The 144,179-nt window shown below is 40.7% G+C and overlaps 3 protein-coding genes across 5 annotated transcripts; all 3 read left to right on the top strand.

Moving 5' to 3' along the window:
* Positions 1 to 1,464: 1,464 nt before the first annotated feature.
* LOC137035026 (uncharacterized) lies at positions 1,465 to 6,138 on the top strand. The gene is made up of 6 exons (XM_067408272.1): positions 1,465 to 1,598; positions 1,966 to 2,286; positions 2,388 to 2,699; positions 4,722 to 4,808; positions 5,892 to 5,972; positions 6,083 to 6,138. The coding sequence occupies exons 1-6, from the start codon at positions 1,538 to 1,540 to the stop codon at positions 6,136 to 6,138; spliced, it is 918 nt and encodes a 305-aa protein (XP_067264373.1). The 5' UTR covers positions 1,465 to 1,537.
* A 36,384-nt stretch (positions 6,139 to 42,522) lies between these two features.
* Positions 42,523 to 94,479, top strand: LOC137034085 (cytosolic phospholipase A2 gamma-like). The gene is made up of 17 exons (XM_067406690.1): positions 42,523 to 42,618; positions 44,550 to 44,629; positions 46,755 to 46,872; positions 54,689 to 54,831; positions 64,768 to 64,972; positions 66,643 to 66,745; positions 66,826 to 66,966; positions 71,048 to 71,113; positions 71,292 to 71,360; positions 72,480 to 72,583; positions 79,733 to 80,046; positions 83,231 to 83,469; positions 85,725 to 85,793; positions 85,885 to 86,039; positions 88,461 to 88,626; positions 88,708 to 88,871; positions 94,459 to 94,479. Exons 1-17 carry the CDS (start codon positions 42,523 to 42,525, stop codon positions 94,477 to 94,479), a joined length of 2,253 nt encoding a protein of 750 aa, XP_067262791.1.
* Positions 94,480 to 110,720: 16,241 nt separating this feature from the next.
* On the top strand, positions 110,721 to 143,121 carry LOC137034925 (uncharacterized). Of its 3 annotated transcripts, none has more exons than XM_067408171.1 (9): positions 110,721 to 110,856; positions 112,665 to 112,985; positions 113,087 to 113,410; positions 113,494 to 113,568; positions 134,941 to 135,027; positions 141,166 to 141,261; positions 141,945 to 141,973; positions 142,339 to 142,410; positions 142,573 to 143,121. In XM_067408171.1, exons 1-9 carry the CDS (start codon positions 110,796 to 110,798, stop codon positions 142,690 to 142,692), a joined length of 1,185 nt encoding a protein of 394 aa, XP_067264272.1. In that variant the 5' UTR covers positions 110,721 to 110,795; the 3' UTR covers positions 142,693 to 143,121. The 3 variants fall into 3 exon arrangements, with proteins under 3 accessions (XP_067264272.1, XP_067264271.1, XP_067264274.1); XM_067408170.1 differs by lacking the exon at positions 110,721 to 110,856 and adding an exon at positions 112,154 to 112,298; XM_067408173.1 differs by lacking the exons at positions 110,721 to 110,856; positions 134,941 to 135,027 and adding an exon at positions 112,154 to 112,298.
* Positions 143,122 to 144,179: the final 1,058 nt, after the last annotated feature.

Genomic DNA, 144,179 nt, shown 5'->3' with positions numbered 1-144,179 from the left:
AAACTGCTTTAATTATAATAAATACAGTAATGGACAGACTCAGGCTGTTTGTATAATCCTCTCTGTTGGAGCTGATTTGGTGATTCTCTTATCTTGTCTGTTCATTGCTGTTTTTAGCATTTTATTTTAAAAATTTTAATGATCGCTACTCGTTTTGTTAATAAAACCTCTGCAATTGTGTCTAATGTCTCCTTTCCTGAGATATTTATAAAATTTGTTTATTTGTATATTCAAACATATCCCAAAGTATTTTATCTTGAATTTCTCATAAATAAACCCATTTCTTATTAAAAAAAAAAAATAAAATAATAATAATAATAATAATAATTATATATATATATATATATATATGGAGGATGAATCCAAAATCCCAGTTTTGTGTGTTTGGACAAATAGTACATAAATGATGGTGATTTGTGTAAAGCCAAATTTTCCTGATATATTAAAGTTTTGGTTGGATGTATGGACTATTATGAAAACATCTGAGAGTTTTTGTATGTAGTGTTTTGAGAAAATGGTTCAAATGATTTGCAATTTGTGTGAAATAACTGAAAACTTACAATCTGTTTAAGACAATTACAAAGTGTTCAGATGACGGAGTTAACTGTTTTGAGAACAGTGATCTGAGTTTGGAGAAATGTGTCAAATCGATTGAGAAAAACTGCAACTGAAAAGATGGAGGTGAATGTCATGCAGCACTTAAAGAAAGAAAAGGAAGTGACATCATGATCACGGCTCGATGTGGTTAAACTGAGTTCAGAGGAACATGTTTCCAAACCTCAACAGTGAGCTCACAGCTCTGAAACACTACAACTGCTATAATTAATTCACTATTTTAGTTACGGAAGTGTAGAACAGCGATCAGCCATCTCAGTATCGTGAGAAATCTTGACTCTGGGATAAATTATCATCATACAAACACTACAGCACAAATAGACCAAACAAAAATGAATAAAGTATGAAAGGAATATCAGAGAGTTTTAGAAAGCAACAGCAGTAATGGAAATATAGTTCATAATGCAAAAGGTCTTTCATATGTGCATTGGGATTTCATATAATTCACTTAACTCCCCAAACAAAAGGTGATGTTCAGCCTTCTTTGACCCCACCAAACACACTCCATAAACATTCCCCCCTTTGTTCTCTTTTAAAGGAAACCTTCTTTTCCTCTTTCTATCGCCCTCTTATGGCCAGGATGATAAATGTCACCCCTGTAGCAGGGTAACTGATACAAAAACTGCCTGAGCTCTTATTATTGAACACGTCACCATAAGATGCTCTTGAGGGACAGTTCCTATTACAGTAAAAGTGTACTGTAAATCAACACAAAAGAATTAGAGTGGATATTAATAAGAGAGCTGTGAAGCAACACTTCTCCATCACGCACTGGCACAGCGTCACTATATATCAACTGTAGCCGGATTGAAACACTCATTCGCTCAGATCAGAGGAAGTTAACAAACACAGGAGGAGCTGATGATGTTTAGAGAAAGAGTTGTGAGCGTATAATGAAGAGGAAGACTGACAGAAACAGAAAATGTCTGATAAGTGTGATCTGTGTCTGCTGGGACTGATCATTCTCTGCTCACTTCTCACAGGTAAAGAAATCTGGACTTTCTCTAAAGACATTTAGTGGAGTTAGTCTGTGAAAGAGTTCATTTGAACATGATCAGTTTATTCAAGTTGTGATCTCAGAGTTGTGTATTGATACATACAGTGTATTATTCCTGATACTGGACATAGAGTCACACTCAAACATCTGATGATCAACATTATCTTCATATTAAGAGTGTGTGAGTGATCTGAACAGCTCTCTGATGAAGAAAAACAGTTTATTCTGGAGAGTGTGTTTGCATTAAGTGAGGAAAAGACTGTATGAATCTTCTGCTTTTTATGCTGATATGTTTTATATTTTAATTTATTAATATATAACATAATGATCACTCAAATGTACTTGTGTTTCAGGTACCAGTGGAGTGAATGAGACTCATGTGTTCATCAGTTCTGGTGAAGATGTCCGTCTGCCCTGTAATAATGCTCTTTCTGACTGTCCATCAACTACATGGATCTATAACAGATTCAGACATTCAGGATCAGTTGAACTGATTAATGGAGGGAAAAAGAAGAAAGACTCTGAGAGACATGAGAGACTGAGTCTGGGGTCTGACTGCTCTCTGAACATCAAGAACGTCACAAAAGAAGATCCTGGATTTTACATCTGCCGACAATTTGTGAATGAACAAAAACAAGGAACTGATGCACATGTTTATCTGCATGTTCTTCATGGTAATTTTATGATTATGTGGTTAATTTAAAAAGGTCCCAAGCCTCTCTTTAAACTCTTTAAAAGACTAAAATCTGTAATGTGATTTGTGTCTTGTGTTCAGTTTCATCATCATCATCATCACAGACTGAGATCAGTCCAGGTCGCTCTGTGACTCTCTCCTGTCAGTTGTATTCATATTATGGAGAATCTTGTGATCGTTCAGTCCGTTCTGAGGAAATTCATCTGTTGTGGGTGAATCAGGCTGGTGTTAATCTGACGACAGACTCCAGATATCAGATATCATCTTCAGGACTCTGTATCATCAATCTGATTACAACACTCCTGAAGGAAGATGACAACAGAGAGTGGAGATGTCGGCTTACTCTCAGAAATCAAAACAAGACCTCAGTCACATACACTGTCAAGTATTCAGGTTAGAGTCTCTGTTAGATGATTAAAATATGATTGTATTATTCTACAGTATGAATCATGTGAACTAACATTCATCCTAGCGCCGCCCCTGCTGCCACCTGAGAGGTCAACCAGGTACTGGTGCTGGAGTATTTACCATAGACTGTAAAAAATATGGACGTAGTGTCCGTGACGTCACCCATAGAGTTCTGGGGCCGGTTGCACCAGCTTTGCGTAAGTTACAACGTAGCCTAGTTTTGACGTAAATGGGCACAAAGTTACAACTTACGCACCACTAAATATTTTTGAGTTGCACCATTAAACTTGTTGAAGCGTAACTCTACGTATGCACTAAATATTTACGGAAGCCTCCTATCAGGAGTAACGGTTAGAATAAAATAGCAAACTGCATCACTGAACTGCATCAATAAGCTCTTGTTTTACCTGACAAACCTCATTCTTTACACATATATGATGCTGGTGACATTTACACTCTCTTACATTTTAAGAAAGAGAACATTATGTGAAAAGATTACTTTGTTAGACACTTCAACACAAACCCGCTAAACGCTGTGTGCATCAGTCCCATCACTCCGTGTTGTGCATGTCAAATAAAATCAGTCATAATCAATAAATGTAATTTCTTATGTTTTTTTTTTGTATCAGTATTTATTTATTGATCCTTATTAATTTTGTTTCAAATACAGTTTCTGAATGTTATTTACATATAAAAACATTTATGATTAGTAGGCTATTATATCTAGCTATCTAGGAGCTATCTATCTTAGATACTATCTAAAATATTAATAAAGATAACAAGTTATATCAGTAGAAAGTTCTAAAGCTTTACTGTCAATCTACAGTGTTTTTTTTTTTTTTAAGATATAGATGCTCCAACACCTGTAATTAATTTGTGTGGGGTGTGCAAATAACACGAAAAATCAAATGGGACTTCATACCTTTATAATGAAATAGAGATCGCAAGATGAATCCAATCCATGGCACTTGGGTAAAATGTCCATTACAAAACAAAAAACAGCACTTTTTGTCCATGAAAGCATTAAATCCATGAAATATTGATATCTTATCCATTGTTTGCATCACATTTCTTCGGAATGATCTGCTCTCCATCATCGTTCTTCAAGAAATGATGCAATCTGAGCATCGTTTGATGTAAAACTGTATATGTACGTATATCTCTCAAATGTTCTCTCAAACAAATGAGCATGTCCAAATGCAGTGCAACAGTTTTAGTTATAATATCCAAGCAGTGTTGTCGGAGTTTTATATCATCCTGCTATTGTCATTGTAATAAATCAGGAACAAAACTTATAGCTAATGCCACGATCCAACAACGTGTGTTCTGTTTATCTTCCGTATGCGTGCACATGTTCTCAGACGCACATCTGTCTCGAGTATAATGCAGCAAGCCATATTTTATCATATTGTATAAAATAATCCAGAAAAAAGCACAAATACGGCTGAGATGGCAAATTCAGCGGCTGAAATTAGCTTTTGAGGTAACATGACAGATCACAGACAGCAGCTAATTAAGTGACAACGCCCTTAATTATGCAGAACTTTAAGGCTTAATATAATTTAAACGGATGAGTTATAAAAAAAAAAATCACCCCCCTCAGAGCTGTCATGAAGGGTAAAATTAGCAGTATAGACCAAAACCACAATTTGAACCATACTGTAAACATGTTTTTTTCTGCTTGGCTATTTTAACATGGAGCTCAATGAGATTCTGCTCCCTTTTGCAGCCTGTCCCTAGTGGCCAGTCGATGAATCGCAGTTTAAGTCACTTCCGTATTGGCTTCACAAGAAACTGGAGGTTGCCGCTTGGTATTTACATGTCATGATATCATAAGAGTCCTATTCATTTTAAATATTGTGGTTATCGCCAATACCGGTATATTGTCACACCCTAAATTAACACAATATCGATATTTCATGCTTTGAATATCACGGTTATCGTCAATACTGGTATATTGCTACACCCCTAATATGAAGCATCTGAACTAACATTCATCCTTTACAGATCAAGATGATTCGACAACAGCAGTGATTCCAGTCCACACCACAAACTCTCAGGATCCCTCAACTATAAAGACTCCAGAAACTAAAGGTACATCATCACTGTCTTTCATCAAATCAAGTACACACTGTCAAGTATTCAGGTGAGAAACTAACTTTCCTAACTCAGTTTCTCAGACTCTCTGTTTATATTGCATGACTCAATGGACAGATATGATATTTTGACCATATACAATATTTTGTCTGGTCTGTTTTCACTGTTTTCATATGATTCTCAATACCGGCAGGAATGACTGTGGTGCCCTTGAGCAAGGCACCTTACCCCCAATCACTCCCCGGGTGCTCTGTGTGTGTGTTTTCACTACTCCTAATGTGTACAAACTTGGATGGGTTACATTCAGTGTATGAGTTACCATACTTGGCCTTCACATGTCACTTTCACTTACAGGAGGTTCTTATCATCTCCAGTAACTGATCTGAAGGCTGTCTGAGGGTGACACTGATATGTCTGTGTTTACAGTGCCAATTACTGAGAAAGAGCTTATCAACCCTTTTTTAATTCGTAGAGCTCATTCATTCACTTTCTCCACACAAACATGAAGTCAACATAAAAGCTAATGTAAATATACTCTTTCATCATATATATTGTGCTTTTGAGCTTAAATGATTAAAATCATAGTGAGCATTTATTAAACATAGTCATCCCATGTTGGTGTGAGCAGCTTTCAGCACCATAACTGAGTCACACTGATATAGAGCTGCTCTGGACTACAGCAGATTGTAAAAGAAATGTCTTTGATAGACTTGTGGAACAGTGAAGTTCACACAGGGTCACATATTCATCATTTCTGTGAAGCTCAAGTATTATGTGATGATGATGTTTATATATTACATTATGTGTTTGAACTGAACTAACAGATGTGATCCACAGATCCAGCTGTCACAGCATCAACTGAAGTCAGTAGGACTGCTGGATTATTATTCAGAGGTACGACACGTCTTTGTTTGCAGTTCATTTATGACGACAGCTTTATAACACTGAAACTATCAGTCAGTCTGTAAATGCTTGTCAATAATCATTCATTGTTTGATACCCTTGACTTCAGTCATGTACAGTTTCAGAGATTCAGTCTCTTCTTCCTCTCTCTCATCTGTCCACACGTGTTTCCTGCAGTGATTGTGATGATTGTTGAGATCGCAGTGTTTGCTGCTCCTACTGTGATTCTTCTTCAGATCATCTGTGCAAGAAGAGCTGGTGAGTTTGAGCTTCACACAATCTGATGATTCACACTCATCTGATCTGGAACAATCTGCAGTCTTGATAAAAACACATATGAGAGATCAATGAATGCATTTATATTGCAGGGAGGAAGAACTCGCAGCACCTAGAGGAAATAGAGATGCCTACAAGATTACAATAAAATACTGCTGAGTTTTGAGCGAATCTGCAATAATATTTAAAATAGCAAAAACTTACAGTGGATTTTTCAAAGTTATTCTTCTCAGGAAATAGTGATGCCATCAAGTTTACATTTTTTTTTTTTTTTCTCATTTATATGGATTTTATGGATATTTGCCTACAGTGTTCAATGTAATTTTCTATTTTTTTCCATATATGAACTGCTTTAATTATAATAAATACAGTAATGGACAGACTCAGGCTGTTTGTATAATCCTCTCTGTTGGAGCTGATTTGGTGATTCTCTTATCTTGTCTGTTCATTGCTGTTTTTAGCATTTCATTTTAAAATTTTGAATGATCGCTACTCATTTTCTTAATAAAACCTCTGCAATTGTGTCTAATGTCTCCTTTCCTGAGATATTTGTTACATATATATGTCCATCAACAAACTGATGTGTATATTTGTAAAGTATTGCAGTGCACATGTGGGAACTGTAATATTAACAGTATCAATAACAGCACATACATTAGCCGAGCTCTGACGTCAATGACTGATGTAACATTAAAGAATTAATTGTGTTTAAATAAGTTCCAGTTGTTACTGTAACGAATCATCACTCAGGCTGGGATCCATTTGCATGCTTTTAATGATAATAAAGGATGGTCGTACAGGCAAGATCAAACAGGAGCAAACAAGAATGGCAGGGACAGGCAGAATCGTGGTCAAGGTAACAGGCAGATATCACTCACAGATAGTAATTCCAGGCAAGGGTCAAAGGCAGGCAGAAAAGGATCGGTAACGGGTAGCAGCAGGGTCAACAACAGATAATCAGACAGGGATATAAACGCTCAGAAATGTTCACCAAAGCAAAACAAGACTTCGCAATATGAGGGTGCATGAGAGAGTCTTTTATAGTCCGGGTGATGGGTAACAGCTGGAGCAGTAATCAGTCCAAGGCACGGGCATATGGGTAATGTAGTGTGTGTGTGTGTGTGTGTGTGTGTGTGTGTGTGTGTGTGTGTGTCAGTATTCGGGGGAAGGCTCCCTCCGATGGCCAGAGGAGGGAACCACGGAGTTCGTCTCTGTGACAGTTACATAACATTTCAATGTGTTTAATTTATTTTTTTTTTTTACTTTTTTGTCAAGTGGTACAAGCAAATATTTGTAAATATATATTTACCCATGCTTGAAATTAGCTGTTTTTATCAGTATTTGAGAGATATCTACAACTATCTCTTTTCACTCTGACACAATGATCTATCCTCTAGATGTTTCATTACAGTATCAGGCTTAATGTTATTACCTTGTGTCATGAATACGACCTCTGTGGCTCCTTCCGATCGCCACCTGAGGGCGCCATCACCTGAATATTAAGCCATTCCCGGACTACATTACCCACACTCCATTTCTAGTCTGATTAACTCACCACCTGTTCCATATCATCCTGGACCATAAAAGACCCACGCACCCACAGTCAGTCGCGAAGTCTTGTTTTGCCCCGGCTAATGTTTCTGAGCATTTATCCCTGTGTTTAGTTTTCCTGTGTATGACCCTGGACTGTCTTGACTACTCTGATTCTGTTCGCCGCCTGCCTTGTGATCTGTTTGCCTGTTCTCTGATTTATCCTGCCTTGTCTGCCGCCAGCCCTGATTGTTTGCCTGTCCCCGATACTGAGTTTGTCTTGTCTCTGATATTGCTTCTGCTGTTATCTGACCCCAGCCTGTACGACTACGATCTTCTAATAAAGCTGCACATGGATTTCACTGAGTCTGCTTCGTTACACCTCGAGTTGATAATAAAATATTTGCAGTGCCACCCTGACATTTGAGAATATACAAATTGCTAGGCAAAAGTTTTTCAATTATCTTAACACCTTTAAAACTACAGATATTTATAACATTTGTTTATATGTATATTTATAATTTCTTATAAATAAAACCATTTCTTATTAAAAAACAACAACAACAACAACATTTTATGAGGGTTGAATAATTCTGATTAGGGCCCGAGCACCGATGGTGTTGAGGACCCTATTGGAATTGCTCAGCCAATTATTCTTCTTCTCCAAAATGAATCGCATTTTTGAGGGCCTAAATGTTCTCAAAAACTCATGAAACTTTGCACACGCGTCAGAAGTGGTGAAAATTTACATCTGATATGGGTTTCAGAATGAGGTGTGGCAAAATGGCTCGATAGCGCCACCTACAAAATTTCAATTAAGCGCCCTTCGTGCTACGTTTCACGTACAGTTATGAAATTCGGTAGACAGATGTAACAGCCCAATACCTACAAAAAAGCCCCTGGGTGCAAAGTTTGTAAACCCAACAGGAAGTGAGATATTTTGAATTTTCTCTACAAAATTTTGGCAGTTTTTGCCATTTCCACATGTTGTACTTTAACGAACTCCTCCTAGAGCTTTAATCAGATCAACATCATATTTGGTCAGTCTAATCTAAAGGCCTTTGAGACGTTAAATTGCGAAGATCTAGAGTTTTCACTGAAGGGTGTGTCCGTGGCGGCATGACAAAGTTTGATGTTTTGCCATGAAACAGGAAGTTGTTGTAACTCAGACAAACAATGTCTGATCTGCCCCAAACTTCACATGTTTTATTAGAGACCTGACCTGAAGACATCTATATGACAATATTCAGTTACAGTCATAGCGCCACCTGGGGGCAACAGGAAATGACATGTTTTACACTGTGATTAACTCCTCATAGAGATTTAACCAGATCAACATCATATGTTGTCAGTCTAATCTTAAGATCTTAGCGATGATAAATATCAAAGATCTTGAGTTTTCGTTGAAGGGCGTGTCCGTGGCGGACTGACAAAGTCTGATGTTTCGCCATGAAAGAGGAAGCTGCTGTAACTCAGGCATACAATGTCCGATCTGCCCCAAACTTCACATGTGTGATAAGAGTCCTAGCCTAAAGACATCTATATGACAATATTCAGTTAGCTATAGCGCCACCTGCTGGCAGCAGGAAGTGTGGCACTTTTTCATGATTTTGCTATAATTCTCCTTTATTTACTCGTTTACATGCATGTCGCCTATTTTTCACTGTTTTCCTGAGGCCAACGGATGGCGGTTAGCCCGGGTGTGAGGGCCCTTTCATCGCTGCTTGCAGCTTTAATTTCATTTGAAATCCTCCTCTCCTCCACCTCTCCCACCCTGCTGTCAACTTTCACGATGTCCATGTCTTCTTACAGTTTCTCCTCTTGCTCTTTCCTCTACATCAATCTCCTCCACTATACTCAGCTCTTCTCATATCCTCCTTTTTAACTTCCTCCTCTCTCCTCATATATGATCTCTTTCTATATGTTCCACTTTTCATTTCCTTCTCATTACATCTCTTCCTCTACCCACACCACCACATTTACACTTACACCTCTTTATTTCCCCTTCTCTTGCTCTATGTATTCTTTCTCTTTTATATTACATAATGTAATTGTGACAAATGCATAAACATTTCAGAAAGCTGCATTTCCTGTGTTGTGTGTATCATTAATCAAGCAGATATCAGTTTGGGGCTAATAGAAAACACAACAGCCAATAAAAATAGCTGTGATTGTTTTTCCTGATATATTAAAGTTCTGTTTGGATGTATGGACTATTATGAAAACATCTGAGAGTTTTTGTATGTAGTGTTTTGAGAAAATAGTTCAAATGATTTGCAATTTGAGTGAAATAACTGAAAACTTACAATCTGTTTAAGACAATTACAAAGTGTTCAGATGACGGAGTTAACTGTTTTGAGAACAGTGATCTGAGTTTGGAGAAATGTGTCAAATCGATTGAGAAAAACTGCAACTGAAAAGATGGAGTTGAATGTCATGGAGCAATTAAAGAAAGAAAAGGAAGTGACATCAGAATGATTCAGAATCAACAGTCTAAACTGGGTTCAGAGATGATCACAGCTCGATAGGGTTAAACTGAGTTCAGAGGAACATGTTTCCAAACCTCAACAGTGAGCTCACAGCTCTGAAACACTACAACTGCTATAATTAATTCACTATTTTAGTTACGGAAGTGTAGAACAGCGATCAGCCATCTCAGTATCGTGAGAAATCTTGACTCTGGGATAAATTATCATCATACAGACACTACAGCACAAATAGACCAAACAAAAATGAATAAAGTATGAAAGGAATATCAAAAAGTTTTAGAATGCAACAGCAGTAATGGAAATATAGTTCATAATGCAAAAGGTCTTCTCTGAATGCTGTAGATGTGCAAACAGAAAATGTCTCAGCAGTCGATGAAACTATAAAGTCACTATAGACACTAAATCCCACTGGTGTAATCCAAACCAGGTAATATTGCAGTAAATATTTGCACAAACAGTCCTTTTTCTCTTTTAGAGCCTCATAACAGGGTCTTCTGTGAGCTTCTAAACAATATAAAATAAACATTTGTCAAGAATACATCAAATGTGCATTGGGATTTCAGTTGAGCATTTGAAATATAATTCACTTAAATCCCCAAACAAAAGGTGATGTTCGGCCTTCTTTCACCCCACCAAACACACTCCATTAACATGCCCTCCTTTCTTCTCTTTCCTTCTTTTCCTCTTTCTATCGCCCTATTATGGCCAGGATGATAAATGTCACCCCTGTAGCAGGGTAACTGATACAAAAACTGCCTGAGCTCTTATTATTGAACACGTCACCATAAGATGCTCTTGAGGGACAGTTCCTATTACAGTAAAAGTGTACTGTAAATCAACACAAAAGAATTAGAGTGGATATTAATAAGAGAGCTGTGAAGCAACACTTCTCCATCATGCACTGGCACAGCGTCACTATATATCAACTGTAGCCGGATTGAAACACTCATTCGCTCAGATCAGAGGAAGTTAACAAACACAGGAGGAGCTGATGATGTTTAGAGAAAGAGTTGTGAGCGTATAATGAAGAGGAAGACTGACAGAAACAGAAAATGTCTGATAAGTGTGATCTGTGTCTGCTGGGACTGATCATTCTCTGCTCACTTCTCACAGGTAAAGAAATCTGTACTTTCTCTAAAGACATTTAGTGGAGTTAGTCTGGAAAGAGTTCATTTGAACATGATCAGTTTATTCAAGTTGTGATCTCAGAGTTGTGTATTGATACATACAGTGTATTATTCCTGATACTGGACATAGAGTCACACTCAAACATCTGATGATCAACATTATCTTCATATTAAGAGTGTGTGAGTGATCTGAACAGCTCTCTGATGAAGAAAAACAGTTTATTCTGGAGAGTGTGTTTGCATTAAGTGAGGAAAAGACTGTATGAATCTTCTGCTTTTTATGCTGATATGTTTTATATTTTAATTTATTAATATATAACATAATGAACACTCAAATGTACTTGTGTTTCAGGTACCAGTGGAGTGAATGAGACTCATGTGTTCATCAGTTCTGGTGAAGATGTCCGTCTGCCCTGTAATAATGCTCTTTCTGACTGTCCATCAACTACATGGAACTATAACAGTCTCAGACATTCAGGATCAGTTGAACTGATTAATGGAGGGAAAAAGAAGAAAGACACAGAGAGACATGAGAGACTGAGTCTGGGGTCTGACTGCTCTCTGAACATCAAGAACGTCACAAAAGAAGATCCTGGATTTTACAACTGCAGACAATATGTGAATAACAAACAACAAGGAACTGATGCACATGTTTATCTGCATGTTCTTCATGGTAATTTTATGATTATGTGGTTAATTTAAAAAGGTCCCAATCCTCTCTTTAAACTCTTTAGACTAAAGTCTGTAATGTGATTTGTGTCTTGTGTTCAGTTTCATCATCATCATCATCATCATCATCATCATCATCATCATCCTCACAGACTGAGATCAGTCCAGGTCGCTCTGTGACTCTCTCCTGTCAGTTGTATTCATATTATGGAGAATCTTGTGATCGTTCAGTCCGTTCTGAGGGAATTCAGCTGTTGTGGGTGAATCAGGCTGGTGTTGATCTGATGACAGACTCCAGATATCAGATATCATCTTCAGGACTCTGTATCATCAATCTGACTACAACACTCCTGAAGGAAGATGACAACAGAGAGTGGAGATGTCGGCTTACTCTCAGAAATCAAAACAAGACCTCAGTCACATACACTGTCAAGTATTCAGGTTAGAGTCTCTGTTAGATGATTAAAATATGATTTTATTATTATTATACAGTATGAATCATCTGAACTAACATTCATCCTTTACAGATCAAGATGTTACAACAAAAGCAGTGATTCCAGTCCACACCACAAACTCTCAGGATCCCTCAACTATAAAGACACCAGAAACTAAAGGTACATCATCACTGTCTTTCTCACATCAGTGCTTTACTGTGCATAATGCTAGAGATATCTGTAACGCTTCAGATTACAGCCCAGAAAGTACTGCATAATTACAATGAATTTACAGCGTAAATTTTGATAGGGGAACAATATGTAAAGTATTGGGAATAAAGGGGTAACAACCAGGAAAATAACAAATTATTTGTACTGCAAGTATTTTAGAACTAAGGGGTTCTTTATACTATTATGATAGACAACAATCTTACGTTTGGGAGCAATTTAGTGAGAAAGTGCACCGATTAAGTTGTTTCAAGGCAAGTAGAAAGAACTATTGCAATCTTTTTAATATTTAGGGAAATATGCTTCTGTTTCATGTAGTTACAGGGTATGTATGACGTTGCGGGCCGTAAATTAAAGTGGTGCTTGTTACACTCTTATTTCATGTAGTTACAGGGTAAGTAATTAAAAAAACGCAAACAATCTGATATCACTGACTCCGAAACCTTTATTTGAAAAACAACTTTATGAAAAACGCATCTACAGCACTTATTATTCATTTATTCATTTTTTAAATCAACTTTTCATTTAACATTCTAAAGTCCTGACAGAAAGTTTTGTCCGTTTTTTGGTTGTTGTTGTTTCTCGCTTGGCTTCCTCCTCCTCGTGTTTCTCAACTGATGAATCTTAAGAAGGAATCCCATTGCTATTCTGTATTATAAGAAAATACAATACACCCAGAAATGTTCTCATGGTTTAGGCTATTCATCTTTTCGCTTCTGACCAACTGTCAACAGCGCCTGCATGAGAGTTGACTTTGCGTTCGATGAAGCAACTTGAAGCTTTCATGATGTTCTCGCTGGAGATTCATGTGAAACTCGCACAAAAACTGCCTTCTCTGTTATTCTGTCTTGGTTGTTTCTCATTATCATTATCTGTTATTCTGTGTATTTTGTTGTGAACATTAATAAAAAAAAAAATTAAAAAAACTGTCGACATCTGCATGACTTTTTGACACGCTTACATCACGCTTCAAGTTACGTCAAGCATGAACTCTCAACCCTCGCATGCACACGCAGGAGACAGTTGGTTGAAAATGTAAAATTTTAAAATATTTGGTATTTTTCTTACAAATACATATCTTTTCACTTCAGAAGACATTGATTCATCCATTGGGGTTGTGTGGATTGCTGTAGTTATTGCTGTATGTGCTGTTTGATGCTTTGACTTTTAGGAACACGTGAGCTTGCATTATAAACAGTCTATGATTATAAAGCATTCCCAGATGATTTATTTTTTCCTAAAAACCTTTTTGTGTTCATCAAAGAAGGAAAGTCGTATACATCTCAGATGGCATGAGGCTAAAAAAATGAGTAAACGGTGAGCACATGTGTGTAGGCAACTGTATTTTCTTTCAATACAGAATAGCAAATGGGATTCCCTCTTAAGATTCATCAGTGGAAAGAAAGAAAAAGAGGAGGAGGAAGTCAAGCAAGAGAAACAAATAAGAAGTGTTATAACTTTAAATCTGTTTTGAAATTGTTTTTCAAATAAAGGTTTTCAAGTGATATCAAATTGTATGCGTTTTTTTTTTTTTAATTTATTTTTTTTATTACCCTGTAACTACATGAAATAAGAGTGTAACAAGCACCACTTTAATTTATGGCCTGCAATGTCATACTTACCCTGTAACTACATGAAACAAAAGCATATTTCCCCAAATATTAAAAAAGATTGCAATAGTTCTTTCTACTTGCCTTGAAACAACTTAATCGGTGCACTTTCTCACTAAATTGCTCCCAAACGTAAGATTGTTGTCTATCATAATAGTATAAAGAACCCCTTAGTTCTAAAATACTTACAGTACAAATAATGTGTTATTTTCCTGGCTGTTACCCCTTTATTCCCAATACTTTACATATTGTTCCCCTATATGTACACGTACTTACTGTATAGGTACACTATAATTATCGAAAGTTATGCTGTAAAATCGTTGTAATTGCGCAGTACTTTCCGGGCTGTAATCTAAAGCATTACCGAGTTATCTTGTGTGCTGACTAATTATTACAGTTTTTTTTTCAACGGCTTACACACAAAATCCTTACTTGTGACACAGTTTCTGAAACCTGACACTCAAACACCAGAACCACACACCAAAATTTGCAAAACGATATGCTATTTCTCAGCCTTTGACTTTCATAAAACACTTTTTGCAAAGCACAACACACAATTCTCTATGTAATACACAAATATCTAACTGTCAGATAAATGACTCGAGATTCAGTTGCAAGTATACAAATATTTATTAAGGAAGAAAACGTGAACAATAGCAGAATATCGAAGGAGGTCGTGGGTGCTGATGGTGTCCTCGGTAGCGCAGGGACTACAATGGGCAGATGAATGAATTCCAAGACAGAAGTTCAGTGATAATGTGATCCACAAACAACAGGCAGTCCAAACTCGGCAGGAACACTGGAGCACAGCACACGGGAGAACAGGTGACACTGGACAAAGAACAAGAGTGACAACAATGATTAGACAGTGAATGAACAAACACACACTCAGTATAAAGCATAGCTGATCAGCACCAGCTGAGGACAATCGCTAATCAGCAATAATGAGTTGCCCAGCAATGCAGGTGATCACACCCACACACAAAAACCCTATTCGGATGGGATTAGTTTTACATGGGGAGGTGGGGTAAAGTAATTATTACCAGAGCTTCTCAGTGATTTTAGTCCCGTCCGAATGTGCCATCTCAGTAATGATTACGGACAATGTCAGTAAAGATTACGGCGACTTTTAACTTCTGTAAAAAGGTCTGGAAAAAATACCTCAGGTAATAGCCTACTATTCCCGTTTGAATAGACCCGCTGTAAATATGTACGGTAAAATTCTGTCGTTTCCTGTTTAAAAGTAGTTTTCTGCACATTTTTCAAGCATGGAAGCCCTTGAAGAAACATTCATTTGTGTTGTAGGTGGTGGGACAAGACTGTGGCAAACCTCAAGTATTTTCTACATACCATTCAGAGCAAAAAGAAGATCGTAGCAATTGTCAGAGGCACAAAACGTCTCGGGTTACGGATGTAACCCTGGTTCCCTGAGTAAGGGAACGAGACGCTGCGTGAAACGCATTGGGAACCTTCTGCGTGATATCGTCATTGAAGCACTCCTGTATCCAACCAATCGTGTAACGAGACGTCAGAGGCGGGTGACGTCACGGACCAGGAAACTATAAAGCATGCCCGGATGCAGAGAACGCTAGCTTCTGTGGAAAATCTGAAGCAAGCTCTCGCAAGCATGCAGGGGTACGGCGAGAGACGCAGCGTCTCGTTCCCTTACTCAGGGAACCAGGGTTACATCCGTAACCCGAGACGTTCCCTTTCGTGGGAACTATCGACGCTGCGTGAAACGCATTGGGAACGCAATCCCAACTGTGCCGTACTTCAAATGCTTGTTATGTTAGCTCGACAGTACGGAGGACCCCGGAGTGGAGCCCACATCAAGGTTATAATATTTGATAAATGTGTGCTGGCTTGACCATCCAGCTGCATCACAAACGTCACTCATAGAGACGCCAGACATCAAAGCTCTTGATGCCGCCATACCCCTTGTGGAATGAGCGCGGACGTTAAAGGGAGAGGACTGTCCGACCACTTTATATGCAAGTGAGATGGCCTCAACCACCCACTTGCTCATCCTCTGCTTGGACGCCGGTCCACCTTTATTAGGAGAACCGTAACAGACGAACAATTGCTCTGTTTTACGCCACAGGGCAGCTCTGTGGACATAAACGTCCAAAGCCCTCACTGGGCAAAGCAGATTTAGTTTTTCCTGATCCGAGGATATAAAAGGAGGAGGATGAAAAGCTTGAAGCACAATGGGACCCGGGACATTGGTGGGGACCTTAGGCACATAGCCAGGTCTAGCATGAAGAAATGCCCTCACCATTCCAGGAGCGAACTCCAGATACGAGGGGGCCACTGAAAGGGCCTGAAGATCTCCAATTCTTTTTAGAGAAGTAATAGCAAGTAAAAATATCGTCTTTAAAGTCAGAAACTTTGCAGACACCTCCTCCAGCGGTTCAAAGGGAGCCTCAGCTAACCCACGTAGAACCACTGATAAGTCCCAGACCGGGGTCCTTGTGCGCACTGGAGGCCTCAGCCTCAGTGTACCACGGAGGAAGCGTGACATGAGGGGGTCTCGACCGACCGAGGAATCCCCCCCAACATGATAGGCTGATATAGCCGCAACGTAAACCTTCAAGGTTGAATAGGATAAGCCCTCCGAGAATTTTTCTTGGAGAAAAGATAGCACAAAGCTGATAGGAGCACGGACAGGGTCCGTTTCATGTTGTCTACACCAGGTAGAGAATAGATTCCACTTATAAGAGTAAAGCTTCCTCGTGGAGGGAGCCCTGGAGCTAAGTATGGTCTCAACAACCTCAGATGAGAGACCAGCTTCTATGAACCTGTCCCCCTCAGAGGCCAGGCCCATAGTTTCCATAGTTCTGGGCGGGGATGTATTATCGCGCCGCCCGCCTGAGATAGAAGATCCTGTCTCAAGGGGAGCTCCATCGGAGCGCCGTCTATCATGGACACCAAGTCCGAGAACCATATGCGTGTCGGCCAGTATGGGGCCACCAGTATCAGGCTGACCCCTTCCTGGCGTACTTTCTCCAGGACTCGTGGGAGCAGAGCGAACGGGGGAAATGCGTACAGACGTAGCCTCGGCCAAGTCTGTACCATGGCATCCAGACCCAGGGGTGCTGGATGCGTGAGGGAGTACCAGAGCGGACACTGGGTTGACTCTCCCGAAGCAAACAGGTCTACTTGTGCTTGACCAAAGTTTTTCCAAATGAGATCCACCACTTCTGGATGGAGTCTCCACTCTCCGGGCCTCGGCCCCTGCCTCGACAGGGCGTCTGCCCCCACATTCTGACTCCCGGGGATATAGGCTGCCTTCAACGAAAGCAGCTTCCCCTGAGACCACAGGAGGATCCGACGGGCCAAGTAATTTAGTTGGCGAGACCGTAGACCCCCCTGATGGTTTATATAAGAGACCACTGACATATTGTCTGTGCGGACCAGCACATGATGGTCTCTCAGGTCTGGGAGAAAGTGTTTTAGTGCTAGAAACACCGCCATCATCTCCAGCCGATTTATATGCCAGGAGAGATGATGGTCCTCCCAAAGACCCTGAGCTGAGCGACCGCTCATGATCGCTCCCCAGCCCGTGAGGGAAGCGTCTGTCGTAAGCACTGCGCGACGACCAGAGGCTCCCAACACGGGACCCTGGGACAGGAACCAGGGGTCTTTCCACACGGCTAGAGCACGAAGGCATCGCCGTGTGACTTTGATCATTCGAAAAGGGTTCCCCCTCGGGGAAAACCCCTGGTCCTGAGCCACCACTGTAGGGGTCTCATATGCAGGAGGCCAAAAGGAATTATGTTGGACGCAGCTGCCATTAGACCCAACAGTTTTTGAAACTGTTTCACAGTGAGAGACTGGCCTAACTTCACCCCTTTTACGGCTGACAGAACAGAGCTCACACGGGCAGGAGTCAGACGTGCCCGCATTATTGTGGAATCCCACATAACACCTAGATAATTGGTGGTCTGAGCCGGTATCAGCACACTCTTCTTGGCATTGAGCCTCAGCCCAAGCCTTTTCATGTGAGACAGAACAACATCTCGATGTTGAACTGCTTGTTGCTCTGAGCGAGCTAGAATCAACCAATCGTCGATGTAATTCAGTATGCGAATGCCCTGGAGTCTCAAAGGAGCCAGGGCTGCATCCACGCACTTCGTGAATGTGCGGGGTGATAATGATAGGCCAAACGGAAGAACCTTGTACTGGTAAGCTTCGCCCCCGAAAGCAAACCTGAGGAACTTCCAATGAGAAGGATGGATGGACACATGAAAGTATGCATCTTTCAAGTCTATCGTCACAAACCAGTCCTCGGACCTGATTTGGGGAATGATCTGTTTGAGTGTAAGCATCTTGAATTTCAGTTTTTGTACAGACTGATTTAACACCCGTAAATCTATGATAGGACGAAGTCCCCCATCCTTCTTTGGAACTATGAAGTAGCGGCTGTAAAAGCCTGACAGCTTGCTGGGAGGAGGAACCCTTTCTATAGCTCCTTTTTGCAAAAGTGTCATAACTTCCTGTTCCATAACCAGAGACTGCTCGGGGGTCACCACTGTGGGAAGGACCCCATTGAATCTGGGCGGGCGAGACCCGAACTGAATTCTGTACCCCTTTTCTATCATGAGCAGCACCCAATTTGATATATTCGGTAGAGTTTTCCATTCTTCTAGAAAATCTACTAAGGGAACCAGTCTCTCGAGACTGGCCTCTGGTGTTTTTTGAGCACTTGGCTCGGCGCTCTGAAACGGCGTGCCGGCAGAAGTCAGCCGAATCAAGTGCAGTCCAACCCTCCTCGGAGGATTGGCGGGGACCCGACGCACACTGGATGGTGAAGATAGCGTGGTCCCCGGAGGGCGCTGGATGGAAGCGGGTGCCAGGTGTTTCAACACCACGCTTCCTCCAGACGGGGGCCGCCCTCCTGGGTCCTGACCCACAGATATCAGGACCGCTTTTTAGAGGCCTTCCGCGCCACAATGACAGCCCGCAGGTCGGTCTTGGGCTGAGAAGGCTTCTGTGCAGCCCGCCCCTGTCCCCAGAATCTACGTGGGGGAGCACGGGCGGCCACACTGATCTTTTGCTGCGCTCTGTGGTGCGCTGAGGAGCTCGTTGCGGGCCGAGACTGCTCCCGCCCAACAGTCTCGGCGGGGATTTTAGACCGGCGGGGGAGGAACCTCTGAAACGCCGCAGATTGTTTCTTGGTCTCCTGGAACCTCTCGACGACAGTTGTAACTGCGTCACCGAAGAGGCCCGCAGGAGACAGCGGCGCGTCCATAAGGGCAGACTTATCTCTGTCCCTTATGTCGGAGAGGTTCAGCCACAAGTGCCTCTCCGTGGCCACCAGGGCTGCCATAGAACGGCCCACTTCCTTAGCCGTCTCCTTGGTGGCACGGAGAGCCAGGTCTGTTGCCATGCGCAGTTCCTGGATGCACTCAAATGTGGCCTCCCCGCTGGCATCTATTTCCCCCAGCACTTCAGCTTGATAAGCTTGCAGCAGCGCCATGGTGTGAAGACACGCTGCTGCCTGCCCTGCTGCCGCATAAGCTTTGCCCACCAAGTTAGATGTAGTCTTAAGGGGCTTGGTGGGCAACGTCGGTGCTTTTAGGGACGACGCCGACTCGGGTGAGAGATAGCCCGCGAGCGTCTCTTCAACCCGGGGCATCGCCGCATAGCCACACTGTTTCAGCCCCACGATATTACTATAGACCGAGGTCTGGGGGCTGAGCACTCTATGCTGAACCGGTCTGTTCCAAGATCTAGACACCTCAGTGTGTAGATCCGGAAAGAACGGCAAGCACCGACGTGGAGGTAGTGACCGCGCGGGGAGAAAGCGCTCATCGAGTTTGCTTTTGGGCTTTACATCTCCCCGCTCTGCTTCTGGCCAGCTAATATTTAATTTGGCAACAGCTCTGGCCACTACCTCCATGAGCTCCTCATGTGCAGCAGAAGAGGATGGCGGTTCCTCATCCGCTGCTTCGACACTCATCACGTCAACATCCTCAGATGAAGACAGATGAAGTGCCGATGTCTCTCCCCGAGGGGAAGAAACCGCTGGGCGTGCTTCCACCACGGCAGGAGAGACAGTGGGTCTGGCAGCTAAAGGGAGAGATAGGGCGGGGCCCGTCTCAACCCCCGCTGCCAGATCCATTTGTGAACCCCACGAATGGAGCCTTCGCTCTGCCTCGGCAGCAGCGGGACCCGATCCGCGGGGGACACCAACCGAGGCACCCTCCGCTTTATCAAAGAGTGCCCGGCGAGATCGCAGCACTCTGAGGGTGAGCCTCTCACAATGCACGCAGACAGCTCCCTCGAGAGCTGCCTGCGCGTGCTCAACCCCCAGGCAAATAACACACATATCGCGTGTATCCCCGTCGGGGATAAAGCGAGTACAGGGATGCACACACTTCCTGAATCGCTTGCTGCTTTCATCCGCCATTTCTTACTTTTATATTTGTGTCTTATGGGTGTGTATGTATGTATGTTTGTACTGCACCTCTTGTCCTCAGACAAAGAGAGAGAGAGAGAATGACAAACAATAAGACGCACAACAGCGATCTTTAAACACACACACACTTGTTGCTGCAACTCTTGTCCTCAGACGAAGAGTGAGACCAGAGAAATATATATATATATGGACAGACAACAATAAATAAGACACACGGGATAACATAGAGCGCTTGCTGAAGATAACAGAAGCTAGCGTTCTCTGCATCCGGGCATGCTTTATAGTTTCCTGGTCCGTGACGTCACCCGCCTCTGACGTCTCGTTACACGATTGGTTGGATACAGGAGTGCTTCAATGACGATATCACGCAGAAGGTTCCCAATGCGTTTCACGCAGCGTCGATAGTTCCCACGAAAGGGAACTAATTTTATCTTTAGCTAAGAGCCTATTACCATCATAATCCAATCAGAATTTAATTAATAAATCGTTTGACCGGGCCTAACTGTTATATATAGTTTATATATTTAGATTATGTGTTTGCGCACATGGTATCAGGAAGCAACGTATACCCACATGACGACAGGGAGGTGACGGCGGTGAGTAAATCGAGTTACCCCTCCCACTTCTGCTAGTTTTACTGAGATGTCTTGTCCTGTTCGAATTGGCCAATTAATATTACAGACGTCCTGAGGTAAAATTACTTTACTCCACCTCCCCATGTAAAACTAATCCCTTCCGAATAGGGATAAAGACAAGGAAGAATCCACAGACCTACGAACCGCGTCACTAACAGGAAGAATCTTGATTTCCTTTTTCAAACACAACCATTGTTTCTGTCCAACTACACATGGTTGATATATTTATATTCTTTCACTGTGTGTAATACTGTATTCACAACCACAAATGCTTTCAGTAAAAAAAATAGTTTGGGTTCAATCTTGCTTTTGTGTTTACTATGAATTTTTCAACATCTCTCTGCCAATTACTTTCAGTCTTGTTCAGAAATGTATATAGGAGCTCATGAAAGAAGAGCTTTAAATTTTGAATAATTGTGTGTATATGATATATCCAAAAATAGAATATTACAGCAACATAAGACAAATGTTTGCTTTAGAGATGTGTTTGTGATATTTTGAATGCAGTGCTTCATTTTGCAAGAGATGTGAGGCATTTTGCATTTTGTGAGTGCAATTCTTGGATATGCATGTAAAGTTTTGAAAAAAAAAGGCAAAGTTTTGAAAATGTGTGTAAGCAGTTGAAAAAAACTTTAAAATACAATTGTCATTTTGTACCACATGTAGCATCTGAACTAACATTCATCCTTTATAGCTCAAGATGTTACAACAAAAGATGTGATTCCAGTCCACACCACAAACTCTCAGGATCCCTCAACTATAAAGACAACAGAAAATAAAGGTACATCATCACTGTCTTTCATCAAATCAGTGTTTTACTGTGCATAATGCTAGAGTTATCTTGTGTGTCATCTTAACTAACATTCATCCTGTAAAGGCCCTGATTCAAGACACACAGATCCAAGATTGGCCGTAACCCCCCACTCTTTTTGGGTACTATGAAGTATGGGCTGTAAAACCCTGACTTCATCTCGGCCGGAGGGACAGGCTCTATTGCGTCCTTCGTCAGGAGGAGTGCAATCTCTGTATGCAGGACAGGGATGCAGTTGAACGCCGCTGTACCTTGGCCTGCGCTAGCCAGGCTCTCAGCAAAGACCCAGTATGGCAAAGAGGTTTTGGAATCTGCACTTTATTGAGAATGTAGGTATCGCTGGCGCTGGGGCCAGTGGTGGAACAGAAAGAAAACTAAACAAAAGATTCTCCACCTGGCCCTCCTCCATTTTCTTGGGTGGAGTTATGAGGTTGATAACACAAGCAGACACTGGAACGGGCTCATGGGCTGGAGCCAATGCTGGAGCGGACTCAGGGCCTGGTGTGGATCTGTGTGTGGCCCAGACACACATAAATATTAAAGCTTTTATGGTGAGTTCAATGCTCTCTGGGCTAAGGTCTGGGGTTGAAGCAGACACTGGAGAACATACTGGAGCAAACGAGACAATTAACAAGGTGATTGACAAGGCACAGGTGAATTGAATTAATGAATAAAACTCATAGGGAAAACTGGGTCAAAGGAGAAACTAACACAGAAGACAAAAATCCAAAAACACCAAGGCAAAACAAACATAACCCTGACATTACTCCCCCCTCTCTGAATGTGCAACTCTGCGGCAAAAATAGTCCAACCGGAAAGTGGATGCAGGCGCCCAGGAGTCCTGGAGTTCACAGGCATGTGAGCAGGGCAGTGCTGGCAGGCTAGGAAGCCTCCAGGGCGGTACCATGCAGGGAGCCAAGAAAGCGCCAGCAACTTAGGGGATCAGGGTGGCACCAGCAGTTTAGGAGGCCATGATGGTGAAGGTAGTTCAGTGGGCCAGGGTGGCACTAGCAGTTCAGGGGCCCAGAGAGGATCGGCCTCCATGGCATTGAGCTTGGCACGGCCACTATGGCCACAATTTTTTAGGAGGAGTTATGGGATTGAGAACAGAAGCAGACACTGGAGCTGGCTCATAGGCTGGAGCTGGGGCTAGAACGAGCTCATGAGCTGGAGTGGACTCAGGGGCTGGTGAGGATCTGTGTGTGGCCCAGAAACACATAAATGTTAGAGCTATTATGGTGAGTTCATTGCTCTCTGGGCTGAGCTCTGGGGTTGAAGCAGACACTGGAGAGTATCCTGGAGAACATACTGGAGCGGACTCTGTACCGTGCTCAGTGGCTGGAGCCATCACTTGACTCTGGTCAAGGGTTGGAGCCATCACTAGATTCTGGTCAGAGGCTGGACCCTTCACTGAACTCTGGTCAGGGGCTGGAGCCTTTACTGGATGCTAATCAGGGGATGGAGCCTTTACTGGACTCTGGTCAGGGGCTGGAGCCTTCACTGGACTCTGTTCAGGTGTTGGAGCTATCACTGGAATCTGGTCAGGGGCTGGAGCCATCACTGGACTCTGGTCAGGGGCTGGAGCCTTCATTAAACTCTGGTCAGGGGTGGGAGCAATCACTGGACTCCGTTCAGGTGTTGGAGCTATCACTGGACTCTGGTCAGGGGCTGGAGCCTTCACTGGACTCTGGTCAGGGGTTGGAGCCATCACTGAACTCTGGTCAGGGGCTGGAGCCTTCACTGAACTCTGGTCAGGGGCTGGAGCCTTCACTGAACTCTGGTCAGGGGCTGGGGCCTTCACTGAACTCTGGTCAGGGGCTGGATCCATCACTGGACTCTGGTCAGGTGTTGGAGCTATCACTGGACTCTGGTCGGGCTGGAGCCATCACTGGACTCTGTTCAGGTGTTGGAGCTATCACTGGACTCTGGTCGGGCTGGAGCCATCACTGGACTCTGGTCAGGGGCTGGAGCCTTCACTGGACTCTGGTCAGGGGCTGGATCCATCACTGGATTCTGGTCAAGGGCTGGAGCCATCACTGGACTCTGGTCAGGGGCTGGAGCCTTCACTGAACTCTGGTCAGGGGCTGGATCCATCACTGGACTCTGGTCAGGGGCTGGAGCCATCACTGGACTCTGTTCAGGTGTTGGAGCTATCACTGGACTCTGGTCGGGCTGGAGCCATCACTGGACTCTGGTCAGGGGCTGGAGCCTTCACTGGACTCTGGTCAGGGGCTGGAGCCTTCACTGGACTCTGCTCAGGTGTTGGAGCTATCACTGGACTCTGATCAGGGGCTGGAGATGTCACTGGACTCTGGTCAGGGGCTGGAGCCATCACTGGACTCTGGTCAGGGGCTGGAGCCTTCACTGGACTCTGTTCAGGTGTTGGAGCTATCACTGGACTCTGGTCAGGGGCTGGAGCCATCACCGGACTCTGTTCAGGTGTTGGAGCTATCACTGGACTCTGGTCAGGGGCTGGAGCCTTCACTGGACGCTGGTCAGGGGCTGGAGATGTCACTGGACTCTGGTCAGGGGCTGGAGCTTTCACTGAACTCTGGTCAGGGGCTGGAGCCTTCACTGAACTCTGGTCAGGGGCTGGAGCCATCACTGGACTCTGGTCAGGGGCTGGAGCCTTCACTGAACTCTGGTCAGGGGCTGGAGCCTTCACTGAACTCTGGTCAGGGGCTGGAGCCTTCACTGAACTCTGGTCAGGGGCTGGAGCCTTCACTGAACTCTGGTCAGGGGCTGGAGCCTTCACTGGACTCTGGTCAGGGGCTGGAGATGTCACTGGACTCTGGTCAGGGGCTGGAGCCATCACTGGACTCTGGTCAGGGGCTGGAGCCATCACTGAACTCTGGTCAGGGGCTGGAGCCATCACTGGACTCTGGTCAGGGGCTGGAGCCATCACTGGACTCTGGTCAGGGGCTGGATCCTTTACTGGACTCTGGTCAGGGGCTGGAGCCATCACTGGACTCTGGTCAGGGGCTGGATCCTTTACTGGACTCTGGTCAGGGGCTGGAGCCATCACTGGACTCTGGTCAGGGGCTGGATCCTTTACTGGACTCTGGTCAGGGGCTGGAGCCATCTGCTCTGATGGTGAAGCTGTAGCCTCTCTCTGTCAGGATCTTCATGAGGCAGTCTGTCAGGTCATGGCCAGCCAAGTCCAGATGGTGAATGGCATGAAGTAGAGCGTAACCAGGCACAGTGTGGGTGACACCATTACCAGAGTCCAGTGTTGAGTCCATGGGTGCTTCTCAATATCCCTCCTCGTTTCCTCGCTCCTCCATCCTATGACCCGGAAAACGATCAAGCTCAGCCATCTTGAAGGACATCTCAATTCTCTAATTGCACCGTGAGGAGGCGAGGATCGAGGAGTGAGGAGGCTTCCTGAGGAGTCATGAGCGAGGATACACAGGTGCATCCTTTGAGGAAGTCTTTCTCGTCGAGAAACCTGACGTAGGCATAAATTCTCCTCCCCCTTCATATCTGCCACAATAATTTAAATGTATGCTTTACTTTTACAGTTTAAATAAACTTTATACCTCATATATTTCAACGAGGCATCTTGCTTTATTAATATTTATTATAATTTTTTAAATAACCAAACTTTAACAACATATGGGTAGATCCCTCGAGCGCAACTGATGACGCTTTGAAGTGATGCTAAAGGGAGCGAGGATATATCATTTCACTTGATTCAATTCCTACGTCCTCGCATCTTTTCCTTGCATCCTTCCCTCGCATCCTGAAGGGGTGAAGCTAAGATGCGAAGAAAGGAAGCGGGGAAAGGAAACGAGGATGCACAAATAAGAATTGAGAAGCACCCCTTGTTTCTTTTTGGTCCTGTATTCTGTCAAGGCTGAGTGGCTGAAGAGAAGCGCATGATAAAGAAGAATACAATTTCAATAATCTTTAATTCAAAAGCATGACAGGAACATTCAGGGAAACAAAATAGCAACACTCTAACATTGATATTACACAATACAAGACAAAGACTTGCCAATGGGGTAAGCAAAATAATCTTATTTCAACCGGTTTGAAATAAGATTATTTTGCTTACCCCATTGACAGATTATTTTGTTTGTTTTAAGGAAAAACTCACTTAATTTTGAGTTATTTTTCTGAAAATAAGACAATAATTTTTAATTGTCTAGAAAATGCTTCTTGATTTAAGAATTTTTAGATATTTGGATTGGAAACAAGACAAAAAAAAATCTAAGTAAGAAAAGCATTTTTTTGCAGTGTGACTCCAGAACTTCACCATTCTGATTTGTGAAACCTTTCACAGATTGGCTCTACTCTTTCTGATGTCTTCATATATACTGACATTGTGAAATGGTAGTGATCAAAGCCATAAAATGCTTCATAAAATAAAATAATTCCTAAAACTGACCTTGTATGCTGTCCTGTCCATATAATGTTCCTTTACTGTATCTTCTAACTATTGTTTGTCATCATTGTCTACTCTACTTGTATTATTTCTTCCTTGTTAAATGTACATTGTAAAGCATCCTTGAGCCCTGGAAATGCGCTATATAAACATATAGCACATAATCTTGACATTGTGTTCACGCATTAAAATATCATTTTTGCATTTTCATTTTGTTTTTAATAGTTGTACCGTCAACTACAGCAACATCACTGATTCCAGAAACTACACCAAAATTTCTAAAACCAGGTGTGTATGTTTATCATTCTCATTTCAGTGGTTGTTTTCATACTCTGGAATTTTCTAGAATCAGTATCTGATCATCTCTGAAGTTGTTCAAGGAGTTGATCAATAAATTTTGATTCAAGCCATGTTTAATTTGTAATCCACATCACTCACTGCCCAGCACGATTAGCTGAGGTGTCGGGGTGGGGTTTACGATAGGGAGTGAGGGGGATTGTAGTTAAACTGACCTCAGAGGACATATTAATATTACCCTGATATTGTTGTAGAGTTGTTACTCGACCAATGGAAGCTTTGAGATAATAAACACTTTAAAGTTGCTGAACTGTGAAGTGACACCAGTATCTCAGAGGACCATCACTGCTGTAATAAACTTACTGAACTTTCTATAAAATCCTCATCACAAGTACCTCACAAGCATCAATTTACTTCATGATAAATATGGATAATTATGCTATTAAATGTGTCATTTATCATTTTATTTGTAGTAATTGTTTTTTATATATTTGCAGTAATGCTGAATGTGTCTCTCTATATTCTTTCTCTCAGTGATTGGGATTGGGATTGTTGGCGCTTCATTCGCTGTTCTCCTTCTTGCTCTAATTCTCTGGGTGATTATTAAAAAAAGAGCAGGTGAGTTTTCAGAGTTTCTCATATTTTGTAACAACAGACAAAAAATCCAAAGCATCTGATAAAATAAATGTGTAATTTAGACAGATTTCTTCTAAGTGAAGAGAAATCAGTGAGTTAACCCAGATGAAAAAAAGTACATTTCTTTAATGTACTTAAAGTGCTCTATTTTCACGCACTAATTTTGTACTTAATATACTAAAAATTCTACTTCTTAAGATAATCTTAAGAACATCTAAGTGTACTCAACTGTGCTATTTTGAGACACCATGAAATATGAACTAAAATGTGCTTTTAATATACTATCTCTGTATTTAAAAAAATGTACTATGTAAAATGTACTATAAGTGATATCTAAATACATTTTTTAAATACAGAGATAGTATATTAAAAGCACATTTTAGTTCATATTTCATGGCGTCTCAAAATAGCACAGTTGAGTACACTTACATGTTCTTAAGATTATCTTAAGAAGTACTAAAGAAGAATTTTTAGTATATTAAGTACAAAATTAGTGCGTGAAAATAGAGCACTTTAAGTACATTAAAGAAATGTACTTTTTTCACCTGGGAATAAAAACAGAACTCTTCTAGACTCTTTTAAAAGCTGATTGTCATCTGCATTATAGACTATTAGTCTGTTTGATCATAAATATTCCCATTACATCATGTTTCAGATAACAGAAGAAGGACTGATGACTCTGTGGTGAGTATTGCAGGTTGATCCATGAGTTATTAGTGTTTAAGCTCTTCTCCACAGAGGACTGACCTTGAAATATGACACTCTTATTAGTCAGATTAGATTATGACAAGTTAGTGTATTTGTACTGTTTCTGATCTAAAGTCACAGATCATAATAAATATGATGGAACCACTGACACAATCAACATTTCCATTCATCCTACTCCCAGTGAACACTATGATTCATCTTCAATAATCTGTATATATTTGACAGTTACTGTGGTACATTTTACACATACTTTACCTGAAACATCTGCAGCACCTGTGTAAAATAGCTGGTTTTTCATATTTTCATTGATATTTAGGAGCAGAGAGATGATCATGTGACTTACACTGAGGTCACTGTGTGCAGTAAAAACCAAGGCAAAAAGAAGAAGGTGAGCAAACACTTCCTTGATGTTGTCCAGCTTCTCTCAGCATGACCTACAGTATGTCGCTTTTATTCTTCTCTGCAGTTCTTCAAAAGTTCTGTGTTGAATTGAGCTCAAACATCATGCTGTAATAACTGTGTTGAAACAATAACTGTGATGTTCATTCAGGTTCACTGTGATGATAAAGTGACGTATTCCTCCATCAGAGGAGCAAAAGTTGGAGCTCCAGAAAACTGCAGTGAACTTTATGCCTCTGTGAACAAGAACCATCACAAATCAGTTGAATAATTATACAAAAAACACATGAGCAGAGGAATATGAATCTAATATAATTGACTCCTAATGGATTCTGTCAGTGCCATTATAAATACTTTCAAAGTCTTTAAATGTTAACAAACAAACCCAAGTGATGCTCTGATTTATTTTGCTCAGTTCAGCATGTTATTGTACAGTTTCTGTCTGCTTGTTGATCAGTTAATGCTAGTGTCTTTATTATTAATTCAGGGTCTGCAGACGTACACAAAGTCTAGAAAATGAGGACAGTTTTACTCTCTTAGATCATTCTCATTAAATCATGTAAATCAGCTTATTAACTGTCAGCTTGCACTAATTATGAGAACAGGCAAAGCTTGATGATGTAAGCGTTTATCACAATATAACAGGAATGATAATTTGAACCGTTTGAGCAGCTGCTTTCAGCAATGATTGTAATATTATATTTTATTTGTCAATAACAAAATAGTCTATGTCAAACATGTCTTTATATACGTGGCAATATAATATCATCACACAATAGCAACTCTCTCTCACATATTTTGCAATTATAACTGTGCTTATTTACATCATTGGTATAAGTACAATAGCAGTGGGTGGTAAAGTTTCTTTATCAGCAAAATGGTATAAAACTGTACATTTCTTGTTTTTTACCACCCACTGCTATTAAATTTTTTTTTTTTTTTTTTTTTGCTGATAAAGTTTCTTTATCAGCAAAAAAATAAATAAATAAATTAAATAAAAAATTTTCACGGTGCTTTTTTTCTTCTTTAGTGGCAGACAAAAAGCATCGTGGAGAAACTCAACAGCAGTGCAAAATATGAAAAGACAATGCAGAAAAGCTGAGCGCATGTGGCGAAAGACAAAACTCGAAATCCATTATCACATCTATAAAGATATTCTTCATGCTTTCAATGTGGAACTAGGCAAAGCTAGACAGACCTTCTTCTCAAATATTATAAACAGAAACTTAAACAACACCCGCAATCTTTTTGCTACTGTAGAGAGACTAACAAACCCCCCAAGTCAGATTCCCAGTGAAATGCTCTCAGACAGCAAATGCTGTGAGTTTGCTTCCTTCTTCTCTGAGAAAATTAATAATATCAGAAAGTCGATCAGCACATCCTTGAGCTGCACTGGGGTAAAACAGATCAGATCACAACCTCAGAAAGTAGCTATTATGTCTGTTTTCGAAGCAATTGATGGTAAAATTTTGGAAGAAACAGTACAGCACCTTAAAACATCAACCTGTGCCCTTGACACACTTCCCACATCTTTTTTCAAAAGCGTGTTTAACTGTTTAGAAGCAGATCTCATTCTTGAGAAGTGGTAAACGCCTCACTTCTCTCTGGGACTTTTCCAAAATCCCTGAAAACTGCAGTTGTTAAGCCCCTCCTGAAAAAGAGCAATCTGGATAACACCATATTGAGCAACTACAGACCAATCTCAAATCTTCCTTTCATAGGCAAGATCATTGAAAAAGTTGTTTTCAATCAGCTGAACAATTTCTTAAGCTTGAATGGATACTTTGATAACTTTCAATCTGGTTTCCGACCGCATCACAGCACAGAGACAGCACTCATAAAGATAATAAATGATATTCGCCTAAACACAGATTCAGGTAAATTATCAGTGCTGGTTCTTCTCGATCTCAGTGCTGCGTTTGACACTGTCGATCACAACATTCTTCTTGACAGGCTGGAAAACTGGGTTGGGCTTTCTGGGATGGTCCTTAAATGGTTCAGGTCATACTTAGAAGGGAGATGTTATTATGTGAGTATCGGTGACCATAAGTCTGAGTGGACATCCATGACATGCGGAGTCCCTCAAGGTTCAATACTCACACCCCTCCTGTTCAACCTATATATGCTGCCACTGAGCCAAATAATGAGAAAGAACCAAATTGCATATCACAGCTATGCAGATGACACCCAGATTTACCTAGCCCTATCACCTAACGACTACAGCCCCATTGACTCCCTGTGCCATTGCATTGATGAAATTAAAAATTGGATGTGCCTAAACTTCCTTCAGTTAAACAAAGACAAAACTGAAGTCATTGCGTTTGGAAACAAAGATGAAGTTCTCAAAGTGAACACGTACCTTCACTCTAGGGGTCAAACATCTAAAAATCAAGTCAGGAATCTTGGTGTGATCTTGGAGTCAGACCTGAGTTTCAGTAGCCATGTAAAGACAATAACTAAATCAGCATATTATCATCTCAAAAATATTGCAAGAATTAGATGCTTTGTCTCCAGTCAAGACTTAGAGAAACTTGTTCATGCTTTCATCACCAGCAGGGTGGATTATTGTAATGGGCTCCTCACTGGTCTTCCCAAAAAGACCATAAGACAGCTGCAGCTCGTACAGAACGCTGCTGCTAGGATTCTGAGCAGAACCCGAAAACATGAACACATCACACCAGTCCTCAGGTCCTTGCACTGGCTTCCAGTTGCATTTAGAATTGATTTTAAAGTACTATTACTTGTTTATAAATCACTCAATGGCCTAGGACCTCAATACATTGCAGATATGCTCATAGAATATAAACCTAACAGATCACTCAGATCATCAGGATCAAGTCATTTAGAAATACCCAGGGTTCACTCAAAGCAAGGAGAGTCTGCTTTTAGCTGTTACGCCAGCCGCAGCTGGAACCAGCTTCCAGAAGAGATCAGGTGTGCTCCAACAGTAGCCACATTCAAATCCAGACTCAAAACACATCTTTTTATCTATGCATTTGCTGATTGAGCACTGTGCTATGTCCGAACTGTTTGCATTTTATTTTATACGTATTATCTTTTTATTCTTTTAATTCCTTTTCCTGTTTTTATTTCATTTTTAATGTATTTTATATATTTTATGTATCATCTTGTTTTCTGACTTTTAATGCATTTTAAATATTGCTGTCTGGTTGAAAGAGCTGGGAGAATTAGGAAGAAAGCCTCTGTGATTAGGTTAAAACTTGGTACAAACCATGGGGAAATTTGAGCTGTGGTGCATGGTTAAGATATCTCTGGATTACAGTCAGGACACTTTCCAAAGGGGGAAATTTCCAAAGGGGAAATTTGAACTGCGTTGCATAAATAAGATATCTCCGGGAGGGGGATTACGGCTGTGTGGCGCAGTTTGAGGTGTCTTGGCAAAAAGGGAGATTGAAACTTTGTGTATCAGTTTGAAGTGCCTTAACAGGTAGCAGTCCTGTCGTGTGAGGAAGATCCATTCAGATCTGCTCTGATGGATAGATCCATTTAGATCCACTCTGACAGACAACAACAACAACAACAAAAAACTCCCTGAGACTTCCTAGCTCATCCATCCAGATAGCAAAATTCTCTGTTTTTACTGTTATTTCTATTCCTTATGTTCTATTTTTATTATTCTTCTTTATGTAAAGCACTTTGAATTACCATTGTGTATGAAATGTGCTATATAAATAAAATTGCCTTGCCTTGCCTTGCCTTGCCTAGTAATTCGGCAACCCTGCATCCTGAACCCCTGTAGGCGAACCACCCTTACACATTATTTCAATATTCTGTGAACCTCAGATGATTCATGAACATTTGTATAAGTTTTCATACATAACATTTTGTACAGTTTGGATGCACAGACAGTTTTCAATGTCTTTCTTAGCGGTACTTTAGGCTTCCAAATTGCAGAAGCACAAACGTTGACACATAAAACATCTACTGACAGCATCAAAATAGTACAAAATGTTACATATGAAGACAAAACTACCATTAAAATAAGCTAAAACAATAATAATAATAATAAAAACGATATTTCTTATTTTAGGCTTTATTCAACCCCTCGCTCTATAACTTTTGTTTCCATTGAAGCACCAGGGTTCCCACGGTCTTAGAAAACCTTGATATATGAGGTACTTCAAGAACTTTAAAACAACATGTTTTCTGTGGTATTTTCAGAGCGGTGAGCTCACTGTTGAGGTTTGGAAACATGTTACTGCTGAGTGTGAGACCCCGGTTAGTTTGACCACACAGTTTATTATTAGAAACACACTTAAAGAAATAAGAGGAACTGAGATCTTAACCCACACAGAACTGGTCATCTCTGAACCCAGTTTGGACTGATGGGTGTGAATTTTCTCATATTCAGAGGGTGTTTGCACGACACCTTTTTCAACCAAAAAAAAAAAAAAAAAAAAAAAAAATAGGCGTTTGTTTGTTTGTCTGACAATGCAATCTTTTGAAAACATGTTTCAAAGTGCAAGTTGTTGAAAACAATACCATAATTGTCTCAGTCTAAACTACAAAAACACAAAACTTGTGAAAATGGTGACATCATGTGCATGTGTATTACATGTTCAGACATCAGCAGCATAATACAGCGTGTTTAGTTGTTTTCGTGGATCTGTGTGGACAGAGACTGTTTTTACAGTGTTGTTTTCTGTACTAGAAACTTTTCAAGAATGCAAAGGAAAAACGTACCCTCAGATGCCAGTTCCTCTTAGGGCTGGACGATTATTACCTAAAATCAAAATCTTGATTAATTGAACTTTTACCACGATTACGATTAATGAACAATTATTTTTATTTATTTTTTTGCCCTCAGTTCACTTACAAGGTTTGTACTGTAAATATATTTTCCTAATGAAAGAGTGCTCACTTTAAGCAGTTATTTTATCTCTGGTTCATAAGATTTCTTAAAGATTTCTGCTCATTGTAAATAGGGATGTGCGCAATGGCTAATTTCATAACCGTTTAAATGTAAATTTTGCAACTGACCAGTCGACTAGTCTAACCCCACCCCCCCCGGATACAGTGTGTATATGCGATATACAGTTTGAAAGAACACTCTATGAACAGTCAAATCCCATACTGAATGCCACTAAAAATACATATAGCCTATGCGATGTGCTTGCCTTGCATTATGATGGAACCCCCGCGAAAAAAAAAAAAAAAAATCAAATTACTAAGCAACCACTGACAGGAATAACACAAGGTATCATTTTAAAGCTTAGAAACTCAGCCTTTTAATGTATCTAACCATTTTGTTTAACTCTTAACAAGTTCTGAGTCATCACTCTAATACAGAGTGTACCACCCACGGGCACTAGGTACAAAAAATTAATAATCATATTTTTCAAAACTCCTGCCTTAATCATCATGTCATTTGAAAGCTTAGAGTCTGATCTTTACAATGAATGTAGCCACTTTGAATAACTCCTAAGTGCTCCTGAGTTATTTGCTGAAAAAATAATTTAAAAAAATTCATAATTTATGATTTTTTTATTTTTTGTACTATGTACTTCAATGTGTCAAAAGCATCATCCAGCTCAGATAATAATGTGTTATATGTAATTTGAAAGGTCTCACAGAGTAGAATACAACAAGCATTTGACTAAAATTGAGCGAGTTTTTATACGTTGAACCCCGCAGGTCCCATAAGTAAATAATAAACCGATGCAGCATTTATGTCACGTTTTGTAACTTCATGAAACATGCTCCAATTGTGGAAATTTGGACATAATTATTTACAGCATACAATGTGTCGCTCACAAGTTACTCCACGTGAAAGAACGATTTCAAAAATGCCTATAAGAGAGTGACTGAAACTTTTGATTTCTTTATGCGATCACCACAAAATTTGCTCCAGATACAGCTCACATATAGAACATCACCAAAAAAATTCCAAAAAGAAATCACCAAAAGTTATTGGATGTCAAATATGAAATATATATCAAATTTTCCTTAAGCAAACTTTTATTTTTTTTTTGGCTTTATCAGCAGTTTCTTTTCTTTTTTTCTTCTTTTTTTTAAATTTAAAAGGTTTCTGTGACGAGCAGGGCGGGCGAGAGCCGTGAGGGAACAGCGCGAGGCCGGTGACGCGAGTGATAATGAGCGTCACCTGCGAGGCGTGCCGGCCTCGAGTCTCTCACGGAGGAGCTCCGGAGGCATAAAAGGAGGAGCGACTACAATGAAAGACGAGAGAGGACCAGGCCTGGACTTTATTTTATGTTTTGTTATGTTTGTGTGGCCGGCAGACGTCCGCGAGGGTCTGCCGGCATTACTTTCGTTTTGTTTGTTTATTTTATATTAAAGTTTGGTTGAATGTTCGCCGGTTCCCGCCTCCTTCTTCCCATATCTACTAACCTCGTTACATTGGTGCCGAAACCCGGGAGGAAGGAGGGACATGCTGTCGGAGAGCCCTCGCTGCTGAAGGGGATCGCGGTGCTGCGGAGTTCGGGCAGCGCGGGAGTGAAGACCGCGAGAGGCTGCCCGAAGCGGTGGTACTGCAGCCTAGTGAAAGGTGGGACGGAGAGCTCGAGGCCGTGCCCCTGGGACGAGGTGGGGTGGCTGCCGTCCAAGAGGGAGCGGAGGAGTCGCCGCCGTTCGCCGTGGGCCGGAGCCTGCTGCCGTCCGCCATAAAGGGGAGGAGCAGGGAACGGGGGACTCGCTGCCGGCTGCCCTCAGTCGGAGGAGCCATCGCCGGCCGCCAGGAGGCGGTCGAGGATCGGGCCGTCCACCGAGCGTCCAGTGCCACCGCATGGCACCGCGAAGAAGAGCCTCTCGGCAGGCTGAGGACCAAGCGGCAGTGTGTCGGGGAACCGGACCAAGAATTTTTTTTTTCTTTTTCCTCTCTCCCCTCTCTCGTCCTGTCGCTCCCCTTGCTTCCGTCTCCTTTCTCTCGTCTCGTCTGTCCTTACCCCCAGGTGCTGCGGCCGCCGAGACAGGCCCCGGGGGGGAATAGAGCGCAGTCTCGGAGGTACCCCCCGGCCTGCGAGGGGCGTTGGGGGTATGTGACGAGCAGGGCGGGCGAGAGCCGTGAGGGAACGGCGCGAGGCCGGTGACGCGAGTGATAATGAGCGTCACCTGCGAGGCGTGCCGGCCTCGAGTCTCTCACGGAGGAGCTCCGGAGGCATAAAAGGAGGAGCGACTACAATGAAAGACGAGAGAGGACCAGGCCTGGACTTTATTTTATGTTTTGTTATGTTTGTGTGGCCGGCAGACGTCCGCGAGGGTCTGCCGGCATTACTTTCGTTTTGTTTGTTTATTTTATATTAAAGTTTGGTTGAATGTTCGCCGGTTCCCGCCTCCTTCTTCCCATATCTACTAACCTCGTTACAGTTTCCTTTCAAACGATACCAACCTTTTGACTTTTGGAGTTATGAGTCTTTACTTTTTTTTTTGTGTCAAAACTCTGAAAATACCCTCAGGGCTTAATGTCACAGTCACCATCTATCTCACCTTCCCCGAACTCCATTTCCCATCATCCCTCCTGTTGCTCACCTGCTCACGCTCAGCAATCACCTGCACCTGATCTCCATCACCTCATCAGCACAGCAGCATTTAAGCACACACTTCATCCTAGCACTTTGTCTGGTCTTGTTTGTATATGGACTAACTTACCTGTCAACACTTACCTTGTTCAGTGTATGCTACTGTCTCCAGCATCTCCCTGATCCTCTGTGTTTCCAGTGTCTTCCTGATCCTCTGTGTCTCCAGTGTCTTCATTCCCTGGACTCCTTCCACACTCCTCCATCTCCACGTAAGTGTGTGCTCGGCTGCTCACATCTACTCAGTGGTGGACAGCAACAAAGTATTTTTAATTCGTTACTGTACTTAAAGGTTCTCTAAGCGATCCTGAGCGGAGTAACTTCCTGTTGACGTTCGAAGTGTTGTCAAACAAAACAGAGGCTAGCTAGACCCTCCCTCCTCCTCCCCTCCGTGCTTCCTGAAACAGTCATGAACGCGCATTTAAAATCATTCTTGTCGGTTATTGGCTGGAGCATGTTTATTATGATTCGTGGTCCAGGCTGCACCAGTTTGTTTTTGTTACCATTTTTGGAGCTTGTGGCGACTACAGAGACCGCGTTTTTTTTACAGTGTGTTCAGGGGACAGGCAGCTAGTAGATAGTGAGGAGATGTTTGCTGTATGTGACAAAAAATGTTTTGGCCTAAAAACGCGTGACTTCACTTAGAGGACTTTTAAGTAAATTTGTCAAGTATCTGTACTTTACTCAAGTATTTTTATTTTGAGCAACTTTTACCTTTACTCCACTACATTTCATAAAACATATTAACGTTAATGATAACGTTAATAATAACGTTACTCATTTTAAAATGCAGAAATCGTCACATGCTCAGAGATGCAAAAGCGCCGTCCGATTCATGCACGAACTGATTCTTTTCGATCATGCTGTTAAATCGGTTCACAAATCATCTCAACAATTCATTCGTGAATTGGACTGATCATATTGCAACTGTTCTCAAGTCAACAACTCACTGATTCAATGATCCATTCAGAGTGACTCTCCAGTGAATGAATTTACAAGTCTGACTGAAAATTAGCCAAGAACTGGATCCTCTGAGCGCGCATGTGACTGATGGCGAAAAGTAAGTCAGCCTACAACATTGAATTTTAGGATTAATTATTGTAACTGAAAATCATATTTAGGTCACAACTGTCAGTTGTTTTTGAACTAAATCTGCTGTAAAGAGCGATCTGTTTAAGCCCACTGAAATGCTTTAATGCGACACCTCCACATCAGTGAGTCTACAGTCTCCATCTCGATTCAATCAGATCAAATCACATTTTAAAACTAACTTGCCGCTTCAAATAATGGTTGTATCGATTACATCGTTACGCCACTAGGAGGCGACAAGTGACTGTTAAAATGTATTTGACATTGAATGATTCATTCAAAAGATTCGTTCAAAAACACTTATTCATCCAGTAATGAAACAAGTGAAGTAGTTTAAAGTCAAAGTGAGTCATTAAATCATTCATTCAAACCCTTTTTTTTTTTTTAAATATTTCAGTTGTTCAATATTTTTTAATGGACTGCAGCAATTAATATTTTTCCCTCAAGTAAATAATTATATTCTATTTTGTTTGGTTGTCTGATCAGAATCGTGGGAGAATCATGATCTCTATTTGAAACAAACAAACAAAAAAAATCTTGATTCTCAATTTATCCAGAATTGTGCAACTCTAACACAAATTAAAATAACACACGCACATTCATCTTCCCTGCTGCTGAAGCAATTTCTTAAAATGTTATGTATTTAGCCCTATATGTTTTGTATTGTTTGTCAACACACATTACATATTATGTATCTGCATCCACTAATCTTCAATCCATACTGACTAGTGCTGGCTATTTGACATATTCGACATAATTATTTTGAGCAAAAGGATTATATAAAATGCATAATATAAAATTAGATTAAATAAGTGGCCTATATAAAATTACAAAATAAACATTCATCAATTAGTACTTTTTTACTTCAGTACATTAAAAATCAAGTACTTTTGTACTTTCACTCAAGTATGACTGAGAAGGAGCACTAAATAATTTCACTTAAGTAATATTTTATAATACTTTTACTCAAGTACTTGATTTGTGTACTTCATCCACCACTGCATCTACGATCTCCTCCAACTAGTGATGGGAAACCAAGGCTTTCTGAAGCAAAACTGTTCATTACTCGAAGCTTTTAACACAGTGCCCATTAGCGACATCTGGTGGTCAGACTTGATTTCTCCACCATATCTAAATCATCGCAGAGCAGATCTATGGTTTGAAAAAGCACATGACCAAAGCTTCGGAAGTCCGTGACATATGTAATCACTCTTGTCTTGAATCAGTTTTATCTAATCTGATGTAATCTCACCTAAATTAATTTGTGACAATGAGACCACCACTCGTGGCATGTGTAAACTGATCAACGGATTAACATTTTGATCAATAATATATAATGATGTGATCATAACTGACATGAGTAGTTAAAAAGATATTTTGGGTGAGCTGTTTAACCCTTATGTTCTGTTCAGGGTCTCTGAGACCCCAGCAATAAAACATGATTAAATGCATTTTCCTTTATGCAGCTGAAGTGCCTTTTTTTTCAAACCAGCTGTCTCAACTTTCCGATACTGCAGGACTTCAGATGTCATCAATCACGTGGTATTGCCATTTCGATACAAGCATCGGTACAGTTTGTGATACAATAATGCTTTGAAAACTGCGTAGGAGCATCGAAGCCCCGTTATCAACCGTACCATCACTACCTCCAACCACCTGCTAAGTTAAAGAGCTGTCAGTATTCTCTCTCATTATTGCATTCCTGCTTTGACTGTCATTCTCACATACCTGTTTACCATACCTGCCATGATCAATAAACTATGGAGTCAAATTAATGCCTTAAAGTTTTGCACAAAAATAAAGTTTTGCAAAACACAAATAAGAATTGAGCAATAAATTGTTTTGCAAACAAAAATAAAGAATTGTAAAATAAAATAACCTAGTGCAAAAATAAAAATATAATCAATTACAAAAATCAATGACGGCTGTAATCCTATTTTATCTTTGCCACATATGTTTCATGCTCAAACCTACTAAATCATTTGCAACGCTCATTTTATTCTGCGTTTCAGTCAAGCGTGCGCTCACGATACCGGTTTTCCTTTGCGCTGCACTTTTCTGTGCGGATCTCTTTATGGCGCTGGTTTGACGTGGGGGTGGAGTCAAGAAACGGGGGCACGCCCCCGCGAAATGCATTGGAGGGGAACGTAATTGGCGACAGGTGAAATAATTCTTTGACATGATTAAAAATAATGAATGGTTTGTTTTTGTTGGTTTGTTTAGCATATGTTGTCGCCGATTACGACCCCCTCCAGTGTATTCTTAAAGTAATTATGACCATTTGTGCTCTGTCTAACTGCCTGTATCCACTTTTGTGTCCTTAAACATTCATTTTTTGGGGTCGACAGCTTATAAAAACTTATTTCTGGGTTTTTTAGCTTGTTAGCTGTACACCTTGTCACACAGCAGCTTTTAGGCATTGTTCTGTTTTTTGTAATGAGTCAGAAAAGACAAGGAGGCAGCCTCACGCAATACAAAGTCAATGGAGACGGTTGGATTGTTTTTCCCCCGGTGGGCGTGGTTTTCAGATTATAATAAATGCGCTCTGTCTCTATGCTTGATCTGTTCTGTTCCGATCTGCGTCTCCTGCCGATGACGTGTGTCGCGGGGACTTGCCCCCATTTCTTGACCCCACCCCCACATCAAACCAGCACCATAAAGAGAACCGCACAGAAAAGTGCAGCGCAAAGGAAAACCGGTATCGTGAGCGCACGCTTGACTGAAACGCAGAATAAAATGAGCGTTGCAAATTATTTAGTAGTTTGAGCATGAAAAATATGTGGCAAAGATAAAATAGGATTACAGCCGTCATTGATTTTTGTAATTGATTATATTTTTATTTTTGCACTAGGTTATTTTATTTTGCAATTTATTATTTTTGTTTGCAAAACTTTTTTTTCTGCTCAATACTTTATTTTTCCTTTGCAATTCTTTATTTTTGTTTGCAAAACATTTTTTTTTATTGCTCAATTCTTTTTTGTTTTTGTTTTGCAAAACTTTATTTTTGTGCAAAACTTTAAGGCATTAATTTGACTCCATAATAAACTCTCATATTCATCATTGTGTGTTGGTAGATCTGCAATAGTACTGTATTACAATAATGACTAATGACCTAATAATGGAATTGACAAAAACGACAATAAATGCCCAGATGCTGTATGATATTGATCATTTTAAGGAAAAATTTGTTTAAACGGCTTTGTAATTTTGGGGTGTGGTGGAGAGAGCTTTGACGCATTTCAAAACATAGACATATCGTCCCCTTGGAATTATAAGGTTTTACCTGACATTTGTCAAACTTGAGTCATTCACATATTCATATTCGGTGACAACTTGTTTACATCATGTAATGTTTCGTTTTTTTAAGTTGTGTACTTTTTTTTTTTTTTTTTTTTTTTTAAAACGTTGTTTTTTTTTTGTTTTTTTTTTTGGCGCACCAAAAATATTCTCGTGGCTTTATAATATTAATATTGAACCACTGTACTCACATGAACTGATTTAAATATGTTTGTAGTACTTTAATGGATCTTGAGAGAGGAAATGTCATTGCTGGCTATGCAGCCCTCACTGAGCCATCGGATTTCAACTAAAATATCTTAATTTGTGTTCTGAAGATTAACGAATGTTTTGCGGGTGTGGAACGGCATGAGAGTAAGTAATTTATGGCAGAATTTTAATTTTTGGGTGAACTAACCCTTTAAGAGGATATGTTTGGTTTTTGTAGTCTATTTGCTTTACTCCAGTCAAGTCATTGTCATACGAGAGAAAGTTATATATATATATTACATTACATTTTAACCTTATCCATCCTGTGTGCTTGAATTGAGCTGTATAGCTATAAAGCTCTGCCCTATGGCATACTGGATTAAAGTGTATACTAGATTAAGATGAAATGTCAAATTTTACATTGATGGTAAAAGCTGAGTTGTTGCATAGTTGAGGTAATTTAAATATTTTAAATGTTGTGTTTTTTTTTTTATTATTATTTATATAGTCAGTGAAACATTTCTCAATGTTTATTAAACTTTGTTAAACACCTTTGCTGAATTATTGTCTGTTTTCTTGCAGTTTTTTAGTCTTAAAATGTCTTAAATTTTACAATATTAGGCCTTAAAGGTCAAATAGTCAACCATTTAATTGATGGGGTCTCTATTGTTTACAACAATAAACATTAGCATGTTATTTCAGCATTATTGATGTCTAGAGAAAGCCAGTGTACATGTCCCACTTTCTGTGGAATAAAGTCTTTCTGTCTAAACAAAAGGGAACTTAAACTTAAATGGTTCCTGCAATAATGTGTTAATTTATCCATCATAATCCTACCTAAATTTAACATCTGCACTGGACAAAAGATTTAGCAGCCTTTTATGCTTAACTTGAACAAGAAAAAAAAAAAAATTCATTTAGAATATGAAATGTCATAACCATTAAATTTAACTTTCTTGTGCATGTCGACACATTGTTACAACACTAATTTTGTGTTTTAAAACAAATTATAAGTAAACTGTTTGTGTTTCTTGAAAATTATTGCTTCAAATATTTTTTGCCAGATAGAAACTTATAATTCCAAATGAAGTGTTTTTTTTTTTTTTTTTTTTTTAGAATTAAAAGGTTCTATCTGCATTCCACCCATTCCAAAATTCGCATTTACAAATTTAAGAGGATTTTGATATCGTACATTTTAGAATATATTTAGGGTCCCTGTCATGTTCATGTTTGAAAGAAACCCATATAGTTTTTGCTATATGGAATGCAAAAACTTTGAAGCTCAATATCTCAAAACTGCTCACAACGCAGAACCTTATCATTCCAAGGGGAAAATATGTTCTAAAACACTATCATTTTGACTTCACTGAACCCAAAGTGCGCTGTGTACTTTGTCACTGCTGTGCTGCAATAAACTTCTTCATCGAGATCTTCAAAGTACTCATTTTTTCTTACATCACATGTCTCCGGTTTCACCTCCAGATTTTCAAACTTTACATTACAGTACATTACAGTTTTAACTTAATATTTATGCATTAAAACAATATCAATCACTTTCAAACTATAAATATTTGTTTACTTTACTCTTTGGTCAGATTATTGTCTAAATTGTTTTACACTTACATGGAAGAACATCTTCCTCCTCTCTGTATGTGGTTTTAAGGTATTGTCAAGTCATCTTCATTTATATAGCGCTTTTCATAATACACATTGTTTCAAAGCAGCTTCATACCCCGAATACTTTTAATGCATTCTTGCTTTTCATTTACATGTTTAGTCTATAGGTTTGTGTGTTTGAGTGTGTATGTGTGCAGAAGCTTGGTCTTTTTTTTTTAAAAAAAGAAAAGTGATATATGCCAAATTACTTGTCTGGTCCGCATAATACAGAAAAATTTGTTATGTCCGTGGATCTATGCGAACTGGAATAATTTTGATAACGTTTTATCTATACATAGGGAAAGGAAAGAGAAGAGGGCCTTCGCAGGGGATAGTTTAGTTGACACTTTAGGGCTGCGTTGTTGTCATGTCTAGATGCAGGTCCTTCATCTCACCTGGATACGACCTGGATCTGGCAGGCTGCGGCAAACCTCAGGATAAACGAAGAGAGACTAATATTAGCGTAGATGCCACTCTTCTTATGATATAGCGAGTACATCAGGTGTTATGGGAAGTGTTCCTGGTTCCAGCTGACCTAATCTATGCAGCCTAACAATTTACATGATTTGAATTATAGAAGTAGATAATGTGTTATGTGTATGCAAGTTTAAACAAATGTGTTTTTTAGTCTAGATTTAAACTGACAGAGTGTGTCTGCTTCCCGAACAGTGATAGGAAGACTGTTCCAAAGTTTAGGTGTTAATAGAGGTAGATCCTTCTCCTATTTATCAGCTGGCCTGATTTCTGAGATCGCAATAAACGTGAAGGACTATAATGCTTTAAGAGCTCGCTCAGGTACTGTTGAGCTAAACCATTTAGTGCTTTGTAAGTAATTAGCAAGATTTTAAAATCTATACGATGTTTAACAGGAAGCCAATGCAGTGATGACAGAACTGGGCTAATATGGTCATACTTCCTACACTCTAAAAAAATGCTGGTTGGGTTGGGTTAAATATGGACAAACCCAGTGATTGGGTTGTTTTAACCCAGTGGTTGGGTTAAATGTTTGACCCAACCTGCTGGGTAGTTTTATTTAACTCAAATTGTTTAAAAATGACTATATGTCTGGCTTAAAATGAGCCCAAAATATGTTGGAAATTAAAAATCAGACACATAATTACTAGAGGCAACAATAATATCAAAAGGTGAACATTCATTAAAAAGCAATTTAATACATTTAATTATTATTAATTAAACATATTAATAAATGTTAATTTCCAACCTATTTTGGGTTCATTTTAAGTGATCAATAAAGTAATTTTTAAACATTAGTTGAGTTAAATAAATCTACCCAGCAGGTTGGGTTTAAGATTCAACCCAACAGCTGGGTCAAAACAACCCAATCGCTGGGTTTGTCCATTTTTAACCCAACTTGGGTTGTTTTTAACCCAGCATTTTTTAGAGTGTAGTTCTAGTAAGAACTCTAGCTGCTGTATTTTGTACAAGCTGTAGTTTATTTATCAAGTGAGCGGAACAACCACCCAGTAAAGCGTTACAGTAATCTATGCTGAAATCCTCACAGATACTGATAGTTTTGACAGAAAAGTAAGATTTGAGATCGGCCTGTAATTGACTACTTTTCTAGGATCAAGTTGTGTTTTTTTTAATAAGAGGTTTAATAATAGCCAATTTAAAACTTTTTGGTACGTATCCTAGTGATAAAGATGAATTAACAATATTAAGAAGAGGCTCTATGACCTCAAGAAGCATCTCTTTCAATAGCTTACTCAGTCTAACATACATGTTGTTGATTTTGATGATTTAACAAGTTTAGACAATTCTTCCCCTCCTAAAGCAGTAAATGAATTGAATTTTTCCTCAGGGACACTACAATGCACTGTCTGACACGATACTGTAGTAGACGGTTGCATGTTTATAATTTTTTCTCTAATATTATCAATCTTGCAAGTAAAGAAGTTCATAAAGTCATTACTGCTGTGCTCTTTGGAGACATCAGAAGTTGAAGCTTTGTTTCTTGTTAATTTAGCCACTGTATCAAATAAATACCTAGGGTTGTGTTTATTTTCTTCTAAAAGATTTGAGAAATAAGCAGATCTAGTAGTTTTTAAGGCCTTTCTGTACTCAGTCATTCTCTCTCTCCACGAAATGCGAAAAACTTCTCATTTTTCTGTCTTTTCATGTCCCCCATCTCCACCCCTAATGCTGATGTCTTGGGAGTTGTTTCAGAGCCCTTCTGAGGTGGACAGTAACAAAGTACATTTACTTGAGTATTATACTTAAGTACACTTTGAGTATCTGTACTTTACTTGAGTATTATTTTTTTCTGGAAACTTGTGACTTTATCTTCACTACATTTGAAAAACAAATATCGTACTTATCCAGTGCGGTAGTCTAGTTTTTTGTAATGAATATACTGTGATTTTTCCCTTCCAGCCTCATACTCACCCATCCTACAGACACCCCATAAGCACCATCACATTCACTAATGCATATAGTATGCAACTGATCCACAGGTGATTGAGAGCATTCTGAAAGACTGCTTATGTGTGTGTTTTCAACATGTTAATTTAAGCAACACAAGACTTTAACAGCCAATGACATTTACAGCTGAAGAGACTGGACTGATTATCTAACTCAGCTAGTTAAGATCTACATTTAGCCTTAGATGTTATATGAATATGTCATCATAGTTAGGCATTTTGATTCACAAGCTTGCGATTTGATTTAATATCAGTTATTTTGGATATAATTGGTTATTTTGGATAATCTCTCAACTAATGCTGTGGAATCAGTTGGTACTACATTAATATTGAAGGTTAAAATGAACTGATTTGTATACAAACTTAAATTACGCTTAAGGAAATTTTTATAATAATAACGTTATAATAGGCCTACTAACTTTAAAATTATTTCTACTCCAATTCATTTTTTGAAATATTACCATTGAAATGGTGGCTGTCAACTTGACGAATTTATTCAAACATGCATTATATAGTGTCACGTCTAGTTTTGGTTTCGTTCATGTTTCATGTGTTCGACATCGGCTCCGGCTGGATGCAACCGATTGGCGAGAGAAACTGAAAACGGAGATGTGAAGTCGGACACTTTCTGCTTCCTGTAGTGATGCTTGCACTGCGTTTACATTATCACAGCTGAAGTGAAATAAATGCAATATTTGACTAATGTTTCAGAGATATTTTCATTCAGTACTTTATGTACTGCTTACAGTGTATGTTTTTACAAGAATAAACTTCAACATACACATATATTATTTAAATACCAATGTAGTGGGGTCTATGTTTTTTTTTTTTTATCAGCTCCTCCCCGCCTGCACACGGCTACTCTCGCCGATCGGCTTCATGTTTACCATGCTATGCCAAGTCTTTGTTTTGTTTCTTTGTTTGATTGTGGTTTAACCTTGTAAATAAACTGCACTTGGGTTCTTGCCTACAGTGGATCTTTATTACATTACATTAGGCTATTGAAGGTAAATGTGACGTTAGGTGACATTTACAAGCTGTTTTATTAACATCGTTCTGCGGTTGAAACACTGAGCAATAACAAGAGACATGATATGGATATCTTGTACTTTATCTTTTAACATACTTTCAGATGTTTATTCATGTTTGTTTCGCAATGTGTTAAAGTGGAGGAGAGGATCAGTACACATGCTCTTCACGCTGCTGCGTCTCTTGAAGTTTCGCAACAGCGATCTGTCACGCCACATTAAAGAGCCCCATAATGGTATTTGTTTTTTATTCTGTAGTAAAATAGGTAGAATTTGAAATATGAGACTTTTTTCATGTCAAAAGCAATAAAGCACAAAGCTCATTGTGATTTATTGGATGGTTATGTATTATCATGCTTTTTTTTAAGTGGAAATCCTTGATCATTTGTATTGGGTATATTGTGTATACCTGCGTATCACACAGACTACACCACTGTACTTTTCACTCCACTACATTTTATCAAAGTCCTCAAACAGAAAGTCGTTACTATGTAGCAGCTTTGAAAATCAGTGGATAACTTTTTTTTTTTTTTTTCTTCTCAAAAATGTGGATTTTTTATTTTTTTTTTGCAGGTGACCGCCTATCAATAATCACTCTTACAGGGTCATGTGTAGTGAAGTTCAGTGATTGCCCAGCATTTTTTATGCATGTTTTAGCATCTGTACTTTTACTCTCAAGTAATAAAGGTGTGTACTTTGTCCACATCTGCCTTCTGAGAGTCGACAGCTGCTGTGTTGCCATCAGTGAAGTCTCAGGATTCTGCAAGATATTACAAGAACAGTGAGTATATGTTTTAAAGCTTTTTACAACTTCCTTAAAAGAAGCTTTTATGAAAAAGTTAAACTTTCATGAGTTTGAATCAAATTATTTATACATTTTAACTATTGTCAATTGTTTTATAGATGGGTGGATACATTTCAAGGTAATTCTGCTCAGATTCATGGAAGCAGTGAAATAAGTAGGCTACTGTACTGCAATACTTACACAATATTAAGTTTATAGCAAGACTGGGAAAAAAATCATATAATAACTGATCAAAATGAACTGCAAGCTAAACTGTATTTAAATCTAAAACAAACACATGAAATAATAGAATGTGATGTTAAATTCAGTCTGTCTGTCTGTGTAGAGAATGCAAAAGTGAGGTGAGAATCGCACACTCTCTGAATCAGAAGGAGGAATTTGTAGCCAGAAGGAGAAAGACTGTTCAACAAAGCCTGTGGAAGCTTCACATATATGTTCCTTTGGTAAAAAATCTTATTTTATAAATATCTGCCAGCACCTTCTCGAAATACAAATACAAATATTTTTGTGGCCAATGAACATCACATGTTTGCAATACAATCTGTGCGCATTTCAGAATAAGGTGTCAAACATTGCATTTCTGGGTTCTGGAGGACAAAGAATAGAGGGTTTTCTGGGATCCCTACTGTAAAAATGAAAGGAGCCTCAAATATCCTGTCGGGTACTCAAGAAACTTCAAAATGTATTTTAAGTGCATCAAAGCTCCTATAATAGGGTTACTGGTTAAACCATTGACAGCCTTTGCAGTTTTTGCAGGAACCTTTAAAGGACTGGACGGCTGGGTAAAAAGTGACAGTGAAGAGCGCTGCATTTTACCCAAAGATGAACAGTTTTCAACTCTCAGCTACCAAAAAATAAATATATAAATAAAAATAAGACAAGGGCAAGGCAAACGACTTTGTGAAATATTATTATTCTACATAATGCATTAAAATGCAGTATCATCAGTTTGCCTAAAAGAGCACAGAACGTTTTGATGTTTTTACCATTTACACATGCTAGGGAGCAGGTGTACATTTATTTTGTACAATCTAAAATTTTGATAATATGAACATTTTTATGAATCTGAAAATTTACATCAGAACGGCTTTACGAGCGATTAACACAAAAATTTGTTCTGCTCGTGTTTCATGATTAAAGGTGATAGAGAGGATTTTTTGTCGACTGAGAATCCAAAGACTGTTACTGAGTTTTTGAAATGAGCGCATGCGTAAGAACAGCCCCCCTCCTTCACAGCATTTCAAAGGAACGCCTCCCAAAACTTGTGCACGAGTATTGGAACACGAGTGTTTACCACCGGCATTCGCTCGCTGTGTTGTGTTAGTGGATTCATTATGTCGGACTCACCGCAGGTAACTCATAATCTGCAGTTGTTACTCCCGTCTCCTGACAAAAACATTGCATGCAGCACCTGTGAAGTGTGGAAAGTTACTGGAGAGCGCAGCCGCTCGTCTCTCACAAGGAACGTCATGGCAGTGATTGACAAGCCAGAGGGCCAATCGTTTACGCGATGATCGCGTAAACAATTGGCTGATGTTTTTAAGGCCCTACCTCATGCACAGATGATGTATATTAATATTATTCCTTTCAGTGCACCTAATAAATAGTCTTTTATCAGTTAGTAAAGACAGTTTCAAGTAATATTGCAAAAATGTATAAAACAAAACATCCTCTTTAGCACCTTTAAGAGCCTGTGAGTGTAAATTAGCATGGTTTGTTTGCTTCTGGTATCTGATCGAGCTTTTGGACCCGAGGGCTGTTTCATAAAACAAGATTTGAATGCAAGCCTGGCTTATTTTGGTAAGTCAGACTTATTGATTCTGTTTCTGTTACATGTGCCCTGGGTCCGTGCTCTATTTTCATTATATGGACTCTATTTCCCACAATTCCTCACCTAGGAACCAATAATGCACTCACACCTGTTTCCCATCAGTGACCCTTTATAAGCTGCACTCACACACAGGGCTGAGTCATAGACTGTAAAAAAATATGGACGTAGTGTCCGTGACATCACCCGTAGAGTTCTGAACAGCAGTTTTGAGGCAAAAATGAGGCCGCTGCCATCTTAGCTGCGTGTCACCGCACGTCACTCCCGATAACTGAAAATGGGCAAAGAGGCGGGACATGGTTGAACTGAGGTGCCATGGTTACTGAAACCACGCCCGCCTAGCTCGACGTGACCATGTTAGCAGGCAAAGGAGATACTATCTAAAATATTAATATTTTACTGTTTACTGTAAAAGGTTTATTTTAAAGGTTTACTGTCAATCTACGGCATCTTTTTTACGATATGCTCCAGCACCAGTAACTTAATTGAAATTTGTGTCAGGTTTGCACATGACAACACAAAAATCAAACGGGACTTCATACCTTTATAATGAAATAGTGATCGCGAAATAAATCCAATCCGTTGCACTTGGGTAAAATGTCCATGAGTGTCCATTGGAAAAAAAAACAAAAACAGTACTTTTTGTCCACAAAAGCGTTAAATCCATGAAATATTAATATATTATCCATTGTTTGCATCACATTTCTTCTGAATGATCTGCTCTCCATCATCGTTCTTCAATAAATTATGCAACCTGGGCAGCGTTTATGTTGTAAAACTGTATATGATCATATATCTCACAAAAAAAAAAAAAAAAAAAAAATGAGCCTGCGTCCAAAATGCAGCAGTTTTAGTTATAATATCCAAGCAGTGCTATCAGAGTTTGTGGTGTCTTGAGAGACATATTCTCCAGCCATAGTAGTAAATCTCACAAACAATACTTTTAGCCAATGCCATGACGATCCTTTCCTTCCGCATGCGAGCACATCTACACATCTGTCTCGACCATTAACGCAGCAAACCATATTATTTTATAATTGTATAAAATAATCCCGAAAAAAGCACAAACACGGCAGAGATGCCAAATTCAGCGGCTGGAATTAGCTGAGTTAAAATGACAGCTCACAGACAGCAGCGCGATCCACCTGTCACTCAAGTGACCACAACTTGAACTTTAAGGCTTAATATAATTCAAACAGATGAGTTATAAAAAAATTCACCCCCCTCAGAGTTGTCATGAACGGCAAAATTAGCTATATAGACCAAAACCACAATTTGTACCAACCTGTAAACATGTTTTGTTTCTGCTGTAAAATTGGCCAGTTTAACATGGGACTCAATGAGATTCTGCTCTCTTTTGGAGCCTGTCCCTAGCGGCCAGTCGATGAATTGCAGTTTAATTCACTTCCGTATTGGCCTCAAGAGAAACTGGGGGAGGTTGCCGCTTGGGCTGAGTATTGATTTTGCCTTGTATTCTACTAGGGATGGGCATTTCAAGCAAAAATAATATTCGAAGAGCGCTGGGAATTATTCGATTATTATTCAAATTATTATTATCACACAAACAGAGAGAGAGGGAGAGAGACCATTCACGCTTTCAAGCTGTATGCTATTGATAAACTGTTTAATTCATTGGGGAATATGCCATCTTAACTCAAGCCATATAATGATTGTAATGTGCAGAAACATATTAATATGTTCATTAATACAAGTGAAAGTAAAATCCACACGGCCATTCATAACGGTGCGAAGCAGAGTGAGCGTTTTAAATTAATTCCTACGTTGAGCTTCCATAGGAATTAACTGAAAACACTCGCTCTCCACCAGTTGACACGCACCATGAATGACTGATGGGATTTTACTTAAACTTTCAAATTAGCGCCAATTCGGGAGTGGTGACAAGTGATGATACCGGTGTGTTGTTCCTGAACACCGGCAACACCGACTATCGCAGCAAGCCTACCTCAAGCCATATTGATTTTGCCTAAACGTGTTATAACATTGTGAACAGCCTGAATGACGGCACTTGTGTCATGTGAACATTGATTTTAACGTCTCTGTTATATGCCACGCTAGTCTGTGTTCTACTGTTGTCTAAGAGTTGATTGACAGCTTTTTAGGTGCGTTATTGGCAGCGCGCGCCACCCTCTGGTTACATGAACGTGCCACCATTGAAAACAGAGGATTTTTTTTAAGACGACAATCGCACAACCTATTCGATATTCTATAATTAAATCAACTAATCGAATATTCGAAAATCGTGACACATCCCTATATTCTACCTTGTCTCTGTGTTCCTTGTTCCTTGTTCTTGCCTGCTGTGAGAACAGGCTATAAATGATTCGCTACAAGCAGCATCCTCACGTGATAAAACCGACTAGCCTGGACTGGACGGGACTCCTTCCTTTCTGTTTACAGACATGACGTAATGACGCAAAGACGAACAGCTGCATGCTCAAATTTCCCACAGAAATCCACCAAGTCGCTCTTATTATAAAATATTACTACAAGCTTACCGTTGTGAATCGAGACAAGATAATTAGATAGTTTTGAACACACTGGCTGGTTATGTACTTGCTCAAAAATTGATTTTGGATAATGTTTAACCAAAATAAGTTACGAACTGCAGCTTTAACATAAAAATTTTATATTATACAATATAACTGAACAGGTTGTTTGTAGGTCTATCTTGTATCATTTATCATTGTAGCCTATATATAAAATGAAGCGAAGGCGTTTTCTCTGGGCCAAGGCTCATTTAAAATGGACTGTGGCAAAGTGGAAAACTGTTCTGTGGTCAGACAAATCAAAATTTGAAGTTCTTTTTGGAAAACTGGGACACCATGTCATCCGGACTAAAGAGGACAAGGACAACCCAAATTGTTATCAGCGCTCAGTTCAGAAGCCTGCATCTCTGATGGTATGGGGTTGCATGAGTGCGTGTGGCATGGGCAGCTTACACATCTGGAAAGGCACCATCAATGCTGAAAGGTATATCCAAGTTCTAGAACAACATATGCTCCCATCCAGACGTCGTCTCTTTCAGGGAAGACCTTGCATTTTCCAACATGACAATGCCTGACCACATACTGCATCAATTACAACATCATGGCTGCGTAGAAGAAGGATCCGGGTACTGAAATGACCAGCCTGCAGTCCAGATCTTTCACCCATAGAAAACATTTGGTGCATCATAAAGAGGAAGATGCGACAAAGAAGACCTAAGACAGTTGAGCAACTAGAAGCCTGTATTAGACAAGAATGGGACAACATTCCTATTCCTAAACTTGAGCAACTTGTCTCCTCAGTCCCCAGACGTTTGCAGACGGTTATAAAAAGAAGGGATGCCACACAGTGGTAAACATGGCCTTGTCCCAACTTTTTTGAGATGTGTTGATGCCATGAAATTTAAAATCAACTTATTTTTCCCTTAAAATGATACATTTTCTCAGTTTAAACATTTGATATGTCATCTATGTTGTATTCTGAATAAAATATTGAAATTTGAAACTTCCACATCATTGCATTCTGTTTTTATTCACAATTTGTACAGTGTCCTAACTTTTTTGGAATCGGGTTTGTATATATATATATATATAATGTATATATGTATGTATGTGTGTGTGACCTTTTGGTTTTTCTCTGGCTCGGTTTGTCTCACCCTTCAATAACACGCAACTCAGAATGCGGATGATCTCATTATTTATTGTCCTGCACAGAGCAGTGGAAGAGAGAGAGTAGTAAGTAACGTTGCTTCAGCTCTATCCACAGCAGTTCTCTCTAGCTCTGCTGCTATCAACATAACAAACAATTCGGCTTCTTAAATTTAATGCTTTGTTATCGTATAGTAATTTTTCATTATCAATTAGGAATATGCATAGACAGAAATATTATAATATATTAAATATAAGATAATCATCCACTTTATATTAAACAGAATAAAATTAATAGAAATGGCATTTTTTTCGTAAAACAACATGCTCTACAAAATAGTAAATTACAAAAAAATACAAAAACAAATATAGCTGCAAGCAGCAATTACGGGGCCAAGCACAAAAACAGCACAAGAAGCCAACCAACATGGCCGTGAGCAATTAAAGACCTATTAAGATAATTTTAGCAAAATAGCTGAAAAATGATATATACTGTCAAAAGTAAGGATTTACTTGTTCATCACTTTCGACTAATAGGTGGCACTGTGACCAAATTAATGTGGTATGGTCAGAGTAAAGTGACAATGACACTTGCAAAGTTTGGTGTCACTATGTCAAAGCATTGCAGAGATACAGCCTCAACAGTCATTTTGGCAGTATAGGAAAATGAAATCCATAAGTTTTTGCCGGCATGGTCTGAAGATGATACGATTAGATTTTGGTGTAAATTGGACCAATGGTCTAGGAGGAGTTTAAAAAAGTGTGATTTTGAAGAAAATCAAAGTAGTAGAGACAACCGCGACAATCTCCTTCTAGTGCCGCTCATGCAGGCTCAGCTCAGGTGCCGGTCGCGTGCAGTGCTGCAGCCACGTAAACAGTTTGCCCTTCCCCTACTGACTTTCACTTTCGGACGGGTGCCCGAATATGGAAGTGAATGAGGCTTTGCAAATTTATTTATTTATTTATTTATTTTTTATCTAGGCCTACGTGAAATTCTGCATCCACTGTACGATTTTTTTATTTATTTTTTTCCACCTCGGAAGGGCAACGTGAGTCGAGAAGGGCATATGGGCAGTTGCCCGGGCAACCTGAGCAACCCCCTTGTGCACGTCCCTGCCTTGAACTATGATATTTATCCCGTTATTATGATATTTAGTCTTGTTTCCTGGGATCTAATTTAAGTGCATTTTATTTAAAGCTGCTGTCCGTACGTTTTTTTGTGTTCAAAATTTACAAAAATTATATAATGAGAATGTACAACATGAATCCATTTTCCAAACCATGTTTTTGTGTTACCCTGAATCATTATGGTACACTTATAATAATTGTTTATATTCAGACTATTTCAGACCGGACTGGTAGGACCTGCCGCATAGTATCACAGTAACTGCGTGACTCGCCATAGACATAGACGGAGAAAAGTACTTCCGGCTACAATGTTCTTCCGCAAGATGTGTACAGTTCTGTTTATAAACCGCTAGAGGGCCAAAAATCGCAGACTGCAGCTTTAAGTAAAATTATCAATATCCACCAGTGTGGTAATAAAAATAATCTTAATTCAAACAGAAAACAAGATTATTCGGAGTGTCTATTACTAAGTACAAATTTACAGTAGCTCCGCCCACCAATGTCAGACCAGGTTAAAATTGACGCACATTCTTGTGGCTGCAGTGGTGTAGACAGTAATATGTCAGAAGCGGAGAATTAACTTGTGATGCGATTGACTGGGTTCGAATCTGGCTTCTGCTGAGCTCACTATTCTCCCTTTTCCCATCCCATATCACATCAGAAAGGCATTTATTTTCAGTAAAAATGAAGAAAATGTTCTAAATGTGGAAGCAAATTGCCTAACGAGTGTTTAATAATGATAAAATCATTTACACTCTTATTATTGCATGCTGTTAAATTTTTATTTTTATCTTTTTTTTTGCATGTGGGATACCATGAAAATGAATATCAGTTCAGTAACTTACCATTCTACCAGTTTTCACCTTTGATATTATAACAGTGATAAGAATTAAACTTGCATTGACTCAGATGTATGCGGACGTCCTTTTGTCATGTGCTGTTGCCATGGTGAATCGTAATATCAGAGCTCCATTGATGATGGCTTTTCATAGTCGTGGTGCACGCGCTTAACTCGGAGTCAACCTACTCAGAGTCGATTGAACTAACTCAATTCAGCTGTTCTGAAACTGAAAACTCAGAGTTTCCCATTTCAGGGTAAGTCAACTCAGAGTTCAAGTTTTAACTCAGAGTTGGTTGAACCTCCTTATTGAAACAGGCTCCTGGACAGGTTTGAGAACCACTGACATAAACATAAACAAAGTTAATTTTCTATTTGGTTCAGTTTTTCAGTTTATTTATTATAATTGAAGTTAATGGTAACCATAGTACCAACATGAAATAACATAAAAATAATTAAAATAAAAAACTTGAAATTTGGTTCCTGGAGGCATCCAAAGCAGTTCCACTCAATGCTTCAAATAAGAGATCCTCAGGAAACCTGAGTGGTTCCTCAGAGAACCACTCGTTTTGAAAGGGAGCCTAGAGGTTCTACAGAGGGTTCTTTCAATGTGGCAAAGTGAATAAACCCAAAAGGTTCCTCCAGGATCCTTTCATTTTTACAGTGCTTCAACTCCCTAAAGTAGGTCTTCTGGACTGTGTCCTTTATCTGAGCATCCTAGATATCTGTCTGGATATACTGTTCCTTCTTGAAATGACTGACAAATGGTTCCATAGCTGATGAACATCAGATACAATCTGTGTGCATTTCAGAATAAAGTGCCAAACATTGCATTACTGGGTTCTGGAGGAGGACAAAGAGCCATGGTGGGATTGCTGGGATCCCTGGATCAACTCCAGAAAGCAGGTCTTCTGGACTGCATTCTTTATCTGAGCGGAGTCTCTGGATCCACCTGGTACAAACAGACAACACACATGTTGCACCCCTGGAAAGACAAGACTCCGTCTTCTCCATTTTACAACTTTATTCTTCTCAGTTCAATGTTGGAGTTCGTATTTACACGCAAGGATTTCTCTATACATAGCCTACACACACAATTAACAGTGCACGTTCGCTCTCTAACTTTTTTTCTGCTCGAGGACTCAGGCTGATGACGTCACTCTTCTGCTCACCTCTGACGTATCGGTAGCAAAACCAGTCAGCATAATTTAACACAATAGAATTAGAATGTAATTTTGACGTAGTCCCCTTGCAAAACTAAAATTCACATCCGAAAAAAATAAATAAAAATAAATTATAACACATTCCTAGCGTGCAACACCCTCCCCCACTAAAAAAAAAAGTTAGATTTAACAATATCAACAATCTAACTTTCGATGAAGGGTGAGTTAACAAATAAGTTTTACTTTTCCACACTATACATTGTAGAGTAATTGGGCTCTATTATTTTTCCACACTTTTTTTCCTTAGCATCAACATCACATAGCATCAACACATGACTAAGAGTCCATAGTCCATTAGTATTAAAGGGTGCATAATCCATAGAAGTGTTGGTGGGCCCCCCAAATCTTCACACAGGGACAAGGAAAATACCATTTACACCCGTTTCTTGTATTCCTACATATTTTCAGCTATGAGTTTAACCCCTTTTATACGGTAAGTGCATACGTAACCATTATTACACTACTGTTTTATTTCAATATACTCAAATAATAGCCCATTTCTGTACTTATTATTTATAATAATTGCACAGATAACTTATTTTGTAACTTCTGCCATGAACTATAATTTGTTAAATGTTAAACTAAATTAGTTATGAATTATGAACTAAAACTTATGAATTTGTATCTCTGTGTTCCTTTTCTTTTAACCATTAGCAATGATAGAAAGGATACATGAACGATGAGCCAGCAGAGAGGTCACGGCTGGTTCCTGTAGACCACTTCACTCCGACAGGACAGATCTTCAATTGGTGAAACGTTGGCTCACCTAAATGGTCATAGGTGTAGACACGTCGGGGCTTTCTAACTCTTTTGGGCCTGTTATTTATTGTTCCAGCCTCACTCTGCTCATCTTCAGATTCAATGATCGGCGCTTCCATTTCTCTTTCAATGTTCTGTCCCTTCTCAATGTTCTCCTCTTCAAGGGGTTCTTCTGGTACCACCGTCTCCTTGGTCACATGTTCAGGTGTTTCCATTCTTGGGCGGAACTCCTCTGCTCCGACATTGAGGGGTAGATTGGCCCGTTTAGCCCTTGTCCACAGGGGGTACTCTTCTTCGCTGGAACTATCTGGATCTGACAGGTAAGTACCACGACTGTGTTTATTATTTGTTCTCGCTGTCCGTTCTACTTTACTTTCATTGCTTTTTTTCTTCAGATTGGGTTCATGAACGTTGGGTTCTTCAACCAGGTAAGGACATGGCAGTAATAAATTACGATGTAACACACGCCTTCTTCCTGCTCCTTGGAAGGGTTCTACCACATACACAGGACTCCCATCGCCTTTTCGTTCTTTGACCACATGAATTACGTCCTCCCAGTAGCTACGCAGTTTACCCGGACCGCCTCTGGGTGTGAGGTTTCTCACCAGGACGTGGTCACCTGGCTCAAGAGTGGAACTCCATGCCCGTCGATTGTAATTTTTCTGCCCTCTCTTTGCACTTTTCTTTAGATTTTGCATGGCGATAGCATAAGCCTCTTGCATGACATCCCTCCACTTTTCTGCATAGTCTGTGGGTGACTGGCTCTGTTTATTTCCTTTCTTAGGGAACATCAGATCCACAGGTAGAGTTGGCTCACGACCAAAGAGAAGGAAGAATGGGGAAAATCCCGTAGCTTCATGCACAGTTGAGTTATATGCATGTACTACTTTATTCAAGTGTTCTTTCCATCTTGACTTCTGAGATTCCCCCAAGGTACGCAACATACCCAACAGCGTTCTGTTAAAGCGCTCTGCAGGATTGGCTTGTTGGTGATATGGGGAGGTGTGTGAATGGTGGATACCACAGTAGTCTTTGAGCTTGTGGAAGAGGGTATTTTCAAACTCCTTCCCTTGATCGTGGTGGATCTTGGATGGGAAGCCAAAGCGCATAATAAAGTCATCAAAGAGCTTCCTGGCCGCCGTTTTCCCGGACTTATTTTTTGTCGCATATGCTTGTGAATATTTTGTAAAATGATCCACGACCACTAGTATGTACTCCTCCCCTCCCTGACACTTAAGTGTAAGTAGTCAATAGAGACCATTTCAAGTGGTGCAGAGGTCTCAATACTTTGGATTGGAGTGCGGGTTATCCTATTAGGTTTTTTTCTTTTCATGCAGTGGCACACCTGAGTAACATAGTGTTCCATCTCTTGTCTCATCTTAGGCCAGAAGAAGCGTTCCCTAGCAAGAGCCACCATCCTTTCTTCACCTAAATGCCCCATTTCCTCATGTAAGTGCTTATAGACAAGAGGCTTTAAGAATACAGGAACAACCAACTGATTTCTTGTTGCTGTCTCCCTTCTGAGGATGCCATCTTCATCGATCTGCAGACGAGGCCACTCCCTGAGAAGCCGTCTAACCGCTCCATCCTCTGCCACTTTATCTTTATGTTTCAAGTACACACACGTTTTCTTCAGGGTCAGGACTCTACTAATGACTAAATCTGCATTTTGAGCGACTCTGATGTCTTCTGGTACAAGAGGCTGAATCGGTTCTGAGATGTTATACTCCTCTGGTAATGCGTCTACATTACAGGTGAGGGCAGAGATCCAATTAACTTCTCCCTTGTGATTTTTCTCCACAGCCTTCCCAATACATTCAATAGCTTCCTGTTGGCATTCCTCTGTGCATTCTTGCATGATCTCATCAATGGGCTTTGACCATCGTGATAAGAAATCTGCATCTTGGTTTGCTGTTCCCGGTCTGTATTTTAGGGTAAATCGATAATCCGCCAACTCTGACACCCAGCGGTGTCCGGTAGCATTGAGCTTCGCTGACTTAGTGACATATGTCAGAGGATTATTGTCACTATATACCGTAAAGTGAGGTGCGTGAAACAGATAATCTCGGAAGCGTTCCGTTACGGCCCACTTTAGCGCCAGGAATTCTAATTTTCCCGAGTGTAGCTTATAGTTGTGCTCTGCTGCTGTCAATGTCCGCGATCCATAAGCTATCACTCTTAGGACACCTTTCTGACGCTGGTACAGGACTACGCCAAGGCCCTCTTCCGATGCATCTACATGCAAGATGAATGGTTCCTCCAGGTCGGGGTATGCCATCACCAGAGTTTTTGTCAATTGATCTACGATTTGGTTCACTATCTCCTGATGGGTCACTGTCCACTGGATTGGGTGGGAAGGTGGCAGCTGAACAGACTTTCGGCCAGCTCCTTTTTTCTTTCGGCTCTGTTTCAGTTCAGACTTGGGCTTGGCCAAGAGTTCATAAAGGGGTCCAGCCACCCTAGAGAAGTCTGGTATATAAGCTCTGTAATAACTGAGGAAACCCATCAGCTTTCTCACTCCTCGTACAGTGGTTGGAGCCTCTTGTTTCAATTTTTGGACCACTTCCACCTCTTTGGGATTCATTTTGTATCCCTCCGCAGAGACTACCCGGCCGACATAACAGACTTCACCCTTGAAGAAATCACATTTCTTTGGCCTTAGTTTTATTCCACACTGTCGTTGCCGTTGGAGAACTTGACGCACATCCTGAACATGCGGTTCAAAGCTGGGGCTAAACAACAGGACATCATCCAAATACGGGACACAGATTTCATCTCAGAGATCTCCCAGGCATCCCTCCATGTAGCGTTGAAAAGACGCTGGGGCATTAGTCAGCCCAAACGGGATCCTCACCCATTCGTATAACCCCCAGGGTGTAATGAATGCGGTGCAGGGTCTGCTCTTCTCGCTCATGAAGCCCTGGTGGTAAGCTTTCCCCTGGTCCAGCACTGTGAACCAAGAGTTACCTCCCAAGTTTTCCAGGATCTCCTGTATCCTTGGATGACGGTCAGACAGCGTCTTCCCATTTAACAGTCTATAGTCTATACATAGACGAAGACCCCCATCTCTCTTCCTGACACATACAACAGGTGAGGAATACGAGGAACAGGACTTCTGGATCCACCCACGGTTGAGCAGATCCTGATTGTGTCTTAACTTCTTGGTAGAGATGCCTAGGGATTGCATTGTATGTTTTCTGTACAGGTACATTGTCTTTTAATGGTATGTCCATCTCCAACTCTTTAATGCATCCTGTATCCCACTCATCCTTTGCAAAGACATCACATTCCTCTCTGAGCATCTGCCGTACCTTTTCTTGTTGGTCATCTTGCAAATGGCTCAGATCCACAGGTGGATCAGGACCGGGCTGCTGCACTGGTAAGGTGACATTGTCATCCAATACCCCTGAGCTCTGCTCCTCAGTAGGCTTTGTCTGCAGCGGGTAGACAACATCCACATTGTGCAACCAGCCAAGTATAGTGCGACTGCCTAGTGTGATATCATTTTCCACATCTCAATTTTACCCTCATCATCTGCAGGTAGATAGACCAACTGTTCTCTGATCACTAGCCCTGTTGGCCAGGGTGCTTCATAGCTTGGCTCTAACACTGCAGATGATGCACTTAACACTCTCTTATTCGGCCAACTGCAATGCACCGCCGTGACTTTATTTTTGGGTATGGTCACTGGCCGCCTACCTACTCTGACTGTATGGGGTTGAACTTCAGGCTTCTGTTTCTTTAAAACAGATAAAACAGCCCTTGCAGTTTTACGACCCACCTCCATTGCTGAGCACAGCCTCTTCACCATGTCACCCGATCGTGTGCCGTCTCCAGATGGATCATTCATCAGCGCTAATTCTTCAACCACACTGAATCCGATTATAGATCAATGTTACTGCTAGCAACCAGAATCGGAAGCAGTACAGGTTTGTCACTCATTCCAGCTACTGTATCCTTACACAATGTGAATTCAATCTCCATCCACCCCTCATATGGAATGTCTGTTCCATTTGCAGCTGAGAGTTCCAACACTCCTTCAAGCAACTCCTTCACTGGTCGCACCTCAATGTCTGGCAGGTACTTTTTCTTCCAGTTCGTTCCCACTATTGATACCTGTGAACCTGTGTCCCACAGTATTGTAGTGTCGACTCCTCCAAGAGAGGCTCTAACTAGACACCTTTTCCCTACCAGCTTGGCCGTCTGTCGCTGCTTGCCAGTGAGTGGAGTATTTGCACTAAACAGATCCGCTTTTTCCATGTCTTCTGTGTGATGATGAAGTCGAATATCAATCTTGTTTGTGCTGACGGAGGCATTTTTCTTTCGACAACCCGAAGCCCAATGTTCGGTGCTACCACACTTATAACAGTGATCACACCTTCCCTCCGCCTTAGACAGCTGACACATCTGACAACGTTTACCGTTTGGGGTCTTTGGCTGTGGTCGATACTTTCTGTCTGGCTGTTCACTCATTCTCACTGGTTGAAGCCTAGGTGTTTGCTGAAGACTTGCTATTTGAGTGGTGAGATTCTGAATGGCCTTGCATATGGGTTTATTGCCCTGATCAACCTTCTCCATCAGTGTGTCACGTTTGTTCTTACTGTCTGCTTTGTGCGCTTGGAGCTCTTTATCCACCTTCTCATTTTCCTCAGCAATCACAGCAACTCTGATCATTCTTGCCTTTGATGTAGATGATAACTTATTCTTTCTTTCTGTCTCCAGGTTGTACGCCATCGTCACTTTCTCCAGAAGAACCTCATCCTTGACTCCTGGATCTTGTAAGTATGGCTTCACATCAGCTCGGATGGTGTCGTCATGGAGACCAGTTAGTACTGTTTGAAGAAACTGATTTTGAATTAGTTCTGCACTGTACTTCAAACCAGATTTAACTCGTTCTGAAGCGAGAACAATTTGTTGTCTCAGGTCCATAGCGCGCACCACAAACTGTATGGGGGTTTCTTTTGGCTCCTGGACAGCACGCATGAGGGAGTGGTACAACTCGGTAGCATCCTTTTCAATGTAATGAGTTCATAGTATCTGTCTGAGCCCTTGTAATGTTAAATCAACCCTGCTTTCAAGATAACTCTTCAGTTTTGTTCCTGGGGCTATGGATTGAATAACAGCTTCAACTACTTCTCCTTCATCATATCCTTTTTTCAACGCCCTCTGAATTTGTCTTTCCAAACTAGTGTACGCTAATTTATCCTTTTGATTTGGTTCTCCAATTTGTCCTATTATTTTGAGGTCTCTTCTGTACATTGGATGAACAAAGGCTACGCTCTGGTTCGCAACAGATGCGGCTTCTATTGCGTTTGCAGCAGCAACATTCTCCCTTTTTCCATTTAAGTTACTGGGCGTCATACTATTTTCATCCACGAGGGGGCACTGTTGCTCTACTTGTTGAAGTGGGGCTTCATTCTCATCATTTTTCTCTTTTAGTTCGTCAATTTTATCATTTAGTTGCAATAACACTGACAAACCCTCATCCTCTCGTGACGTGACCTCTTCTCCTTCCACATAATGAAGAATTCGCCTTCTCAGCTTACGTGGTAAGTCTTTTTCACTCCTCTCCACTTTTAAGCTTAGTGCTGCGCAAATATCATTCAGCTCCGATGCGGACAGTGTTAGTAACTTTTCTTCTATCTCCGTCACGACATTTTCCCACTCAGATGACATCGGTGATGTTATAGACATGGCAGAAAGTTTTTTGTACCTTCACAGCTTGTGTGTAGCGCTGCAGTGTTGACCCAGTCGGTCTCCCTCGCTAGCCGCCAGCTCTCGCTGCGTCACCGCCCGTAACCGACGCCACACCCAGCTTCCTTGCGGTCCAAACTCCAAACCAAGCAGAAACACCAAGTTTATGTTGCACCCCTGGAAAGACAAGACTCCGTCTTCTCCTTTTTACAACTTTATTCTTCTCAGTTCAATGTTGGAGTTCATATTTACACGCAAGGATTTTTCTATACATAGCCTACACACACAATTAACAGTGCACGTTCGCTCTCTCTCTTTTTTTCTGCTCGAGGACTCAGGCTGATGATGTCACTCTTCTGCTCACCTCCGACGTATCGGTAGCAAAACCAGTCAGCATAATTTAACACAATAGAATCAGAATGTAATTTTGACATAGTCCCCTTTCAAAACTAAAATTCACATCCAAAAAAAAAAAAAAAAAAAAAATTATAACATATTCCTAGCATGCAACACACACACACACACACACACACACACACACACACACACACACACACACACACACACACACACACACACACACACACACACACACACACACACGTAACTGTCATAGTAAGAGCTGTGCTTGTAAACCTTACTCCCCTGGGGCCTTATTTTGTAAAATGTTGTGTAGAAACCATCCTACATTTCATCTAAGATCATTTCTGTGGCATATGCATATGCCTGTCTGACAGTTTTGAAATATATAAATCGCGAATGATCTTGAACGCAGCCACCATGCTCACCGACAGGCGCATTCTCTGAGTTGTCCTAACTATAAATATATGCTTCTAATAACGTACTGTTACTGACAGACGTGCATAATCTGCAGAAACATTGACATTTCTCTGTTCTTGCTCAACTTCATCTGCCTGTAAATGCCTTGCTTTTTATAGCTCTTCCAACACCTGGCCCCACCTTGACACAATTGACAGGGCGGGGCGGGGACTTGATCAGCTCGGAATGTATCTTTAAATCCACATTGTATCTTTAAATCCACATTAATCCACAATTAAGAAATATAACATTTAATTAATCATTTTGCTACAGTTTTTGCTTGAACATGTTAAATGTATGTAATCATTTCTGGGTTACACTTTACAATACGGGGCACTGATATGTATTAATTCATGCTTAACTAATGCACAGATAATCATGTGTTAATGTATGACTTATGAAGAACTAAACCATTAATTAATGATTAATGCATCAGCAACTAATAAAGAGTCTATATGATTAATAGATTAAGTAATATATGAATTGTTATTAAATAAATGTGTCATAATGTATTAATTCCTTAATAACATATTTTATTAATAGTGTAAGTTAATTTGTTAATTACCACAATGGTTTGAAGCCATGTACTTCGACTTCCAGCTGTCTGCTTTAATTAATCATTAACTAATGATTTGTAAATGTATCATCATGTTATGACTTTACTTTTTGAGGCACATGACTATTAACTAATTGTCAAATAATATGTCATTATGGTTTTGACATCTACACTAAGCCATGGATTTCAATTTCCAGCTAACTACAACCGTGATTCCACTGTACCAGATAAACTGTCACATCCAGAACCTTGTTGTTCATGGCACAGGAATGTGTCAGGTTACGCTTGAGGTCAAGGATTCAAAGGCAGAACACTGAGAACATACGGCCGGCCACTGCTATTTCGTAACACTGTGTCAAGACCGGACAAAGGGAATAGAACCCATTATACTCAGTGATAGTGATGCTACACTGGATGTGGCACGACGCAACACAACACAACAAAACGTCACTTCTGTTATGAAAGACAAATGGACTTGTAAGGGTCTGTCATGTCCAGTGTAGACATCTGTTGTGGCATGACTCAATAATGGTCGCATCCAGTTTAAACACAGTGCAGCATCTATCTGTAGTTCAGATTCTGGTGTGCTGATGATATTCGTGTGCAGCCCAACTTACCCATTCTTCAAACACATTCTCTGTCATTACACTCACTGCATGTGCAACTGTCAAAACCTATTAATGACATATTACTTAATAATTAGTTATGTGCCTCAACAAGTAAAGTCATAACATGATACATTTTCAAATCATTAGATAATGATTAATTAAAGCAGACAACTGGAAGGTGAAGTACATGGCTTCAAACCATTGTGTAATTAACACATTAACTTACAGTATTAGTTAATAAAATATGTTAAGGAATTAATACATTATGGCACATTTAATTAATAAAAATTCATATATTTCTTAATCTATTAATCATATAGACTCTTTATTAGTTGCTGATGCAGTAATCATTAATTAATGGTTTAGTTCTTCATGAGTCATACATTAACACATGATTATCTGTGCATTAGTTAAGCATGAATTAATACATATTAGTGCACCTGTATTGTAAAGTGTAACCCATTTCTGTAATATATTTTCATTTTAATTTTGCAATTTATAAAGCGTTAAAATATGTTTAAATTATATGTTAAAACTAGAGTATGAAATAGCAAATGTATATTATATTATTGAATATGAATTATCATTTTGCTCCAGTTGTTGCACATATGGTATGAAAAATTTAAATTTAAATACAGAAATGCATTTCCATTTTGAATATTACATTTTAAATTGAATATTTCTACAAATAAGCTTCCATACTTTTCCACATCAAAGACTGTTTTTTTTTTTTTTTGTTGTTGTTGATGTGGGTTTTAACGTATGCACACTCTAAGATCAAATCTGTGTGTACAGATTTTATAAATGAGGCGCCTGATTTCAAGAGGCGCTCTAGTGACTGATGCTAAAGGCTGCGGTCTTTAGCCTCCCATGCCAGAGATCACAGTTCGAATCCCGCTCGGAGCATTTCGAGTAGAACTGGTTACACACACTCTCTCTCACACACATTTGTTTTTTGTGAACTGTGGGGGCATTCCATAGGCGTAATGGTTTTTATACTGTACAAACCGAATTTTCTATTATCCTACACTACCCCTACCCCTAAATTTACCCATCACAGGAAACTGTGCACACTTTTACTTTCTCAAAAAAAATTGAAAAAATTGAAAAAATTGAAAAAAGTGGTCAAGGGGTAATGTCCTCATCACCCTCTCCTTGTAATACCTATGTCATACTCATGTCATTACACAAAGTGAATTTCAAAAATGAGAGCATATGTTGTTCCTCTGAAGGTGTATGGCCTCCTTATATCAGGAATCAGACTGGTCCACCAAACTACAGACTGTGAAAGACAAGATCATCCAGAGACTCAGCAGTTCTAAAGTCAGCTGGAAAGAAGCATTTGACAAAATGATGAAATATTACAATAGGAAAGAAGACTTTCCTAGTTGGACTTACCTCTGGGCAGCGATGGTCATCACAGCATATGTAAAAGAGGTCTGTAACAATTTATTACACAGCCTTATGAACACCCTTAATTTAGGGTGGTCATATTGAGTAAATGGGTTAATGTTAATTATTTTTAATAAATTGTTGATAATGGGCCTTGCTTCAAAAATGACACACCAATTTTTACTCTCAGGAGAAAACCATCTAAAATGTTCATCTTGTCAAAATCCATTGTCCATTAAACATATTCTTTTAGACTGTATTACATTTTCCCCTGTGAGAAACCGTTTTTACTCTGTTGATAGTTTTGAAAAGGTTTTTAATCAAGTGAGCCCAAGCATGGTTTTAAGATTTTTAGAGGAAATAAATTTGAAACATCTTTTTTAATCTTCCTTTGATTTAATTATACTTTATTCTCGCCATGAATATAGCCTTTGAAGCTGGTATGGCGTTAAAAAAGAAAGAAAGAAAGAAAGAAAGAAAGATAATGGGCCTTGCCCTTGAAGCTCAAAGGAAACAACACTGTAACACTGCTGTAACATTGATCTGATAACAAACTATTGAAAATCAACCTCTGCTATAAGGGTCCAAAGTCTGAGACCAAAATCTGAGATTTATAATAATTTTCATCCTGTAAATAAACTGTTTCAAATCACAGCCACAACGATAACATTGATAGTGTGAACAATGTCATGCATGTTCACTTTTAACCAACAACCTATTGAGAGGAAGCAGCCTGAATCGGCGCATATTTAATGATGCCCCAAAATAGGCAGTTACAAAAATTAATAAAAGAAAAATCTATGGGGTATTTTGAGCTGAAATTTTACAGACACATTCAGTGGACACCTTAGACTTATGCCGCGTTCAAGCCACCTCGTATTTACCGAAATCTTGAGATGACAACACGTGACGTTGTATTCAGAGCTGTTCACGTCCTTTGACTGGGAATTATGCGTTTCTATGGCACCGCTATCAACGCCTAATGAATCTACAGCGGTCAGGTGGTACAGCAGCCGTGTGGTACATGTGGGAGCTTTCAGAAAACTCCCAGCTTACAAGCTGTAATTACGAGCTCTACAAGGACGTGAACGCTTTTTACAAGCTAGAATCTCGTAACTACAGGAATTACGAGGATGCGTGAACACATCTTTATATTACATCTTGTGAAAAAGCATTCTAGGGCACCTTTAAAGCAAGTCATTTTAAAAAAAAGTTGTGTAAACAAATGATACTGCGGTGGCTGTTACTGACTATTAAATTTAGCAGGTTTGGTCTCTCATGTTTCAAATCCAATGACACTGGTAGTGACAATTCTCTCTGACCAATCAGTGATCTGCAGTGTTTACACATCACATTTAGTATCAGTACAGCACTCTTGGAACCTCAACCAAGGTGATACTATTTAAGCGAGCCTTACGTGCTGTACCAAGCTGTTACATGCAGTGGAAAGCATCAAAAAGTATGCCTTACCGAGCCGTACCATGGAGTGGAAAAGTGGAAAAATATAAAATCTCTCACTGTAAAATGAAATTATACTTGAGGCTCCATTTTGGGTTCCTCAGATTGCCATACTGGCTCTCTATAAAGAAAACTGCGCAGAGAATGTTAGGGTTTATGTGTAGGTTTTATCACTTGAAGTTGCCAATAATTGAAGAAACTGAATGTCTTACAGTTGTCTTACAATAACATGATCCTGCAAAAAATGTTTTCTTCAGATAAACGAGCACAAACTCACAGAGCAGTGGAACCACCACAGTAAAGACCCGTTTCCCATCTACACAGCGATCGACAAGGAATGCAAACAGAGCAGAGGAGGAGGTCTGTGTTTGTCTGAGAGATTTAAATTGCTTATGCCAATGCTTGTGTCGGCTGTTATATGAACGTGTTTCTGTCTGCAGACCCCTGGTTTGAGTTCACTCCATATGAAGCAGGTTATTCTCTAATTGGAGCTTTTGTGGAAACCTCCAGCTTTGGCAGTCATTTTGAAAATGGCTGTAAGAAGAATGATCATCCTGAAATTGACATGCTGTACCTGCAAGGTAACAAACTCTGTGTGTACAGGAGAGTTTATTAATATTTGATTCTTATTCTTAAAGGGGTTGTTAATTATGATTTAATTTTTTAAACTTTAGTTAGTGTGTAATGTTGCTGTTTGAGCATAAACAACGTCTGCAAAGTTACGACACTCAAAGTTCAATGCAAAGAGAGATATTTTATTTTAAAGAATTCTCTGTTTAAGGACTACAACAAATGGCTGGTAGGGACTACAACAAGTTTCTTCCTGGGTTAGTGACATCACTAACCCTAAAATTTACATAAACCCCTGCCCCAAGCACAAAAGATGAACATGACGGCACATGCTAGTGGATGAGTTGAATCAACTCCACAGCAACTACATAAATGTATCCACTAACCATTCAGAAACGTCCAGTTTCATTCTAAAAGTTGTAACTTCTTCCTGAGTCTCTCCATCAGTCGACTCCGGTTTGAACAATGTAAGGCTGAACACCGTTACTGACAATCCTCATTTTGGCTGCGTGAGATTCTCCAGCTTTGTTGTTGTTGAGCTGTTAAAGCTCCGCCCACTTCTGGAGCAACAGCTCATTTGCATTTAAAGGGACACACACAAAAACTGTGTTTTTCCTCACACCCATATTACATCTTGCAAAAAAAAGCAATTAGTCTTGCTGAACATTTTAAGGGTTCAAATTACATAGCCTTATCTGAAACACATCTAGATGACAGTTTTGAGAACTCACAGCTAACTGTTGATGAGTACAAATTATATAGAAGAGATAGAAATCGAAATGGTGGGGGAGTTGCATTTTATATAAAGGAGAATATTGTTGCTACAATTAAATCAGATTTAATGTGCAGAGATATTGAAATAATATGGTTACAGATTAATCTTCCATTCAATAAGCCATTTCTGGTTGGTTGCTGTTATAGACCTCCCAACTCAAATGTAGAGTATGTACAAAAAATATGTGAAAATATGGACATGGTTTCAGATCAAAATAAGGAGATCTTTCTGCTTGGGGATTTTAATATTGATTGGTTTTCAAAAAAGTGCTCAATGCATAAAAAGTTGATTACAATGGCTAATGCATGCAATCTCAAACAGATGGTGACACAACCCACAAGAATTGCTATGGACAATACGTCTAAATCAACATGTATAGATCATATTTTTACTAATGTTTCTGATTTATGTTCACAAGCAGTTTCTGTGGGGGTAGGATGCAGTGATCATAACCTGATAGCAATTTCAAGAAGGATGAAAATTCCTAAATCTGGTGGAAGGATCATGTATCGTAGATTGTATAAAAACTTTAATCCCAGTTTGTTTGTTGATGAGGTCAATAACTCAAATTGGTCTGCAGCTCTTCAGGAGGAGGATGTAAATGCTTCTCTTAACATTTTTATGGACACTTTTAGTAAAATAGTTGACAAACATGCACCTCTCCGGAAAAGATCTATAAAAATCAACAGCGCTCCATGGTTAGATGAAGAGCTAATGTCCCTCATGAGGCAAAGGGACAATGTCAAAGATCTGGCCTTCAAATCAAAATGTGATGTAGATAGAGCACATTATCGCAAGTTGAGAAACAAAGTTACAAAATTAAATAACATAAAAAAGAAAGCATATTATGGACAAAAAATCTCCAATTCTATGAATGATAGCAAACAATTGTGGAAAGTATTACAGGAATTGATGTGTAAAAAGCCAAATAATTTGAATATGTACATGGAGACTAATGATGGTGACATTATTAGTAAACCATATGATATTGCCAATCATTTGAATAATTTTTTTATATGCAAAGTAGAACAATTAAGATCTTGTATGACAATGCTAGATATTGAATCTCCTTGTGACAATGTTAGATCTATTATGAGAGGGAAAACTTGCTCCTTGTCATTTTATACTTTTAGTGAGGACAATGTTAAGAAGTTGCTTCTCTCTTTATCTGATGAGAAAACGTCTGGTACTGATCATCTTGATGGCAAAATTTTTAAAATTGTTGCAAATATTTTGTGCAAACCAATATGTCATATCTTTAATAGATCAGTACTCAGCGGAGTGTTTCCTAAGCTATGGAAACAGTCTAAAATTGTACCTTTACTTAAAGAGGATAAGGCAGGGTTTTCTCCTTCTAATTGTAGACCAATTCATATTCTTCCTGTATTAAGCAAAATATTTGAAAGGTTACTTTTTAATCAAATGCTAGAGTACTTTAAATTAAATGATTTGCTTACTAGTTCACAGCATGCCTATAGACCAGGCCATTCAACTAACACCGCATTAGTGCATATGGTCGATCAGTGGCTTACATATATGGAGGACAAAAGACTTGTTGGTGCAGTACTTTTAGATTTTACAGCTGCATTTGATGTAATTGACCATGATATTCTGTTGTCAAAGCTCAAGTATTATGGGTTCTCACAATTGTCTGTTTCACTGATAAGGAGTTATCTTAATGGCAGAACTCAGCAAGTATTTTTTAATGGTAGTTTTTCTGACAGTAAATGTATATCATGCGGTATTCCACAGGGCAGTTGTTTGGGTCCACTTTTATTTTCAATTTTTGTGAATGATTTGCCCCATGTTGTTAGAAATGCAGAAGTTGTACTGTATGCAGATGATGCAACTTTATTTTGTGCATCTCCTTCAATCACCAATCTAAGTCTGAACCTTCAAAACCAATTAAATTTGATTATCAACTGGGTTAATTTGAACAAATTAGTTCTAAATATTTTCAAAACCAAATGTATCGTTTTTGGTACTAAACATTTGTTAAATAAACCTTGTAACCTAAATTTGACTATTGATACAACTTCGGTTGAGCAGGTTACTAAAACTAAACTCTTGGGTGTCAAGCTGGATAATCAGCTCTCATGGACTGATCAAATAAATCATATTGTTTCCAGGATGGGCAGAGGCATTGCTTTGTCTAGGAAGTGTGTGCCGTTTTGTCCACCCTCAGTCATGAGAACAGTTGTCCAGTCTCTGGTCTTGTCACACCTGGAGTACTGCTCAGTTATTTGGTCCAGTGCTACACAGGAGCACTTGAAAAAACTTCAACTTGCACAGAATAGAGCTGCCAGGGTAGCTCTTGGCTGTTCGTACAGGACCAGTGTGAATGAGATGCACACTATATTAGTATGGCTGAAGGTACAGGATAAATTAAAGATAAGTCTTCTGTGCTACATGCATAATGCCATCTATAAAAACAATCCCAGATTTTTTGTGGATAAATTGGTGTACAGTGGGTATTGCCACCAACATATTACTCGGCAGGTCAGCTCTGGTGATTTAGTTGTTCCTTTTGCACAGTCAAATTGTATGAGGAGAACTGTACTATTTAGATCCTCGGTAGCTTGGAATCAACTGTCAATGTGTATAAGACAAATAAGCAACAGATATTATTTTAAAAAGATGGTGAAAAAATGTATGATCTGTAATGGAAATTAAGTGTAATGACTCAAATTGAATTGTATTTATTCTTTTGCTAACATATTGTAAAAAGTGTGATGTGATTGTATATAATATGTTTTGATTTTGTAAAATGGACCCCAGGAAGATTAGCGACCATTCGTGGAAGCTAATGGGGTTCCAAATAAATAAATAAAATAAATAAATAACTACAGCATTCCCTGCACCTGTTCATCATCGTTAGCACACCCTTTATATTGGACTCACTTCCCTGCACTCCTTGTCCATTCTATTGTCTGCTTTATTTGCTTTATGTGTTTGGTTGCTGTTTCGCTATCCTTTGTTTAATAACACCGTCTTTTTTTGGAAGTCCGATTCTGCCTCATCCCTGCTGCAACCACACTGTGACAACTGCTTCTCATTATAAGACATGCATAAAATGAATGTCCTGTTCAAAAAAAATATAATTCCTTTTCAGACCCATCCCTTTCTTGACCTGTATCATAAAAATAGTGGGGTCAAAAAAAGGTGTGGCAAAATGTTATGAGACGTCCCACCCATCTCCACTTTACTCACATTATATTACAATTTATATATAATTATTATTTATATAATTTAAAAAAAATTATTGGCTGTTTTTTTTTTTTCCAATTATTTTAAACACTTAAATGTGTTTTCTGCAGCTCTGTGTGGCAGCGCTATAGCTGATGAAGAGGAGAATGACAAATTCATCTGGGAACGTTTTAAAGGTGCAACTGATATCATTAGCTTAAACAAAAGACAGATAAAAGCAATAAGACATGCTAATAAGGTAACATTATTTCAGTTTTGGACAACAACAGCAACAAAAATATTAAAACAAAAACACAAACTAGAATTGGATTTTGTCTGATAAGAAGCACTTAATAATGTTCCCTTCTTTTACAGAACGCTTTGGAGCCAATTATATTCTGGACTATCTGGATGCAGTAGCTACAAATCTGAATTCATTCAAAGGTTTTGACCCTAGTTAAATCTTCAAGCAATTTGATAGGTTGAACTGACTCTAATATGATGCAAACTATACTCTACTTCACTTTTGATTTTGTAAACGACTTTAACCAACAAATCATGTTCATATTATAAGCAACTGAGATGTACTTTACTCTAAGCTTTCATAAAACTTCTCATTGTGATCAGAACCAAAACGAGTTTTACAGCCCGAAGCCAAAGATGAACCTTTTCACCAGAGGCGGTCTTTGCAATTTGGAGGCCAGCTCTCACTTTCACATTTTTATTCATTTTGGTGGCATTTTTGCCCCAAGCCTCAAATGATTTCCAACCCTGGTGTGTGTGTGTGGCGTAATGGCGAGGGTCTTTTTCGAATGCAATCTATAAAGCCGTGCACACACTTAACGATTGTAAGGCCGATTATGAATGTAAATTGATACTTATGACTGATCGCGCTCAAATACGTCCAGTCAGAGCCAGTTGCGTTCAGTCTGCGATTACAGTCGGTGTTCAAATTCCATGTGTAAGTATTTAAATCTGCTTCAGTCGCAGGAAACATTCGCTGTATGTTGAGCACAGTCTTAGAATGTTTTAGCTGGTCGTTAAATGTGTGCCCGGCTCAAGACAAGGCCCCTTCTGTTGTGATACCCATTTCAAGTGATTTTTCGCACTGATATTACGTAGCGGCTGTGACCCCCTGTTTGCACAGGGAGCGTGCCTTGCAACCGTGGAGACATTTGTGAGAGGTGCTGCGTAATATCATTGTGCCTGCTGCACCCATGGTACGACAGCAAAGTTCCTTGATTATTACGCTGGAATTAGTACACAATGTAACTACAGAAGAGTCAAGTTTTAAATAGGTAAAATATTGAAACTCTTTGGTCATTTTTGAGCAAGATGCTATTGGTCTCATCAGATTCAATGAACTATGCTAAGCTATGCTAAAAGTGGTACCGCCAGACCCGGAGATCAGCTGAATGGATTCAAAAATGGTAAAACTCAACTGTTTAACTCTAGGGCGGTTAAAGTGGAGTGTTCCTTTAAGCAAAGATAGTCAAGTGCAATTGATCTGATATGAGATGCATTATGTGAATGCTTGGCTAAAGAGATGTGTCTTTAATCTAGATTTAAACTGGGTGAGCAAGTCTGAGCCCCTAACATTATCAGGAAGGCTATTCCAGAGTTTAGGAGCCAAATGTGAAAACGCTCTCCCTCCTTTAGTGGACAAGGTACAACCAGAATTCCAGAGTTTTGTGATCTTAAAGAGCATGAAGGATTTTATAGGGCGATAGAAGATTGGTTAAGTACACGGGAGCTAAACCATTTAGAGCCTTATAGGTCAGTAGCAATACTTTATAGTTGATACGGAACTTAATAGGTAACCAGTGTAGAGATAAAATTGGTGTTATATGATCATATTTTCTTGACCTAGTAAGAACTCTAGCAGCTGCATTTTGTACTAATTGTAGCTTGTTTATTGAGGATGCAGGACAACCTGAGAAAGATGCTGAGGGCTCCCCCTTGGCGAATTACCTTCAGATGGGACCTGCTGTCTCAAGGGAATGGCGCAATATGGCACCCCAGCCTGGAGTTGTGAAGCCTTCATGTGTGGCTGCTTTAGGAGCCTTAGGGGAACTAGGCGCCCTTCCTTCCTAAGTGCTGGACACACTCACAGAGTGTCATGCGCCTTCCTCGGGGCATCTTTATGCTCTAAAATGGGGAGTGTTTGTGAAATGGTGTGATACAAATATCAACCGGTGAGATGTCCTGTGTCAGATGTTTTACATTTCCTGCAGCACAGGTTGGATAGCAGGTGTATGTGGCCGCCGTTGCCTCATTTCTTTCCCCGGTCGACGGGCAATTGATCAGAAGGCATGCTGTGGTGGTCATATTTCTCAGGGGAGCGAGAAGGTTAGATCCTCTGCAGCCACCTTCGGTTCCGGCACTGAAGGCTCTCTCAACCCATGTTCGAGCCCTTGGCATCTACTGGCATAAAAGAGCTTTCTCTCAAAACTGCTCAGCTTCTTGCCCTTGCTTCCGCTAAGCACATTGGAGATAAGGGGTTCTGTGCTTAAGTCTCTCTCTACACACTTTAAAGCATGAGTTTCCCTACCTTCTTTATCTGCTGAACCGTGTAACACTTGGCCTAGTATTTTAAGCTAAACTGTCACAAGATTTATATGAGGGAGGGACCATCAGCAAAAGATCCATGAAAATCAAAAATACTCAGTAAGGCAACCAGTAGATGCAAAAGTATATATAATTTGTAAAAGAGAAAAACAATGAACGCATTCAATCATCAATATCAGGTTATGAAATCACCCGTAAGCAAGTAACCACTGGAGTCAGATCATTTAACCACTGGGAAGGATCATGTGTAAATAAACACCCTTCCCAAGTGACATGGTAACTTATCTGGATAGTTCGCAATGTTGAAGTCCTTGCAGCTGAAGTCCAGGGAGTAAAAATCTTGAAGTGATGTGAGTTGAACCAGTCAGGTATAATCCAAAAAGTGCCCAAGCATACCAGCATACATTTCCCCTAGCGCCTCATGAAATCACAAGGAAGTTGAAGGCAACAATTCCTGAGGTAAAGGGGCCTTTTTGGTGAATAATCCACCTTTGTATTGTTCATAAAGACTAAAGAGTCCTTATTGACTGAGCAGAAAATCCCCAAAGATTCCCAGTCAGGACTCATAAGAGTGGGTTGCAGACACCATCCACCATGCTGTAGCACCAAACCAATCTTACTTCTTCTACCTCTACGTTGCTGATATACTACAGCAATCAGGGCCACACTGCCCCTAGTGTCAGGTAGTGGATCTACATTTACCAGGGCACCTAATGTGACAATTCAAGATTGTTACATACCCTCCCCCTCAGAAGAAGGTTGACTAAAACCATAACATGGCTTCATATTTTGAACATGTACAGTTTCTACAACATTAGGATCATCAATGTACCTCAAAGAACAATTAACAGGTCCAAGTACTTTTACTACTCTTGCCGGGCCTTTCCATTTTGCTGCCAACTTAGCCATATACCCTTCGTTAGCTCTGGAAAGAGGATGGGTTCGGACCCACACCACATCTCCCACCTGAAACTGAACTGATTTATGCCGTTGATTGTAGTATCTCCTCTGTTTATCTTGGGCTCTTTCAACATTTGCCTTCACCACGTTGCGGAGCTGCTGTTGTCTGTCGATAAGGGAGTAAGTAGGATTGTCTGGATCAGGTGGTTTGTGGATGGCTCTTTCTATGGGTCCCTTCAATTTTCGCCCCAATGCAACCTCTGCAGGTGTAAACCCAGTGCTCTCGTGCCATGCTGTATTGAGGGCAAAACGAAATTCTGCAAGCCACTTGTCCCATAGTCGATGTTGGTCACCGACATAAGAGGCAATCATTGTTTTGAGATTGCGGTTAACCCTTTCTGTAAGGTTGGTTTGGGGGTGATAAGCAGTTGTCAATCTCTGGATAACCCCCCATTGTTTGCAGACTGCACTGAGTAGTTGAGATGTAAATTGTACTCCTCTATCCGACACCAAATACGTAGGCGTGCCCCACCTGGTGAAAATCTCCTCCACAAGAATCCGAGCTATTTGCGGTGTCTTGGCTTTCCGTAATGGAAACATTTCTACCCATTTAGAGCAATAGTCAACAACCACAAGGAGGTATTCATTTTGTTTACTGCTCTTAGGGAAAGGTCCCATTAAGTCCACCCCTAACATATGCCCAGGTTCGACGACAGGCGTTGATTGGAGATGACCAGACAACTTGGTTATTGCAGGTTTGTATTTTTGACAGATGGTACATTCCTTGCAATACTTCCACACATCATTTCTCACGTTCGGCCAATATGCTATGTCGAGTAGTTTTAGAAGAGTTTTCAATCTCCCCAGGTGTCCACTAAGGGGACTGTCATGTGCATAATGTAACAGAGCTTCACGTTGACTGGATGGAATCATCAGTTGGAGTTTTTGTCCTTGTCCTTTTGGTAGGCTACGAAAGAGAAAACCATTCTGCATCACGTAATGGATGCGGTTAGGATCAGCAACATCCTTGCACTGTGTCTCTTGAATCAATTCTTGTAACTCTGGGTCTCTTTGTTGATCATTGGCAATTTGTGCTAGATCCACTTCCATGTTATTTGGTAACACGTCGGTGGGTTTTATTACTGCAATCATTTCCTGAGTATGGTTATGAACTCTGGACAAGATGTCAGGCACCACATTGCATTGGCCTTTACGATATTTTATTGTAAAGTGAAACCCTTGTAACCTTAATGTCCAACGGGTGAGACGTGATGACGGCTTTGGGTGTTGGAACACCCATGTCAGTGCTGCATGGTCTGTAATAACTGTAAATGAACGCCCCTCCAAATATGGCCTCCACTTTTCCACAGCCCAAATTACAGCCAAACACTCTTTTTCAGAGACAGAGTAGGCTTTCTCTGCTCCTCGTAGTAAGCGTGAAGCATAGGCAATGACCTTTTCTTCACCTGCCATCTCCTGAGTGAGTACCGCACCTAACCCAACCTCACTAGCATCCGTTTGTACTGTGAAAGGTTTACTGAAATCAGGGGGTTTCAACACGGGTGCTTGGGTTAAATCCTGTTTTATAGTGTTGAATGCATGTTGGCATTGTTCTGACCACACCCAAGTAGATTTTTTTTGTTTCAGTGCATGAAGTGGGGCAGCTTTCTCAGAGAAATGTGCAATATAGCGGTGATACCAACCAGCAAGCCCCAGAAAGCGCTGTACATCCTTGAGTGACTGAGGGGTTGGGAAAGAAGTGACTGCCTCCACTTTTGCTGGATCTGTTTTTATCCCACTGCTTGACACAATGTGACCTAAGAAGGTGAGAGTCTGCTGCATAAAGTTACACTTACTCAGGTTGAGGGTTAGACCGGCTTTATGGAGACAATGAAAAACTTGCTGTAGGTGGCAGAGATGATCTTCCTCATTCTTGGAGAACACTACAACGTCATCAATGTAGATGAAACAGCACTTGCCTTTGAGTTCTCTTAGAGCCTGTTCCATCAGTCTCTGGAACGTTGCAGCAGCATTTTTGAGCCCAAACGGAAGACGACAAAATTCATATAGCCCAGATGAAGTGACGAAGGCAGTTTTCTGGATGCTGTCAGGTGCCATTTCCACTTGCCAGTATCCACTTTTCAGGTCAAGTGTACTAAATATTGCGGCACCATGCAAAGATTCAAGAATATCTTGAATTTGGGGCATAGGGTAGGCATCGAGGTAGGTTTTTGCGTTCAAACCACGATAGTCCACACACAGTCTTGAACTACCATCCTTCTTTGGCACTACTACAACAGGTGCTGCCCACGGAGAAGTTGATGGCCTGACAATCTTCTTAGTCAGCAGATCATTTATTTCAGATTCAATGAACTGCTGCTTGTCTACAGACACTTTATATGGGCGTTTCCTGACAGGAACTTCATCAATTGTGAGAATTTGGTGTTTTACCAGGTTGGAATGCCCTATTTCATGTGTGCATATTGCAGGCCATTGCAACATTAACTTCTCCAATTCGGTTTTGAACTGACCACTAGTATTAGCCTGTTGAACCAGTTTTCGGATGGATAGATGGGTTTCACTGGATGTAAGAGGGATGGGTAAGGCTATATAAAAATTTACTGTTGCTTGGGGTCCATGTGGAGAGAAAGGAAACGCTTCTTCAGTTCTTCCTTCACTGGCAGGTATGATGTACTTTGATCTCTGGAAGTCCAAAGTCAATCCAGAATCCATCAGGAAGTCCATCCCTAGGATGATTGGCACGGTCAAATCTGTATCATTCATTATGTATAACGTTAGCTCCATCTTACGTCCCTGGACCTCACATTTCCAAGTCACCCTTCCAATTGCAGTCTGCTGCTGTCCATTGGCGAGAAGGAATGCCTGACCACCGCATGGCTGATATGGCTCATTCTTGCTGATCTGTTCCCAAGTTGACTTTTGAATGAGGGAGAGTGTACTACCCGTGTCTATCATCGCTGAACAGTACCGGTCTTGGAGAATAATGGGGATGTTGACAGTCTTGATTTCAGTTAGAGCCAAGTTAGGAAAAGGTTGTAACATACTGGTATTGGTACGAGAAGGTCCTACTTGGAGACAGTGAGTTGACTGAACTTTCTTTTTCTGATCAGCTGTATTAACTTGACTCCAATACCTCTTTGACTCTTCAAAATCTCTTTCAATTTGCGTGCCAATTCTTACCAGTTCACCAACATCCTTCACTGTCCCTCTTAACAGACTAGCTAGCCGAGGGTTACAGTTTCTTAATATAGCATGGACAATGTCTCTTTCACTCATCTCACTTTTCCATTTCATACACAGCGCTCGGTACTGGTAAGCAAAGTCTCGAATACATTCCTTCCCCTTTTGTTTCCTTTCTTGCAATCTTCTAATTGCTACTTCTTCATAGTCTTCACTTAAGAAGGACTGTAAGAAGACTTCTCGAAACTGCTTCCAACTCCTCACATGTTGCCGTTCCACCATCCACCAGTCCTTAGCAGTGCCTTTGAGCACAGCAGTCAACGCAGCCATAATTTCCGCATCACTGAGAGGTCGCACTGCAAAGTACTCCTCGCACCGCTCAATGAAGTTTACAGGATCCTCTTCCTGCGTTTCACAAAAGCTGGGAAACTCTAGTTTTACTGGAGGATTGTACTGCAAGGAAGTATGACTTTCTGGACATACTGAGGGAATGTTCTGTACACTATAAGTTTGGTTTTGAGAAGCTGAATATGGGGTAGAGCAATTAGGAACTGTCTGTCTGGAGTTAGATAAGCTAGCATTGATAGATTTTAATTTTTGGTCAATTTGTGCATCTCTCCGTTTCAAACAGTCTATCATGGATTGTCCCAAATCCCTTACTGCTAGTTCCAGCTGTTCCTTCATTCTATCTCTCTCTCTATCAAAACGATAGTTAATTTTATCCCTCAAGGCTTGAAACTTGGCATCCAACATCTTTTGAGAAACACACTCAATCATCCTCCGTTTGCTCTCTTCCCAGCAGCCTTCGAGTGTAGTTAGTCGTTCTGATAGCCTCTCTACCGTCATTGACGTCATTGTGGGTGTAGCCGATTTATCCTCACTTTCAACCTCAAGCGGTGGTGGAGGTGGAAATGTTTCCTGTACATCATCACAGATCTTTTCCTCCTCTTCACCAGAATCAATGTATAAGCTGCTGAACGTGTGAATCATCTCACCAAATGGGTCTCTTCGAGTAGTAAATGTCTCCAATGAGAAATCTGGTTCAGGACCAAATCCATCCTCTCCCAGAGCAGCCTCACCTGCCATACTGACGTATTCAAAGCATACACTGATCACCAAAGATTATAAACGCCTGAAGGTCCCTGTTCGGGCGCCACTTTGTAACACTTGGCCTAGTATTTTAAGCTAAACTGTCACAAGATTTATATGAGGGAGGGACCATCAGCAAAAGATCCATGAAAATCAAAAATACTCAGTAAGGCAACCAGTAGATGCAAAAGTATATATAATTTGTAAAAGAGAAAAACAATGAACACATTCAATCATCAATATCAGGTTATGAAATCACCCGTAAGCAAGTAACCACTGGAGTCAGATCATTTAACCACTGGGAAGGATCATGTGTAAATAAACACCCTTCCCAAGTGACATGGTAACTTATCTGGATAGTTCGCAATGTTGAAGTCCTTGCAGCTGAAGTCCAGGGAGTAAAAATCTTGAAGTGATGTGAGTTGAACCAGTCAGGTATAATCCAACAAGTGCCCAAGCATACCAGCATACATTTCCCCTAGCGCCTCATGAAATCACAAGGAAGTTGAAGGCAACAATTCCTGAGGTAAAGGGGCCTTTTTGGTGAATAATCCACCTTTGTATTGTTCATAAAGACTAAAGAGTCCTTATTGACTGAGCAGAAAATCCCCAAAGATTCCCAGTCAGGACTCATAAGAGTGGGTTGCAGACACCATCCACCATGCTGTAGCACCAAACCAATCTTACTTCTTCTACCTCTACGTTGCTGATATACTACAGCAATCAGGGCCACACTGCCCCTAGTGTCAGGTAGTGGATCTACATTTACCAGGGCACCTAATGTGACAATTCAAGATTGTTACAACCGTCAACCTCTGTCATGTAATGGCACAGAGACAAGAAGGTTCATACAAAACAAACAGAGAAGCTGGTGACCGTAAATGAAACCCCAATACAAAAGCAGAAACAAACCAGGAATAAACAGACACTAATGATGAAACACAAAACAGCTGGGTGCAACGAATGGGATAATGAGTCCGGGAAGTGGGTTATTGGAATTGAAGTCCAAGTGAGGTGAACAATAGTCCGTGTTGGAGTGCCCTCTGGTGGCTAAATAGGGCACTCCAACTGGTGATCATGACAGTACCCCCTCCCTATGGAGCGGCTACCAGACGCTCCACCTGACCAAACACAAAACAAAACTCTCAGGAGGGAGGTGGACTAGAGGAGGACCAGGGGGAGGGACGGCGGGCCAGGTCCAGAGCCCCCGACCGAAGGCCAGGGGGGAGCCAGAGGAACAGACCACAGGGGCTCCAAGAAGGTCGGGGTCCTGGCTGAATGCCAGGGCGGTGCTGGAGGAAATGCCCAGGCGGGTTCCAGCAGATCTGGAGTCCTGGCTGAGTGCCAGGGCGGTGCTGGAGGAAGTGACCAGGTGGGCTTCAGCGGCAGGGCAGACAGCCTGGGCGGCAGCGGCAGGGCAGACTAAGGGAGCTCAAAGACCATATCAGGAAGAGCGGGCTGCTTGGTGACGGCCTCCATGGCCATATCAGGGAGAGCGGGCAGCTCTGGGACGGCAACGGGCTGCTCTGGGACGGCAGCAGGCTCGGGCTGGCAGACTGGTCCAGAGTCAAAGGAGCCTGAATGCATCCTCCAGGCATGCAGGACAACCAAAACGTAGAAGGTGAAGGCAGCCTTCTTGGCCATGGCAGGGCTGACAGGAAAAGACTCTGGAGCGGACTCACGGGCTGGAGCGGGCTCAGGAGCGGACTCACGGGCTGGAGCGGGCTCTGGAGCGGACTCACGGGCTGGAGCGGGCTCTGGAGCGGACTCACGGGCTGGAGCGGGCTCTGGAGCAGACTCACGGGCTGGAGCGGGCTCTGGAGCGGACTCACGGGCTGGAGCTGGCTTTGGAGCGGACTCACGGGCTGGAGCTGGCTCTGGAGCGGACTCACGGGCTGGAGCTGGCTCTGGAGCGGACTCACGGGCTGGAGAGGATTCACAGACTTGAGCGGACTGATGGGCTGGAGCGGGCTCTGGAGTGGACTGATGGGTTGGAGCGGGTGCTGGAGGTATCTGAATCTGCCCATTCTTCCGAAGATACAGGTAATTGGAGAAATTACAGAAATTTAACCCCTTCACCAGCTCCATCTCCCACTGCGGCAGAGGGTCATCTAAGCAATTATTAAATATGTCCTTGAGGACCGCATCAGGGAGATTAAACCTCTCCGCCCGTGACCAGAACTTCTGGGTGAAGGCCCTCACCTCCATTCTCCTCTGGCGAAGTGTAGTCAAATAGGCCTGACCCTCCCCAGCCCCAGCAGATGGCCAGCTCCTTCTGCTGCTGGATCTAGGCATGATTGTGGTTTCTGTCATGTAATGGCACAGAGACAAGAAGGTAAGATCCAAATGCAGCTTTAATGGGGTAATCCAAAAACGTAATCCAAACAGGCAATGGTCAAAATCCAGAGAAACAGTCCATACAAAACAAACAAAACAAACAGAGAAGCCGGTGACCGTAAATGAAACCACAATACAAAAGCAGAAACAAACGAATAAATAGACAGACACTAATGATGAAACACAAAACAGCTGGGTGCAATGAACGGGAGTCCAGGAAGTGGGTTATAGGAATTGAAGTCCAAGTGAGGTGAACAATAGTCCGTGAGTGGAGATCACCAGTTGAAGTGCCCTCTGGTGGCTAAATAGGGCACTCCAACTGGTGATCATGACAACCTCACATGATACTGATGCTCGGATCACTGTTTACCTCGTTAGGGCTTTTCGGATGTATGTGGACCACTCGCCCACCTTTCGTCAGTTAGACCAGCTCTTTGTGTGCTAAGGGGGCTGTACTAAGGTGCGTGCAGTCTCTAAGCAGAGGCTCTCTCACTGGATTGTGGATGCTATCGCTTTGGCTTATGCGGGCCAGGGACAGGAATGTCCCCTTAACATCAGAGCTCACTTGACAAGGGCTGTCGCCTCTTTGTGGTGCTGGTCTAGAGGTCTATTCAGGATATATGCTTTGCTTCTGGCTAATCTTCACAGATCCCTTTCGCCAGGTTTTACAAGTTGGATGTGCTGTTTTAAAGTTTCTTTTAGTCAGACAGGAGAGTTTGTTTACCTGCTTTACTAGTTTCGGCTACTTCCTGTAGCCTTCGTCAGAAGCATCATGTGATGTTGCTGTGACGTGTCTTGTAGGCTGCTTATGTTGTTTTGCCAGACAGTAGGGAGAGCTTGCGCCCCCTACTGTCTGATGCCTTCTCCAGGACCACATCCCAGGTGTGGGATAAGGTGTAGATATGCATGATAGACATGGTATTTCATATATGACGTCACATTTCTGTCCTTGGGTTTTTACCAAGCGGCAACCTCCCCCTTTCTCTCGTGAAGCCAATACGGAAGTAACTTAAACTGCGATTCATCGACTGGCCGCTAGGGACAGGCTCCAAAAGAGAGCAGAATCTCATAGAGTCCCATGTTAAATTGGCCAAGTTTATAGCAGAAAAAAACATGTTTACAAATTGGTTCAAATTGTGGTTTTGGTCTATACTGCTATTTTTGCCCTTCATGACAACTCTGAGGGGGGTAAATTTTTTTATAACTTATCCGTTTAAATTATATTAAGCCTTAAAGTTCTGCATAATTAAGGGCGTGGTCACTTGAGTGACAGGTAGATTGCGCTGCTGTCTGTGAGCCGTCATGTTACCTCAGCTGCCGCTGAATTTGGCATCTCAGCCGTTTTTGTGCTTTTTTTCTTGATTATTTTATACAATTATAAAATATGGCTTGCTGCATAATATTCGAGACTGATGTGTGTCTGTGTAGATGTGCATGCATGGGGAAGAGACACAGAACACACGTTGTTGGATCGTGGCATTGGCTGAAAGTTTTGGTTGTGAGATTTACTACAATGACAATGGCGGGAGGATATCAAAATCCGACAGCACTGCTTGGATATTATAACTAAAACTGCTGCACTATTTTGAAAAAAATATACTTTGGACACGGGCTCATTTGTTTGTTAGATACGATCGTATACAGTTTTACAACATAAAGGCTGTTCAGATTGCATCCCTTCTTGAAGAACGATGACAGAGAGCAGATCATTCAGAAGAAATGTGAAATGTTTTTTTGTTTTGCAATGGACACTCATATTTTACCCAAGTGCCACAGATTGGATTCATCTCGCGATCTCTATTTCATTATAAAGGTATGAAGTCCCATTTGATTTTCCATGTTGTTATTTGCACACCCAACACTACGGTGTTGGAGGATCTATATGTTAAAAAACACCGTAGATTGACAGTAAACCTTTAGAACGTTCTGATGATAAAACTTATCTTCATTAATATTTTAGATCGTATCTAAGATAGATCCTTTGCCTGCTAACATGGTCACGTCGAGCGAGGCGGGCGTGGTTTCAGCAACCAGTCATATCAGCTCAAACCACCTCCCCGCCTCTTTGCCCATTTTCAGTTATCCGGGAGTGACGTGCGGTGACGCGCAGCTAAGATGGCCGCGGCCTCATTTACGCTTCAAAACTGCTGTTCAGAACTCTATGGGTGACGTCACGGACGCTACGTCCATATTTTTTTACAGTCTATGGTTTTTACTAGTAACTGTCTGAGTTTTGTATGTGGTTCTATCATGCAACAAAACATACACTGCAAGAGGGAAAATCACATCATGGACTGGGATAATGCCAGGGTCATCCGTGCTGAAAGTAACAAGTATCACCGCTGGATCAGGGAGGCCATTGAGATTAGGAAATGTGCACCAAGGACTATGAACCGGGACGAGGGAGCCTACACCTTATCCCACACCTGGGATGTGGTCCTGGAGAAGGCATCAGACAGTAGGGGGCGCAAGCTCTCCCTACTGTCTGGCAAAACAACATAAGCAGCCTACAAGACATGTCACAGCAACATTACATGACACTTCTGACAAAGGCTACAGGAAGTAGCCGAAACTAGTAAAGCAACAGTTGGTAAACAAACTCTCCTGTCTGACTGAAAGAAACTTTAAAACAGTACTTAACTTATGAAGACAGTATGAATCTACTCAAAAGAAGTTGGATGTGCTGTCTGTGGTGTTTCAAGTGCTTTCAGTGAGTGAATAATCTCACTTATGTTAAAGGCCTGTTTGCTTATTGCTTCTGGACACAGTTTGTTACCGGTCTTAGTTGTTGAAGCTATGTATACATACATGCATTCTTATGTGCTTTTTTTATGTCTGCCTTTTGTGCAGTGCAGCCTGTTCACTTCTGATCGAATATACAAATTTTGGTGTGCCTGAGCTGACATGTCAGAAAACCAGTCAGTATCTGGTCTGACCACCATTTGCCTCACGCTGTGCAACACATCTCCTTCACATAGAGTTGATCAGGTTGTTGATTGTGGCTTATGGAATGTTGGTCCACTCCTCTTCAATGGCTGTGCGAAGTTGCTGGATATTGGCAGGAACTAGAACACGCTGTCGTATGCATAACCTGATTTTGCTGAGTTCAACATGTTCCTGGGTCAACATTTTTGTTGATCCTGGAACAACATTCAAATCAACCAATCAGATTTGAGGGACAAGTTTACAGATTATGTCAAGTTTAGGCTTAAAATCATGAATTGGTGCTTTTACATTGATTGGTGCTTCTACTGATTTTTGTGATAACTTATGGGTAGGGTTAGGTTTAGGGGTAGGAATAGGGCTAAGACTAAATTTTCAGACTGGAATGTTGTTCCAGGATCAACAAAATATGTTGACCTAGGAACGCATCTAACTCAGCAAAATCAGGACATGCCTGTCATATACGCTGATCCAGAGCATCATGTTCAATGGGTGACATGTGCGGTGAGTATGCTGGCCATGCAAGAACTGGGATGTTTTCAGCTTCCAGGAATTGTGTACATCAATAAAATGCACCTGTGTTTGTCATCCATAACATACACCTGCCCATACCATAACCCCACCGCCACCATGGGCCACTCGGTCCACAACGTTGACATCAGCAAACTGCTCACCGACACAATGCCATACACGCTGTCTGCTATCTGAACTGTACAGTGAAAACCGGGATTCATCCGTGAAGAGAGCATTTGCCCACTCAAGTCGGTTACGACGACGAACTGCAGTCAGGTCGAGACTCTCTATTTTTTAATATTATTTTTTTTTGTCCATCCATTGAAATCAAAAATTTTAAAGTCCCAGAATTTTTACAGTGGGGTAGTTTTGTTGCAATAGCTCACACACAGCACAAGGAAGCTTGATTTTAAACAGTAAAAAAAACAAAAAAAAACAAGAACAAATAAATAATTGCTTTGTTTTTTTAGGTACATCTGACAGTAGTATTCAGGTAAGAAACTGAATAAAGAAACAAAGTAATCAAATTTAAACTGAATAATCTTCATTATAAAAAGTCAACATGAATAACAACATAGAGAGTGGCACATTTATTAGGCTGCTGTTTCCCTATAAGATCTGACACACTCACAAATCCAAAATACTGTTACACATCCTTCCTGAACTGTTCACGACTGTGTTTGCGTTAATACTCACCAAGATGGCATTGTGACATTATTTTTGAGTGTATGTGACTATTAATAAGCCGTGAAAAAGAGCTCATTTTGGCACTCATGAACTGTAGGCCTATGTCAGAGGTGGCTTTATTATGTGTGCACTTTGGATGCAAGTAAATCTGCAGGAATCAGTAGAATTATGCATCGAAATTCAGACCCAGTCACACCAACACTATTTAACCAGAGTGACTGAATAAGAGGAGGCGGGTATGTGTCAACTCGCTGTTGGAGAGGAGAGCTGGTATCTGTGTATCGATTCTGCAGAAAGGTACGGTGGCCGAGAGAGCTCAACGCGCTGCAAATGAAGAAATTTATTTGCTGGTGTTTTTTCTATTTGCATGTGTTTTCTTCATTTGCAGCGTGTTGAGCTCTCTCAGCCACCGTAGAAAGGAGTATTGGAATCATTTGAGATATTTCAGTATCAATACATATCGAAATATCGATATTTCTGACAACACTACAAACAATATATTAAATTATAATTATTTTTTAAAACCATTTTCTCAATGACTGCTGAGCACCCCTACTATTGAAATTCTAGAATGGCTTCTGGGGCTAACTGGGTCCTGGATCTGGGGCAGGAACTATAACTTCCTCTACAACATGGAAGGTGAGAACAGACCCGTTTGTTAACTGGCAATTCAGTGCGAATAATAAACAGACTCATTTCACTCTGTGATCTCTCATTCTAATACTGTCAGATGAAAGAGTGCCCCATGATCTTCTGAAAAGTGAGACAAGAGACTATGAGGACGCTGGACTGTTGCTGAACTCACCCTACTTCTCAGTGCTGAGAAAAGAGAGAGACATCGACCTCATCATTTCACTGGACTTCAGTGATGGTGATCCTTTCATGGTATTACATAATTCTCTCTATATAATAATGCACAAATACTCACATAAAAGTTAATTTAAAAGAATCTATCAACTAGAAATGTAAATTCAATCATCCTTTATTTGCCCTCATGTTGTAGGCCTAACCCCTAGAGAGTATGGAAGCTTTTCCATTATGGAATTTAAAAAAGTGTTTTAAATGTGTCCACATTCACTTAGCAGTAGAATACGATTATCAGTCCATATAAGGGTTATCAGTCCTTAATACGGTTACATTCAAGGCCCTTTCACACAGGATGTGGTATGCGCTACGACACCCATTTATTTCAATGGCTTGCGCCGCACGAGGACGGTTTGTTGCTGCGTCGACTACAGCGCACACGCAGTGGAGTGCAGCTTGCGCGCACGCTGTGGTCAAAGTTCAAAATAGTTCAACTTTTGCCGCTGCGCTCTGTGACGATGACGCACACGACCAATAGCAACGAGGCATCCAAACAATAGGAAAGCAAAATGGATGAACAGCTATTTACTGTGTTGGAATTTCCAGAGCTATACAATACAAGTTATTAATAATAATAATTAATATTACATTTATATAGCGCTTTTCTGGGTACTCAAAGCGCTTTACATATAGTAGGGGGAATCTCCTCAACCACCACCAATGTGCAGCATCCACCTGGATGATGCGACGGCAGCCATATTGCGCCAGAACGCCCACCACACACCAGCTTATTGGTGGAGAGGAGACAGAGTGATGAAGCCAACCAGTATATGGGGATGATTAGGAGGCCATGATAGACATAGGCCAATGGGCAAATATGGCCAGGATGTCGGGGTTAAACCCCTTCTCTTTTCGAAGGACATCCTGGGATTTTTAACGACCACAGAGAGTCAGGACCTTGGTTTAACGTCTCATCCGAAGGACGGAAGTTTGCTGGTCGTATAGAGACATCGGGAGAAAAGCTGTGCCATGGAGACATGACAGACACTGTCAAGATCTCTTTCTTCTTCTTACAAGCAGGGCTATTGCTATCGCTCATTAGCACGGGACATATTCTTTGCTGCTGACCGAAAGACGTATTGAACTCCCGCTACAAGTTTGGAAAATTCCACCTACTTTGCTCTGGCCAGCGTAGCGCAAATCGCTTTGTATCTGAAGGGCTGCGCTGAACCCAGCGGCGAGCATAGCACATACCGCTTCCTGTGTGAAAGCCCCATCACACATATTTCAGTTATTTACGGGAGTGACAACCGCATTCTATGGCTATGTTCACACTGGCCAAGTTCACACAGCAGCAGAATATGGTTGTCAGTCCATTATTGTTAAAAAATACAACCAATAATATTTGACAGGAAATTGTGACAGGCAAAAACAATGACGGCAATGGACTAATAAAGAGATATAAAAGTCCAAACTTGCACCTTATTTGTGATGTAGGCAATACTATAGGCTATCGGCAAACAGATGGACTTAGAATATGAATGTAATGTGCAGAGTTTGACACTAAGCATTTCCCAGTGAAATACTGGCATAAAGTTGGCTTGACATTGGACTTTGGACATTCGATATTCACAAATTTAGGGACCATGTCTAAAGTAACATACAGCATTGGTATACACATTTCTAACTTCAATAGCATTTGAGGAGAATGAGTTACAGCCATAAATCCAACTTTAAAGTATTCATGTAGGTGACGGGCATGATGTACAATTTGGAATATGGACTATAGAATACATACTATGGAAATCAATAGGGTCCATCAACTGTTTAATTACCGATATTCTTCAAAATATCTTCTGTTCAGCAGATGAAATTCATGGAGGTTTGGAACAAGTTTAGGTTGAGACAGAATTTTCTTTTTTGGGTGAACTGTCCCTTTAAGGACTAAAATACAACCGTATGGATCTTATTCAGAGCGCTACAATGACAAGTATGAAAGCAAGGATGTGAGGGATAGACTCCCTGATTACTTGTAATTTTTACTCATTAGCAAAACTCATTAGCAAGACATTTTTGCTGTGTTTTGTCTGCAGAACAATCCAAAAACACATTAAATAACAGTACAACCCACTGAAGAGGTGTATGTCTAACCCTCACAGCCTCGCTTTCATTCCTGTTAAAAATCAAAGATGGCGCTGCTGTGAATAAGGTCTATTCTGATGCTGTGTGAATGTGGCCGTACATTGCAAGAGAGCCACTCTGCGCAGTGCAAACGCATGTCTACAGTGTGTTGTGGGGTTTTCGTGTGTGGTTTCAGTATCTTCAGATCCAGTCACTGTTCTTCACTGAAGCCGCTCCCGTCAGTTTTCTTTTGTGTTCAGTTTTCAACGGCTATGTTCACACTGTCCATTTTTTGGATTGACAACCACATTGAAATGTCCCATTCATACAACTCTTCTAACCCTTTTAATGAAGTTATACTGCAATATTTTTTTACCGCAGACAGTGAAGAAAGCTGCTAAGATGTGCAAGGAACTAAATATCCCCTTTCCTGAGGTCAAAATTCACAAGCAAGATGTAAAGAAACCGAAGGACTTCTATGTGTTCAAAGGCCGAAACGCTCCAACCGTGATCCACATCCCTCTCTTTAATGTGGTCAACTGTGGAGGCAAGTTAAATTCTTACAATGTCCTGAATGAAACTGAAATATCAACTGTGTTCTGATTTAAGTGTGTTCATGTTTCTTCAGATGATATTGAGACCTGGAGGAACAAATATGCCACATTTCAAAGTCCTTACAGCGCTGAGATGATCACTGATCTCATGGAGGTCGCTGGAAAAAACATCATATACACCAGAGCAAAACTGCTGGAAGAGATTCGTGTGGTCACTGAGACTAAAATTTTCGCAAATGTGAGAATGCATAATTTTTTCTAAATGACACGAAAACAACTTTCTCTGTCACGCAACACTTTGCCGGTCTGCCTGGCTGCAAAAGTGCATTGTGAGTGATGTCAGCAGTAGTTTCTATAGCCTGGCACAAGTCATGATATGTTATTAATTTATACCTCTAAGTGTTGATCAGTTAGGTAGCATATTAACTAATTACCAATACACCTCTTAAAACCATAGCTGTTCAGATTGTGTAGTTTTACTGCTCATTAAGAAAATACATGAGATGAAAAACTTCAATAATGTGTTGTATTCAATAAATCGGATCATAAAAATGTTTATAATGCTTGTTATTTAGCAACTTTTAGCAACAAATCGGCCTGCCTGTATTTGGAAAATCATATTAATCTGCTTCTGTTCCATTAAATTAATAAACTGCAAAAACAAGGTTTTGTCCTGGTCATTTGATATTATACAGCAAACAGCAGAAATGCTCATTATTATAAACTGATGGTTGTGGTCCTAGATGCTAATTGGACAGTACAGAGTTCGTAATAAAACAGCTATAATCTATCACTTATTGTTAATGCTTATGTAAGGAATAATTGACGACAGGCCGTTGAATTATTCGAAAATAATGCACACCCAATGTGGTAATGCCGTTACACCTCGAGTGTGCATTATTTTCTAATAATTCAATGGCCTGTTGTCAATTATTCTGTTTATACTACGGTTACCACACCTCAAGACACTGTTCAGATGATGTATTTGAAGACATTTGTTAGGTTTTTGTCCTTAAAACACTCTTTTAATTCTGGGTCTGTGCGTCTGTCAACAGTGTTCGGCAGCAGTGTCTCTACTAATAGCGAAACTGTAAGTTTATCTACCTCAAGAACCTCACAGTTATTACTTTGATGGTGACAAATGTCATGTAGCTTTTAAGTTGCTAAATTATTTTACTGATTAATTCGTCAGAGCAGCGCTGACAAAACGTTTCTCTGCTAGTGTGTGTCCGTACTGTACAGTACGTGTAAGAAAGAGAGATTGTGAGAGAGTATGCGCTTTCAGAACACAATAAAACATATTTTGTGGCAAAAACCATGAAAATAATTTGACGTTTTCATCCTGTTATTTACTATATTTATTTGCTTGGTCAGGGTCACTGTGGGTTTGGTTTCTTTTGCTGTTTGTAGGCTGTGAGGACTTTTGAAATAACTGAAATCATTTGGCGAAGTGATATGGAACTGTAATGGACATGTATTTTGGACTGAAATACTTGAAATAGGTGGTCTTCTAAGTTTCGCAAGCATCACAATTCTTTAAATAGAGTAATATCCCATAAGAAAAGTGATAAATACACTAAAAAAAAGAATCATGGCATAGTTAAAGGGTGGTTCAGTGTTTTTTTTCTAGTCTTGATTGTGTTTTGGGGGCACAGTTTAACATGTCTTAATGCTTCCTTTTTTTGAAAACGCTGTATTTTACCTTTATTCTACACCTCTGTTTCCACTGTCATATGAACGGCTCGTTTGACTTCCTGCTTCTAAGATACCACTCCCTCCGAAATACGCAATGTGCTCAGATTGGTTGGCAGGTTGGTAGCTGGCCCAGTGTATCGTGATTCGCTGAAGCGTCCGGAAACGCCACGCCCCTTACCATTCGTTGTTACGTGCTTAGGTTGAAATGTAAATAATAGTGTCTATATTGCTGTATCAAATTGAGCCCGAATCAGACCCAGATGAAGAGGAAAAAGCAGAACCTCTGCAATCGCGGCTTTTAAAGGAAGTTTATGCATGGTATTTCATTTAGTATTTGTGTCAAAGTGTTTAGATATGCTGTCACTGCTGTTTGTTAGCTTTCAATATACAGTTTTACCCTGTTTAAAGCTTTACTGTAGCCGAATACATGACTGAGTAGTAGCATTTTTGTAAAGGTATCATTTAATTTATAGCATGAACAACTGTTTGTCTTTAAACATAGATGTTTGTTGGAGAAGTATGCACTAGAATTTAGCTAACTGGCTAGCGAAGCAAAAATGAGTTGCTCTTTGTATATGTCCATGATGCAACCAAAAATAGCAACAGAATTATATGTTTAAAAGACATGTACAAACAATAAAACGTACTTACAGTCTGAAGCCAATAAACACCAGCTTCTGCTTTTAAAGTGGGAACTGCTTCTTTCAGTAATAGCCTTTGTGCAAATCCATCATTAAACTCATGTAGATTCTGGAAGCTGTCTTCAGCACCACATCCAGTGTAGAAAATATCACAGATTATAATGGGTTCTATTATCTTTTGACGCGTCGCGTTGCGCCGCTCGCGTCTGGTGTATTCAACTCTTCCGCTTCCACATGCTGCATGACATGGCCTCGCCCACTTTGCGTGTTCCCGTGGGCGTGTTTTGCAGCGTTTATGATGTCACCAACCCAGGAAGAAGCTTGTTGTAGTCCAAACCGGTCGTTTTTTGTAGGCATTAAACTGCCATAACTTTAAAAGACAATATCTCCGTTTGCATTGAACTTTCAGCGCTGTAACTTTGCAGATACTGTTTATGCTCAAGCAGCAACATTACACACTAACTAAAGTTAAAAAAGTGAAATCGCATTGAACCACCCCTTTAATAGTGATTAAGAAAAAGTCTGTAATATGATGATGATTACTATCGTGTTGTAACTACCTCACCTTAGTTTTAGACAATGAGTTACATAAATTGGGGGTTCACTTTTGCTGTTGGTTGTGTTTAAAATAACTGAAAGAGTCTTAATAAGAGAGAGAAAAACTGTATATATCGAAACACTGGATGGTAACAATTAACACATCAATGAACCCAAAAACAACATAAATTAACACAAAAATCAATGATTAGAACTGACCAATAAATCAAATTCAAATCCAAAAACTAAAGTATTGCCACATAAATTATAGCTTGATTGAATTAAATACCCAAGGTAATGAAATAACCACCAAAATACTACAGCACAAATAGACAAAACAAGATGAATAAAGTATGAAAGGAATATCAAAGAGTTTTAGAATGTAACAGCAGTAGTGAATATATAGTTCATAATGCAAAAGGTCTTATCTGAACGCTGTAGAGCTTCTAAACAATATATTAAATGTGTATTATATTGATTATATTGATAAAGCTGATCTTCTGCTGTAGAATCACAGTTCTGCTGTAATCAATAATGTAAATCTAACTCAGAGATTGGGCTCTAAATGAGTTCAGTGATTCAGATCAAATAATGACTATTTGAAAACATAACCAACACCACCTGATCTTCTTTTTTCTTTGCTTGACTAGCTGTTACAACAGGCCAAACAAAATGTAATATTAAAAAGTCAAGGGCCAAGAGCCCAACTAAAGCAAACACTCATCTCCACGATGGTGGCTTAAAAATTGTGATTTTCTCCTTTGGTGATTCTGCTTGTTATCATCAGGTGTCTTCAATAATGCTCAATCATCACTCAATTAATCACTTCATTATCTCATTAACTCTGACACTGCTTCAATGGTACTTTAACTCAGTAGTGCGCAAACACATGAACACTAAGCAGTGTTATATAACCTGGGCATACTATTAGATAAATTTTACCTATTTCATTTACTTATGACTTACAAATATGAATCACATTAAGTTTATTAGTTTGTTTATGTAAAAACTATGTAATCCAAATGGATGGAAATTTTATATGTAATTCAATTACATAAAACTTATGTTTAGCCTGAAATATTTTTTTGAGTGCACAGTATAAAATAATAGATTAATGCCTATTAAAGCTAACTATATTCAAATGAAGAGCTGTAAGTGATTTTCTCTTTGCATTTTGTTGTTTGATTATCACTGATGGCATAATCATCAGAAGGTGACTGCTGTCACTTTAAGACAATAGATATTAATACACATCGGATTTTCTCCCAGCTGTTCATGTACACTTACGATATAAACTGCGTTTAAGTAGTTAAACAAGCTCCAATCCGGTCATTTTAACACATTTTTCTGTGTATTTGATCGCTTGGATGTGCACCTGAAGCCCAACGTGTAATTTGTTTGTCTATTCGTGATCCGTTTTGGAGCGCACACCGCACACACAATTCAACCTGAGGAACAGCATCTCTTGATTATTGTGCTTTCAACGTTTTAAACCGTTGATAATAATTATCAAACATTTACTGCAATTTAGCAACAGTAAAGACTGTATTTTACAACAATCACCGATTGTGCTGATTCTGACGTTAAGTTTGGGTTTAGGGAGGAAGGAACGCGCACAGCTGTGAAGAGAATAGACAAAACTAGTTTTTAATAGTTTTACCTCAGATATCTTCTATCTGATCCTTGGAAGCCAAAATCAAAATCAAAAATAAAATTAGCTTAATATCACAGGCCTAAAGTGTAAGCAGACGTTTAGTTGTTTAGTTCTCTCCTCCATCGTCACAATTAAACATGGCTTTCATGTTGTGAGTGGCTGCGCGCGCTGTAGCTCCTCTCTTCTGAATTGCGAAAGCAAAAATGCATCATAGACAAATGTCTTAATATTATTGCCTACAGACTCAGCTGGCGACTCTGGCGAGATAGAATTTGCAAGATAATGTCTATATAGCAATAATAAATGTACTTGTATTTTCTTCATAATTTCTCCAGTACCGATAGCAGAACCGTTAACGTCAGAGTTTATCGATACACCGGTCTTTCATAATTTAGCCCCGGGGCCAATTTAATACCGGGTTTCGGTACCCATCCCTAGATATATTTCAGTTCTGCGTTGCCACTGTCTAATAACGGATGTAAAAAACAACGATTGCAAAAAAACAGTTTTGTTAAAATTATTTCACACTCCACATTTGGGCCACAAGGGGGTCCAAGCTTGTTGTCACAGGGGCACTGGCCCCCCCTGCAACCCCTAGAACCGCTAGTGCACAGCACACTGCTTATATATTCGTTTTATTTGTGATATTTACCTGCCACTGCTTTCTCAGATCGGTGTGGACTTGATCTTCTTGCGGAAACTTATTTTAAGTGCTTTTTAAGCGACTACAGTACATTGAAAACATAAAACGGAAACTAACAAGCCACATTATTTGAAAACATAAATACATCATGAAGCTCAGTGCGAGAGATGTACTTGCATTTGGCATTGGCAGTGTTAATATAGAAGCTTTGATCTGGTATATTTTCTCAGGGCTGGAGAGAGTAAAGCAGCATGTTATAATCGATGTGTATAAACACTCCATGAAGACAGTTAATATCTTCTCTAGGTGCTCATGTAGTGTGTGCAAATGCTTTTTGTTTGACCGAGCTGGAGATGATGTTAATAATTACTTTGAAATACTTTAAAAACTGTTTGAGAATTCATGAGTCATGGATAGTGGATACACTTTTCAGTAAAAATCTAATAAGGTAATGAATTTATTTCTAGATTTTAATGGCATGCAGGAAACTGCTAAAAGAAATAATTGAGTCTATAAGTAATGCTCTAGTGTGCAAATGTATAGTCTATAAGTTGTGTTCAGACCAAATGTGGGTGACAGTGTGGTTTACAGTCGCACTTCTCACGCTGAAGAACATGTTTCTCAATCAGTGTCGTGTCAAATCTGTTCCTCTTAGGTTAGTGGTTATGGTGGTTAGACAGTGAATCATTCAACACAACACTGGTAACAGTCAGCACTCTCTCTCTAGAGGGAAGATTTAACCTGTTGAGGTGTTTACAGAATGATTGTAGGTTAAAACTGCCTGAACTCTTATTATTGAACACGTCACCATAAGATGCTCTTGAGGGACAGTTCCTATTACAATAAAAGTGTACTGTAAATCAACAAACAATAACTCAATAATAAGAGAGCTGTGAAGCAACACTTCTCCATCATGCACTGGATTGAAACTCATTCGGTCAGATCAGAGGAAGTTAACAAACACAGGAGGAGCTGATGATGTTTAGAGAAAGAGTTGTGAGCGTATAATGAAGAGGAAGACTGACAGAAACAGAAAATGTCTGATAAGTGTGATCTGTGTCTGCTGGGACTGATCATTCTCTGCTCACTTCTCACAGGTAAAGAAATCTGTACTTTCTCTAAAGACATTTAGTGGAGTTAGTCTGTGAAAGAGTTCATTTGAACATGATCAGTTTATTCAAGTTGTGATCTCAGAGTTGTGTATTGATACATACAGTGTATTATTCCTGATACTGGACATAGAGTCACACTCAAACATCTGATGATCAACATTATCTTCATATTAAGAGTGTGTGAGTGATCTGAACAGCTCTCTGATGAAGAAAAACAGTTTATTATGAATGTGTCAGATCAAAACACGGACTCAGTCTGCAGGTTCTCAAAAAGTTTATTTTAAAGTCTTTTTTTCAAATAGTCAGCACAAAAATGCAGTCTATAATCCAGACAGGAGCGATCTCAAAAGAAAATTTAGAATGATATGAAAAAACTGGGAAAACTCCGACACAACTCGGGTGCACACAAAACAATGAGGCAGGAATCGACACGACACGGCAGAACATGAGACAAGGCTGGTGTGTTGGTCTTAATGATCATTTTTTCATTCATTTTGTGTTTCTTTAGTTATTTGCAGTGCGTTAACGCCATCTACCGGACACTTGTGGTAACGGCAGGTTTGGTGTACAGTTTCTATTTCCTGTTGTATTCTCGTTTGTATTCTCGTTTGGAACGAGATTAGTGTTCGCTTAGTACAGTGGTTCCCAACCACATTCCTGGAGTACCCCCAACACTGCACATTTTCCATGTCTCCTTTGTCTGACACACCCATTTCTGGTCTTGGAGTCTCTGCTAATGAATTGATGACTTGATTCAGGTGTGCTTGATCAAGGAGACATGCAAAATGTGCAGTGTTGGGGGTACTCCAGGAATGTGGTTGGGAACCACTGGCTTAGTACACGACTTTTCCAGAGCGAGTTATACTCCGTGTTGTGTAAATTCTGCTGTCAAGTTTCTTCAAACTTCGCTCAGTTGTGTTTCCCTCGGGGGCAATGCCGGTGAGTAACACTGTGTGTAATATAAGGTGTTTTATATTAGTCGTTTTCTTAAGATGTGTAGGAAGAAAATTAACGTGTTGCCACGAAGTGTAGATTGCTCTGTTTCCCGTGTAATGGCGGCTCATGCTTAGTAGAAAATGATGTATGTGTTGCATTTGGTTTTGGAAATGATTGAAGAAGGCAATTTGAGTAAATAGGTACTTTTATTTGTGTTACAGTTTTACAGCTTGTTTTTGCACTGCTGTGTGTAAAATAGAGGAGAGGAGAAAAAGGACCTCAGGATAAAGCATCATCTCTTTTCTTTGTTCACCTCACCTGGCTGTTTATACGCGCTGGATAGCTAAATACGCATACGTTTAGTGAGGCCAGTACAGTAAAACGGCAAACCCCCGCCTGTCGAGAAGAAGACAGAACTTCAACTGCTACAAAAAACAAACAAACAAACAAAAAAAAAAAATCGTTGCCCGTCGAGACGATGCCATTAACCTGCTCTCACCAAGCCTGCATGTGACTTGCCCAGTTTCCCCTGCTCCATAAGACATGGATTCTCTGACCGAAATGCAACTTCCCACTGGTGTGACTGATGCAGAAGCTGGTGACTGGGAGGTGAGATCAGAGCTATTTGCATCAAGCTCTGTTCGTGCACCATCTCAACACGGATCAACATGCAGCTCACGAAGGAGCACTGCGCTAGCAACCGCTAAAGCCAGAGCTCAAGCAGCAAGAACCAAAGCAGCCTATTCTGAAAAGGAAATGGCACTGAAACTTCAGAAAGCTGAAGCAGAACTACAAACTGCCAAAGCAGAAGCTGAATTGGAGGCATTGCGGTGTAGAAAAGAAATGGAGGCTGCAATAGCTGAAGCAGCAGTTCTTCAAGCAGAATTAGATGATGACAACGGCCTCAGGGAACCGGAGTCAGAACTGAACCAAAGGTATTTCAATGCAAACAGCGTGCCACCGCAGAGAGATATAAAACAAGAATGCTATAAAACTCCGCCCAGCCTGCACAGCCACCCTCTTCCACCTGCACGTCCTCCAACGCAGCCAGCCATAAGACCTCCAGTACAGCATCCAGCAACATCGCTTGCAGAGCTACCGACACACCCACCAGCAGAGTCCCTGAGACTGACACCAGCCCCAAGACGGCTGCCACCGCCGTCACAGGTACCACTACAGCCACAGCAGCCATCCATGTCATCTGCTAGTCTGTATTACAGCCCACACCAAGCCAGCAACCAAACATGGCAGAGAGGAAAGGATCATGGGCTACCCAGTCCTGCTCCACGCCCTACCTCGCCTCGTCACACGTCTGCTCAAGATGGACACAGCTCCCCGACTGCTGACCTGGCGAAGTTCATCACTAGAAACCAGATCGTCTCCACAGGGCTGATGAAGTTCGACGATAAGGCAGAGAATTACTGGGCGTGGAAAGCTTCATTCTGCAATGTCATAGACAGTATAGGCTTGTCAGTAGCAGAAGAGACTGACCTTCTGATTAAATGGCTCGGCAAAGAGTCGTCCGAACAAGCATGCAGGCTTAGAGCAGCCTACATCAGAGACCCCCAGGGTGGCCTCCGAGCTATCTGGCAGCGCATTGAAGAGTGCTATGGCACCCCCGAAGCTATTGAAGAGGTGCTATTTGCCAGACTGGAAAGCTTCCCGAGAATCTCCAACAAAGAGCCAGCCAAGCTACACGACTTAGCCGACCTGCTACAGGAACTGTACGCAGCAAAGCAGGATGGATTCCTTCCAGGACTAACTTACCTTGACACTGCTAGGGGAGTAGCCCCAATCATAGAAAAGCTCCCGTATAATCTACAGGAGAAGTGGATGTCCTACGGCTCTCAGATAAAGCAACAGCATCAGTTTTCCTTTCCCCCATTCGGCGTGTTCGTCAACTTCATTCAGAACCAAGCCAAAGCAAGAAATGATCCCAGTTTCAGAGTCACCATGCCACTTCTGCCTGCCACAAATAGAGACAAACCCAAAAGCATCCAGAGTAGAGTCAACCAGTCTGTTGCAGTCCACAAGACACAAGTCACCTAGTCCAGCCGTAAAGGTGAGCCTGAAGCTGACTCTCTAGATCTCACCAAGCAGTGCCCAATCCACAAAAAGCCCCATTCATTAGGAGTATGTAAGAGCTTTAGAGACAAACTGCTAGCTGACTGTAAACAATATCTCAAAGACAATTCCATCTGCTACCGCTGTTGTGCTTCAACCACACATATTGCAAAGAACTGTGACAAAACCATAACATGTGCAGAATGTCAGAGCATCAAACACGTCGAAGCCCTCCATCCAGGTCCATCACCATGGAAAGCAAAGCCACCCGCATCTACGTCAGAGAACGGCAGGGAGAGCAGTGAGAACCAGCAGCCTCCAGAGACGGTCTCCTCCAAGTGCACTGAGGTATGCGGTGAGGGTATGAGTGCTAGAGGTTGCTCCAAAATATGCTTAGTTAGTGTCTACCCACAAGGCCAGAGAGAAGCAACAACTAGAGTGTATGCTATCATTGATGAGCAAAGTAATAAATCCCTTGCACGTACAGAATTCTTTGAGATATTCAGCGACAATAGCACTCCATCTTCGTACACGCTCAAGACGTGTGCGGGCAGTATAGAGACTTCTGGAAGGAGAGCTTGTGGCTACATGCTGGAGTCACTGGACGAAAAGACCTGCGTCCCTCTTCCTGTTCTCATTGAATGCAATGAACTCCCAAACAACAGGTCTGAAATCCCAACTCCCAGTGCAGTATTACATCACCCTCACCTGAGATGCTTAGCCAGTGAGATTCCTCCATTAGACCCCAGTGCCCAGATACTGCTGTTGCTAGGGAGAGACATTTTGAGTATACACAAGATCAGAAAACAGATCAACGGCCCCGACAATGCCCCCTTCGCTCAAAAGCTAGACCTAGGCTGGGTGGTGATCGGCGATGTGTGCCTCGGCACAGCACACCGCCCCTCTTCAGTCACTTCCCTCAAAACATGTATCTTGGGAGATGGCCGCCCCAGCTACCTCACACCCTGCTCCAGCCCCCTGCGTGTGAAAGACCCTCCACACAGCCACTCAGTCCTTCATGATCCTCCATCTCAGCAAGCCGCCGTTCACACTGCTTCTCTGCTGCACGGGGATCACCTGAAGTCCTCCGTCTTCCACTGCACCGACAAAGATCACCAACCTGCTCCGTCCATCGATGATCTCAACTTCCTGAGGATCATGGATACTGAGGTATATCAAGATAGCACTCAAAACTGGGTCGCACCCCTACCTTTTCGGACCCCGAGAGAACGTCTGCCAAACAACAGAGACTATGCCATGAAAAGACTCAAGTCAGTCTGCCGCACACTAGAGAAGAAACCTGACATGAAAGAACATTACATGCAGTTCATGCAAAAGATGATTGACAGTCAACATGCAGAGAATGCCCCCGTCCTCCAAGAAGGACAAGAAAGCTGGTATTTGCCATCCTTCGGCATCTACCATCCCAAGAAACCCGAACAGATTCGAATAGTGTTCGATTCAAGTGCTCAGTATGAAGGGATTTCACTGAACAGTGTCTTGCTCAAAGGCCCAGATCAGAACAATGACCTGTTAGGCGTCCTCATCAGGTTTAGAAAAGAGAAAATTGCTGTGACTGCAGATATTCAACACATGTTTTACTGTTTTGTAGTCAAGGAGGAGCACAGAGACTACCTGAGGTTTCTATGGTTCAACGACAACAAATGGGACAGTGACATTGTAGACTACAGAATGCGTGTGCATGTGTTTGGCAACACACCGTCTCCTGCTGTAGCAATCTACTGCCTCAGGAGAGCAGCGAAAGAAGCAGAATCTGAATTCGGCTCTGATGTCAGAGCGCTCATCGAGAGAGACTTTTATGTCGACGATGCTCTGAAGTCATTTGCAACAGAGTCCGAGGCCGTCAACTTGGTGAAGAGGGCACAGGAGATGCTCTTCCACAACAGCCTTCGGTTGCACAAGATCACATCAAACAGTGCAGCTGTCGTGGCTGATTTCCCCCCTGAAGACCTTGCAAACAGCATTAAAGACCTGGACTTTGCCACGGATAACGTCCCTGTGCAGCGTAGCCTGGGTATCAGCTGGAACATAGTCACAGACACATTCACCTTTCAAGTACAGCGAGACGACAAACCTTTCACACGCAGAGGCGTGCTCTCAACCATAAACAGCATCTTTGATCCGCTCGGCTTTCTCTCACCTGTCGCTATACAGGGGAGATCGTTGCTGAGAGAGCTGACCATAGAAAACGGTGAGTGGGACGCGCCATTACCTGGACACCTCCAAGCGGAGTGGGTGAGATGGAAGTCCTCCCTTCAATGCCTTCAAAACATACAGATTCCCAGCTGCTACACATCTCTCTCCACCTCTGCAGCAAGCATGAGAGAGTTGTGTGTGTTTGCGGATGCTTCAACCAAAGCAATCGCAGCGGTTGCCTACTTGAAGGTGACTGATGAAAATGGACGCTCCGAAGTCGGATTCGTGCTTGGCAAAGCAAAGCTGGCACCAGTGAAGGAGACTACAATCCCCAGACTCGAACTCTGTGCTGCAGTCCTTGCGGTTGAGCTAGCTGAGACTGTTGTGAGTAACATGGACTCGCACATGAACTCTGTCACTTTCTATTCTGACAGCAAAGTTGTGTTAGGTTATATTAACAATGAGCAGAGAAGATTTTATGTTTATGTAAGCAACAGGGTCCAACGCATCAGACAAGCAACGTCACCCCAACAGTGGAAGTATGTCCCCTCAGAGCTCAACCCGGCCGACCATGGCTCCAGATTCGTTACTGCTGCATCATTGAGAGACACCAACTGGCTGACCGGACCTGCCTTCTTGTCTGGTAAGCCTCCAGCTGATCATCAGTCACTGTTTGATCTAGTTGACCCAGAATTAGACTCTGAGATAAGACCTCAGGTCGCAACGCTAGTCACTGAAATCACACAGCCCAGCTTAGGAACTGAACGCTTCGAGTGCTTCTCAAAGTGGACTTCTGTGTTAAGAGCACTTGCGGTCCTGATTCATATAGCCCAGTGTTTCAGACAAACGGACAAAGACAAAACATGCAGAGGGTGGCATACCTGTAAGAAAGCAATCACGCCAGAGAACCTGGAAAAAGCAAAGAAACTACTGATCAAGAACATGCAGCAGGAAAGATATCCTAGTGAATTCAGCAACATTCAGAGTAAGTCAGACATTCCAAAACAGAGCAACATTGCAAAGCTGTGCCCAGTGGTTGACAGTTTTGGACTTCTCAGAGTGGGCGGACGCATCAGTCAGTCTGGCCTTGAGATAAACCGAACCAATCCCCTCATCATCCCAGTTCAGCACCACCTAACGACTCTCCTTGTGCGCCACCATCACGAGCAGGTAAAACACCAGGGCAGACACTTCACAGAGGGGGCCATCAGGGACGCTGGACTGTGGCTGGTGGGCGGAAAGAGATGTATCAGAGGCACTCTGTCCCAATGTGTCACCTGCAGGAGACTGCGTGGCAAGCAAGAGCATCAGCTGATGGCAGAACTGCCTGCAGACCGGCTACAAGCTGCCCCACCGTTCACGTACGTCGGCTTGGACGTGTTTGGCCCATGGGAGGTTATCAGCCGTCGGACGAGAGGTGGACAAGCAAACAGCAAAAGGTGGGCAGTAATGTTCACCTGTCTGTGTGTGCGTGCTGTACACATTGAAGTGATAGAGACACTGAGTCCGTCTAGTTTCATAAATGCTCTACGGAGATTTTTCTCCATCAGAGGCTCTGCTGCACAGATTAGGTCTGACAGAGGCACTAACTTTACTGGTGCTTCAAAAGAATTGAATCTGGAAGATGACGCAGACATGCAACGTTACCTACAAGACCAACAATGCACATGGATTTTCAACCCCCCGCACGCCTCCCATATGGGAGGTGCCTGGGAGCGACTTATCGGGGTGGCCCGTCGCATCCTAGACTCCATGTTCCTGCAGCAACGCTTCTCTTCATTGACACACGAGGTCCTCGTCACACTCATGGCAGAGGTGTGTGCAATTATGAATGCGAGACCCCTGCTGCCTGTGTCAACTGATCCCGAGAACCCTCTCATACTCACCCCTTCCATGCTTCTGACACAAAGGACAGGAGCCCCATCGTCGCCTCCGCCTGACTTTGGCAAGGCAGAGATCATCCGTCACCAATGGAAGCTGGTACAACATCTCGCAGAGACATTTTGGCACAAATGGCAACGTGAATACCTGAGCACCCTGCAAAGACGTGCTAGGTGGCAGGACAAAAGGCCTAACTTGCAAGAAGGAGACATCATTTTGATGAAAGACAATGCAGCGCCAAGGAACCACTGGCCAATGGCAGTGGTCATCAAAACTTTTCCCAGCAGAGATAATGTTGTCAGGACTGTAGATATCAGAGTGATTCGTCACGGCACTCCTAAAGTGTTTAAGAGACCTGTAACTGAACTTGTCTTACTTTTCTCCCCTAAACAGGATGTTACTTGTGTTTAAGTAAAGTGTGTGCATTTAAAAGGTAATAGATGTGGTATCCTTAAGATACCAGGCAGGGAGTGTGTTGGTCTTAATGATCATTTTTTCATTCATTTTGTGTTTCTTTAGTTATTTGCAGTGCGTTAACGCCATCTACCGGACACTTGTGGTAACGGCAGGTTTGGTGTACAGTTTCTATTTCCTGTTGTATTCTCGTTTGTATTCTCGTTTGGAACGAGATTAGTGTTCGCTTAGTACACGACTTTTCCAGAGCGAGTTATACTCCGTGTTGTGTAAATTCTGCTGTCAAGTTTCTTCAAACTTCGCTCAGTTGTGTTTCCCTCGGGGGCAATGCCGGTGAGTAACACTGTGTGTAATATAAGGTGTTTTATATTAGTCGTTTTCTTAAGATGTGTAGGAAGAAAATTAACGTGTTGCCACGAAGTGTAGATTGCTCTGTTTCCCGTGTAATGGCGGCTCATGCTTAGTAGAAAATGATGTATGTGTTGCATTTGGTTTTGGAAATGATTGAAGAAGGCAATTTGAGTAAATAGGTACTTTTATTTGTGTTACAGTTTTACAGCTTGTTTTTGCACTGCTGTGTGTAAAATAAAGGAGAGGACAAAAAGGACCTCGGGATAAAGCATCATCTCTTTTCTTTGTTCACCTCACCTGGCTGTTTATACGCGCTGGATAGCTAAATACGCATACGTGTAGTGAGGCCAGTACAGCTGGAAAACTTGCTTGCACAAAGCACAAACAACGATCTGACACAAGACAGCACACGAGAGGGGATTAAATAGGAGACTAAGACTTAATTTATGCTGAACAGGAGGAAAGAGTGAAACAATAACGAGGTGATGAATGGAATAGAGGGTATGCAAGTGACGTCGCCGTCGACCGTTACGACTGCGGTCACGTCCACTGAGTGACAGCGTTGATTTTCAGCGTGAATGTCGCGAAAAACACACAAAACACATTCAAAACGGGAAAGCGCTTTGTGATTGACTGTACAAATTTCTTTGACACAAAACCTGAGGTATATGTTTAAAAAAAATGCAGAAAGCAACAGGGGAAAAAAGCAAATGGATCACTGCAATTCACAGAAACAGCTGGACTCCAGGCAGAGAAACATGGATTTGCAGTTATCATTTTGTGTCAAAATGTTGGATTTTGAGGTAAAATCATACCGTATATATTGTATTGTTATATATTATTGTTACAACAGAGACACCGGAAGCAGAGATAAAAGCAGTTGGGTTGTTTATTGAGACAATCAGCAGAGCAAACAGGTAAGTGAATGGTGATAATGAAGGTCTTGGAGATGAATGAGAGGTAATACTGTCCTTTTCTTTGTGCTGCAGGTGATGGTGGAAGGAGACGCTGGAGATGGCAGACAGGAACACTCACACACACACAGAGGCAGGTAGGAACACGAGGAGTACTGGAGACAATGGAGACGAAGGAGATGATGAAGACAGGTAAGTATCACTTTGAGAGTCCTTGAGGTAAGTGTACAACAGGTAGTATCACGAACGAGACCGGACAATGTGTGTGTGTGAGTGTGGGGTTCTTGTAGTGTGGCTGATGACTGTGGTGATGAGCTTCAGGTGGCGGTGATTAGAATTCCGGTGATTGAGTGCGTGGGTAAGGGAGTGAGGTGGAACCTGACGTGTCTGTGACAATTATGTTGACAACTCATCAATTAAATATTTTCGATCTTATATTCTGCATAATTGGGTGTTTTTAAATAAACAACACTGACAAAAAATATATTATAAAACTATATACGTTTTAGGGCTGGACAATATGACGATATAACATTGATATAAGTGATTACGCGGATTTAAACCTACCTATATTGTAGTTATATAAAATATTCACAGGCAGATTTGCTTTATGTATTTCCCCACCGTCGAAATCAGGCACATATAAATGTCAGGAAACACGACTCCTGGCTGCATATCAATATCCATTGATTAGGTTTATTTGACAAGTTGTAAGGAACACATTCAGTTCCAACCTTTAGTGTAATTCGTCACGCAGCAGGTACTTTTGCCACTCAGTCCAGCTGAGGGAGCGCGTTTTCGGCGGGAAAGTGACGTCGACGCATACCCTCTATAACAAGGGGACGGGGTAAGACGCCACAATGACAGCGCAAACATGTGCTCCAGACGACAACAACAAACACATGACAGACGGGGGAAAAACGGATAGATCAGCCCAAGGACATGACAGAGTGTGTTTGCATTAAGTGAGGAAAAGACTGTATGAATCTTCTGCTTTTTATGCTGATATGTTTTATATTTTCATTTATTAATATATAACATAATGATCACTCAAATGTACTTGTGTTTCAGGTACCAGTGGAGTGGATGAGACTCATGTGTTCATCAGTTCTGGTGAAGATGTCCGTCTGCCCTGTAATAATGCTCTTTCTGACTGTCCATCAACTACATGGAACTATTTCAGTTTCAGACATTCAGGATCAGTTGAACTGATTAATGGAGGGAAAAAGAAGAAAGACACAGAGAGACATGAGAGACTGAGTCTGGGGTCTGACTGCTCTCTGAACATCAAGAACGTCACAAAAGAAGATTCTGGATTTTACACCTGCCGACAATATGTGAATGGACAAAAACAAGGAACTGATGCACGTGTTTCATTGCATGTTCTTCATGGTAATTTTATGATTATGTGGTTAATTTAAAAAGGTCCCAATTCTCTCTTTAAAGTCTTTAAATTACTAAAGTCTGTAATGTGATTTGTGTCTTGTGTTCAGTTTCATCATCATCATCATCATCATCATCATCATCATCATCATCATCATCTTCACAGACTGAGATCAGTCCAGGTCGCTCTGTGACTCTCTCCTGTCAGTTGTATTCATATGATGGAGAATCTTGTGATCGTTCAGTCCGTTCTGAGGAAATTCATCTGTTGTGGGTGAATCAGGCTGGTGTTGATCTGACGACAGACTCCAGATATCAGATATCAGCTTCAGGACTCTGTATCATCAATCTGACTACAACACTCCTGAAGGAAGATGACAACAGAGAGTGGAGATGTCGGCTTACTCACAGAAATCAAGTCAAGACCTCAGTCAGATACACTGTCAAGTATTCAGGTTAGAGTCTCTGTTAGCTGATCAAAATATGATTGTATTATTCTACAGTATGAATCATCTGAACTAACATTCATCCTTTACAGATCAAGATGATTCAACGACAGCAGTGATTCCAGTCCACACCACAAACTCTCAGGATCCCTCAACTATAAAGACACCAGAAACTAAAGGTACATCATCACTGTCTTTCTACCAGAAAGACTCGGGAAGCAAAGAAACGTTTGAATACAATTTATTCAACAGTCTGAATGTAAATATCAAAGATAAATGATAAAGTTCTTTGGCGTAGGCCCCGTCCATAGTACAATCCGGAGGGTAGCAGACGTTTGCAGATCCTGCCTTAAGATGAAGGCAGGGGCGGAGCCTACCCCCGTTGTAATGACAGGGACCGACCTGGTGGTGGTGGGGAGGATGGGGGTGAACGCCGGCGATGGTATCTGTGAACACAATAGTGGGTGGGAACAGAACTTATATACACAGGTGACGTGTAATGATTGGTTAGATAATGAGCAATGACGTGCATTAGAGTCTTCCGGGTAGAACTTCTGCTAAAGCTCCCATTTCTCACATCAGTGCTTTACTGTGCATAATGCTAGAGTCATCTTGTGTGTTGAGTAATTAAAATATGATTGTATTATTCTACAGTATGAATCATGTGAACTAACATTCATCCTTTACAGATCAAGATGTTACAACAAAAGATGTGATTCCAGTCCACACCACAAACTCTCAGGATCCCTCAACTATAAAGACACCAGAAACTAAAGGTACATCATCACTGTCTTTCATCAAATCAAGTACACACTGTCAAGTATTCAGTTGAGAAACTAACTTTCCTAACTCAGTTTCAGAAGACTCTGGCCTTCATTCAATTGTACACCAGAAAACTGTGCGTATGCTGGTTTCCACACATTTTTCCATGTGGCATTTATCAATATGAGTGTCAGCGGTGGCTACGATCAAATCTCTCGTCAGGTCTCAGCTCGTGTACGAATGTTTTTGAGTCAGCGGGAACATGTGTGTGCAGCACAGCAAATCTGCTGGAGAACTGTTATGAGAACATTTAGATTATTTTCCTGACCGACAATCACTCACTAAACGATCATTAACCATTAAACAACAAAATTAAAATGGCAAATTAAAATTAAATTAGAATAGATGCGTCTTAAAATACCACAAATGTTTTTTTTTTTTCTTTCCAGGGATTTCGCTTTGGATGTGCAAATGGAAAAGTCAACAGAACATTAGGATTCACACATCATACACCTGCAACGCAGAGAAAAACTGAATAATATAGCCTACAAGGAATAAAAAATAATAGGACTACATGAAATATATTTCACTGAAATAATTAACAGATTAACAAAACAAAAGAGAAAAATTGTCCATCAAGTAAGGCTAGTACAGTCTACACTCGTGTTGTATTCGTTTTCTTTATTAGGGTTTCAAGGTTGTAGTGCTGAAACCCTATTATAATCCTAAGATTTTATATTATTATTTTTCTGCCATAAAACAAATTGTGCAGACCAAACTGTAAGTGCTAGAGACTTTTCCCTGGGCCAGATGATAGTCCTCAATATATTATATATATATATATATATATATATATATATATATATATATATATATATATATATATATATAAAATAAATAAATAAAAAGTTGAAATTTTGACATGAAACATGAAGTCAACATAAAAGCTAATGTAAATATACTCTTTCATCGTATATATATGTGATCAAAATAATTGTGTTTTTGGGCTTAAATGATTGAAATCATACAAAGCATTTATTAAACATAGCAGCTTTCAGCACCATAAATATGATTTTTCTATTTCCATGTTGTTTTTAGTGGTTTTAGCATCAACTACACCAACAGCACTGATTCCAGATACCACAAAAGTCAGTACTGCTGGATTATTATTCAGAGGTACGACACGTCTTTGTTTGCAGTTCATTTATGACGACAGCTTTATAACACTGAAACTATCAGTCAGTCTGTAAATGTTTGTCAATAATCATTCATTGTTTAATACCTTTGACTTCAGTCATGTACAGTTTCAGAGATTCAGTCTCTTCTTCCTCTCTCTCATCTGTCCACACGTGTTTCCTGCAGTGATTGTGATGATTGTTGAGATCGCAGTGTTTGCTGCTCCTACTGTGATTCTTCTTCAGATCATCTGTGCAAGAAGAGCTGGTGAGTTTGAGCTTCACACAATCTGATGATTCACACTCATCTGATCTGGAACAATCTGCAGTCTTGATAAAAACACATATGAGAGATCAATGAATGCATTTATATTGCAGGGAGGAAGAACTCGCAGCACCTAGAGGAAATAGAGATGCCTACAAGATTACAATAAAATACTGCTGAGTTTTGAGCGAATCTGTTCATTTTTTAAAATTTTCTCCTCATCAGAAAAAAAGAAAAACCCTGAAGAAATAGTGATGCCATCATTTTTTTTTTTTTAATTTATATGGATTTTATGGATATTTGCCTACAGTGTTCAATGTCACTTTCTATTTTTTTCATATATGAACTGCTTTAATTATAATAAATACAGTAATGGACAGACTCAGACTGTTTGTATGATCCTCTCTGTTGGAGCTGATTTGGTGATTCTCTTATCTTGTCTGTTCATTGCTGTTTTAGCATTTTATTTGAAAATTTTGAATGATCGCTACTCGTTTTCTTAATAAAACTTCTGCAATTGTGTCTAATGTCTCCTTTTCTGAGATATTTATAAAATTTGTTTATTTGTATATTCAAACATATCCCAAAGTATTTTATCTTAAATTTCTCATAAATAAACCCATTTCTTATTAAAACATATGAAGGATTGTAAGGACCCCCGCATCGGCCCAAAAACGGTATCCGACACGCCTGGGCGAAGGTTAACGCGTGTATGCCTTTTCAGCATCTCTATTAAGTTCACTTAATTTCACTCGCTTAATCTGACTCCAATTTCAAATGATTCTTATTCTAAGGGTTGTGTCTCCAATTAGAAATTAATCATTTGTTATGTATTAATTTAGATATTCGATTATTCTGATTACCTTATATCTTAAATTATTTCGTTCACTGCAGTCCCGGTATCGCTTTAGAAGAGTCACTTTGGCCAACTTGCTCTTCCCGGACACAAACTCGTCAGTCTGACCTTAAACATTGGATGCAGGGTAAATATCTACCTTTAAGTCGGTCGCGCTCTGCTTACTCGTAACAAAAAGCATAGTTTTGATATATTTACGAAAACTGCAACTTATGTAAGGCAGTGATAGTCAGAAATCGAAATGGACTTAATTGACGTGCCCTATGCTCCATCTATTAAACCTTTCGTATGAACAATCCTGAACACAGATTTGAGGTAATACCTTCGCTTTGATCTACTAGAAATAATGGATTAAGAATAATACAGAATCAACCAAATATAACATTTTATTTGTCAAGTAAAAATATATGATGCCAATTACATTACAATTAGACAATTAGAAGCCAATTCGGAAATGATAAATGCATAATATCGATTACTCAAAGAAATGCATATATACACAGGGATGGGTGAATGTCCACATGACTGCTTTGCTCTTTACCTTTTATACCAGAACCAGAACAAAAGGATTGTAAATGTTTATTACACCAACACCTGTTTTGGGGAGAGGAGAAGAGACACCACCCAAAAAGAGGACAGAATTTTCCTTAATTTTCCATCTTCTTCATAATTCTAGTGACTGCTATGAAATTGAGACCGTTTTACCAATCGCACTGAGACAAATTAAATGATACCAAACATGAAAAGGAAAAAACAATAGATCTTCTTTCCAGATTTTTATTACTTTATTGCAGGACGCTTGATCTCAGTTTTTGTTTAGCAGGAAAATCAGGCCTTACAGGATGAATCCAAAATCCCAGTTTTGTGTGTTTGGACAAATGGTACATAAATGATTGTGATTTGTGTAAAGCCAAAAAAAAAAAAAAAAAAAGATGTTTTTTTTTTTTTTTTTTTCCTGATATATTAAAGTTTTGGTTGGATGTATGAAGTATTATGAAAACATCCTGAGAGTTTTTGTATGTAGTGATTTGAGAAAATGGTTCAAATGATTTGCATGAATGAAAACTTACAATCTGTTTAAGACAATTACTAAGTGTTCAGATCACTGAATTAACTGTTTTGAGAACAGTGATTTGAGTTTGGAGAAATGTGTCAAATCGATTGAGAAAAACTGCAACTGAAAAGAGGGAGTTGAATGTCATGCAGCACTTAAAGAAAGAAAAGGAAGTGACATCAGAATGATTCAGAATCAACAGTCTAAACTGGGTTCAGAGATGATCACAGCTCGATAGGGTTAAACTGAGTTCAGAGGAACATGTTTCCAAACCTCAACAGTGAGCTCACAGCTCTGAAACACTACAACTGCTATAATTAATTCACTATTTTAGTTACGGAAGTGTAGAACAGCGATCAGCCATCTCAGTATCGTGAGAAAGTCTTGACTCTGGAATAAATTATCATCATACAGACACTACAGCACAAATAGACCAAACAAAAATGAATAAAGTATGAAAGGAATATCAAAAAGTTTTAGAATGCAACAGCAGTAATGGAAATATAGTTCATAATGCAAAAGGTCTTCTCTGAATGCTGTAGATGTGCAAACAGAAAATGTCTCAGCAGTCGATGAAACTATATAGTCACTATATACAGTAAATTGCAGTAAATATTTGCACAAACAGTCCTTTTTCTCTTTTAGAGCCCCATAACAGAGTCTTCTGTGAGCTTCTAAACAATATAAAATAAACATTTGTCAAGAATACATCAAATGTGCATTGGGATTTCAGTTGAGCATTTGAAATATAATTCACTTAAATCCCCAAACAAAAGGTGATGTTCGGCCTTCTTTCACCCCACCAAACACACTCCATTAACATGCCCTCCTTTCTTCTCTTTCCTTCTTTTCCTCTTTCTATCGCCCTCTTATGGCCAGGATGATAAATGTCACCCCTGTAGCAGGGTAACTGATACAAAAACTGCCTGAGCTCTTATTATTGAACACGTCACCATAAGATGCTCTTGAGGGACAGTTCCTATTACAGTAAAAGTGTACTGTAAATCAACACAAAAGAATTAGAGTGGATATTAATAAGAGAGCTGTGAAGCAACACTTCTCCATCACGCACTGGCACAGCGTCACTATATATCAACTGTAGACGGATTGAAACACTCATTCGCTCAGATCAGAGGAAGTTAACAAACACAGGAGGAGCTGATGATGTTTAGAGAAAGAGTTGTGAGCGTATAATGAAGAGGAAGACTGACAGAAACAGAAAATGTGTGATAAGTGTGATCTGTGTCTGCTGGGACTGATCATTCTCTGCTCACTTCTCACAGGTAAAGAAATCTGTTTATGATCTGTTATATATCATAAAAGATCTGTATGATGTGAACATATATTTAAAAAAATACTGTTTGGTTAATACAGTTTTATTCCTGAATGCATTGAAATTTGTCATAATGTGTCAAAAATCTGAGGCAAAGTTACTCACAGATGCTTTTTTTCAGCATAATAAATAAAATTATATTAACTATAGAAATTTCCATTACTTTTTAAAATTTTATCAATTTTATTGACTTTTCCGGCTTTAAAAATCACACTTTTATATTCTCTCATATATCCAGGTGCTCCAAGCTTAAATAAATAACAGTTATTTAGAGAACAAATTAAAATAAGAAATATGATGTCAGTTTACATCTTGATTTTTCAGTCATCTTGAGTCTCCAGGTTCTGCACTGACTCTAGTTTATCCCACAATGGAGTCAGAGATCACAGCACACTGCTCATATATTTGTTTTATTTGTCTGCCACTGCTTTCTCAGATCAATGTGGACTTAATCTTCTTGCGGAAACTCATTTTTAGTGACTACAGCTCATTGAAAACAAACTGGAAACTAACAAGCCACATTATTTGAAAACATAAATACATCATGAAGCTCAGTGCGAGAGATGTACTTGCATTTGGCATTGGCAGTGTTAATATAGGAGCTTTGATCTGGTATATTTTCTCAGGGCTGGAGAGAGTAAAGCAGCATGTTATAATCGATGTGTATAAACACTCCATGAAGACAGTTAATATCTTCTCTAGATGCTCATGTAGTGTGTGCAAATGCTTTTTGTTTGACCGAGCTGGAGATGATGTTAATAATGAAATACTTTAAAAACTGTTTTGGAATTCATGAGTCTATAAGTTCAGTTCAGACCAAATGTGGGTGACAGTGTGGTTTACAGTCGCACTTCTCACGCTGAAGAACATGTTTCTCAATCAGTGTTGTGTCAAATCTGTTCCTCTTAGGTTAGTGGTTATGGTGGTTAGACAGTGAATCATTCAACACAACACTGGTAACAGTCAGCACTCGCTCTCTAGAGGGAAGATTTAACCTGTTGAGGTGTTTACAGAATGATTGTAGGTTAAAACTGCCTGAGCTCTTATTATTGAACACGTCACCATAAGATGCTCTTGAGGGACAGTTCCTATTACAATAAAAGTGTACTGTAAATCAACACAAAAGAATTAGAGTGGATATTAATAAGAGAGCTGTGAAGCAACACTTCTCCATCATGCACTGGCACAGCGTCACTATATATCAACTGTAGCCGGATTGAAACACTCATTCGCTCAGATCAGAGGAAGTTAACAAACACAGGAGGAGCTGATGATGTTTAGAGAAAGAGTTGTGAGCGTATAATGAAGAGGAAGACTGACAGAAACAGAAAATGTCTGATAAGTGTGATCTGTGTTTGCTGGGACTGATCATTCTCTGCTCACTTCTCACAGGTAAAGAAATCTGTACTTTCTCTAAAGACATTTAGTGGAGTTAGTCTGGAAAGAGTTCATTTGAACATGATCAGTTTATTCAAGTTGTGATCTCAGAGTTGTGTATTGATACATACAGTGTATTATTCCTGATACTGGACATAGAGTCACACTCAAACATCTGATGATCAACATTATCTTCATATTAAGAGTGTGTGAGTGATCTGAACAGCTCTCTGATGAAGAAAAACAGTTTATTCTGGAGAGTGTGTTTGCATTAAGTGAGGAAAAGACTGTATGAATCTTCTGCTTTTTATGCTGATATGTTTTATATTTTAATTTATTAATATATAACATAATGAACACTCAAATGTACTTGTGTTTCAGGTACCAGCGGAGTGAATGAGACTCATGTGTTCATCAGTTCTGGTGAAGATGTCCGTCTGCCCTGTAATAATGCTCTTTCTGACTGTCCATCAACTACATGGAACTATAACAGATTCAGACATTCAGTAGCAGTTGAACTGATTACTTCAGGGAAAAAGAAGAAAGACACAGAGAGACATGAGAGACTGAGTCTGGGGTCTGACTGCTCTCTGAACATCAAGAACGTCACAAAAGAAGATCCTGGATTTTACAGCTGCCGACAATATGTGAATGAACAAAAACAAGGAACTGATGCACATGTTTATCTGCATGTTCTTCATGGTAATTTTATGATTATGTGGTTAACTTAAAAAGGTCCCAATCCTCTCTTTAAACTCTTTAAAAGACTAAAATCTGTAATGTGATTTGTGTCTTGTGTTCAGTTTCATCATCATCATCATCATCATCATCCTCACAGACTGAGATCAGTCCAGGTCGCTCTGTGACTCTCTCCTGTCAGTTGTATTCATATAATGGAGAATCTTGTGATAATTGGACCCGTTCTGAGGAAATTCATCTGTTGTGGGTGAATCAGGCTGGTGTTAATCTGACGACAGACTCCAGATATCAGATATCATCTTCAGGACTCTGTATCATCAATCTGACTACAACACTCCTGAAGGAAGATGACAACAGAGAGTGGAGATGTCGGCTTACTCTCAGAAATCAAAACAAGACCTCAGTCACATACACTGTCAAGTATTCAGGTTAGAGTCTCTGTTAGCTTATTAAAATATGATTTTATTATTATGCAGTATGAATCATCTGAACTAACATTTATCCTTTACAGATCAAGATGATTCAACGACAACAGTGATTCCAGTCCACACCACAAAGTCAACTATAAAGACACCAGAAACTAAAGGTACATCATCACTCTCTTTCTCACATCAGTGCTTTACTGTGCATAATGCTAGAGTTATCTTGTGTGTTGACTAATTACAGTTTTTTGTCAACGGCTTACACACAAAATCCTTACTTGACACACAATTTCTGAAACCTGACACTCAAACACCAGAACCACACACCAAAATTTGCAAAACCACACACTAATTCTCAGCCTTTGACTCACTTTTCAATGTCATAAAACACTTTTTGCAAAACACAACACACATTTCTCTATGTAACACACAAACATCTAACTGTCAGGATAAATGACTCGAGATTCAATTGCAAGTGTACAAATATTTATTAAGGAAGAAAACGTGAACAATAGCAGAATATCGAAGGAGGTTGTGGGTGCTGATGGTGTCCTCGGTAGTGCAGGGACTACAATGGGCAGATGAATGAATTCCAAGACAGAAGTTCAGTGATAATGTGATCCACAAACAACAGGTAGTAATCCACAACAGCAGGGAAATCCACAAAAGACAGGTAGTCCAAACATGGCAGGAACACTGGAGCACAGCACACAGGAGAACAGGGGCCTGTTTCAGAAAGGAGGTTAAGTGAAAACTCTGAGTATGTTAACCCTGAAATGAGGGAAACTGGGTTTTCTGTTTCAGAATGGGAGGAATGTCAAACCTGAGAAAGCAGGGTAAGTCAAGTCTGTTTCTGAAAGAGAGGTAACTAATACTCAGAGTCAGTTACCATGGTAACTTTCTCTGTAAGCCTAATCTGGTCAGGAGCAGGTTTTCTTCGGTAAACCCAGAGTTTCTATCGGTCTCCTCCCTCTTTTTAAAGTGCAAGTGATGTTTAAATAGTTCATTCATTCAGTCACACTGCAAAAATGCTTTTCTTACTAAGTATTATTTTGTCCTATTTCAAGTACAAATATATAAAAATACTTAAATCAAGATGGATTTTCTATATAAGAAAATTATATAAGATATTTAGTCTTGTTTCCTGGGGGATCTAAATTAAGTGCATTTTACTTAAGTAAAATTATCAATATCTGCCAGTGTGGTAATAAAAATAATCTTAATGCAAACAAAAAGAGTCAGAGTGTCTACCCAGGTGGAAAAAAAAAAAGTGCAGTAAAGGCAAAGGAAAGTTATATTTATAGGCATGCAATTTAATTGGTAAGACTGAGATGAAGTTAATAAAACAATGAGAAACGTACATGGTAGAAACAATGGGAGGAAGAAAAAATGGTTTTGTAACATCCAAAGAAATGCTGGTAAATAGAGTAACAGGCAGAAAAATAGAGTAACAGGCAGGTTCAGTTATTTGTAGACTTTGATATGATTATACATTTAGTACAATTAGAAAACATGAGACAGGGAAATGAGTATAGGCCTACATTGTTCACGAAAAAACTGCAGGTTATAAAACGTGTAATGTGGGCTAATAATAAAAGGAGAATATTGATTTACATTTTTAAAATATTTAAGATGAAATTTGACTTGAAAAACACTTTATGGAACTTTAGATGATTTAGATAAAAGAATATAGGTGTTACAGATCCCTTGTTTCCCTGGACTCCATTTCCCAGAATCCTCCTGTTCTCCACACCTGCACTCACTTTCCTCGTCAGTTCCTCATCATCACTCATCACCTGCACCTGGACTCTATTGTTAGCACTCCCTTTATATTGCACTCACTCCCTTCACTCCTCGTCCGTCTTGAATGTTGTTTACTGTTGTGTTAAGCGTATGTTTGATGTCTCCTTGCCTATGTTCATTAAAGTATTGTCTATTTGTGGAAATCCGTGATCTGCCTCATCTCTTCACCAGCATACCGTAACAGAAGAACGGACCAAGAAACGACCGGATTTTCCACAGGAAAAAAAAAAAAAAAGAAAAAATGGAGACTTTCCCCAGCTCCCTGGATCCAGCTCCTCCATCGCCTCTCACCCTGACAGCCAGCGATCGCCTTATCGGGCTCCTGCAGGTAGGACGTTCGCTGGAGAGGTATGTGGAGGAGTTCGTTGAGCTTGCTTATTTGTCTGACTGGCCTGAAGCAGTTTTGATCTCCCTGTTTTTGGATGGATTGGATGACGACACTATCCGTTTTGATGAACCTGTTTTTTGTTTCTCCTTAAGCGAAACTATCAATTTAATTTTGTGGTTAAATGGCTCCAAATTCTTTGTGGAAGAGGTTCAGGATCAGTGTTGTCGTCCGGTCCATCCAGAAACACGGTTGGCCGGGCCAGTCAGTCAACCTCCGGCTTCCTCCGCACACCTTTCCAGCGAACTCCCTGCCTGCCCCAGGCTGGACCCATATTCCGCTACTGGGCCCAGTAAGCGGAGGAGGAGGAAGAAACCCGCTCCAGTGTCTCCAGAGCCCGCTCCAGTATCTCCAGAGCCCGCTCCAGTATCTCCAGAGCCCGCTCCAGTATCTCCAGAGCCCGCTCCAGTATCTCCAGAGCCCGCTCCAGTATCTCCAGAGCCCGCTCCAGTATCTCCAGAGCCAGCTCCAGTATCTCCAGAGCCAGCTCCAGTCCCCACAGAGCCAGCTCCAGTGCCTGTGGGGATTTTAATTGTATTTGAGGGGATGAAATGGCCCTCAACCCCAGTCTCCTCCGAGCAAAGTTCTCCAGTCTCCGCCGAGCAAAGTTCTCCAGTCTCCGCCGAGCAAAGTTCTCCAGTCTCCTCCGAGCAAAGTTCTCCAGTCTCCGCCGAGCAAAGTTCTCCAGTCTCCTCTGAGCAAGCAGCGCCAGTCTCCGCCGCCGAGCAAGCAGCATCTCCAGTCTCCGCCGCCGAGCAAGCAGCATCTCCAGTCTCCGCCGCCGAGCAAGCAGCATCTCCAGTCTCCGCCGCCGAGCAAGCAGCATCTCCAGTCTCCGCCGCCGAGCAAGCAGCATCTCCAGTCTCCGCCGCCGAGCAAGCAGCATCTCCAGTCTCCGCCGCCGAGCAAGCAGCATCTCCAGTCTCCGCCGCCGAGCAAGCAGCATCTCCAGTCTCAGCCGCCGAGCAAGCAGCATCTCCAGTCTCAGCCGCCGAGCAAGCAGCATCTCCAGTCTCAGCCGCCGAGCAAGCAGCATCTCCAGTCTCAGCCGCCGAGCAAGCAGCATCTCCAGTCTCAGCCGCCGAGCAAGCAGCATCTCCAGTCTCAGCCGCCGAGCAAGCAGCATCTCCAGTCTCAGCCGCCGAGCAAGCAGCATCTCCAGTCTCAGCCGCCGAGCAAGCAGCATCTCCAGTCTCAGCCGCCGAGCAAGCAGCATCTCCAGTCTCAGCCGCCGAGCAAGCAGCATCTCCAGTCTCAGCCGCCGAGCAAGCAGCATCTCCAGTCTCAGCCGCCGAGCAAGCAGCATCTCCAGTCTCAGCCGCCGAGCAAGCAGCATCTCCAGTCTCAGCCGCCGAGCAAGCAGCATCTCCAGTCTCAGCCGCCGAGCAAGCAGCATCTCCAGTCTCAGCCGCCGAGCAAGCAGCATCTCCAGTCTCAGCCGCCGAGCAAGCAGCATCTCCAGTCTCAGCCGCCGAGCAAGCAGCATCTCCAGTCTCAGCCGCCGAGCAAGCAGCATCTCCAGTCTCAGCCGCCGAGCAAGCAGCATCTCCAGTCTCAGCCGCCGAGCAAGCAGCATCTCCAGTCTCAGCCGCCGAGCAAGCAGCATCTCCAGTCTCAGCCGCCGAGCAAGCAGCATCTCCAGTCTCAGCCGCCGAGCAAGCAGCATCTCCAGTCTCAGCCGCCGAGCAAGCAGCATCTCCAGTCTCAGCCGCCGAGCAAGCAGCATCTCCAGTCTCAGCCGCCGAGCAAGCAGCATCTCCAGTCTCAGCCGCCGAGCAAGCAGCATCTCCAGTCTCAGCCGCCGAGCAAGCAGCATCTCCAGTCTCAGCCGCCGAGCAAGCAGCATCTCCAGTCTCAGCCGCCGAGCAAGCAGCATCTCCAGTCTCAGCCGCCGAGCAAGCAGCATCTCCAGTCTCAGCCGCCGAGCAAGCAGCATCTCCAGTCTCAGCCGCCGAGCAAGCAGCATCTCCAGTCTCAGCCGCCGAGCAAGCAGCATCTCCAGTCTCAGCCGCCGAGCAAGCAGCATCTCCAGTCTCAGCCGCCGAGCAAGCAGCATCTCCAGTCTCAGCCGCCGAGCAAGCAGCATCTCCAGTCTCAGCCGCCGAGCAAGCAGCATCTCCAGTCTCAGCCGCCGAGCAAGCAGCATCTCCAGTCTCAGCCGCCGAGCAAGCAGCATCTCCAGTCTCAGCCGCCGAGCAAGCAGCATCTCCAGTCTCAGCCGCCGAGCAAGCAGCATCTCCAGTCTCAGCCGCCGAGCAAGCAGCATCTCCAGTCTCAGCCGCCGAGCAAGCAGCATCTCCAGTCTCAGCCGCCGAGCAAGCAGCATCTCCAGTCTCAGCCGCCGAGCAAGCAGCATCTCCAGTCTCAGCCGCCGAGCAAGCAGCATCTCCAGTCTCAGCCGCCGAGCAAGCAGCATCTCCAGTCTCAGCCGCCGAGCAAGCAGCATCTCCAGTCTCAGCCGCCGAGCAAGCAGCATCTCCAGTCTCAGCCGCCGAGCAAGCAGCATCTCCAGTCTCAGCCGCCGAGCAAGCAGCATCTCCAGTCTCAGCCGCCGAGCAAGCAGCATCTCCAGTCTCAGCCGCCGAGCAAGCAGCATCTCCAGTCTCAGCCGCCGAGCAAGCAGCATCTCCAGTCTCAGCCGCCGAGCAAGCAGCATCTCCAGTCTCAGCCGCCGAGCAAGCAGCATCTCCAGTCTCAGCCGCCGAGCAAGCAGCATCTCCAGTCTCAGCCGCCGAGCAAGCAGCATCTCCAGTCTCAGCCGCCGCCGAGACCTCAGCTCCAGCCGCCGCCGAGCCAGCCCCTATTATGAACTTTGTGGTTGAAACAACATACAGCCCTAAGACTGTTTACCCTCCCTGCCTCCCTCTCCCACCTCCATCCATTTGTGTTTGTACTGAACCTCCACCTCAAGCCCCCTCGCCCAGATCTCCACCTCGGACCTCTGGGCGATTACCTACACCCTGGCTCCAACCTCCCTCTGCTCCACCGTTGCCCATCAGTCCTCCAGCCTCACAAGTCTCCATCCTGCCCCCGTTCACACCTTGGTCCCTCGTCAGCCTGCCCTCCCCTCTGGACTGCACTCCTCCGTCTCCGCTCCGTCCCTCCATCCCTCGTTTCCAGTTGGCTTCCTCACTCCCCATGGTGTTCACTTTGTTGTCTGTCGTCTGTGTTCAACTGCGGCCTTCTGGAGCCCCGGCTGCGCTTCGGTCGGCGGAGCCATGGATTCCGCCATCTCCCGCCGGTCCTTCTGCGCCGACTGGGCTTGACGGCGTGAGGACGTCAGCTCCTGACCCGCCATGTCTGCCCGCTGCACCTGACCCGCCATGTCTGCCCGCTGCACCTGACCCGCCATGGCTGTCCACGGCTCCTGACCCGCCATGGTTTTTGGACCTGCCCTGGAGACCTCCACTCCAGTCTACTCCTCCCCCTGCTCCGGTTTGAGGTCTCCAGGGCGCCCGCCCCCCTCCCGGTTGTTACATCTACGGCGCGAGGACGCGCCTACCGGGAGGGGGAGGTACTGTTACAGATCCCTTGTTTCCCTGGACTCCATTTCCCAGAATCCTCCTGTTCTCCACACCTGCACTCACTTCCCTCGTCAGTTCCTCATCATCACTCATCACCTGCACCTGGACTCTATTGTTAGCACTCCCTTTATATTGCACTCACTCCCTTCACTCCTCGTCCGTCTTGAATGTTGTTTACTGTTGTGTTAAGCGTATGTTTGATGTCTCCTTGCCTATGTTCATTAAAGTATTGTCTATTTGTGGAAATCCGTGATCTGCCTCATCTCTACACCAGCATACCGTAACAATAGGCTAGATGTTTAGGATAAATTAAGAAAATGGTTTTGGAATCTTGACCACACTTTCCTGACCAACAGGTGTTAATGTCCCTTGAGAATGTATATCAAGCGCCAGATTGTTATTGTTTATACATTTCTTAATGTACTTTAATAGTGTTGATTAGTAAAACAATATGACTACTTACTTTTGATACTTAATTTCAAACAATTATTATTGCCTCATTATTTCATGTATTTAATTCATACTAAAAGCTATTGTTCACTTATCTTAATTAAAAAAAATAAAATAAAATCTTTAGCAGATGATTAACGAAATAATAATTACTGAGATCCCTAGTTAAAACATTTGAAAATTAACCTGCATTGTTATGAAATTTGTGATAAGTATTTTCCTATATTTTGTTAATGTTGATTTCTTGAAAATAATAGACTATTAAAATGACTCAATATCGCATATAGTCTGATATTGTGAGCTAATGTATTCACACATTGTATATTCAGCTGTATTAATTAAAACTCTTAACACTATCAAAATTATTCCATAATGTTATGTTTCTAGATTATAGTTATAAATTTTACATGCTTGAATTTGAAGTTGGTAATAATCGTGAACATAACATAAAATTGCTACTTTGGTGGTGTATAATTTGTACAGTCATTAATCTCAAAGAGAAAGTGAATAAATTCTTTTTTTTTAATTATTAGATTTTTAAATAGTAGGCTACAGAGATTACATATACAACTTTGTATGCAAAGTGTCATCAGAACACAGGAAAATATAAGAAAAAAGTAATTGACAAAAAACATGAGGGTAACATATTAATTTATTGTGGTAGCGACGTGCCCCTTCTCCGGTGTTGGTCTCATGCGTCTGTGTTGCGACGTGCCCCTTCTCACACGTAAAAAGTACACGACTGTTTCCTTCGGTTGGTAATCTCTGGCACAGTCTAGCCCTCATACCTGAGGAGTCATGAGCGAGGATACAGAGGTGCATCCTTTGCGGAAGTCTTTCTCATCAAGAAACGTGACGCACGCATAAATTCTCCTCCCCCTTCATATCTGTCACAATAATATAAATGTATGCTTTACTTTTACAGTTTAAATAAACTTTATACCTCATATATTTCAATGGGGCATCTTACTTTATTAAAGGTGCCCTAGATTGTTTTTTTACAAGATGTAATATAAGTCTAAGGGGTCCCCTGAATGTGTCTGTGAAGTTTCAGCTCAAAATACCCCATAGATTTTTTTTTATTATTTTTTTTAACTGCCTATTTTGGGGCATCATTAACTATGCACTGATTTTTTCAGCACGGCCCCTTTAAGAGATGCGCTTCCTCTGCCACACGAGCTCTCGACTATAATACAGTGCATTTACAAAATGCACACAGCTAATATAACCCTCAAATGGATCTTTACAAGATGTTCGTCATGCGTGCTGTATGCATGCTTCGAATTATGTGAGTAAACTATTTATTTAGATGGCTACGTTTGATTCTGTGTTAGTTTGAGGCTATGCTCTGTGGCTAACGGGCTAAAGCTAACATTACACACTGTTGGAGAGATTTATAAAGAATGAAGTTGTGTTTATGCATTATACAGACTGCACGTGTTTAAAAATGAAAATAGCAACGACTCTTGTCTCCGTGAATACAGTAAGAAACGATGGTAACTTTAACCTCATTTAACAGTATATTAGCAACATGCTAATGAAACATTTAGAAAGACAATTTACAAATATCACTAAAAATATCATGATATCATGGATCATGTCAGTTATTATTGCTCCATCTGCCATTTTTCGCTGTTGTTCTTGCTTGCTTACCTTGTCTGTGCACAGATCCAGCCGTTAATACTGCCTTTCCTTGTCTAATGCGTCGAATGGGCTGGCATTATGCAAATATTGGGGTCATACATATTAATGATCCCGACTGTTACGTAACAGTCGGTGTTATGTTGAGATCCGAGTGTTTTCCGGAAGTCTTTTAAACAAATGAGATTTACATAAGAAGGAGGAAACAATGGGGTTTGAAACTCAATGTATGTCTTTTCCATGTACTGAACTCTTGTTATTCAACTATGCCAAGGAAAATTCAAATTCTGATTCTAGGGCACCTTTAATATTTATTATAATTTTTTAAAATAACCAAATTTTATTAACATATGGTTAGGTCCCTGAAGTGCAGCTGATGACGCTTTGAAGTGACGCTAAAGCCGAGTTCAGACTGCACGATTTTAGCCCCGATTTTGGCTCGCCGACAGGTTTCGAGAAATCGCCGACAAATGCCCGAAATCACAGGCAAATCGGTGCTCGTTCACACGAGTGACAATCATGCAGTGTGAATGAGCAAAGACATGATCTGAGAGAATCGACGCCCGTGAGATATTTGGCATGCTAAATATCTGGACCTGTCAGCGATTCAAAATCCTGCTGTGTGAAAAGTGTTCTGACTGAAAACTACATCGGCGATGACCGACAGCCAATGAGAGAGCAAGATACAGAGCAGTGGGGAGTTCGGGGAGGAGTTATAGACCACAATATCAGCAATATCAATATCTCCCCAACCATTTCCTCCTCCATATTCTTCTTTTCTTTTTCTTGTTTTCGCTGCAAATCAGCACACAGGCAATTCGAATACTGCAAGCTTCTTGCAGGCTACCATTTTTAATAATAAACCCAGTCTCACGTGAGAACTCTGGTCTTGTTTCCTTGTCACATCTCGCGTTGTTTCCTTGTCACATCTCGCGTGTGTTTGGTTGTGAAATGTAGTTTGCGTGCCAGACAGAGTTGTCGGCGATTCTTCCTATTGTAAAGTCATGCGGTGTGAAACCATCTGTCACCGATCCATCGTGCAGTATGAACACAGCAGCGACTGAATGCTGGCCAAGATAGTAATGCAGTGTGAAAAGAACAGCGACCCGACTACTTTGAAAATCGTGCAGTCAGAACTCGGCTTAAAGGGAGTGAGGCTATATCATTATGGCAAGACGTTTTAACATTTAACAGCTAGACTGGATATGTGTTGCGGATATCTGTATTTCAGTTTTGCCTCGTCGAAAAGAACATTTCGGATGTCCGTAACTACATTCTTCCTATCCATAATTGTCATTTCAGATATACACAAAGACATTCTTCCTAGGACAAATGACGTCACTTTTGCCATTCATTTGTATGGGGTTTATCATTACAGATATCTACAATTCAGTTGCAGATATCCACTATGTGAATTACGGATATCTGTAACTGAATTGTAGATATCTGTAATTCCAGTTTGAGATATCTACAATTTGATTCTGACTAGTCACAACTCCAGTTCAAGATATCTTTAATTCAACTCAATTCAAGATATCTACATGTTCCTTTTCAGATATCTCAAATTAAGTTTTGACTAGGCGAAATGACGTTGTAGATATCTGTAACCGGAATTATGACTAGTCAAAATGGCGTTGTAGATATCAAAAACTGGAGTTAGGGATAGTCATAATTTAATTGTAGATATCTATTATCAAGTTATGGATATCTTGAAATGAATTTTGATTAGAGATATCTGAAATTTGAGATATCTGTAACTTTCATTCCGCCTAGTCAAAATGTAATTGCAGGTATCTTGAATTAGAGTTTTGACTAGGCGAAATGACGTTGCAGATATCTTTATGCAAATTAGGCCGGCACTTTTAGGCGGGAGCAGAGCGTGTTGTTCTAATCATTCAAATCGCAGCTGTTAACTCGTAATTAGCACTGATTGGCACCATGCCATAATCACTAGTCATAATGACGTTTGAGATATCTTTAACCTTCATTCTGCCTAGGCAAAACTGAATTACGGATATCTGCAATTGTCATTTAAGATGTGTGACGAGTTGAATTTCGTTTTCAATGACGTAATTGCAGATATCTGTAATTCAGTTTTGCCTAGTCAAAACTGCATTACAGATATCTCTATCTGTCGTTTCGACTAGTCACAATGACGTTACAGATATCTCAAATGACAATTCCGACTATCCAAAATGTAATTACGACTAGTCAGAAAGATGTTGGTGATATCTACAACGTTAATTCCGGATAGTCGAACTTAACTTTTAAATGTTAAAACGGCTTTCCATAATATCATTTCACTTGATTCAATTCCTACGTCCTCGCGTCTTTTCCTTGTGTCCTTGGGTGCTTCTCAATTCTTATTTGTGCATCCTCGTTTCCTTTCCTCGCGTCTTAGCTCCACCCCTTCAGGATGCGAGGGAAGGACGCAAGGAAAAGACGTGAGGATGGAGGAATTGAATCAAGTGAAATGATATATCCTCACTCCCTTTAGCGTCACTTCAAAGCGTCATCAGTTGCGCTCGAGGGATCTACCCATATGTTGTTAAAGTTTGGTTATTTAAAAAATTATAATAAATATTAATAAAGCAAGATGCCTCGTTGAAATATATGAGGTATAAAGTTTATTTAAACTGTAAAAGTAAAGCATACATTTAAATTATTGTGACAGATATGAAGGGGGAGGAGAATTTATGCGTGCGTCAGGTTTCTCGATGAGAAAGACTTCCTCAAAGGATGCACCTGTGTATCCTCGCTCATGACTCCTCAGGAAGCCTCCTCACTCCTCGTTCCTCGCCTCCTCGCGGTGCAATTAGAGAATTGAGATGTCCTTCAAGATGGCTGAGCTCGATCGTTTTCCGGGTCATAGGATGGAGGACGGAGGAGCGAGGAGACGAGGAGGGATATTGAGAAGCACCCTTTCCCTCACATCCTGAAGAGGTGGCGTTAAGACGCGAGGAAAGAAAGCAAGGAAAGGAAACGAGGATGTGTAACCGGTCCTCTGCTGACCGCCGTTACCACTATCTGCGTTGTGTGTAAGAAGACTCAGGACACTTCTGATGTCGTTCACCAAAAAGGGATTTAATGTCAGCCAGAGCCAGCATTAACTTCACTCCATCTGTTGATTAATATGAATAAAGTTCATATCTCTCTCTTGTGGGTGTTTCATAAGACAAACCTCTCCCCAGCATAACCAATGTGAACTGATTTTGTGTTACAATAGAAAAAATAAACATTAACATTGAAACATTACAGTATTAACACAGTACAAAAGAATAAAAGGACATCAAAAGACAATAAAGAGTGAAATACCTGTTGATTAATATGAATAAAGTTCATATCTCTCTCTTGTGGGTGTTTCATAAGACAAACCTGTATGATATAACATGTTAGCTGATTGATAACTCTAAACCATGCAAATAGATATCATACGGCCCACACGATATAACTTTATATTCTCAATCCACTCACGTATAAAACATACAACAGAACACTGCAAACAGTCTCAGTACTATTTACAATAAGATATTTAGTTGATTTATAAACTTAGTCAACTTATTTCACTCGTAAAATGCAGAGCTCAGAAAAACGCTTCTTCTTCTTCTTCTTCTTCTAGGATTTTATGGCGGTTGGCAAACCAACTTAAAAGGTGCATTCCCGCCACCTACTGAAATGGAGTGTGAAGCGCATACTGGAAAGGAAGTTTAATCTAGATCTACTCTTTCAAAAAAAATAAATACATTTAAAAAAAAAAAAAAAATATATATATATATATATATATATATATATATATATATATATATATATATATATATAAAGAGTTTACACAGAAGGGAGTTTTACATTCTATTAAATAATCCTGTTTCCTTTAAAAATATAAATAACTCATGATAAATTCTTGATTGTTTGGTACCTTCTCCTAGGAGAACCTGAAGTGTCAGCTCATTGATATCTATATTTCTTAAGGCGTGTCTTAGCTGGGACCGCTCTCTTTCATAAGCTTCGCATTCTATAAGCACATGTTCTACAGTTTCAGCTAACCCACATTTATCACACTTTCCATTCTCATGTTTACCAATTCTTTGTAAGCATTGATTTAATAAACAATGTTCAATACGCATTCTTGTGACTAAAACGTCCTCTTTCCTGTTTCCGAATCTTCTTCTCTCTGAACCAACTTTTCCTTGAATGCAGTAAAAATGTCTACCTTTTGTTCCTTCATTCCATTCCTTCTGCCAAATGTCCTGTATTTGTTTCGCTATTATCACTTTAATTTCTGTTTTACTTAATGCCACTTCAACGTCAATTTGTGAATGATTTAATGCCTGTTTAGCCAGATTGTCAGCCTCCTCATTTCCTTTCACACCCATATGCAATGGAACCCATACAAGATTTACCAGAATTCCATACTGTCTTGTTCTGTAGAGACTCTGCATTACTTCGTTTATCATGTCTTGCCTTGCTGATGATGTTCCACTTTCCAAGCTATTTAGAGCTGATAGAGAATCTGTACAAATCACTGCCCTTGTTGGTTGTATTTCTTCTATCCACTGAAGTGCTAGACATATTGCTATTATTTCTGCAGTGAATGCCGAAATATGATCTGAAGTTCTCTTTGACATTCTAATGTTAAAAAGTGGAATATATACCGCTACTGCTGTTTTCCCAAATTCTGGGTCTTTTGAACCATCAGTATATATTTGCACTGCATTATAATAAGTTTGATCTATGTATTGCTGTATACCTACATTTTCTAATCTATTTGTATCGTTATGCTTTTCTTTGAGCAATTGGATATCAATCAAAGGCATTGGGAAAAGCCAAGGAGGAATTGCTGACCTAGCCACAGTAGGGGCAACACTGAAATCACTTAATCCTATTCTCCGGGCTTCCTCACTGGCCTTCCATCCAAAACTTGATAACTTTTTATGTCCATATTCCCAACAGTCCTCCAACACCATTTTAACTGGGTGACTGTCCGAGTGTCCCTTTATGCTTATGAAATACCTCATCTTTAACTTGAGTCTACGAATTACTTGAGGCATTAAACCCATCTCTACTTGCATTGCTGATATTGGGGAGGATCTAAACGCTCCACAACAAATTCGCATTGCTTGAGACTGAATTGCCTCTAGTTTTACAAGTTGTGTTTTGGATGCAGTGCAATATACCATACTGCCATAATCTATTGCCAATCTTATTAGAGCACAATATATTATTTTAAGGGACTGGCGACATGCTCCCCAATCAACTCCTGCTAAACACCTCATAATATTTAATGCTTTTTTGCATTTGTCAATCAGTTTCTGTATATGTGTACTAAAATTCAATTTCAAATCCATCCATATACCTAAAAACCTCACAACTGCTGTTTGTTTCACTTCTTGTCCATACAATTTAATGTTAATTGTAGGGTTACTTTTCCTTTTTGCAAAACAAATTACCTGAGTTTTATCTACTGAAAACCGAAACCCCCATTCATTTGCCCAGTTTTCTACCATTTCAACGGCATTCTGCAAACATTTTTCCACATACTTTACATTACGCCCTCTTTTCCACAGTGCTCCATCATCTGCATATAAGGATCTTCCAATGCCCCTATCTACCTTTGTAAAGATGTCATTAATCATAATGTTAAACAGAATTGGACTGCTAACGCTTCCCTGAGGTGTACCATTCTCTATTGTGTGTATCTGGGAAAAAGCAGTACTTACTCTTACTTGTATAGTTCTGTTAAACAAGAAATCCCTGATCCAGTTATACATTCTTCCTTTAATCTCCATTTTTTCTAACTTAATTAAAAGTCCCTCTTTCCACATCATGTCGTATGCCTTTTCGACATCAAAAAATACCCCAACTAAAGCTTCCTTATTTACCTGAGCCTTTCTTATTTCAGATTCCAGGCACAGTACTGAGTCCATTGTATTACGTCCTTTCCTAAATCCACTTTGATAAGGTGATAAAATATTATCCCTTTCAATGACATACACTAGTCTACTCATAACCATACGCTCCATTATTTTGCATAAATTAGACGTTAAAGCTATAGGTCTATAGTTATTTGGCTGTGTATGATCCTTGCCTGGTTTTGGAATTGGCACTATGACCCCATGTTTCCAGTCATTTGGTAACTTTCCTGACTCCCAAACCTTATTAAAAAGCCTCAAAATTGGCTCTAATGCTGTCTCTGATAAATGTTTTACCATCTCATAACAAATGTCATCTCTGCCTGGAGATGTTTGCTTAACCCCTGCAAGCGCTTTTTTCACTTCATACATGGTAAATTCTGAATCCAACGTACTACCCGAAAGTCCTTTTTCCTCCAATAAATGAGGATATTTACTTAGTATCTGGTCCCTAGCTTTCCTCACATCCTCTGATAAATTTGAATTACTATGAACTTTAACGAATGTTTCTGCAAACACCCCTGCTTTACCGCTTTCAGATAAAATTTGTCTATTATTATATTCTAATACAGGTATGTTGTAATCTCTTTGTATCCCGCCCATCTTTCGTATCATATTCCATAACTCACTTATTTCAATGTCTTCCCCTATTCTATTACAAAATTCCCTCCAATAATTTCTTTTAGACGTCCTAATAACTCTTCTCACTATAGCTTGTGCCCTTTTATAACTAACTAAATCATTAAAGTTAAGTGACCTTCTTACCCTCTTGAGTGCTTTATTTCTCCTTTTTATTGCCTCATTACATTCCTCATTCCACCACGGCATAGCTTTCCTCCTGCTGCCTGCCTTCCTCTTACCTATTATTTCTTCAGCTGTACTCTGAAGAACTTTGCATATTTCATTATTAAAAACATCTACATCTTCTATACATTCACTTATTTCCTTCATTTTGCTTTCACATAACTCCTTATACTTATCCCAGTCCGCTGACTTGAACCTCCACCTAAGCATTCTTTCCCCCACTCTTTGTTCTATATCTACTCCAACTTTGCTGCAAATAGGAAAATGATCACTTCCTATTGTACTTTGTTTTAGTACCTTCCATTCACATTTACTCGCTAAGCTTTCAGATACTATTGTCAAGTCTAATGCTGAATGCCTTCCCTTATACAAATCAATTCTAGTATGACTTCCATCATTAATGCACACTAATCTTCCCCAATCTAGCATATCTTCGATGATCTCACCATTATAATCTGTTTTTGCGCTTCCCCATATTAAACTGTGAGCGTTAAAATCACCACACCACACCGTTTTTTGATTTCCATTTCCTCCTATACTTTCTAGAATATCCTTGCTTAACCTATCACATGGATTGTAAAAATTAATTATTCTAATACACCGTGATCCTTCCCATATTTCCACCACCACAACTTCTATTTACCTATCTACCTCAACTGTTTTGTACCCAATTCCTTGTTTTATAAAAGTAGCTACTCCACCTCCATTCCCTTGATGTCTATCCCTCCGAATAGTAATATAACCCTGTATTAGAAAGTTATATTGTGATTTAAGCCAAGTTTCCTGTATACATATAATATCTGGACCCTTCTCTTTGTTTGCTATAAATTTCTTAAACTCCTGTCCATTTGCTATCAAACTTCTTGCATTCCATTGCAAGATAGATAACACCATTAAGATCCACCACATGTTATCTGACTATCTACTGTTTGGCTATTTAATGTTGGAATCTTGAGCCTTTCATTTATCATGTCAACAGTAACATTCCCCAGATCCAAGTACTTTTCTGCGGCTCTGACAATGATTTTGATTCTTTCAGTCCTGCTTTCAGTTTGAGCTGAACAGTTCACTACTTCAGCAATAAATGCTACAAATGCCACCTTATCATCCACTACTACCTTTTCATCTCTTTGCTCTTCCCTCTGTTGTTTTGAATGAATTTCTTCCTTCCTAGTTTCATTTGTTTTAGGAATCTGGTTTACTTTCTTCAATGCCTCAGCGTATGTTATCCCTTCTGTCATTCTAACATTCTGAGCCTTGACTGCTTTTTTCCGTATCTGACAACCACCGTATCCTGCACTATGTTCCCCACCACAGTTGCAGCATTTAGGATTTACACCTTGCCCACACTTGCCGTACTCATGTTCGCCTCCACACCGCGCACATCTCTGTTTACCTCTGCATACTGCAGCTACGTGACCAAATTTTTGACACTTATAACATCTTAGCGGTGGAGGAACGTATGGTCTTACCGCATATCTTACAAATCCTAAATAAACTTTCTCTGGCATTTTATTTTCATCAAAATGTATCATTACTGAGAGGCTGTCTATCTTTTCGTTATTTCTAACACACTTGAGCCGTCTGACAAACTTTACCGCTGCTCCTGTGATATTCTTTTTAATCTTCTCCTCCGTGACATCTGTCGGAATCCCTGATACAACACCTCTAACCCAATTCTTTTCGTCTGGTATCGAGCATATCACCTTATGTCCAATCATTGATTTTATACCCAGAGCTGATTTTTGCTGCCTACTGTCTTTACAAAACAGCATCAGATTGCCATCCCTCAAAGTCTTAATGCTTTCGACCATCCCTATCGTTTCTTTCAATGTTTTCGTCAGCTTCAACGGATTAATCACATTTACTAAATCAACAAACTTCAACAGTACCTTATACTCTTCTTTCCTTCTTCTAGCCTGGAGATTTCCTTTCTCACTGCCCGAGTCCCAGTTTTTCTTTCTTTTCCGATTTTCTACTACACTCCACTTACTACTTTCATTCTCGCCGCCTCCACTATCCACATCCTCCATTTCCGGATCACTTTCGGAATCTACGCTACTTCCTTCCATCAGCGCTCCAGTCACAATCCAGCTGTCGCCACCGAGCCAAACAACACAGTCGGCCAGAAAAACGCTTACCTCTCTCCAGCATAACCAATGTGAACTGGCGAGAGGCGCGGAGTCACTCGAAAATGGCGTCAGCAAAGCGCCAGAAGAAAATGTCAAAATAAAAGTCTCTAAATAGTGAACAGCAGAATCAACATATTACTCAAAGAAAACGGAAAAATATAAATATAAAAATACTTTAACTTGTTACAGATGCACAAATAAGAATTGAGAAGCACCCAAAGAGTATAGAACCCAAGAGGCGACACTTCAATACTTTTTTGCTAACAGTCACTAGATGGCGCTCCAGTAGCGCGGCCATTATGGGGTGAAAATACTAACCGGACCATAGAATCCTTCACATCTTACGCTCCCAAAATCTGCGAATTTCACTGCCAAATCAGAAGCGCAATAGAACAGTTTTTAAAATTAAGTCACCAGTAAATTGTATGGCTCCTACAGTAAATGTTGTGTTGTCTTATATATGTTTTATTACCAGTTGTGGAATCCAACCATTTATCCATCTGAGGTAACGTAGTTAGCCTACTTGAGTATTTCCATTTTATGCAACTTTACACATTTATTAATAAATTTCAAATCATTATGTTTGCAGCGAACAATATATTTCAGACCTAGTGGAGTAATAGTAATAATATCTAGGACTGAATTTAAATATAGGCTATATTGTACGTTTTAATGGATCACGCTACAAACATAATGATCTTATAATACATGATGCATTGCTGTGTCCGTTATCACATAATTCACACTTTTGCTTTAACGGACATTAGACAACACTGCAAAATATTGTCTAACATTCCAATTTTTCTGATGCATGTCCTTAATTTAATTTCATATGTTGGAAATAATTAAGTGTTTATAAGCCTTTTAAAGAATTTTAACCAAAACTGACATGTTTCTAGAGAGCAAAGGTTTTGTGGAGAAAAAAAGTGGAAGAAATAAACAAAGTCTGTATAATAAACCGTTAAAAAATTAAATGATCACTAGTCTAGTGTTTGTACGTTATTCTGTGTTGTCATCATTCAGGTTTTCGGCTAATTTCAGCTTTAATGTATGTTTTTTTTAACAAAGCAGCTGATATTCCCATCGAAATCTATTGTCAGTCTATATTCTTTGGTGGAATGAAGCGCCCATCTCAAGACACTTCGCGGTCTACACTATCCCACAATTCATTGCGCGCCGGTGACGACAGGTGTTCAGGTGTGAATTCACATAAATGTAAGATATGCCCCGTGTTCACCAGTATCTAAATCAAACTGTAATATCTGTGATGTCCAAAACGTCAGTTTTTCATAAATACTGTATTTGTCTCTGAGATGGAGTGCAGTTGAATAAAATCCTAATGAACTATACTTTAAATTTAGACTTAAATACAGAGTAAATGTATAAATATTAATGTATTTTCACAGTTAACATTTCATTTAACATAAAACAAACAAGGTTAAATAGTCACAGACGATATAAAACTAACTTAGTTTAACCATAAATATTTTGGTCCAGTGTCCCGTCGTGAAGCATGTCAAAATCCAATAGAAAGTCATAAATCTTTAAAATGCACACATAAACGTCAACTGTCAGCTATCTGTCACACAGCCGCTAGCCATGTAACGATGCTCAGCTCATTGTTGCCAAGTCTGGGATTGGGATACTTTCACACTTGTGCTGTGATTGCACTACTTTTGGGATGGTTTTGTTGCGCAGACTTGGCAACCCTCCACTCCAAAACCCCGCCCCTTTCATGCACTTCGAAGTGCGCAGCCCCTGAATTGGGACACAGCTACAGTCAGTATAAAGCAGATGATAAGCACCAGCTGAGGACAATCGCTAATCAGCAATAATGAATTGCCCAGCAACACAGGTGATCACACCCACACACAAAAGCCCTATTCAGATGGGATTAGTTTTACATGGGGAGGTGGGGTAAAGCTTCTCAGTGATTTTAGTCCCGTCCGAATGTGCCATCTCAGTAATCATTATGGACAATGTCAGTAAAGATTATGGTGACTTTTACCTTCTGTAAAAAGGTCCGGAAAAATTACCTCAGGTAATGGCCTACTAATCCCGTTTGAATAGACCCGCTGTAAATATGTACGGTAAAATTCCGTCATTTCCTGTTTAAAAGTAGTTTTCTGCGCATGTATAAAGCATGGAAGCCCTTGAAGCAAGGGCGTAATTTCCACTGGGGACAGGGGGGACATGTCCCCCCCCGCTTTTCAAAATCCCGTTTGTGTCCCCCCCACTTTCAAATTAATTTATGATTTTTTTAACCGAACGCCGTCATGGAGGAGCAGAACACAGAGCCTGTCTGTGTCGATGCGCGCGTTCGCGTCCAAGAACGTTGCGTGCACACTCTAAAAATAGCTCAGTGAAGGTTCTAATGAGCAGGTATTTTATACGGCAAAAGTGGGAGTAATGGAGCTAAAGAAATAGACTAGCCCCAATTAAGTTTTCGTGCACTATATTCAAAGTCATCTGAAGCCATTCCATAGCTTCATGTGAGGGACAGAAGAATATGTACATCGTTAACTTTTAAGTTCACGGAAACTCTTCTTCCCTCCGCTGCAGCTGTCAATCATTCTCTGTTCAGCACTCAAACAGCGTCGCGTTCAGTAAAGACAGTCAGCACGGTAAAACTATTCCGATTATAATACTTGATATGTAGCCTAGATAAAGGGCTGTGGATTGGCATAAACTAACTTGATCTTGCTGGAGTTTAATGCTGTTTCTAAACGATGTCATGACTTAGATGCAGATGTACACAGGGATTCTCTTTGTGCCAAACATTTATAATGCTCAGCGAAACTGCGCGCTCTGACTCGGCATTGTTTCAAGCGGTTTTTACTGCTGTTTTGAAGCGTTTCATATTATTATGGTTTTGCACACTGAAAGATTATTAATAGCATATTTTTTTCTGTCGTATCTTGTTGCCCCATTATAAAGCTGCACAATACATTTAAAAATAAATGTCTTTTAATCTTACATTAATATAAATACATATAATTCTATACATAGCTATACATATAAATCTAATCTATTTTTTCTTCATTTTATAAGAATTCAAATAGTAATTTTAAACTTTTTGTTAACATTTGGATTTTATAAAATTACTGTGCAAAGTTTACTGCTGAATTATATACTTACCTAGTTTATTTATTTATTTATTGTTCAGCTTATGATTATATATTTTTATTCATTTGTTGTTTTCTGGATTGTCAAAGAGTGACCACTAGTTGCACAAATACAGATGTATGGATACAGGCCCCTGCTAATAAATTAATTCAACAAAGGTAACCTCTTTTGCTACATATTTTTAATGGTTTAAATGTGTACTCTACATGTTTGACCACTTATGAACTATCATTTAGCCTACTATATGTTGTGTATGTGACCAATGTGCCATACCATCACCAATAAATAGATACTATTAGAGCACAAAATTGTTTACAAGAGAACAAATTTCTTCATTGATCTAGTCACTTAATTTTGCTCTCAGAATGCAGCAGATTTATGCATTTAAATTTAAAATGTACAAAGCTTTCCTACAGGGGGGCATGTGAACAATTGTAATGGGATGATCAGGTTCAGATATCTAAATCAGAGAATATCATTGGGCGTTTGGCGGGTGGATGATTTATTTTTAACAGTGGATTCAGGTAAAACCCAATGCACAGACTTTTTCTTTGTTCAATTTGGATACTGAACATGGGTTGGAGCTCTTTATTTTGAACTCTCAAAGTTCACCATATTAATGAGTTTATCTTTAAAATGTACAAAATTTTCTTCTGGGGGGGCATGCCCCCGGACCCCCCTAGAGGGTGTGTGTCCCCCCCACTTTTCAAACCAAAGTTACACCCTTGCCTTGAAGAAACATTTATTTGTGTTGTAGGTGGTGGGACAAGTCTGTGGCAAACCGCAAGTAATGTTAGGTTATTTTCCATAGCCTACCATTCAGTGCAAAAAGAAGATCGTAGCAACTGTCAGAGGCACAAAACAAATTTTATCTTTAGCAAAGTGCCTATACCATCATAATCCAATCAGAATTTAATTAATAAATAATTTGACCGGACCTAACTGTTATATATAGTTTATATATTTAGATTATATGTGTTTGCACACATGGTATCAGGAAGCAACGTATACATGACGACAAGGAGGTGATGGCGGTGCATAAATCGATTTACCCTTCCCACTTCTGCTAGTTTTACTGAAATGTCTTGTCCTGTGCGAATTGGCCATTTAATATTACAGACGTCCTGAGGTAAAATTACTTTACTCCACCTCCCCATGTAAAACTAATCCCATCTGAATAGGGCTAAAGACAAGGAAGAATCCACAGACCTACGAACCGTGTCACTAACAGAAAGAATCTTGTTTTCCTTTTTCAAACACAACCATTGTTTCTTTCCAACTACACATGGTTGATATATTTCTTTTCTTTCACAGTGTGAATTCACAACCACAAATGCTTTCAGTAAAAAAAAAAAAAAAATAGTTTGGGTTTAATCTTGCTTTTGTGTTTACCATGAATTTTTCAACATCTCTCTGCCAATTACTTTCAATCTTGTTCAGAAATGTATATAGGAGCTCATGAAAGAAGAGCTTTAAATTTTGAATAATTGTGTGTATATGATATATCCAAAAATAGAATATTACAGCAACATAAGACAAATGTTTGCTTTTGAGATGTGTTTGTGATATTTTGAATGCAGTGCTTCATTTTGCAAGAGATGTGAGGCATTTTGCATTTTGTGTGTGCAATTCTTGGATTTGTGTGTTTTGAAAAAAAGAGACAAAGTTTTGAAAATGTGTATAAGCAGTTGAAAAAAACTTTAAAATACAATTGTCATTTTGTACCACATGTAGCATCTGAACTAACATTCATCCTTTATAGCTCAAGATGTTACAACAAAAGATGTGATTCCAGTCCACACCACAAACTCTCAAGTTCCCTCAACTATAAAGACACCAGAAAATAAAGGTACATCATCACTGTCTTTCATCAAATCAGTGTTCCCTTTCGTGGGAACTATCGTCGCTACGTCAATGACGTGATGGGAACCCTCTGTATGATGTGTTCGTGAAGCACCTCTGTATTAAACCAATGATGCGACGAGACGTCAGAGGCGGGTGACGTCACGGACCAGGAAACTATAAAGCATACCCAGAACAAAGAACACTAGCTTCTGTTGTCTTCAGCAAGCGCTCTCTGTTATCTTGTTCATCTTATTTGGTGTTGTTTGTCCTGTTATATATATATATATATATATATATATATATATATATATATATATATATATATATATATATATACACACAGTGATCTCTTCGTCCGAGGACAAGAGTTTCAAAGCACAAGTAAGACAAATAAATATATATATAAAATGGTGGAAAAAGAAAAGACCAAGCAGCAGTTCACAAAGTGTGTGCCTCCCTGCACTCGGTTCATCTCGGGTGGGGACACACACGAGATGTGTGCAATGTGTTTGGGAGTTGAGCATGCATAGGCAGCTCTCAAGGGAGCTGTCTGTGTACACTGTGAAAGGCTCACTCTCAGAGTGCTGAGGTCGCGCCGGGCTCTCTTCGCGGAGGGTGCCGCGGCGAGTGTTCCCCGCGGATCGGGTCCCGCTGCTGCCGAGGCAAAGTGGAAACTGCATTCGTGGGGATCACAGATGGAGCTCTGCCTTATCTCTTCCTCTACCTGCCAGACCCAGTGTCTCTCCTCTGGCGATGGAAGCACACGCTGCAGTTTCTTCCCCCCGTAGAGAGACACAGACACTCAACATATCTTCCTCCGAGGAGGTTGATATGGAGAGCGTCAAGGCTGGTGATGAGGAACCGCCATCCTCATCCCCAGCTTACGAGGAGCTGCTGGAGGTGGTGACCAGGGTAGTCGCTAAACTAAAAATAGACTGGCCAGCGGAGAGGAGTGAGACAAAGCCAAAAAGTAAACTCGATGAGCGCTTCCTCCCTGCACGGTCACTACCCCAGCGTCGGGGTCTGCCGTTCTTTCACGACCTCCACACCGAGTGCAATATCGTGTTTTCAGCCCACAAACATCAACATACAGTAACATCATGGGGCTGAAACACCATGGCTATGGGGCGATGCCTCGGGTTGAAGAGACGCTTGCGAGCTATTTCTCGCCCGAGTCTGCATCGTCCCTCAAGACCCCGACATTGCCCACTAAGCCTCTTAAGACAACATCGGGCTTGGTGGGCAAGGCTTATTCGGCAGCAGGTCAGGCTGCAGCTTGCCTTCACACGATGGCAATCTTGCAAGCTTATCAGGCTGACGTGCTGGGGGAAATAGACGAGAGCGGGGAAGCGACATTTGAGTCCATTCAAGAACTCAGAAGAGCAACAGATCTAGCTCTCCGGGCCACCAAGGAGACGGCCAAGTCAATTGGCTGCTCTATGGCAGCCTTGGTGGCCACGAAGAGACATTTATGGCTCAATTTGTCAGACATGAAGGAAAAAGATAAAAACATTCTCATGGATGCGCCGCTGTCTCCTGTGGGCCTATTCGGCGATGCAGTGTCATCTGTCGTCGATAGGTTCCAGGAGACACGTAAACAGTCTGCGGCCTTCCAGCAGTTCCTTCCCCGCCGTGTCCATCTCCCCGAGGCTGCTGAGCGGGGGCAGCCTCGGCCGTCAGCCAGCTCCTCAGCGCACAGAGCGCAACAAAAAGCCAGTGTGGCCACCCGTGCTCCCCCGCAGAGAGCTTGGGGACCGGGGTGGTCAGCACAGGTGAAGCTAGGCCAGTCACTCACTGTAAAACAGTTTCAGAAACTGTTGGGTCTGATGGCAGCTGCGTCCAACGTGATTACTTTTGGCCTTCTGCACATGAGACCCTTACAGTGGTGGCTCAGGACTAAGGGGTTTTCTCCGAGGGGAAATCCTTTTCGCATGATCAAAGTCAAGCAGCGATGCCTTCGTGCTCTGGTCATGTGGAAAAAGCCTTGGTTCCTGTCCCAGGGACCCGTGTTGGGGACTTCTCGTCGTTGTGTAATGCTTACGACGGATGCTTCCCTCAGGGGCTGGGGGGCGATCATGAGTGATCGCTCGGCTCAGGGTCTATGGGAGGACCATCAGCTCTCCTGGCACATAAATCGGCTGGAGATCATGGCGGTGTTTCTTGCACTGAAACACTTCCTCCCAGACCTGAGGGGCCATCACATGTTGGTTCGCACAGACAACACGTCGGTGGTCTCATACATCAACCATCAGGGGGGTCTACGGTCTCATCAACTTTACAAATTGGCCCGTCGGATCCTCCTGTGGGCCCAGGGAAAGCACCTCTCAGTAAAAGCAGCTTATATCCCAGGGCATCTAAATGTGGGGGTAGACGCCCTGTCGAGGCAGGGCCCGAGGCCTGGGGAATGGAAACTCCACACTGAGGTGGTGGAGCTTATTTGGAAAAAATTTGGTCGAGCTCAAGTTGACCTGTTTGTCACAGAGGAGTCAACCCAGTGCCCTCTGTAGTATTCTCTGACGCACCCAGCACCTCTAGGGCTGGATGCCATGCTACAGACGTGGCCGAGGCTGCGTCTGTATGCATTTCCCCCGGTCTCACTGCTCCCGGGAGTTCTGGAAAAAGTTTGCCAGGAAGGGGTCGATCTGATACTGGTGGCCCCGTACTGGCCGACCAGGATATGGTTTGTGGATCTGATATCCTTACTTCACGGCTCTCCTATGGAGCTTCCTCTCAGACAGGATCTCCTGTCACAAGCGGGCGGCATGATTCTCCATCCCCGCCCAGAACTATGTAGGCTGTGGGCCTGGCCTCTGAGGGGGCAAGGCTCATAGATTCAGGTCTCTCAACCGAGGTTGTGGAGACTATCCTTCAATCCAGAGCTCCCTCCACGAGGAAGTTGTATATGTACAAATGGAAATTGTTCTCTACATGGTGTAGTCAACGTAATATGGACCCTGTCCAGTCACCTATCAGCTTTGTGCTTCAGTTCCTTTAAGAAAAATTTTCAGAAGGTTTAACTCCTTCAACTTTGAAGGTATATATATATAGCAGCCATCTCGGCTTATCATGTTCCTGTGGGGGGTTCCTCAGTGGGTCGAGATCCCCTAGTCATATGCTTCCTCCGTGGTACATTGAGGCTGAGGCCTGTGGTACGTTCAAGGACTCCAGCATGGGACTTGACTATAGTGTTGCAAGGGTTAGCTGAGGCTCCTTTTGAACCAATAGAAGAAGTATCAGAAATGTTTTTCACCTTAAAAATGATATTTCTTCTGGCAATATCATCTCTGAAAAGAATAGGAGATCTGTTAGGATGTACCAGCGGCCAGAGGTGTAAAAAAACCAGCAGGGGACAAAAATGCACAGTTCAGAGTGGTTTTAATCCAAAAAGTGCAAACAAGTAGTTCTCCCAGTTGTGCACAGTAGCAATAGTCAAAAACAAAACAACAAAGAAAACAAACAAGGAGATAAATCAAACTTATTTATAATATATCAATAAATGTAAGTTTGGCTATGCCAATGTCCAGGCCCAAAATACATGTGCAATTCAACCTCTCTATCTTCCATTCCCCTAAAATGGCTGCCTTTTAAAGCTTTGGCTCCTCCTATATTTGGAACATACCATTTTACGGGGAACACTTTTAAGTTACAAGCAGATGACAAAATAAAACCATAATTCCGTCATTATAGTTCGGCTCTACAACATACATCATTTGCATATATTACAGTTTAAACTGCTCAAATCAATAAAGACAAGACATATAAGAAAACACTTACATCCACAGTTCTCTCCCTCCCCTATGAGGTCAGAACCAGATGGAGAAATCTGCCATGAACAAATGTTAGCTTAAAAATGGCTACTTCCCATGTGGACAGGTTTGGCAAGTGAGAGCATTGAGCATTGAAGTTAACTTGATAACTAAAGAAAATGAAATAAACACCTATTGTGTAAAGTATTTTGGTATTCTTTTCTGTGTAACATTATTGGAACAGGATACATTACTGAACATTAAACATTTAAACAAATAACAATATTTAACAGACAAAAACAAAACTAACAACTTGGGATGATAACTGGGATGTCACAACTCCAAAATTAGGGCACAAACATACAACTACATAAGGATGGTATAGTTTGCCGGCATTTAGTTTGTATGTATGTGTAATGGTGGAAAGAGTTTGTTGTACATATACCCATGCTCAGTCCCTTCAAAATAAAAGTCCTAGGTCACAGTCAGTCTTTGACATCCCCCCCCCCTTCTCCAGACACCTCTTGAGGTGTCCTTGAGAGGAAGTCAGCGGTGCAATTTTGAGTCCCAGTTCTGTAAAGCACTTCAAAATCAAAAGGCTGAATGGCCAGAAAGCACCTAGTGATTCGAGCATTGGTGTCTCTCATCTGGCCTAACCAGGCCAGAGCCCGATGATCAGTCTCCAGCCGGAACTTACGTCCAAGTAAATAATAGCGCAGAGAGTCCAACGCCCATTTAACTGCAAGGCATTCCTTCTCCACCGTTGAGTACTTTGTCTCCCAGGGAAGGAGCTTCCTGCTGATATAGGAAATTGGTTTTAGATTTCCTTGTTCACCCTGCAACAGCACAGCTCCCAGGCGATGCTCTGAAGCATCAGTCTGCATAGTGAACAGTTTCTCAAAGTCAGGACTCTGAAGCACTGGTTCCTTACATAATGAGTCCTTCAAATCCTGAAAGGCCTTTTCACAGTCCATAGTCCAATTCACCTTGTTTGGGTGGCATTTTTTGGTGAGGTTAGTCAGGGCAACTGCCCGGGCTGAGAAGTTTGGCACAAACTGTCGGTACCAGCCAACCAGTCCCAAGAAGGACCGTACCTATTTTTTGGTCACAGGCCTCTCAGCATTCTTAATGGCTTCGATTTTACCAACTTGTGGTCGGACCACACCATGTCCCAGTACATACCCCAGGTATTGGGTCTCAGCCTTGGCACACTTGTCTGGGCGAATGGTCAGTCCAGCAGTCTTTATCCTCTTTAGCACCTCTTGTAGATGCCTTAGGTGTTCCTCCCAGCTCTGGCTAAAAATAATAATGTCATCCAAGTAGGCTGCAGCAAACATTTCTGTCCCCTGGAGAATCTGGTCCATCATTCTCTGAAATGTTGCTGGAGCCCCATGAAGCCCAAACGGAAGAACCTGGAACTGAAAGACTCCAAATGGGGTCTTAAATGCTGTAAGCTCCTTGCATTCTGGCTTCAACGGAACTTGCCAATACCCTTTGCAGAGATCGAGAGTGCTGAGGTATGTTGCTCTTCCAAGTCTTTCAACCAGTTCATCCACTCTCGGCATGAGATAAGGGTCAAACTTACTGACACTATTCAGTTTACGGAAGTCCAGGCAGAACCGGAGCGTGCCATCCTTCTTGGGTACCAGCACGATAGGGCTGCTCCACTCACTGGTGGATGGTTCTATTACCCCTAGAGTCTGCATGGTCTCCAGCTCCTCTTTCATCACTGGCAGCAGTCTTTCAGGCACACGATAGATAGGCTGTCGGATGGGTTTAGGGTCATTCAGGATGATAGAATGATAGATAAGGTCTGTCCTTCCAGGTGAGTCCATGAAAAGGTGGTCAGGTAAACATCCCATCAGCTGTTGTTTCTGGTTCTCAGTCAAGTGATCAAGATTCAACTCACTCTGGCCTGGATGTCCAGGGATGTATTGCTCCTCAACCTCCTCTTCCTCTTCTACTGCTCTCACAAGCATAGCATTGTCAGTCACTAGGACTGGTGTGCTCTCTGCCATATCTGACGATGGTTTACGGGAATGCCACTTCTTTAGCATGTTGATATGGAAGACCTGCAGAGGCTGGCTTCTTGAAGGAATCTCAATTTCGTAGGTCACTGGACCCACTTTCCGCTTCACTTCATAGGGGCCTTGCCATTTTGCCAACAACGTTAAAGTCGCTGAACTGTGAAGTGACACCAGTATCTCAGAGGACCATCACTGCTGTAATAAACTTACTGAACTTTCTATAAAATCCTCATCACAAGCATCAATTTACTTCATGATAAATATGGATAATTATGCTATTAAATGTGTCATTTATCATTTTATTTGTAGCTGTTGTTTTTATATATTTGCAGTAATGCTGAATGTGTCTCTCTATATTCTTTCTCTCAGTGATTGGGATTGGGATTGGGATTGGGATTGTTGGCGCTTCATTCGCTGTTCTCCTTCTTGCTCTAATTCTCTGGGTGATTCTTAAAAAAAGAGCAGGTGAGTTTTCAGAGTTTCTCATATTTTGTAACAACAGACAAAAAATCCAAAGCATCTGATAAAATAAATGTGTAATTTAGACAGATTTCTTCTAAGTGAAGAGAAATCAGTGAGTTAAACCAGGTGAAAAAAATGTACATTTCTTTAATGTACTTAAAGTGCTCTATTTTCACGCACTAATTTTGTACTTATTATACTAAAAATTCTACTTTAGTACTTCTTAAGATCATCTTAAGAACATCTAAGTGTACTCAACTTTGATATTTGGAGACACCATGAAATATGAACTAAAATGTGCTTTTAATATACTATCTCTGTATTTAAAAAATGTACTATGTAAAATGTACTATAAGTGATATCTAAATAATTTTTTTAAATATAGAGATAGTATGTTAAAAGCATATTTTAGTTCATATTTCATGGTGTCTCAAAATAGCACAGTTGAGTACACTTACATGTTCTTAAGATTATCTTAAGTACTAAAGAAGAATTTTTAGTATATTAAGTACAAAAGTAGTGCATGAAAGTAGAGCAGTTTAAGTACATTAAAGACATGTACTACTTTTTTTCCACCTGGGAATAAAAACAGAACTCTTCTAGACTCTTTTAAAAGCTGATTGTCATCTGCATTAGAGACTATTTGTCTGTTTGATCATAAATATTCCCATTACATCATGTTTCAGATAACAGAAGAAGGACTGATGACTCTGTGGTGAGTATTGCAGGTTGATCCATGAGTTATTAGTGTTTAAGCTCTTCTCCACAGAGGACTGACCCTGAAATATGACACTCTTATTAGTCAGAATAGATTATGACAAGTTAGTGTATTTGTACTGTTTCTGGTCTAAAGTCACAGATAATAATAAATATGGTGGAACCACTGACACAATCAACATTTCCATTCATCCTACTCCCAGTGAACAATACGATTAATCTTCAATAATCTGTATATATTTGACAGTTACTGTGGTACATTTCACACATACTTTACCTGAAACATCTGCAGCACCTGTGTAAGATAGTAGTGACGGATCAGCCTTTAATAGCTTGGTTTGTCATATTTTCATTGATATTTAGGAGCAGACAGATGATCATGTGACTTACACCGAGGTCACTGCGTACAGTAAAAACCAAGGCAAAAAGAAGAAGGTGAGCAAACACTTCCTTGATGTTGTCCAGCTTCTCTCAGCATGACCTACAGTATATCGCTTTTATTCTTCTCTGCAGTTCTTCAAAAGTTCTGTGTTGAATTGAGCTCAAACATCATGCTGTAATAACTGTGTTGAAACAATTACTGTGATGTTCATTCAGGTTCACTGTGATGATAAAGTGACGTATTCCTCCATCAGAGGAGCAAAAGTTGGAGCTCCAGAAAACTGCAGTGAACTTTATGCCTCTGTGAACAAGAACCATCACAAATCAGATGAATAATTATACAAAAAACACATGAGCAGAGGAATATGAATCTAATATAATTGACTCCTAATGGATTCTGTCAGTGCCATTATAAATACTTTCAATGTCTTTTAAATGTTAACAAACAATCCCAAGTGATGCTCTGATTTATTTTGCTCAGTTCAGCATGTTATTGTACAGTTTCTGTCTGCTTGTTGATCAGTTAATGCTAGTGTCTTTATTATTAATTCAGGGTCTGTAGACGTACACAAAGTCTAGAAAATGAGGACAGTTTTACTCTCTTAGATCACTCTCATTAAATCATGTAAATCAGCTTATTAACTGTCAGCTTGCACTAATTATGAGAACAGGCAAAGCTTGATGATGTAAGTGTTTATCACAATATAACAGGAATGATAATTTGAACTGTTTGAGCAGCTGCTTCTGCAATGATTGTAATATTATATTTTATTTGTCAATAATAAAATAGTCTATGTCAAACATGTGTCTTTATGGTGAAATATAAATTAATCAAGGCAATATAATATCGTCACACAATAGCAACTCTCTCTCACATATTTTGCTATTATAACTGCGTTCATTTACATCATTGGTATAAGTACAATAGCAGTAAGTGGTAAAAAAACAAGAAATGTACAGTTTTATACCATCTTGCTGATAACGTTTCTTTAGTCATTCGGCAACCCTGCAGCCTGAACCCCTGTAGGCAAATATCCTTACACATTATTTCAATATTCTGTGAACCTCAGATGATTCATGAACATTTGTATAAGTTTTCATACATAATATTTTATACAGTTTGGATGCACAGACAGTTTTCAATGTCTTTCTTAGCGGTACTTTGGGCTTCCAAATTGCAGAAGCACAAATGTTGACACATAAAACATCTACTGACAGCATCAAAATACTACAAAATGTTACATATGAAGACAAAACTACCATTAAAATAAGCTAAAACAATAATAATAATGATAAAAAAGCTAAGATAGTTCTTATTTTAGGCTTTATTCAACCCCTCGCTCTACAACTTTTGTTTCCATTGAAGCACCAGGGTTCCCACAGTCTTAGAAAACCTTGATATATGAGGTACTTCAAGAACTTTAAAACAACATGTTTTCTGTGGTATTTTCAGAGCGGTGAGCTCACTGTTGAAGTTTGGAAACATGTTACTGCTGAGTGTGAGACCCCGGTTAGTTTGACCACACAGTTTATTATTAGAAACACACTTAAAGAAATAAGAGGAACTGAGATCTTAACCCACACAGAACTGGTCATCTCTGAACCCAGTTTGGACTGATGGGTGTGAATTTTCTCATATTCAGAGGGCGTTTGCACAACATCTTTTTCAACGGGGGAAAAAAAAAATGCGTTTGTCTGACAATGCAAACTTTTGAAAACATGTTTCAAAGTGCAAGTTTTTAAAAATGATACCATTATTATCTACAACAAAAACACAAAACTTGTGAAAATGGTGACTTCATGTGCATGTGTATTACATGTTC

This window comes from Chanodichthys erythropterus, chromosome 13, assembly GCF_024489055.1.
Source record: "Chanodichthys erythropterus isolate Z2021 chromosome 13, ASM2448905v1, whole genome shotgun sequence".
NCBI classification, from domain to species: Eukaryota; Metazoa; Chordata; class Actinopteri; order Cypriniformes; family Xenocyprididae; genus Chanodichthys; species Chanodichthys erythropterus.
This window is presented reverse-complemented; position numbering and strand designations above follow the sequence as displayed.

Excerpts from the sequence above, each read along its gene's own strand:
- LOC137035026 (XM_067408272.1), top strand. The coding sequence starts at position 1,538 with ATGTCTGATAAGTGTGATCTGTGTCTGCTGGGACTGATCATTCTCTGC. Across the intron at positions 4,809-5,891 it reads AAAGACTCCAGAAACTAAAG|TGATTGTGATGATTGTTGAG; the intron begins GTACATCATCAC and ends TGTTTCCTGCAG. Across the intron at positions 5,973-6,082 it reads CATCTGTGCAAGAAGAGCTG|GGAGGAAGAACTCGCAGCAC; the intron begins GTGAGTTTGAGC and ends TTTATATTGCAG.
- LOC137034085 (XM_067406690.1), top strand. The coding sequence starts at position 42,523 with ATGTCTAGATGCAGGTCCTTCATCTCACCTGGATACGACCTGGATCTG. Across the intron at positions 66,746-66,825 it reads CAAACAGAGCAGAGGAGGAG|ACCCCTGGTTTGAGTTCACT; the intron begins GTCTGTGTTTGT and ends TTCTGTCTGCAG. Across the intron at positions 72,584-79,732 it reads TCCCTCCTTTAGTGGACAAG|GGCACTCCAACTGGTGATCA; the intron begins GTACAACCAGAA and ends GTGGCTAAATAG.
- LOC137034925 (XM_067408171.1), top strand. The coding sequence starts at position 110,796 with ATGTGTGATAAGTGTGATCTGTGTCTGCTGGGACTGATCATTCTCTGC. Across the intron at positions 113,569-134,940 it reads AAAGACACCAGAAACTAAAG|CTCAAGATGTTACAACAAAA; the intron begins GTACATCATCAC and ends CATCCTTTATAG. Across the intron at positions 141,974-142,338 it reads GAAGGACTGATGACTCTGTG|GAGCAGACAGATGATCATGT; the intron begins GTGAGTATTGCA and ends ATTGATATTTAG.